Genomic DNA, 144,179 nt, shown 5'->3' with positions numbered 1-144,179 from the left:
TCCCACAATCCCATCTCTGCTGGACTTTTCCCCTTCAGGCTTACAAGTGGCAACAATATTTCCTATAATTTGATCATTCCTTTTAATTCTTTCCAAGCCTTTGAAATTGGCTTTCAATTAAACTATCTTCAGTTATGCCATGATCATGTCGTTGTTACGTGTTTTCAAGCACAGTGTAAAAAAAAATATATATATATATATATATATTTTTTTTTGATTACACTCACACTATTTGTTGTTGTTGTTGTTAATTGCCCTGAGTCAATTCCGATTCAAGGCAACCTCATGTGTTACAAGGTAGAACTGCTCCATAGTATTATTGTGGCTATAATCTTAATGGAAACAGATCACCAGGCCTTTTCTTCCATGATACCACTGGGTGGGTTTGAACTGCCAACCATTTAGGTTAGCAGTCAAGCACAAACTGTGCCGCCTAGGGACCTTACACATCATTCTCTACCATTGTTAAATATACTGCATTGGTTGCCTAGGATCCTATAAAATGCACTTTCCTTCTTCAGGGCACAGCTGCATTTGTCTATTGAGGCAGCTACTCTAGCGAATGAATGAATTTCCATTTTCTATAAGCTCTCTATTGAAAAAATCTTATTTTATATGCTATGGATTCTGAAATCATATAGTATATATAATGGTGCAGATGTGTTGGAACGATTTATTTTCCCTGGATCTAGAAAATTTACATTGCAAGACGAAGAATTTTTAAATGTAACACATGTGCTGAAAACAATAATGGCAATAGATGCTACCTAAAGCGTAATATTCTATTTGTGATTTCAAATATTGTCTGTAAAATTTAGCTTATTAAAATGTGTATTACAAAGTCACATTGAAATGGGAGAAGGCTGTGGGGAAATCCATATAATACATATTTGCATTGAAATGGAGGTATTAAACGTTATAAATTGTTTTCATTGTTATCAGAACTCTGAGAAGAAAATGGAGTACAAAATAAGTTAACTCGAGAAAATTAAAAAGCTTATGTCATCATTTTTCTACATATCCGAATTATCACTGATGAGAAACTCCTAATTAGTGTTTTGACCTTTAAGCAGATAATTCAGTGAAACTTTCATTAGTACTAGATCAAGAAGAAACTGCAAATTAAAATGCAATTTTCTGATTTGTTACAAAGCCTGCTTACGGACTGCAATGATATCAAAGTAGAATTATGGAATTTTTATTGCCAATGCTTATAGTGGACATACTTATAGTAGAATCAATCAAAAGTGCTTTCCAACTTGGTATATAAATTTAAAAATTTAAACATCTAGATCTTACCTGTTTCAAAATCCTCAAACCATTAATTCAGTTTAGCATTGTTTAAAATGAGCTAAAGTAAGAATTTATATAATTTGCTTCTATTTCTTTAAATTGTAAGGGCTCTTTTCCTTTCCTGTTCAGATATTATTATTGATTTTGGCAGTGAAATATTTTTAAGAAATAAATGAACACATTTTCCCATCTTAAAGACTTTTCATTCAGTTTCTGAAGAGTGGAAAGTAGTGTAAACAAGTTTATTGTCTTCAATGGCTTTTTAGAGAAAGAGGCATTAAAATAACCAGTTCCATATCTGACTAATTCTTCAGTCTTAGTTGTTTTTCTGTATTATATAAACTAATTTTTACAATGTCAAGTCCACAGTGTCATTATGCTTATCACTAGCAGCCATTTTGAAAGCAGCAATATGTATCCCCCTTTTGCAGATTGATTTCTTGTCCCCAAACAAATTAAAGTGTAACTAATGATGGCAAACTCTGAAGCATAATTCTGGCCCTCAGGACAGTGGCCGTGACTACTTGTGGATGACAGCCACTGCTTGCTACTCCTGCCCTTTTAAAGGCCTAAGGCTTGTTCCCTGCCTTAGTTAAGATCATTAAAATACATTCCATAATAATTATACCCTATTCCTGATTTCAGTGTGAGTTAGAGCAGCCTCTTGAGAAAATTAAGAGTGTGGCAGTCCTTATCCACTTTTAATTTACACAAATTTACTAGAACAAAATAAAAAAGTAAAATCCATTTAACACTATCAATACTAATACTCTGATATTGAATAATAGAAAGAAATCTTATTGTAATAAAACTTATTGTCATCGAATAAGTGAAGGGGTAAGGACACTAAAAATTTCAGGACAGCCGCTGACATTAAGTAGTACACTTTCAGAACTCGAGTAAGGTTCAACTGTTTTAAAGTGAAAGGTTTGAGCCTATTAAATTCATTATTTTTTTATATTACTAAGAATTAAAGAATAGGTTGTGTTTTTTTTTAAATGTAAAATCTTTAGTAAATGCTTCCTACATTCCTAAGAATGAAATAAGCAGTCTCTATCTGGTTTTCAATCCTTTCAATGAGATGAGTCTCTCATTAAATATAATTTGAAAGTTTTTTGACTGTTAGGTATCCCTATGGCAGTTCTCGATGGGTGTTTTTTTTTTTTTTTTTTATGGCAGTTCTACCCTGTCTTACAGGGTCACTATGAGTTGGGAATGACTCGATGGCACTGGGTTTTGGTTTTGTTTTTATTAGGTATCCCAGAAAATTGTATACTGTGTTATCTTCAAAGAAGACAAATCTTCTCCACTGGTCTCACCCTGTTGGGAGCAGGGACGAGTGAAGAAAACTAAAGACAGAAGGGAAACATTAGTCAAAACAACTAATGGACCACAACTACCACAACCTCCTCCAGACTGAGTCCAGTACAATGAGATGGTGCCCGGCTACCACCACCGACTGCTCTGACAGGGATCAAAATAGAGGGTCACAGACCGAGCTGGAGGAAAATGTAGAATAAAATTCTAACTCACAAAAAAGACCAGACTTACTGGCCTGAGAGACTGGAGAAACCCTGAGAGTATGGCCCCTAGACACACTTTTAGCTCAGTAATGAAGTCACTCCTGAGGTTTGCCCTTGATTAGACAGGTCATAAAACAAAATGAGACTAAATGGGTACACCAGCCCAGGTGCAAGGGCTAGAAGGTAGGAATGGACAGGAAAGCTGGTAATAGGGAACCCAAGGTCAAGAAGGGGGAGTGTTGACATGCCGTGGGGTTAGAAGACAATGTCAGAAAACAATATGTGTACTGTTTAATGAGAAGGTAGTTTGTTCTATAAACCTTCATCTAAAGTACAATTTAAAAAAAGAAAAAGAAAAAAGATGTGTCCTAATTCATACCACTTAACCTCATTGTTGTTAGCTGCCAGAGAGTCAGCTCTGACCCATGGAGACCCCAATCATTGTGACCCTGTGTACAACAAAGCAAAAAGTTGCCTTCTCCTGTACCATCTTCATGGTCATCAGTATGCTTAAGTCTGTTGTTGTGACCATTATGTATTCTGAGTGCCTTCTAATATTCTGTTGTGATCCATAGGCCTGGTGGTATACTTCTGAAAATTAGCCAATGAAAACGTATGGATCACAAATGAACATAGTCTGACTTGCTTACTTTAGACATGTTATCAGGATAGATCAATCTCTAGAGAACATCGTATTTGGTGAAGTAGAGGGCCAACAAGGGTGAGAGATCACCATGCCTTTCTTCCTAGTCTTTCTTGGTCTGAAAGCTCAGCTGAAACCTGTTTACCATGGATGACCTTGCTGGTATTTGAAATATCAGTGAATTAGCTTCCAGCATCATAACAATAAACAAGCCACGACAGTGCCACAAACTGATAGACATGTGGTAGCCACTCAACTTGAATAGTGTCTATTTCCAGTGGCATTACTAAAAGGGTGCAGGGGATCCAGACTGCACCAGGTGACAGTCAGAAGAGGTGACACCAACATGACTGTGTATAAAATTTTGTGGTGTGTTTCAGTAGAAATCCGTTATTCTTTTATAAAAACATTCCTGTGGTTAGTCATAACAACAAAAACATTTTTCATAAGCACATGTAAGTATCAATATACCTACAGGGCTAAAGCTCTATTCTAATTTACATTTTGAGCCTTCTAATGCAGTCTGGTGAGAGCTGTCATTATTACCCTATTACAATGGGGCTTCCAATCACGTGGTTTTGTCTGCAAGCTCTGCAAGCACACGCTGTTGTTCATTGCTGCAGGTGTTTTTGTAGTCTCTGATTCTGTCAAATTTTCCGGTGTTGAAGCTACGATATTGTGGTCATTAGCAGTTGTGACTCTATAGCAATAACTTTTTGAGAATGAAGTAGTAATGAAAGTAAAGAAGGAAAAAAACCAAAAAAGACTTCAGCTCAGTTGCTAATAATGCTGTAACTAATAATGTGATTTAATGTAGAAAGATTTTACAAAACAATTTTGTTGTTAGTGCTCATATAATCTAAGAAAATTACATTTAAGCAATTTATAACTTTATCATATGTTAGTCTATGATTAAAACCGATAATAAACATGACTAAGTATTCTGTGTGGCCTGGTACAGAGGGAAGTCCATGGAGGCTTGACACCATGAGTAACTGCACTGGGTGACACCAACTCTAGTAATGTCACTGTCTATTTCCTTTTTTTTCTTTTTTTGCTTAAACACCAATGCATTCAATATTCAAATTTGAAGTATGTCAGCAGAGCTTATAAAACATGAAACGTAGCATAAGATTTCAATGATTAAATGTGTTTATCAGAAATGACTAAATATATTCTTGTAAGAAAAACCAGACTCTAGATTGGTCATAATGAAACCATGTAGGATGTATAACTACTGTACTTGCTTTAGAATGATTTCATTGAGATTGTGCCAAGGCAATATGATGGGATTGCTGATTAGAGAAGAATACTACTGAGAACTGAAAATTTTTGAGAAACAGATATGCAATAAACCTGATAAAGTTAAGAGTGAAGAACTGTGAAACAGGTTATAAAGAGGGAAGGGTGAAATAGGAAAACTGGAAGGCAAGTCAGAGACTAGTTTTAAAAAAAGTGTCAATCTGTTAAACGGGTAGGTTTGCAAGTGTGTCAAGTATGCTCTTTGTGATTTCAGTGAACAGAAAAACACTCAGGATACTTTTCTTAAAGGATATTTATCATATGTATGTAATGAGGTAAGAATAGCTAGACCTTGCAGAAAATTGCAATTGAATAATCACGGGTAGGATGCAATGCATTTCTGATATTCAACAGCAGCATGGTGCCTAACAAGCTACACCACTGGTCACGCTACGTAAGGCCACATTAGGACAAGCTCTTCATGTTGTATAAGTCTGTGGATTTTGATAAATGGATAATGTCAAATATCCACCATTACATTGTCATACTGTAGGAATGGTTTTACTACTCCGAAATTCTATGCTAAACCTATTTACTCCTCCTCTTCATCCCTGGGAGGTTGTTGTTTAGAGCAGCTAGTTTTATTTTCTGTAATACAGTCAGTCTGTGTGTGCTCATTTAAAATGTATGTGTTCTATATGTAGACTTCTAAGGATATGTCAAAAAGAAAAAAAATACAAAAACAGGATTCCTAATATTATTGAGCCTACATTTTAATAAGAAGTCAGGCAAAAAAGAATTAATCAAATAAATGGGTGAGCCTTATTTCTAAGGAAAAAAAAAATAAGCACTAGCAGAGTGAAAATGAGAGTGACTGGGGATGGCATGGTTCTGTATTTTAGAAAGGTTAATCCAAAAATGCCTATGTGATGTGTGACAAGATATTATGAGAAGAAAAGAGAGAAAAAGCAAAACAGCATGAAGAGGAAAGTGGACAAACCCACCTACAGCTTCTATGGTCTTGAAAGAGAATTAAAAAGAAAGGATCATCACAAAGAAAGAAGGGAGTGTGGATGTGCTCTAAACTGAGATCTGAGCTGTACCAGAAATTAGTGTAGGTAGTACCTTCTAAAAATGTGGTTTGAGTCTTCATCTATGGATCATGAGAACCCATTTGAATAGCAAGATTGTACAGACCAATCAATGGAGGCAATCAGTTATGATAACTCAGATGTAGCTGTTAATCTCATAGTAAATATAAACACTTAATATGGTAAAATTCATAGTAAATTCATATTTTTATGGTTAGCGTATGTGTGTGTATGTGGGTGCGTAGGTAAGATATTACAGTTATTTCAAACCAGTCACGAGATGAAGTAAAGAGATAAATGTGTTGGGGAGTAAACTTAGTAGTGAAAAAAAAAAAAGAAAGAAAGCAAATAATGTAATGAATTTCTGTGTTACAAAGGAAGCAATCATCTTTTTTAGGTAAAAACTTTCTTCTTGGTTCTTAAGCTCTTAGGAGAAATGTCATAATAAGAAAGGGTAAAGCTTTTCTGTAAATAACACTGAGCTAAAGATGAAACACTGATTCTTAGTACATATTTGTTCACAAATAAATCACTAAAGTGCCTTTGAGCTTTCTTTTTTCTTAACCGAGAATTGGGGTTAATTATATTTGCCATGTCTATTCCATAATCATGTAACAAAAAAAATTCACCGAGGGCCTATTATAATTCAGCACAGATGGAGTGGATTTATGGAGCCACCTTTCTTGACTTGTGTCTGTCAAAAATTCTATTATTGAGCAGAAATTGTAGGAGATATGTTACCCATCTGTTCAAAAAAAATATTGGTTGAATAACCAGAAAATCAATTCTCCTTGAAGCCAATTCTGACTCATGGAGACTCAATATGTTTCAGAGTAGAAGTCCAATCAGTAAGGTTTTCAATGGCTGTGATTTTTAGATAGTAGATCACCAGACTTTTCTTCTAAGGCACCTTTCAGTGAGCAGCCATATAGGGATTCTTACTTATTGAATATGTATGTTATATTGAACGCTATGCTAATTGCTGGCACGTAATAGTGAACAAAATAACCATTGTATATTAACTTTGAGGAGGAATAACATGGCGTCTTACAGATTACAGTGTGTAAGTAGCAGCTAGTTTTTATAAATACCTGTATAGGTGTACTCCAGATTCCTCTAAAGACTTTTAGACAAATTCTTATATTTACACAGAAACATCCATTGACTTGAAAACTTTGCTATTATAAATATGGCTTTTTTACCATCTGGGGAAAAGAGTTTCAAGGCAACTCTATTCCATCATTGACATAATCTAATCCACCCATGTTGTAGACTAAATTATGTTCCCCCAATTTGGCTGGGTCATGATTCCCCCTGTTGTGTGGTTGTCCTCTATTTTGTGATTGTAATTTTATTTTAGAGAGGATTAAGGTGGGATTGTAATTTTATGTTAAAAAGGATTAGTGTGGGATTATAACACCCTTACCAGGTCACATCCCTGATCCAATATAAAGTGAGTTCCCCGGGGTGTGGCCTACATCACCTTTTATCTCAAGAGATAAAGGAAAGAGAAGCTAGCTATCTCTCTAAGCATTAAGTTAATCCTAAATTTAAAAATATTTTTTACTTACATAATGTGAAGTAAGACACATGATTATTTGAAAGGAAACCATATCTATTTCTAAGGAATTTATCAGGCTTTTCTTTAAGTAGAAAACACTTCTAGATTTCAGAGAAACAAGTCAAGTATTTTTCAATGATAAGATCTTACTATGAATGCTTTTATAGACCTGAAATGTTTATGAGCTTATACCTAATCAATCTGATTAAAGTTAAGATAGTTAAAATTATTCCTACCAATACTATTTTTAAATAAGTTGTATTATCAAACTCTGCACAAGTTACTTTCTTCCTGTTGTCTATCAACGTTTTCTGCTTTCTTTGTGGGAAAGTTACTAAATTCGCTTTATAAATATAGTGGTGACAACATTGACTTAAAAAGTTGAGCATAAAATATGTTGTCACTACTGATGTGTTTATATTACACCTGCATTGCAACTGTGACACTTTCTTCTTGAAAACAAAGCCAGGTGAGCTTGAAGTACTTTTGTCTTTTAACCATTGAGCCATTAAATTTTTAATGACTTTAAAGTTTTAAATTATAAACAGCTCTCTCAAGTTTTTCTGGGATCTATGAACAAAATGGATTGATGTGAAAAGGAAGATATACAAAGTAGAAAACAGGAAGATAAGCTATTTTATTTTTGGTTGTTTGTATTGACATTTTCCAAGTCGCATCAGGTGATATTAAAATAGTGAGTTAGGCTGTGTAGGCTCTAATGGAGAGACCTGCAAAAAAAAAAAGGAAATATATATATATTTTCTTCTAATTTCTAATGAGTAAGTACTCCAATTCAACTTCTTGGTTGTTCCAGTGATGGCAATTTCAAATAAGAAGTTGGTCATTACACTACTCAATGTACCGGTTTATGAAAGTGATGGCAAAGCTTATTAAGTCTATTTACTTTTAGAGATTACTTATTTTAACACTTGTTTGTGTCTGACCAGGTAAAGAAACTCATGCTAACTAATTCAAGGTGGGGATTTAATAAAAAATCAATCTAAAAATTAAAAGGGCAATCAGAGTAACAACCACAGGACACTGCTATCACTCTTAGGACAGAAGAAATATCAGGAGAATGTGGTGGTATCAGCATTAAGGAGCCAGAATTCCCAGAGAATGCTGAAACCATGATAGATCTACATGACAGGAGCTGGAACCATGGAAAAATAATCGGTGGGAGCTAAAGATGTGGAAGTGATGCGACTCCTGCCATAGATGCTTCCACAGGTGGGATGGGTGAGAAATACCTAGTCTTCCAATTTGCTTCTAATTCAAATATTTTCCCAGTGCCTCCCAGTGGCTGAACATAGCCAGAGCCTATATAGGCAAGGGAGCCTAGAATATGTGTTTAGCACTACTGTGCTTTGAGTCAGAATCGACTGGATGGCAATTTTTTTTCTTTTTTTTTTTGTGATGCTAACCAAAGAACAGGATGTGGTGATAGATCCAAAACAAATTAGCAAATGACTAACATTAGTAGATAATTGCTGTTGAGTTGTCTCCAAGTCAGTATAATCTTAAGTACAACAGGACAAAATGTTGCCTGATCCTGTGTCATCCAAGATCTCCAGCATCTTTGAGTCCATTATTGAGGCTATTGTGCCAATCCATCTCACTGAGGGTCTCTCTCACCTTTCTTGGCCCTCTACTTGACCAAATATGATGTCCTCTAGAGACTGATCTGTCTTGATGGCATGTCCAAAGTAAGCAAGACAGAAAATGTTCTGTTGGATCCATAAGGTTTTCATTCTCTAATTTTTGGAAGTAGATTGCCAGGCACTTTTTCCTACCCTGTCTCTACGAAAACCATGAATGATTCTGCTGGTATTCAAATAATGATGGCATAGCTTCCAGCATCATACATAGCAACATGCAAACTACCACAATAGCACAAATTGACAAATGAGTGGTGGAAATGACTAAGATAGTGGTTCTAAAAGCTTTGATCTACTTACACTCTTGCATTTTTAGAGTTTCTAATGTTGCCATTGCCTACAGGAAAAAGAGTTCATTAAAGCTCCTTAGTATGACCTGCATATACTTTTGCGGTCTAGCTCCAACATAATTTTTCAGGTAATCTACTGTCACTCCCTAATTTTCAGCCTAACTTAGAGGCACATGAACTAAATAGCAGTGCTTTAACAAATTGAGCTACCACATATATGTCAGTTTGTCATATTGCAATGGCTCGCATGTTGCTATGATGCCAGAAGCTATGCCGCTGACATCTCAAATACCAGCAGGATAGCCCATGGTGGATAGGTTTCAGTGGAGCTTCCAGACTAAGATAGACTAGGAAAAAAGCCTGGTGATCTTATTCTGGAAATGAAAACCTTACGGATAATCACAGAACATTGTCCAATATAGTGCTGGAAGATGAGACCCTCAGGTTGGGAGGTACTCAGAATGTGGCTGGGGAAGAGCTGCCTCTTAAGAGTAGAGTCGATCTTAATGATGTGGATGGAGTAAAGTCTTCTGGGCCTTCAGTTGTTGATGTGGCATGACTCCAAATGAGAAGAAACAGCTGCAAACATCCGTTAGTAATCAGAATGTGGGATGAACAAAGTGTGAATCAAGGAAAATTGGAAATCATCAAAAACGAAATGAAATGCTTGAAGATTGATATCCTAGGAATTAGTAACTGAAATGAATGGGTATTGGCTATTTTAAAGCCAACAATCACAGGGTCTATTCTTCCAGGAATGACAAACTAAAGAGGAATGGCATTGCATTCATCATCAAAAAGAACATTTCAAGATTTATCTTGAAGTACAGTGCTGTTAGTGATAGGTTAATATCTATACACCTACAAGGAAAACCAGTTAATAAGATTATTATTCAAATGTGCACACCAACCACAAAGGCTAAAGGTGAAGAAATAGAAGATTTTTACAAACTGCTGCAGTCTAAAATTGATCAAATGTGAAATCAAGATGTATTTATAATTACTGGTGATTGGAATGCAAAAGTTAGAAACACACACACACAAATAGGTTCAGTAGTTGGAAAATATAGCCTTGGTGATAGAAATGATGCTGGAGATCACATGACAGAATTCTGCAAGGCCAATGACTTATTCACCATTAATACATTTTTCAACAACACAAACGAGGACTATACATGTGGACCTCCATCGAGGGTTGACACAGAAATCAACTAACTACTTCTATGGAAAAAGACAATGGAGAAGCTCAATATTATCAGTCAAGACAAAGTCAATGCCTGACCATGGAACAGACAACGAATTCCTCATATGTAAGTTCAAGCTGATGCTGAAGAAAATCAAAACAAGTTCAAGAGAGCCAAAGTATGGCCTAGAATACATCTTGCCTTGATTTAGAGAAAACTCAAGAATGGATTGGACACACAGAACACTAACAACAACCGAATTCCAGAAGAGTTGTGGGATGACATCAAGGACATCGTCAAGGACATGAAGAAAATAAAAGGTCATTAAAAAGACAGGAAAGAAAGAAGACCAAAATGGATGTCAGAAGAGACTCTGAAATTTACTGTTAAGTGTAGAGTGGCTAAAGCAAATGGAAGTAATGGTGAGCTGAACAGGAGATTTCAAAGAGCAGCTCAAGAAAACAAGAGAAAGTACTATAATGAATTGTACAAAGGCTTGAAGTTAAAAACTGAAATGGAGGAACACGATAGCTGAAAGAATTGAAAATTCAAGCCCCCAGTTGAGATATTGAAGGATTCTATGGGAAAATAATTGAATGAGGCAGAAAGCATCAAAAGAAGATAGAAGGAGTACCCAGTCAGTGTACTGAAAAGAACTGGTTGGTGTTCAACCATTTCAGGATACTGCATATAATCGAGAGCCACCCGTACTAAGGGAAGAACAACAAGCTGTGCTGAAGGCACTGGCAAAGATAAAAAACAAAACTCCAGAAATTCTTGGGATAACAACTGGAATGCGTTGACAAACAGATGCAATGCTGACAACAATTACTTGTCTGAGTCAATAAATTTAGAAGACAGCTACTTGGCCAACCAACTGGAAGAGATCCACATCTGTGCTCATCCCAAAGAAAGGTGATCCGACAGAATGCAGAAATTATCTAATAATCGTTAAAATCTCATACTAGTAAAATTTTGCTGAAGATAATTTTTAATTTTCAATTTGATTTCTTGACTGCTACTTGATTATTGATCCGAGAAGAATGAAATCCTTGACAACTCCAATTTCTTTGATGTTTATTATGATGTTGTTTATTGGTCCAGTTGTAGGGCTTTTCCTTTTCTTTATGTTTAGATGTAATCCGTACTGAAGACTTTTAGCTTCAACAGTAAGTGCTTCAAGTCATCATCACTTTCAGCAAGCAAGATTGTGTCATCTGCATATCTCAGGTTGTTAATGAATCTTCCTCTAATCTCGATGCTGTGTACTCCTCATGTAGCCCAGCTGCTCAGATTATTCGTTCTCCATACAGATCAAATAAGTAAGGTGAAAGAATAAAACCCTGTCATACACCTTTTTCAAATTTAAATCACATATTACCCTTTTTCTGTTCAAACAACTGTCTCTGACACATGTACAGATTCTGCATGAGCGTAATTTTGTTATGGAATTTCGATTCTTTGCAACGTTATCCATTGTTATGATCTACTCAGTCGAATGGAGCTCTGGTGGTGCAGTGGTTAAGAGCTGCAGCTGCTAACCAAAAAGATGGCAGCTCTAATCCACTAGCCACCCCTTGGAAACCCTATGGGCCACTTGTATATACTCAGTCGAATGTCTTCCTTTGTGTAGTCGATAAAACACAGGTAAACACCTTTAGGGTTATTCTCTCCTTTCAGTCAAGGACCATCTGACATTAGTGATTACATCTCTCATTCTGCATCCTCTTCTGAATTTGTCTTGAATATCTGACAGTTACCTGTTGATATAAGGCTGCAGCCATTTTTGATCAGTCTTCCTAAACCAACAAAGTTGCTTATAACAAAGCTATAACAACAATAGCACACTGAGTAACTTCAGGTCACTAAAGCTTGTTTATATTTTTGCTTTTGCCTAGAATGACTTTGCTTGTCACCCTGCCCCTCCACTTCTCCATTTGAGGATTCTTAACAACTCAGGAACTCAATTCAGATGTGTCATATATTGAAACCCTTTTCATATCCAGATATAATTAATTACTTTACAGGTATTGGTATAATATATTTTATTGATATATTTTTTTGTGCTCCCCTCAGTAAACCAAAGTCCTCAGGGCAGAGACCAAGTCAATCAGCCCAGTGAATGGGTTATTGTCAGTTCTCAGTAAATGTTAAGTACACGAATGAATTGTTTTCCCAGACTCATATTTTGCCATGAAAACTTCCAACCTTCTAGACTTTGTGGTGGTTTTCTTTTTTGCATTTGAAAGATCAATGTTATTAGCACACAAGATTTTCTCTGAAATAAAAAAAAAATTATTTCATTTCTGCATTATCATTTACTCATTTCCCTCTCTCTCATTTAACATTTGTCACACTTTCTCTTTTAAAACAACATTTTTTTCCCATGTTATGTTATTTAAAATTTCACATATTTGGTAGATTATGTCACTATCATTTATAACATGGTAAACTATTAATGATGTCTACAGGGATTATTGACAAGTAATTCATGGACTTTGAACATTAATAGTGATAATCATCATTTCTTCCCCACTCACTACCATCTTTTCTCTGTCTAGAGCTTAAAATAAGAAGGTCTGTGTCCTATATTAGCCCAATTTTCTAGCCATAAATGGCAGAGTTATGAATGAACTCTTGACTCAAACTGGGAGGTTATATCATTTAGAAATGTCTGTAGTTCCTCTAAGTCTAGTGTCAAATTTGCATTTCAGGCAGAAAGTTAAAGAAATTGGAAGTAAGGATGTCTTTCTCCAAATGCAGAGACTTCCTCCAAAAAAAAAAAAAAAACAATCCTTATTAGACATCAACTTGTGTTTCATTTAATAGAAATATGTTATATGGAGGCTCACCTTAAAGAAAGTGAGAAATTATGTTTTTAGGATTTCAACTTCTATAGTACAGGAGGCATTTGACAAGGAAATAGAGTTTGTATTCTGAATGATTCAATTTACATTATCTGACAAAACATGGATGTATAGAGTTGAGATACCGACTATAGTAAGACAGTAGGATATTGCCTTGGGCAAATCTGCTACCAAAGACCTCTTTAAAGTGTTAGAAAGCAAAGACGTCACTTTGAGGACTAAGATGCACCTGACCCAAGCCATGGTATTTTCAGTCACCACATGCATATGAAAGCTGGACAATGAATGAGGAAGACTGAAGAAGGAGTGACTCCTTGAATTATGGTGTTAGTGGAGAATATCGAATATACCATAGACTGCCAAATTAACAAACAATCTGCCTTGGAAGGAGTACTCCCAGAATGCTTCTAAGAATTAAGGATATCTACAGTGCACCTCACATATTTTGGACATGTTATCAGGAGGGACCAGTCCCTGAGGGAGGATGTCATGGTTGGTAAAGTAGAGGGTCATGGAAAAAGAAGACCCATAATAAGAAGGATTGACACAGTAGCTGGAACAATGGGCTCAAGCATAGCAATGATTGTAAGGATGATGCAGCATCAGGCAGCATTTCATTCAGTTGTACGTGGGATCACTATGAGTCAGAACCAACTCAACAGCACCTAACAACAACAATAACAGTAAGATCTCTGCCCTAAGCCACATGCAAACCATGTTAATCAGGACAGAAAGTAATGATTTTGTAGACGAAAGTGGTGTGTAGGAATAAGACTGAAAAAGAGCAAAAAGGAAAAGACCATGTTGCCACTGAGGTAAGAGAAAAAGGAATGGCTGCCTGATGTAGTTTCATTTGCTAAGTAGCCCAGCTACGCTTCAAGCGATAAGATTCTCAAGATTCATGAATATCCTTAAAAAAATTGTTTTTTCTTAACCTGACTTGAGAGGATTTTTATTTCTTTACAACCCAAAGTTTCCTGATTTATATAGAAGCAGGAGATAGAATGTAATATACGTAGAAAATCTGCCAACATCTGCTGTGTCTCTTTAGTATAAGCTGCCACCCTCATACACTCCATGGGCATACAAGAAAATCCATTCAATGACTATATGTATTACATCCTCTATTATTTTGTCCGTTTAAAATTATCAGCAATCGTGAAAAATTCTTATAAAGGGTATCTTTCTTCAACTATCTAAACATTTAACTAATCATTAGGTATTTAATGGGAACCAGACAGAAGCAAAATTAAGAAGAATGAAATGCAATAAAACATCTGTACTTATTCTAGTTACCTCGTGATACAGCACTTTAATTCTTGGTAGTATCTACGCGTCCAGTTTCATTTGTAAATATTAGGATCTGTGAAAACACATCTAGTGATTGTCACTGATCATTCTCCTAATCCAATTCTTTTTTTCTCCTTCTGTTTGGTATGCTTCATTTCTGTTTGCTCTTGAATTCATGTATTTTAGATAATAGAGAATCCAACAGCAGTATCCATTAACCCAATTACTACCTGAGAAAACTGAGCAGACCTGTCTCTCCAGGCAATGTTCTTCCTTTTACGCTTTTTTGTTCATTCTTTCTAAACAAATTTGCTTATAATATTGATACATTATTAAAAAAAAAAAAAGATATACGTTTACCCAGGAATAAAGTACAAAGAGTAAACTTTAGAAAATATATTAATTGTTAGAATTCTCAAATGGCTTAAAATGGATGCACGAAGAGCCTATGTTTTCATTATCAATTAACATGATCCAATAAGCAACAACAGAGAAAATATTGAAGTTGTCAAGGATTTTATTTTACTTGGATCCAAAGTCAACACTCATGGAAGCAGCAGTCAAGAAATCAAATGACGCATTGCATTGGGCAAATCTGCTGCGAAAGACCTCTTTAAAGTGTTGAAAAGCAAAGAGGTCACCCTGAAGACTAAGGTGCACCTGACCCAAGTCATGGTATTTTCAGTCACCTCATATGCATGTAAAAGCTGGGCAATGAATAAGGAAGACCAAAGAAGAATTGATGCCTTTGAATTATTGCATTGGCAAAGAATTTGAATATACTATGGACTCCTAAAAGGAAGAACAAATCTGTCTTGGAAGAAGTAAAGCCAGAATTCTCCTTAGAATGATGGCGAGACTTCATCTCACTTACTTTGGAAGTGTTATCAGGAGTCTCTGGAGAAGGACATCATGCTTGGTAAAGTAGAAGGTCAGCAAAAAAGAGGAAGATCCTCAATGAAATGGATTGATGTGGTAGGTACAATGATGGGCTCAAACATGTCAGTGATTGTGAGGATGGTGCAGGACCTGGCAGTGTTTCATTCTGTCATATATAGGGTCATCATGAATCGGAACAGATTCGACAGCACCTAACAACAACAATGCATTTCCAGGGAGACTATTTCAGATGTCATTAACAGCCAGTTCTGCAGTTTCTGATAGGGAAAAGACAAATGATTTTTGCTAGTATTATGTTTTAAGGAAAGGAATTAGGAATTGGTGAAAGAAATACATTTTTTCATTTCTTTTTTCTTTTCTTGTGTAGGTTAATAGTGGAATTATCTCCAACTCAAGAAAAGATGGACACATTTGGATATTTGCTTTAAAATATCACTAGAAACTCCTTCATTTTATTTTTGTTTTATAGTTGCTGGGCACATAACCAACAAGGTTCATGGGTTTAAGAACAAACCACCAGATGAAAGGAACTCTTATTTCCCTGTGGAAAAATGACAGAAAATAACTTGAAATTTCAGTTTCTTTGTTCCTTTTTTTTTTTTTTAAATGGAAATACTAATTACCCTCAAAAGGAGCTCAGTTAATATATCATTTAATCTCTTTGTTGAAAATAACCCAAATGCTGTCAGAGTATTCAAAATAGTTTTGTCAGCTTTAAAAAAGCAGTCTTTCTGTTAAATGTGGGTGGAGAGGTTGATGAAATTATCTGACAAAATTCATTGATAAGAAATAATTCAAGTTTGCATTATTAAATCTTTTTTTTTATTTTATAATTTTGATTAAAAGTCTTAGTTTTTTCTTTTGCATCTTATGATGTTTTGGGGGTATATCAGTAAACCTACAAAAATATTCCTTTTTTCCTATTCAAAGTATGTTTTATATAAACACGTCTTAAGCTAAAAGGAAAATTCATTTTTATGGTTGATTTTTCACAGTGAATCAGAAAAACAGAAGTTTTACTGAAGTGCATAGCTTATTTACATAGAGTTACATTCTTTTCTAAGAATTGGTTTCCTATTTTCTACAGTACTTTCTTTGAATCCTGTAGCTGTCTGTATTTTAATGAGAATGTTTATGATCAAAAAAAAAAAAATTGGAGATTAAGTCAGGCACTGTCAGCAATTTGAAAGATCAAAGTAATGAACTTTTAGTAAAACTATGCATCTAGACTATGTTGATAACTGTAGGGTCCACCTTTGTAAATCTGCATTGTCCAAGATTTTGAAAAGCTTCTGGAAAGAACATTGTAATCATAACTATGCTGAGAATCTTCTTTTTTACTACTTAGCAAAACAATCTGATAGGCTAAATTTCCTATTAACAGAGTAGAAAACATGAGCACACACATATTTATATATACATGTAGATTGCTGTTGTTACTTGCTGTCAAGTCATTCCTGACTCATGGTGACCCCACATGTCAAACCCTAGAATGGGGGAGAGAATGGGGATTATAAAAGAAAGTGCTTGGATATTGTATTAGTTTCCTAGGGATACGATGACAAATTACCACAAATTTGGTGGTTTAAAACACCAGAAATTTATTCTCACAGCTCTATTGTCCAGAAATTCAGAAGTCAGCAGGGCTGTACCGCCCCTGAAGGCACTAGGAGAGAATCCTTACTTGTCAATTCCAGCTTCTGCTGGCTCCAGGTGTTAGTGGCTGCATAACTCCAATGTCTATATTGGCTGTCATGTGGTCTTCTCACTGTGTGTCCCTGAAAGGACACTCATCACTGAATTTAGGGCCCACCTACGCAACCCAGGATAGCCTCTTATCTCAAGGTCCTTAACTTAATTATACCTGCAAAGACCATTTTTCCAACTAAGGTTGCATTTACAAGTTTTGAGGTTTAGGACTTGGACATATTTTTTTTGGATCATCATTAAACCCACTACAGTGATTTAGATCAAATAGAGGCTAAATATGTTTTTAACTGAAAACACACACACACACACAAACAAAAACATGATCGTAATCACAATTTTATCTGCTTTATAAACTGTCTCATCATTGCAACATCCTTTTGGTATCTTAGTGAACTAGAGCTCCAGTAAATTACTTGTTTTAGCTCACCCAACCATATGGGTTATTCATGCCTGTGCTGATGTTATCTTTGACCTATTTATAACCTTCACACCTCTCAGTGTGCACATTTCAGTTGCCTGAAGGCCCTTGTTTCAGGAAGTCAAACTGCCAGTTTGAAGTACCAAGGAATGGCACCATCAGCAGCTCTCAAACAATGATTTTCACATCTGGTGTAAACGTACCCTACCTATCTTGTCCCTCAGGTGCAATAATTCTGATGTGTCTTCTTTTGCATTTCTTTTCAGAATTGTTCTATAGAATTAAACTTCTATTCTTAATCACTGTATACCAGCCTAAAGTGGCTGTACCTGGTAGCCACAAGTTGCACGTGCTTACAGTAAGTTATTTGTCTAAATACTATGTTCATTTTTTTAATTTAAAGTAACTCATCAAGTTCACAGACCTATTAGTTTTAAATGTATATGCTTTAATTCAACAAGGTTTACCAGCACTAACAGGAGCTCAGCCTCGTGCCAGTTATAGTGTGGGTCTCAAGACCTTCTTGGACACTGTGCATTGCAGTGTTCAAAAAATATTACATTTACAGATCATCTGCCTATGGTGAACTTTTGAATTACATGTTTGCTGCATCAATGAACTATTTAGAATTAACTCATTAGATAGCTAAGGGAAGTATGATATTAAATTCAAAATAATTAAGTGCTATAGTGAATAGTGTAAAGTGTAAACACTGTGTACTTCATGAAGCTTTCTGTAATCATCTTATGTAAAGTTGCATCACCCCCAAAACCAGGAACTCCCTGTCCACTCTACCGGATTGTATTTTTGTCTATAATGCCAACTGCCATTTCATCTATTCTATATTTTACTGTCTTCCCTCACTAGAATGGAATTTTTTATTAGTTTTTTAACTGCTATGTCTTCAGGGCCATGAACAATGCCTAATACTGGTAGGTTTATGGCAGGTGGTTGGATACCATGAAATGTTGGGGAAAGGTTAAAGGGGACAATAGTTACTAAGTAACTAAAAGTGTTCACAGGAGGAGGTTGGATTAGGACTGGGCTTTACAAGATTTCTAAGACTTGGAGAGAAGTAAAAGAGATGGGTAGAAAGACCACACCTAGTGATAAAAATGTGATTAAAGTCACATTGTGATAAACTTTGGACTGCATGAGAGTGAACAAAATTTTGACCAGACGGGCTAGAGAATGGGAGAAAGGTATTACATTACTGTTAAAACAATCCTTATCAATGTAAGGAGCCCTGCTGGTGCAGTGGTTAAGAGCTCAGCTGCTAAGCAAAAGATCAGCAGTTTGAATCCACCAGCAGCTCCTTGGAAAATCTGTGAGGCAGTTTTACTCTGTCCTATAGAGTCAGAATCGACTCGATGGCACTGGGTTTTTTATAGTGTTGCTATGAATTGGAATCGGGTTTTTAGTTTTTATCAGCAGTAAGGATACATTTCCCAGGTTTCATAATCACAATTATGTATATGCTCTGGGTTAAAGGTTGGATCCTATTCTCAAACATAGCAAAATCTTTCACAACTCTTCACTTACAAAATCAATGTTTTGGGGTAATAACTACCCAATTTTCATTGACAGGAATCATTTTCCCCATGCGTTCTGCACATCACAGACTAAAGCACTGTTTTCAGTGTTTTAAATGTAAGGAAATTAAAAAAAGAAGAAAAACACACACAACAATACAACTAGAAAATTACACATTCATTTCTTTCTTCTTCAGAGATGTTTGTGAATACATAAATATGAACTAGGAAATGTGGATAAAACATTGGGTATACATTTTGTAACCACAAATTAATTGTAATCATTTTTGTGTCCTCATTACACATATGTCAGATCTTAAAACTTAAGGCACAAGGCAACACATTAAAAATATGTCAAAAAAATTAGAAGAGTGGGAGAAAGTATGCATATTCCAAAAGGTCATAGGAGGAAAAGATATTAAATATTGTGTCTCAGGTGATCTGTTACATTTCATAGTCAGCAGATTTTAAGACAATTTTGAAAGAAGAAAGCAAATATGGTATGAAAAGGTAGGAAGACATTTCAGAAAGGGGTGATATTCGTCACCTAACTTGAAATTCATTTTGTACTCCCACAGTACTTCCCACTTATATCTGATCTGATACATTTTATAGCAGAACTGTTCAGCACATGTCTCTGATCTTCTTAAAAAGTAAGAATTGATTTGCTCAACTTGGAACCATCAGTTTTTAGTATTGTAGATTTTAAATTTCCTAATTTGAGTTTAATGAATGTATGCACCTAAGGAATGCAAGGACTTTTAAATAAGTTAAAATCTCACTAGAACAGTATTTTTTAGGGAGTAAAATATCATGTGGTGAATTCCAAAGACATTTATAGATAACTTTTGAAATAGTCACTGTTTTGAGTTACACTCTAACTTGCTCTAAAACCAACCCACAGTGATAGAAATTGTCTTTTACTTTATTTCAGAAAACCCAAGGAATGCACTAAAAAGGATCAGAGTAAAAACATTTTTTGAAGATCTATAAAATGTAGTAAAATTCGGGCAGCCAACTCCTGAGGTAATTTTTTCTTTCTTTTTATTAGATTTAAGAAAACAGTGGCCCAGGGTGTTTCAGTTACTTGCCCAAGGTCACATAGTAAGTAAATGACAAACAAGATCTCCTTTTCTCAAAAGACTCTTCTTTCAATATATCACAGTAACTGGTATAGAACAGCAGAGAGTGAGCGAGAGAGAGAGAGAGAGAGAGAGAGAGACTTTTTCTATGCCATGGGAGTATTTTGTGTCACTGTCTATGAAAAATTTTCGGTTACATATTTCCAAACCAGAGTCGTAGGAATAAAGATAAGCCTCTAAAATAGCACCAAATAGCAGAAGAACATGAATTTTTTTGTGCATTATTCCCAACTCTATCAATCATGTGTTGCACGGCCTTATATAAGTCAATTCAACTCTAAGCTACCAGGCTCATCATCTATAAAGTAGAGATTATAGTATCATATTCAGAGTGTTATGAAGATTAACTGAAGAACTATTTTAACATACTTGTTAGTGCCTGACACCTAGAAACAGCTCTTTGTATGTTAGATGCTCTCTTGAAATGTCTACCTATTTCTCTAACTCCCAAAATACATTCTGTCAATAAACAAACATTTATACAGTATTTGTTATATGCCAGACACCTTAGCCTTGATTCTGTAGAAAACAGAGGCTGAAGCAAACATTAAAATCATTGATGATTTATTAGGGGGTAGATAAAGAATAAAGGTGACAAAGAATAGGGCACAAGGATGATAAAGAATAAAAAGTCAGGTAAAAAAAAGATGCAGATAAATATGTACTTGATATATTACTGCGCTCCCTACTACTTGACAGAGAATCTGCAAGCGCTCACTTCTGCAGGTGGCTCAGCATGTATGTTGCTTGGCCTCTAGGAAGAACATCTCTGCAGGCTTTAGGTGAATTTATACCTCAGAACAGTCAATCAGGAAAAAATAAAAATAGGCGGGGGAGTTATCTGTCAATCTCTCTCTTATCTCCTGTTTCTCATTAGTCAAAATTTACCACACAGGAGGATAGGTCACCCCTTCTTCTGGAAAGGGATATCCAATGTCATGGGCATCCACACAGTGATGCTAAATCCTACTCCTTTTGGTGTGTCCTTTCATCCAATTGTGTCAGGTGGGAGAGAAGTAGGAAATATGATTTATTTGGTTGATTTGTTCTGCATAAGTGGCCGGAGGGGAGGGGTCAGGAATTCCAGGTCAAGTGACTTGACTCTCAGAGGTAGTTACATAATTCCACTAGGTTAAAGTAAGCTATCAGATGGTTGAATCATGTGATCCAAAGGGGAAAAATTAGGAAAGAAGAATATGGTAAAATGTCTCCACTGCTTCTAAGACAACTAGTAAATTGTAGCCAGAGAAGCTTATATTGAATTTAGTATACTGTAGATATTATTGGCTTTTGTTCTTGGTGGTATGGGATTCCCACATACCTCTGCTTGCCTCTCTCTTCCATATCTTAAAAGGATTGACCCAAGACACAACCTAATCTTGTAGATGAGTCCTGCCTCATCAATACAACTGCCATCAAGCCCCCCTCATCAACACCATAGAGATAGGATTTAAACCACATCAGATGACAAAGTGGTGGACAGTCACACAGTGCTGGGAATCATGGCCCAGCCAAGTTAACACATATTTTGGGGGAAAACAATTTAATGCATAGCACATGCATCTGTATGTATATACAGATGTGTGTGTATATAACAAGTCACAAGAGGAAAATAATTACCAGGAGGAAGAGTAAACAGTGGGCCAAAATATGAGAATCAGAACTAAACTGTCAAGTAAAAATGTATTAGATTAAAAATATAGTTTTGTTAGTAATGAATGTTAAAAGTTCAATATTAGAACTGAAATATTGATATGCGGTGTATATCTTTCCAAGTAGTGAAAATATATGATCAATACTGAAATCAATACAAAAGAAGAAAGAAATTAAAAGGAAATAAAGAAAAGAAAAAGAGGAAGCACAGAGTAAAAGAATAGAAACATATAAAAATATTTTCAAAATCACAATAAATATAAACAAATTAAACTTGACAGGTAAATACAGAGATTGTCAGGGTAGAAAAAATATCTACCGAGATTTACAACAGACTGACATAAAAACATTGAAGGGGTAATGATAGATAAAAAAATACAACTGTAAAGACTAATCAAATGAAAGCAAATATATCGATGTAAACACAGACAAAATTAATTTTATGTAAAATACATTGTTAGGGATAAAGAGACTGTCTATTAAAATAATTATTTAAACACTCAAAGTTTAAAAATAGACAAAAAAAAACTAACATGTTTAAGAAATAACAAGAGCTAAAAAGAAATTATTTGTCTATCATTCACTAAAGATGTCTGTAGGAAATGTTTATAATTAATGAGTATGACCCATGATACTGTATGTAAGGTTAAATAAAAATAATTTTCTTTTTTCCCAGTAACAAAAATAAAGAAATCATAGTTAGTAGATACATTTTACAATAAAAACAGAACTATATATTCTATGATAAATCTAAAAAGGACATACAATAACTCAGTAGAGAATAGTATAAATGAAAAGGATGGAACCCTAGTGGTGTATGGTTAAGATCTTGCCTGCTAACCAAAAGGACAGCAGTTTGAATCCATCAGCTGCTCCTTGGAAACCCTATGGGGCAGTTCTCCTCTGTCCTATAGGGTCTCTATGAGTCAGAATCAACTTGATGGCAATGGGTTTTAAGTAAAAAAGAAGCTAAAAGGACAATTCAGAGATCTTGTCCAACCATATATTCCAACCATATATTAAGGTTCATTGTAAAGCTGAAATAATTTACTTTCTCTGGCCAAATAGAGTAATATGTGCATAGGTCATAAATAAAAGAGAATAATTAATGATATGAGAAAATTATCAGGTTATACTGTTAATTAGAAAAAATAATTAGGTTACATGGCAGTATGCTCGCTCGCCATGATCCCAATTACACACACAAAAATACACGTAACAGAAGGAGAACAGTGACATATGAGGAGTAAATATATTTAAGTGGTAGATTTACATTTTTTTAAATTTCCTTTTTTCTGTATTTTTAGTAACTCTACATAAATATCATACTTTTATACAAAAATACCACTAAGTGGTGTGAAAATTGTGGAGAAAGCTTACCAAAAAAAGTTTCATTAGAGGTCAAAAATGGAGACTATATATGTGTAGACAATACTTTTTTTTTTTTTCTGGCTTTCAGTAATGAAGAAAAGCAGAAAAATTGAGCCATGAAAAAGCCTTCTATCAGTAGCCTTTGTAAGAGATGGGAATTTCTTCTCCCAACTCTGATATTTCTTTCACTAGTTAAGGCCTGTTAGCATTTATCTTAAAGTTGTAAAATGCAATGAAATGAATGGTCTTGTGTATATTGTAAGGAAAGGGACATGGTTGTGTTAATTTCAAACTAATCCTGGCAGTTCATGAATACTTTAAAAATCTTTCAAGAATGATTTTTGTATTTTGATAGTCGATTATTTTGCTTTGGTGAAAACTGCAAATAATTTTTCTAGTAAAATAATCTATTGTACTTCAATTTTTAAATAACTGATCCATTTTACTACTTATTTACTGCATGTTATCTAATATTTGAGTTCACAGTTTCTGAGTTCATTCTGCTTAAATGTAGCCATATCAAGCTAAATGCAGGATGAATAGCATAATTCAACCCTTCGATAGAACTGATACTTTGCCTAAGGAGTTTGATTCCCTTACACGTTCAAGTGCACAGAGAAATATTTTTTTCATTATTCTGTTTACAGTACACGTGGGAATATTTCATTCAACTAAAGCAGAAAAGGAGGAAAATAAAGAGATTCATAACTGATTGGAAACATTAATTACTTCAAGTTAAAAAATTGTTCTGTCTCCTGGCTTACTGATAATGAGCACAAATGTTTCCATCTGCAATAGCTATAAAAATAATATGGTAAATAATGTGTGCAATCTATTAGTGAAGTAGAGAGGAGGGGACCAAATCTAACTACAATACTGAAATAATATGTTACAAATTTTCTGTAAATATGATGCCTTATGAATTCAATATTTTCCTAAATTTTATGAATCTTAAAAATAGGGAAATTTCTTGATAAAAAAAATTTCCCAGTTTCTATTTATGGGCTTCTTTTTTTCCATTCTGCTTTTTTTTGTTGTTGTCGTTGTAGTTCATTTTTACCTTATACTTTACCTCTGTAAATCTCACTCAACCAATCTATTAATTTCACCAATTTATTGAACTATATTTAGTATATGCATTTTTATTCTCTTTTCATACTACATCTACTTTTTCTATATTTTGCAATATTTCATTTGGTGTTTAATATCTATGACAATGAATTTTAATTATACAAAGTATGACTTTTAAGTTGGAGTATATAGGTGTAGCTGATATTGTGAAATTTGACTTAAAAAAAAAGTGGGTCCTACAGTGTGAAGAAAGCTCTATTTTTCTCCTCTACACAGTTATATCTTGCAGCTCATTCTTTGCTTGCCGAAGGTCATTATACAATGTCAATGTTTAGGAAATTATTTTTAGTGCTTTATGAGCACTTTCTAGTTTAAATTTTTATGACTGGGTAACATTTTCATACATTAGCAATTGCTTCCAACATGTACCCCCTTCAACATTTGGAGAGTTCAGGCACTCCACATTTAATGACTCACTGGAAGGCTAACACAAAAGAATCACATTCCTAGCTTTTGAGTTAAAAGTATGAAATTTAGAGTGGAATCCCTACATTGGAAGATGTTAGCTATCAGAGAAAGTTTACCTAACTCTCCGCATATCTTCTAGTCTCCCCAGCACCAATTCTCATACTTTCATACACATACATGCTGGATTCATTTGATTTTGGGCAGAAGCATGATGTAGAGGGAACCAAAATGCTTATATATTGATAGATCCTTAAGAAGACACCCAGTGTTCTGTCCCAGTGAGCCATGCTGGGTGCCAAATGGTGGGGGATAGAATCCTGATATGTTTCAGTTTCAAAATGTTGAGGAACCCTTTGTCTCTGTTTCCAGCATGGCTCAGGAAAAAGCTAGAATACCAGAATTCTCCTCAGCTCAAGATCCTCAAAATGAACTGAGGTGTCTAAATCTCCAGGCCAGAGAAAGTTTAATGGTATGCACTGAACTGTTTCTCTTGTGGCCAAGGGTCACATGAAGCTGACACTATGAAACAGTAAACCAGAGAAAAATGACATAACAGGGACCTACCCCAAAGCAAAAGTCCCAGCTTGAAACTTGAAAGCCTCACTCAGCAGAGGGCAACAAACACCCTACCACCCAGCATAACAAATACACTCTTGTCATAAATATTTCTGATTTTCCCCACCACCCTCCTTATACAGAACGTAGACGCTGGCCCAGGAAAAGATAAATGGAACATGAGTTAAGTGAGATTTTACCTGTCAGACAGCAGAATGAGGAATCTAAACCGAAACAAAACCCATTGCCACTGAGTTGATTCAGGCTTATAGCTACTCTATAGGACAGAGTAGATCTGCTCCATAGGGTATCCAATGAGCAATTGGTGGATTCGAACTGCTGACATTTTGGTTGGCAGCTAAGCTCTTGACCACTGCACCACTAGGGCCCCAATTAAAGCTTAGCTCCACATAAATTAAAACAAATGCATTTCTTGCACATTTGGATTTGTGAGCTGAATTTTATACACACTATTCCTTCAGCCCTATGACTGATATAATCCATGGTTGGCGGATGAAGAAAATGAGGCCCAATATGACTATTAACTTCTCAAGGCTATAGCAACTAGTAGATGCTGCAGCCAGAATGTCAATGCTTGTAGGCTGATACAGGGTCCACAGTTTTAAAAGATATCTCTTCTCAAAAATTATTCTTTATAGTGAAAGTAGCTGATATTTTTAAGGTCTTTCCAATGAAACACTCACTATTTGTGTAGATTCTGTTAATAAATATATGCTTCAGAATTATGTTTATATCCTGTGAATTTTATTTAAATGCTTAATATATTTTCTGACTTCTATTTTTATTTAAAATAAACTAATAACTGAGTGGTTTAAAAAATACTTCTCAAGCTTATTAAAAATAAATTCATCATCAAATTAAAACAAATAAATTTACTATGCTATGCTAAGCAGCTGAGACACTCAGTCCCTTATCTCAAGGAATGATAGTGGGGACAAATGTTTTAATGTTGCCATCACATGGTAACTTAAGTATGCATTAAAAAGAAAGTACAAAAAAGATGTTGTACTCCACATCAGGACTGAATGTTCCTATTTCAGAGGATCGGTGAAGAAGATGGCATTTGAGGGAAATCATCAAGCTATGTAGTAGAATTTTCATAGGCAGAAACACAAAATAACAAAAATAATCTCATTTTGGGAGACTCTGTTAAAGCACAACAGCCAAATGGTACAAATTGTATTTATAATACCTATTTTTTTTCTGCTGCAAAAGACCTCTTTAAAGTTCTGAAAAGTAATCACTTTGAAGGCTAAGGTGTGCCTGACTAAAGCCATGATTTTTTCAATCGCCTCATATGCATGTGAAGGCTGGACTATAAATAAGGAAGACCAATGAAGAATAGATGCCTCTGAATTATGGTGCTGGTGAAGAATATTGAATATACCATGGACTGCCAGAAGAATGAACAAGTCTGCCTTGGAAAAAGTATCGCCAGATTATTCCTTGGAAGTGAGGATGGCCAGACTTCGTCTCACGTACTTTGGACATGTTATCAGGAGGGACTGGACCCTGGAGAAGGACATCATGCTTGGTAAGGTAGACAGTCAGCCAAAAAGAGGAAGACCCTCAGCAAGATGGATTGACAGAGTGGGTGCAGCAATGGGCTCAAACGCAGCAATGACTGTGAGAATGGTGCAGGACCAGACAGTGTTTTATCCTGTTGTACCTAGGGTCGCTATGAGTCAGAACCAACTTGATGGCACCTAACAGCACCAACAGCAACATAGCATAAGGTAGGTAGTGAAAAATGAGGCTGGAAATATCACTTGAATATTGATCAGAGTGAATTGACATAAAATATTAAAGAGTTTGAGCTAAAGGAAAGTGATGTATATCTACAAGGAATTAAATCTAAAATATATGCAGATAGGAGAAATCTCTGTCCATGTCCGCACATGCTGTTCACTGAACAATCCAAACGGGTGTGTGTGTCATTCATATAGGTTCCAACATGAAAGACACTTCTAGGGTTGTGCAAAACAGCGGCTCTGAAGATAACTCTGTGGGCAGATTAAGGATACATCAAAATAACAGTGGCGCTAGAAAATGAAACCTATTAATGAAGTTAAGCCTTATCGGAATTTGAGACAGTGGTTTAAAAATACTTGGGTTAGAGAACCAAAGAAGAATGATCAAGTTATTAATGTGGTGCTCTTGGGTCCAAATACACCTTCATTTACCCAGTCAAGAATGGAGCTTTAAAGCAAGCACGATACTAAGCTTTGTCAGTAGAGGGCGATGGAAAGACATTGCAGCACTAAGGTGCTCTCTTCTTAGGTCTGGTATGTTGCCATTTTTCTTTCTTTTTGCTGTTTTTGCACAACTGTGTAAGGAACTCTGCTAAGACCAGAGCATGAGGTTTCGCAGCAGCGTGCAGCTCCGACCCTGGCCTGGTGGCCTTGTGTGTGTGGTTTTCCCAAAACAGTCATTCCGCATTCCAGGCATCACATGGCCCTACCAGCTAGCAAATTCCCAAAACTCCAACGCCCTTTGCACTTTGCCTGTCAGCCTGAGTCAGCCTGCCCTCTTGAAGCTAGGGAGGCAATTTTCTGCAACCCACTCCAGGCTCCCGAAATCTCAAATCTTTCTGTACACCCTTCTGCCAGCCTCAACCAGCCAGCACGTGGCAGAGGTGTTCTCCACAGCCCTCTGAGGTGGACACCAGGCATTCCAGGTTCCTTGCACCCCAACTTCCTCTGCTCCATTGTGCTAGCCCATCTGCCTCCCAGGTAGGGTGTTTCCAGGTTGCTGAGCAATTTTGGACCAGCTCTGGCTAGGGAAGCCCAGTGAACTTCACTGCCATCTGATAGGCTACAATTACAACATCTCCAAAGGAGGTCTGTGGGCCAGCCTTGGGGTTAGGACCCCACCCTCCCAACTTTGTCCTTCCTTGAGTATATTCCCTTAGCCTTATAGTTACTTCCTTCTTGTAGTTAACAATTATTTATGTTAAATTTCCCTTGGTCAAATTATATTCTGGTTTCTGTCTCATGATTGAACACAGGCTGATACAAGGAGGACCAATAAAGGTAGAGGAAAGGGACAAAAAACAAACCCAAACAGCCAGTTGCTGTCCAGTCAATTCCGGCTGATAGCAACCCAATATGTGTCAGAACAGAACTGTCCCCAATGGCTGATTTTTCAGTAGATCACCAGGCCTTTCTTCTGAGGTAGCTCTGGGTGAACTCAAAATGCCAGACTCCCAGATAGCAGCGGAGTGATTAATTGTGGCAAAGGGACAATGACAAGGAGTAACAATAGACTTTCTCAGAAAGTCATTTGGGAAACCAGAGACATATTACCAGAATACTTCTAGTAAAGAAGCTGCTTGATAAATACTTGACTGCCTGGTTGACTAACTAACTAAGTTAATGAGGTAGATCACGATACAGTCATTGCATTCTGTATTTCAGCCCTCGGTTTCTAGTTTGGTATTGTTAATGTATGCAGAAATGACTAATACCTTTTGTTAATCACATTCACAATACATTAGTGTCTAAATAGGCTTTTAATTTGCAGTGAAACTATAACTTGGTTGTACAGCATAACGCTTTTGTCAGCTTCTTAAATGCATGTTAAATGTATGCTTAAATTGCCTTATCAGTATGTTTTCTTTCTTGGGAAAGAGAATTTCCTGATAAAATTCTGCTTTTGGGGTCCTTTCTTAGTTAAGCTTTATTGATGATCCCTTCTTTTATACTGCTCTTTCTTCAGAGGAAAATGTACCTGCTTAGGTATGAGCTTACTTATTATGCTCTTCTTCTTAATTACACAGATTCAAAATTAGGTGTGGCTATATATTGCCAACCATCTATTTACAAATTATTCCTCTGGTTGGATAGTTGTGCAGATGGATAATTATACTTATTACATATTCTCATTTTATTTACAGTGGGTGTGCTAATTTTCTAGGGCTTCTATAACAAATTACCACAAACCAGTGGCTTAACCCTTTCGTTATAAAATTTGTATTTAAAAAATTTTTTTTGATGCCCATGTTTTCACTAATTATGGCATGCTGATTCAAAGACAATTTGGAAATTTTGATACGTGCAATGAGTTTTGAGATATATGATCCGGTAATACGAGCCACCAATAAGGCAAGCGACACTGTAGCGCCGCCGATCTGTGGTGTGGAAATATTCCAGTAAGAACTAGAGAAACACGGTGAACAAAGTTCACGCAGGTTCCAAACTTCTCCCTCTTTTTGTACAGCTGTTGCTTTGTCAAAGCTAACTACGGACCTGGAAACAGTTAAGCTTCTCTCAAGGTTCCCATAGGAGTCAGACTTACACATTCAACCTCCAGATGTTAACCAAAAAAAAAGTAATAAGGCCCACTGACAGAATCCTCATCTGACACTGTTTCCCAGATATACCACTGTAGGCAACTCCAAACTTCCTCTCTACGACATCAACGTGACATACCCTGGTCTTTCTGCCACAGACTACAAGTTTACCGTTGAATATTTTTTTCCTTTCTAAGATCTAGATAGATGAGTATTGGTTGATACTTACTTGAAGAGACAAGTTTGAGAACATTATTCTAGATCAACCCCAATAATATGTACAATAATTAACTTTAATTTATGATAATTTAAGTCAAAGCATTTTTAATTTCTAAGAGTGTGTCTTTTGCTTTTCCCTTTGAAATTAAGAAAATCATAATAGTTTCTGGTATTCAGATACTCACTCATGGGCTTATATATTTGCTTAACCTTTGCTTATCCTCTAAAAAGCAGTAATCATTAAAGAGGCCTTTAAAGTATTTCCACGGAAGGAAGAACACCTTATTCTGCTCCCAGTAACCACCTTCACGTTGTGAGGATATTTTATTATTCTGTGAAACAATCATAATTATTATTAATGAACTTTCTGGGTCTATTCTTGTCTCTCAATGAAAAATTCAATGCAAGGTAATGACATACGTCTTCTAATTCTGCTGCTTTTCTTCCCCAGCTTTGGGTACACTATCCATGCCCATTTTGCCGTGTTTGATAGAGCATTCATTCACACAGCTGTTGGACTCACCCATAGTTTAGGTGTTTGTGGTCTTTGTAGGCTGTTCAGATGCTCCTTTACTGAACTACATGGGGAAATTCAGAGTCTCATTCAGACTATACTTCTCTAATTTTCAAATATGAAATAAGAGCTTTTCTCTACTGGAAGAAAATGGTAAAAATAACTGTTTCTGTCTTCTGTCATTCTATGCATGAAATAATTATTTCTCTATCTACTTGTTTATATTTCATCTTAATGATGAATCTTTATCTATTGTGTACTTTATTTGCTTGACTGTACCATCTCTAATAATGATAAATTCATACCACACATCCTCTAAGAAGCACATTTGTGCTTTTTTTTGCTTTATCTATACTTTAAGTTTCTGAGCTTCTTATTTCTGTCATATTAATTTCCATTTGTATACTCGAATCCAATAAAATATAATACATAGCTCCTTCTTTTTGAAGATATACCAATTTTTATCCAACAGTCCTTGTTTTTAAATTTTTATGTTGATCTTTAGCTGTGATGTATAGCTTATTTCAGCTACTTAGCACAGCCTCTTTGTATACCAATCCATTTTATTAATTAGCAAATGATTTCCTTAGCTGACTTTATCTTATTCTTCAACATTTCCTTAGTTCCCAAATAGAAAGTCTATTTTTTCTATTATTCTCCTCTCTTTCTTATAATGACTCTTCCACTTATTACTCATTCCTTTATTCTTTCAATAAAATTGTGCCATGCTACTTCATCGGGCATTGTTTAAAATATTGAGGATATATCCTTGTACTAGACAGACAAAAATAAAGTGTGCTGTCTTAGAACTCACATTACAGTGAAGGGAAGGCAATGAAAAGATAATTAAGTGATCCAGTTTGTTAGAAGATGATAAGCATTATGGGTAAAAATAAAAAAGAGAAAGGAAATGAGAAGTTCAGGATACAGATCCCTGAAAATGATAATAAGTAAGGAAAAAAAAAAAAAAAGTGGAGTTATCCAAAAGAGATCGGAATAAGTTTTCTGAAGAGAGAAAGAGCCAGTGCCAAAGTCCTGAGCTGGGCGTGTGCCCGGTGTGACTGTGGCAGATTCAACAAGGGAAGGCTGTAGGAGATGACGTCACAGATGAAACAAGTGTGGTGGGATGAAGCTCATGTAGTGTCTTCTAGGCCATAGATGGAACTGTAGCTTTTACATTGAATAAGATCTGGTCCCTGGAGGAGTTTGACCGAAATGTGAGATTTTCTCTCTTACCTTGAAAAAGGCTGCACTAGCCTCTGTGCTGCAAATAGGCTATGACAGTGGAGAAACAAAGTGGGAGCAGGTGAGAGGTGACTCTTCCAATAACCCAGATGAGAGGTGACTGTGCCTTTGATCAGGGTGTTAGGACTGGTGGTATCGGAAAGTTTGATAGCACTTTAAAATGTCTTTATATATTCAAATATGGAGGCCCAGCAATTTTTTAACTTGAACATAAGTAAATTCACTCTTACTAAATTCGCCAATGACTTTGATAAAGCCCATGGTCGAATCTCAGTTCCCATTTCATAGGATCTACTGTGTGATCAAAAGGCAAGTTTTCTAGTCATACATATGGTGAAGCCCGTGGGTAAAAAGTTTAGTAAAAGGCAACCAGCAATTTATTTTGGGCCACGGCTATCCTGAGATATCTACAGGCTGTCTGGTTGGATATACTGTATATTAAAAAAAAAAAAAAAAATACTGTGGAGTTGACTCCAACTTATGAAGACCCATGTATTTCAGAGTAGAAATGTGTTCCACAGGGTTTTCGAAGACTGATTTTTTAGAAGTACATTGACAGGCCTTTATTCTGAGGCACCTCTGGGTTGATTGTAACCAGTTATCTGCTAAATGGGTTAAGCGTTTGCACCACCCAGGGACTCTGGAAACACTATATGAATAATCATATTTATTATTCTAATGGTAAGGGGGAGGTTCAAGTTAATGGCATAAATTTGGGAGAGGCCAACCATTTCTTGGTATTTTGGACAATGACACAGGATAAGATCAATACAGGAATGAGTACAGCAGAAGAAGAGAAAGGCGCATTTTGATGTAAGAAATCAGAAAGAAGAAGCAGCAGTAAAATAACTAAATGGGGCCAGTGAGGGAGGAAGAAAATCAAAAGCAAGTGGTGTCCTGGATTCCGAATAAAGGCAGTGTTTCAAAGATGTGGAAGTAAATAATGAACTGTAGTAAATACTTCTGCTAGGTCAAGTGAGATGAAGGCTGAGAATTGACCTTGGCCTTAGAACTGTGGAAATTGCTGGTGATTTTGGCCAGAAGCAGTTTATTTACTAAATTTAGACAAGTCATTAAAGCTCTTTGTCTAGATACATAAATGGCAATATTCCTTGATCCATGTACCTCATCAGACTGTGGCTTAAATAGGATAATTTATGTCAGAAACACCTTAAAATTTGTAAAACTTACACAAGTGAAAAGTAGTGTGTGTTTTATTTTTGTTAATAACTGAAATTCCATAGATCTTTTCTCTTTGTCAATTAGCTCTATTAAATAATCATTTGCTATTTTGTTTGTTTGGATTTCCTTCTTTTTATCTAGATGTTTTTACTCTGTTTCTGCAAAAATAGAGATAATAATTCTGTGAACTAATAGACACTGGACATTCTTTACTAATTCTTTCTCTTGGAGCCATGTTGTTTATATGTTTCTGCCTAAAGGTCTACTGCACATAGGTTTAAATATCATTTTTATAGAATTCTCACTCATCAAAAAGATGTGTCCACTACAAAGTAGGGAACAGACAGTTTCTTAAAGGATGATATGGATTTGCATTATCTCTAAGTACATAGGCAAGGTGCATGTATTTAATGCAAGATTTATGTAATTTCAGAGTACAGTAGTGTATACAGTATATGAAGACTCATTAACAACCTCAGATATGTAAATGGCACAACCTTGCTTCCAAAAAGTGAAGATGTCTTGAAGCACTTACTGATGAAGGCAAAAGACTGCAGCTGAACATAAACAAAAGGAAAATCCTTACAACTGGACCAATAAGCAACATCATGATAATTGGTGAAGAAATTGAAATAGTCAAGGATTTCATTCTTCTTGGATCAATATTCAATGCCCATGGAAGCATCAGTCCTGAAAACAAATGATGTATTACGTTAGGAAAATCTGCTGCAAAAGACTTATCTGTCTGACCCAAGCCATGGTATTTTCATTCACCCAATATGCATGTCATAGCTGGACAATGAAATAGGAAGACTGAAGAATAGACACATTTCAGTTATGGTGTTGGTGAAGAATATTGAATATACCATGGATTGCCAGAACAATCAACAAATCTGTCCTGGAGGAAGTACAGCCAGAGTGCTCCTTAAAACCAAGAATGGCAAGATTTCATCTCACTTACTTTGGACATGTCATCAGGAAAGACCAATTACTGGAGAAGGACATCATGCTTGGTAAAATAGAGGGTCAATGGGAAAAGAGGGAGGGAAAGAGGGAGACTGTCAATGAGAAGAATTCACAAAGTGACTACAATGATTGGCTCAAACATAGCAATGATTGTGAGGATGGTGTAGGACTAGGCAACTTTTGTTTTGCATAAGTTTGATTTTAGTGGCAGCTGACTCGAGGGCACCTAGCAACACCATGTGAGGATCTGAATTTGCTGCTATAATTAAACCCGTGATTTAGAGGATATGACATCTAAATATTTCTACCTTAAATCTTCATCTGTGAGTTGAGTACCTTAATTGAGATATTTATGTAAGTTCCCATCTAGCTCTTAATTTTCGTTAATCCTTTCTTAGAATGATGCTTAAAGATATTTGCCCCCACTTTTCTAGTTATTTTCCCTTTGTTTCTTCCTTCCTCCCTCCCTCCCTCCCTCCCTCCCTCCCTCCCTCACTCTCTCTCTCTCCCTTCCTTCCTTCCTTCCTTCCTTCCTTCCTTCCTTCCTTCCTTCCTTCCTTCCTTCCTTCCTTCCTTCCTCCCTCCCTCCCTCCCTCCCTCCCTTCCTTCTTTTCTTTTCTCTCTCTCTTTCTTTCTTTCTCTTCCTTCCTTTCTTTCAATTTTCCTTGATATCTCCTTTTATTTCTCTATAAATAATTTCTCAGGTGCCCTATATTGCCTTTTTTCTATAAAATCCTTAAAGACGTTTTGCAATCTTATTGAAATTTAATGAAGAAAAACAGCCTAGAATGTACCCTGATATGTCATATTAAACTTTTTATTGCACTGATTGGGGAAAATAATTAATATTAAAGGAATGACACTAAGACTATTGTAATGAAGCCCAGCTGTTTCATTGACCTGCCCATATAAACTTACTTTGGAAAACAATATTATTGATGTTTTAGGCATAATCAGAACCTATTCAATGTGTTCAAGGGAGATGAGTTAATGACTACACTTCATGTAATAATTGACACAATATTTTAACTATTCTTAAATAAAGTCAAATCTTCAATAGTTAAACAATTAGTATTATGTAGACAGGAATTTCCTGAATACTACAGGAGATACAATACTGAATAAAGCACATACTTAATTTCCAAGTGAATAATAATGCAATAAAAGAGATATGACCAAAATGTTTATGCTAATTCTTATTTCTTTGTGATCCTTATATGGCATTTGACTTCATCTTATGTGGGTGTCTCTGTGCCTAATATGCTTTATATAGCTCAGAAATGCTTAGATTTAGAACCCACCTTAGCTGGGTATGATCTAGTTTACACAACAGAGAAAAGCCTATTTCCAAATAGGATTATATCCACTGGTATAGGGGTTAGGATTCCAACACATATGTTGAAGGTACATAATTCCATCCATAACAGTAGGGAACAAAGAAGTACAGAATTAAAATGACATCTAATAAGTGTTATAATGTGAATGTCAAGAGTGTACAAGCAAGTCATACAAAAGCCACTGATTCAATTTCACTGATACAAGAACGTTTTAGGTGGCAATGACATAAATTCTAAACCTGAAGTAATGGAGAAGAGGGAGAAAAGAGAGTTAAAACAAAAATATAATGTGCAGACTGAAATTAAGTAAGAGTAATGCACATTTGAAGAAGTAGTGTATTTCAGCAGATTTTAAAGGTGAATATGGAGCAGTTAATGATATACAAGGCATATCAAAAGGAGATTGTTATCTATTTTACAAAATTTGGACTTTATTGTAAAGTACACATGAAGTTTTGTACTGCTTCAATCGGAGGAATAATGATTTTAAAATATTACTCCACCTACAGTCCACAATAAATTGACAGGAGACACAACTGAAGGTGGGATAATAGGAGGATTGCATAAGGTATGACATGATGGTGGCCTTCACTAGAAGAGGGCAGTGAAGGCTATGAGACAAGTAAACTGCCACAGGAGATACTTGAGAAGTGGACTTGTTAGGATTTGACTGTATGAATGTTGAGGAAAGATTCAAGCTTGCCTCCCAGTATTAGGAGCTGGACAGATGGTTGAATGGAGATACCCTTCACTGAGTGGATGATTGTATGATTCTGGGTTATTCAACTCATATTTCCTTTCAAAATAGAGACAATTATTCCCTTCTATATCAGAAATATTGGTGGCTGATGACTCTCATCTGAGTTGCTTTTAAAAACTGCTCTTAGCTTAAGGGGCATCCTTACTCATATCTAATGACTGGTCAATGAAATGATATAAATGCCAGGCTGCTTTCCCTCAAACAGAGCAACTCTGAAGGGCTATCCAAGTTCCAGAGGCCCCTGCGGTATCTGCTGTGGCCTATATTCCAATTTCATTGCTTTTGAAGTTCAGCTTCTCCCATTGCCCAACTCTGCTTCTCTCATTGTCTTACTGTTTTTTTTTTTTTTTTTTTTCTTAGATGCTATCAGGTAAACATCTTGCTCATATATTTTTGTCACAGGGCCTATTTCTAATTGACTTGATACAGTCAAGACTGATTCTAGGAAGGTGACTTTAAAAATGGGATTTGAAAGCTGAAACACTTACTGGCTGAGTGAAAATGAGGGCCTGAGAATTGGTGGTAGGTGGAAGAATGATAGGACCTAGAATGCAATAATCATACCACTTGACTACTGAGGAACTAAGAAGGAATACTGGTGGAAAGGAATGCAAATAGCTCAGGCATTTACAAACTGTAGTGGGGATTGGCTGCCATTGGACTGTGGAATTAGATGGGTCTTTTTTACTAAATACTTCCAATATGTTGGAGAAAGACAAGGAAAGTCTGTGGCTGTTAAGCACCAATTTAAATAGATGTAAAAGCCAGAAAGCCACCTTGAAAAAGACATTCATCTCCTGTACTCAAAGGCCAGAAACTTAAAAATCAGGACTAGGTCTTAATTTGAAGTATAGAGTTATTCTAGGAAAGTTTGGATTCTCAACCTGACAATTTTGTTCCTCTGATGCCAGAGCCCTGAATGGGCAGGTGTAGGATCATAAGAGTTTGAATGAGGAATTCTGAGACAATGTGCGTGGGGACCACGAAAGCCCAGATCTTCTGAAACTTCCTTGGCCTGGAGAAGGATCTTTACTCCTCTATAAGGCTAATGTTCCACCTTTCTTAAAGAATGATGTAGAAGCCTCTTCCTTGACAGTATACCCTAGTCCTTCCTCAGAACCTGTCTTATCTTCTGGCCATTGGAGTATTAACTATGGTCAATTAAAAATAGTGCTGTGCCATCTAATGGAAGAAAGGGACCTAGTCAACATATTCCGGGAGAAGCCAGCACAATATGTAAGGACTGGATCCTGAGGGGCTGGGTCAAGGGGCAGGCATATTATAGAAGCCCAGAAAATTTACTTGCTGACTATCTTTTATAGGAGAATCTGGAATACATTCCATTACTAATGAAGAATACAACAACCTTGTGAATCTCAATGGTGGCTATTTTCTCTAGGACATGACTGACAGTAAAAGATGCTGTTATAGAACAGATCTCCCTAGTAGTAACTGGAATCAAGAGAGATAACAGGACCTCAAAATAATAGAGGTCAAGCATCTATGTTTAATCAAGAGAAAAAGTGGGAGCAAAATTAAGTAATAAACAACAAGGTCAGACTGACAGTGAGAAATCCTGATGTGCAGAGATAGCTATAGAAATGGTTAATAGAACACAGCGTTCTCAAGGAAAGAGAGATGGTCAGGCAACAATAGTATTTTACAATGTATCAGATGAAATATATATATCAAAGATGGACAATCAGGAGGATGATCGCAAAAGATTCAATAAAGTTCATGATTACTTACCCAGTTTCTAGAACTGAGACAATTCTCAGACTTGGAACCTACTGACTGAAGGAAAGGCCAGTTCTCTTAAAGAAGGACGCTATAACACCTTAGCAAGCATATTCAGTAATGATCCCCCAAATCCTTCTCTAAAAGCACCTGTTATAGATTACATTGTATTCCCCCAAAAGATGTGTTAACATCCTAACCTCTGTGCCTGTAAATATGACCTTGTTTGGAAATAGGGGTTTTCTCTTATTGTGTTAATTAGATCATACCAAGTATAGAGTGCATCCTAAGTCTAATTACTTCTAAGATATGAAATATACCTGAATAGACACAAAAACACACACGGGTCGGCGGGGGGGGGAGGGAGGAAGAGAGATGACAGAGAGATGCATCTGCAAGCCCAGGAATGCCAAGGGTTGCTGGCACCTGAGAGAAGACCTCCTCCAGGGCTATACCCTAAATTCAGAATCTAGCAACCTGAACCATGAGAAAATAAATTTTCGTTCTTTAAAACCATCCATCATCATTTTACTGATGAGGAGACTAAGGTACAAAGAAGTTATCAGTGACAAGAAAGCACATTCCATGGAAGAGACACTAAATCACCAAGGTGACAGAATGACATAGCCAACTGGCATTAGCCAGCCTCTGTCATTGAACACTGGCACGATTATTCATAACGGAGAGTGCAGTGTGCAAAGATTATAGGTATGCATGGGCCCAATAGTGTGGGCTCCTACTCTACAAGCCTAATGACCAGAAACCCAGTAGAATAGACCTGTGCTGAACTTCGGAAACTGGTTGGCACATTTATTATATTGTATGCCTTCTAACCTAAAAAAGTAGTGATTCTTCTTGATTGAGGTCAATGTATTTGAGCTAAAGGTTTATCTTTCTTGTCCAAAGGGCACTGGTCAGCATAAAATTTAGAAGCCTGCAGACATGGAATCTCATGTAAAATTACTTCAGACCATGAGATCAGGGAACTCTTGACCCTGGAATCACCATATGGCTTTACAAACCATACCATCCAGCAGCTGTTGGTCTGATAGAGCAATGGAACAGGCCATGAGGTGCAACCAATATGCCATTTTGGAAATGGTACTCTGAAAAGATGGTGTTTCATGGTTTCACCTTACAGAATACAACAAACATCCTAAAACACTGATCATTTTATGTTGCTGTGCGCCCAAAAGCTAGAATATGCAGATAGGGGAATCAAGTAATAAAAACAAAAGTGCCCCATTCTATTGTCACTCCTCATGTGGGGAACACATGCTTCCTGACTCCCAAACTCTTGGTTTATGGGTCTAGATGTCCTGTTTCCCACTGAAAGAACATCTGAAAACACAGTAAGAATCCCACTGAACTTCAACTATGGCTCCCAAAAGCTTGGCAGTTTGAACGCACCCAGTAGCTCTGTGGGAGAAAAGCTAACAATTTGCTTCCATAAAGATTACAACCAAGAAAACTCTAAGGGGCAGTTCTGCTGTGTTGCATGGGGTCTCTATGAGTGAAAGTTGACTTGATGGCACCGAACAACAACTGGTGATTGCATCTCTACAGGTCAAGGAACAGTGTCACTTTAATAGCAAGGGTGATTGACCCTGGTCACTGAGAGGCTGTATGGCGATATTACACAGTGAGACTAGGGAAGAATTAGATTGGTGCTTAGCTGAAATGCTATCACTTGTTATTTTCCTGTTCAATCATGAGAGCAAATGTACAAATGCAGCCACCACAAGCTTAGAAAGGAATGTTAAAAACTGATAAGCCCAGATCCCTCTATGATGAGTGTCTTACTCATGCCACTGTGTAAACCACTTAGGCTAGCAGAGGTTCTAGAAGGTGTGGGAAATCTAGGCTGAGTAGAAGGACAGAGAAATGATATATTGCTTTAGGAATTGCTGCAGCAGCAGGAGTTAGTCCCATTAGCTTTTCTTTTGTAAGTTTCTCCAAGAAAGAAGTCAGTAAGAACATAGAGAATCTGTACTTGCTGGAATGGATTCACATGGCACAAGTCTTTGTAAAGAATTCTTTGTTGAGCTGCTCAGATCATGCTTTAGGATTGATGCACTCGTTCCTTCATTCTTCTGCGAGGAATGTTGCCAGCCAATGGTTCACAACTGAGGCTTTCCCAAGGAATGGCTCTTGACCAAAGGTGCTGAATCTCCAAAAGTTACTAAGTTCTGAGGTAAACCCACATTCAGTGACTTGTGAATACCAGTATACTAAGGCTCAACCCCCTTGCCTCAATTTGAGACAACTCTAAACGGCCATTCCAGGTCCAGAGTTCACTGTCGTATTGGGTAAGGTGTTCATTCCAACTGCATCTTCATTCAACTTCCCTCTCTGCCTAAGCTTGCTTTCCTTACTCCCTTACAGAAGATGCTCCTCAGATACTTCCCCGAAATCTCCTACTTGCAGAGTCTGGATGAAGTTTCAGTGGAACCCTACCTAAGACAGGAATCATGAGTACAAGCATATTAAGAGAAACATCAAAATAGACTACTTGATTTTTAGGGTGCCTTTGAGTCCCTGGGTGATGCAAATAGTTAAACACTCAACTACTAACCAAAGGGTTAGTGGTTCGTGCCTACCCAGAGATGCCTGGTAGGACAGCCCTGGTGATATACTTCTGAAAAGTCACAGCCATGAAAACCCTATGGTGCAGTTCTAGTCTGTTCACATGCAGTCATCATGAGTGAGAATCAACTAAATGGAAACTAACAATAATAATTAGGATCTGAGGAGCCTGGTGGCTATACGGATTAGGAACTTATTAAGGATATGTGGTTTGGGGATATATTTGGGAGATAATTGACATAGAGATGACAAATGAAGTCATGTGAGTATAGGAGATGAGTGAGAAAGGAAGAAAGATGAGGACAGAATCCTGGAAACACAACAATTTCAATGTATGAGCAGAGGATTGAATTCTTACAAAGCAAAAGTGCACATTGAGGAAGAAAGAAAATCATTAAAGATCCTTAATTAACACAAGTAATGCTGAGAAGTCAAGACATCTAAGGTGTGACAATTGACCTTTCACAAAAAGGGTGTCATGGATGTCCTTGTTAACTGCTGAGTCTACCCAGGCTCATGACGTCCCCATGCACAACAGAAGGAAACACTGCCCAGACCTGAGCCATCAGGATGGGTTGGATCAGTTGTAGCTAGGGCTTATGTAATCTGTAGGATTTTCATTGGCTAACTTTTAAAGCAGATCACCAGGCCTTTCTTCCTAGTCCACCTTTGCCTGGAAGATCTGCTAAAACCTGTTTAACATCATAGCAACTGACAAGCCTCCAATGACAGACACGTAGTGCCTGTGTACAGGGAGCATTGAGCTGAGAATTGAAGTCAGGTCTCTTGCACAGGAGAAGAGAATTCTACCACAAAACCACCAATGCCTTTGCCACCAGGTGTCCTAGATAAGAGAAAATACAGTGGTGGAGGCAGAAGACAGATTGTAACAGCTTAAATAAGGGTATGTGGTAAAGAACTGGAGTCATGTTAGGTAACACTTTGAAGAAGTTTAATTGGTAAAAAGAGAAAGCTGACTGCAGCAATATACGGCGTTGAATGCATTTTTTTTTTTTTTTGTAATGGGGAAATTTTGAGAATACATAAGACATAATTTCTAAGTATATAAATAATTCTCTAATATTAAAAAAAAAGGTGAGGGGCGGGGCCAAGATGGCAGACTAGGTAGACGCTACCCCGATCCCTCTTGCAACAAAGACTCGAAAACAAGTGAATCGATCACATACATAACAATCTACGAACCCTGAACAACAAACACAGATTTAGAGACGGAAAACGAACAAATACGGGGAAGCAGCGACTGTTTTCGGAGCCTGGAGCCAGCGTCCCAGTCAGGTAACCTTGGCGCCGGGCATCTGGGCCCAGTGGAGCTGAACTCATAAATCTTGTGATGGCGAAAACAAGGGGTGCAGCCCTACCCCCGTGAACTAACCCCAGGAGGGGGCCCAGCCAGTGAGCACAGGCGGCGTGGCGACGCGGCTGGTGGGAGAACTCCCTGGGAGGCAGTGACTGGTTTTGGAGCCGGGAGTGCTGCATCCCAGCTGGGGAACCCTGGCGCCGGGTATTTGACGCAAGCACGGGGCGCAACCCTACTCCCCGGAACTAACCCCGGGAGGGGGCCCAGCCAGTTCGCGGGGGCGGCGTGGTGACGCGGCTGGCGGGAGGAGAAATCCCCGGGAGGCAGCGACTGATTTTGGAGCCGGGAGTAAAGCTTCCCAGTAGGGGAACCTTAACGCTAGGATTTGGACTGGCAGCGGAGGATCTGACCATGGCTTCAGTGGGCCAGAGCCCCGGAGGCAATCTCCACACAGCCAACACACATAGGTGACACGCCCCGCGGGAATCTCAGATATAATAGTCACTCCAAGCAAGACAAGCAACTCTGGCTATATTCTGAGGTGCTACTCTCCTATCTCTCTGACCCTGCCGCACCCTCCCCAGTCGGCTTCATTCACATTGGAATTTCCTGAGCCAGAGGGAGAACAGCTCCGGCTCCGCGGCAGCTTTGCTTCCCCCCCCCCCTTTTTATTTTTCTTTTGGTCTTTTCCTAACCCACTCTTCTGGACTGAGAAAAGGAACCACAAAAAACCCAGGGACCAAAAATCCATCCTTAATTGGACTAAAAACACAGAACCAGCTACAGCCAAGCATATATGATCCAAATCTCGGACTTTCATCCTTACAGGGAACAAGGTGGCAGCTATTATCCAAAGGCAGTTCTGATAGGGATCTGACTGCATTTTTTTTTAAGTGGAATTTCTGGAAAAACAAGTTTCCCAGTGATGGCTCGGAGACAGCAGTCGATATCAAACCACATAAAGAAGCAGACCATGACAGCTTCTACAACCCCCCCCCAAAAAAGAATCAAAATCTTTCCCAAATGAAGATACAATCCTGGAATTATCAGATACAGAATATAAAAAACTAATTTACAGAATGCTTCAAGACATCAGAAACGAAATAAGGCAAACTGCAGAAAAAGCCAAGGAACACACTGATAAAACGGTTGAAGAACTCAAAAAGATTATCCAAGAACATAGTGGAAAAATTAATAAGTTGCAAGAATCCATAGAGAGACAGCATGCAGAAATCCAGAAGATTAACAATAAAATTACAGAATTAGACAACGCAATAGGAAGTCAGAGGAGCAGACTCGAGCAATTAGAATGCAGACTGGGAAATCTGGAGGACCAGGGAATTAACACCAACATAGCTGAAAAAAAAATCAGATAAAAGAATTTAAAAAAATGAAGAAACCCTAAGAATCATGTGGGACTCTATCAAGAAAGATACCTTGCGGGTGATTGGAGTCCCAGAACAGGGAGGGAGGACAGAAAACACAGAGAAAATAGTTGAAGATCTGCTGACAGAAAACTTCCCTGACATCATGAAAGATGAAAGGATATCTATCCAAGATGCTCATCGAACCCCATTTAAGATTGATCCAAAAAGAAAAACACCAAGACATATTATCATCAAACTTGCCAAAAACAAAGATAAAGAGAAAATCTTAAAAGCAGCCAGGGAGAAAAGAAAGGTCTCCTTCAAGGGAGAATCAATAAGAATAAGTTCAGACTACTGAGCAGAAACCATGCAGGCAAGAAGGCAATGGGATGACATATACAGAGCACTGAAGGAGAAAAACTGCCAGCCAAGGATCATATATCCAGCAAAACTCTCTCTGAAATATGAAGGCGAAATTAAGATATTTACAGATGAACACAAGTTTAGAGAATTTGCAAAAACCAAACCAAAGCTACAAGAAATACTAAAGGATATTGTTTGGTCAGGAAACCAATAATATCAGATACCAGCACAACACAAGGTCACAAAACAGAACATCCTGATATCAACTCAAATAGGGAAATCACAAAAACAAATTAAGATTAATTAAAAAAAAAATACTCATAACAGGGAATCACGGAAGTCAATACGTAAAAGATCACAATAATCAAAAAGAGAGACTAAATACAGAAGGCATAGAACTGCCATATGGAGAGTGATACAAGGCGATATAGAACAATACAAGTTAGGTTTTTACTTAGAAAAATAGGGGTAAATATTAAGGTAACCACAAAGAGGTATAACAACTCCAGAACTCAAGATAAAAGCCAAGAAAAACGTAATGACTCAACAAACATAAAGTCAAACAATATGAAAATGAGGATCTCACAATTTACTAAGAAAAACGTCTCAGCACAAAAAAGTAAGTGGAAAAATGAAATTGTCAACAACACATAAAAAGACATCAAAATGACAACACTAAACACTTATTTATCTATGATTACGCTGAATGTAAATGGACTAAATGCACCAATAAAGAGACAGAGAGTCTCGGACTGGATAAAGAAACACAATCCGTCTATATGCTGCCTACAAAGGACACACCTTAGACTTAGAGACACAAACAAACTAAAACTCAGAGGATGGAAAAAAATATATCAAGCAAACAATAAGCAAAAAAGAAGAGGAGTAGCAATATTAATTTCTGACAAAATAGACTTTAGACTTAAATCCACCACAAAGGATAAAGAAGGACACTACATAATGAAAAAAGGGACAATTGATCAGGAAGACATAACCATATTAAATATTTATGCACCCAATGACAGGGCTGCAAGATACATAAATCAAATTTTAACAGAACTGAAAAGTGAGATACACACCTCCACAATTATAGTAGGAGACTTCAACACACCACTTTCGGAGAAGGACAGGACATCCAGTAAGAAGCTCAATAGAGACACGGAAGACCTAATTACAACAGTCAACCAACTTGACCTCATTGATTTATACAGAACTCTCCACCCAACTGCTGCAAAATATACTTTTTTCTAGCGCACATGGAACATTCTCTAGAATAGACCACATATTAGGTCATAAAACAAACATTTGCAGAATCCAAAACATCGAAATATTACAAAGCATCTTCTCAGACCACAAGGCAATAAAAGTAGAAATCAATAACAGAAAAACTAGGGAAAAGAAATCAAATACTTGGAAACTGAACAATACCCTCCTGAAAAAGACTGGGTTATAGAAGACATCAAGGAGGGAATAAGGAAATTCATAGAATGCAACAAGAATGAAAATACTTCCTATCAAAACCTCTGGGACACAGCAAAAGCAGTGCTCAGAGGCCAATTTATATCGATAAATGCACACATACAAAAAGAAGAAAGAGCCAAAAGCAGAGAACTGTCCCTACAACTTGAACAAACAGAAAGTGAGCAACAAAAGAACCCATCAGGCACCAGAAGAAAACAAATAATAAAAATTAGAGCTCAACTAAAGAACAGAAAAACAAAAGAAGTAACAAAGCCAAAAGCTGGTTCTTTGAAAAAATTAACAAAATTGATAAACCATTGGCTAGACTGACTAAAGAAATACAGGAAAGGAAACAAATAACCCGAATAAGAAACGAGAAGGGCCACATCACAAGAGACCCAACTGAAATTAAAAGAATCATATCAGATTATTACGAAAAATTGTACTCTGACAAATTTGCAAACCTAGAAGAAATGGATGAATTCCTGGAAAAACACTACCTACTTAAACTAACACATTCAGAAGTAGAACAACTAAATAGACCCATAACAAAACAAGAAATTGAAACGGTAATCAAAAAGCTCCCAACAAAAAAAAGCCCTGGCCCGGACGGCTTCACTGCAGAGTTCTACCAAACTTTCAGAGAAGAGTTAACACCACTACTACTAAAGGTATTTCAAAGCATAGAAAATGACGGAATACTACCCAACTCATTCTATGAAGCCACCATCTCCCTGATACCAAAACCAGGTAAAGACATTACAAAAAAAGAAAATTACAGACCTATATCCCTCATGAACATAAATGCAAAAATCCTCAACAAAATTCTAGCCAATAGAATTCAACAACATATCAAAAAAATAATTCACCCCAACCAAGTGGGATTTATACCAGGTATGCAAGGCTGGTTTAATATTAGGAAAACCATTACTGTAACCCACCACGTAAATAAAACAAAAGACAAAAACCACATGATCTTATCAATTGATGCAGAAAAGGCATTTGACAAAGTTCAACACACATTTATGATAAAAACTCTCACCAAAATAGGAATTGAAGGAAAATTCTTCAACATAATAAAGGGCATCTATGCAAAGCCAACAGCCAACATCACTCTAAATGGAGAGAGCCTGAAAGCATTTCCCTTGAGAACAGGAACCAGACAAGGATGCCCTTTATCACCGCTCTTATTCAACATTGTGCTAGAAGTCCTAGCCAGAGCAATTAGGCTAGACAAAGAAATAAAGGGCATCCGGATTGGCAAGGAGGAAGTAAAATTATCTCTATTTGCAGATGACATGATCTTATACACAGAAAACCCTAAGGAATCCTCTAGAAAACTACTGAAACTAATAGAAGAGTTTGGCAGAGTCTCAGGTTATAAGATAAAGATACAAAAATCACTTGGATTCCTCTACATCAACAAAAAGAACATCGAAGAGGAAATCACCAAATCAATACCATTCACAGTAACCCCCAAGAAGATACAATACTTAGGAATAAATCTTACCAAGGATGTAAAAGACCCATACAAAGAAAACTACAAAGCTCTACTACAAGAAACTAAAAAGGACATACTCAAGCGGAAAAACATACCTTGCTCATGGATAGGAAGACTTAACATAGTAAAAATGTCTATTCTACCAAAAGCCATCTATACATACAATGCACTTCTGATCCAAATTCCAATGTCATTTTTTAAGGTGATAGAGAAACAAATCACCAACTTCATATGGAAGGGAAAGAAGCCTCGGATAAGCAAACCAATACTGAAAAAGAAGAAAAAGTGGGAGGCCTCACTCTACCTGATTTCAGAACCTATTATACAGCCACAGTAGTCAAAATAGCCTGGTATTGGTACAATAACAGGCACATAGACCAGTGGAACATATTTGGGATCCCAGATATAAATCCATCCACATATGAGCAGCTGATATTTGACAAAGGCCCAGGGTCAGTTAATTGGGGAAAAGATAGTCTTTTTAACAAATGGTGCTGGCATAACTGGATATCCATTTCCAAAAAAATGAAACAGGACCCATACCCCACACCAAGCACAAAAACTAACTCCAAGTGGATCAAAGATCTAAACATAAAGACTAAAACGATAAAAATCATGGAAGAAAAAATAGGATCTACCCTAGGAGCCCTAATACAGGGCATAAACAGAATACAAAACATTACCAAAAATGATGAAGAGAAACCAGATAACTGGAGCTCCTAAAAATCAAACACCTATGCTCATCTAAAGACTTCGCCAAAAGAGTAAAAAGACCACCTACAGACTGGGAAAGAATATTCAGCTATGACATCTCCGACCAGCACCTGATCTCCAAAATCTATATGATTCTGTCAAAACTCTACCATCAAAAGACAAACAACCCAATCAAGAAGTGGGCAAAGGATATGAACACACATTTCACTAAAGAAGATATTCAGGCAGCTAACAGATACATGAGAAAATGCTCTTGATCATTAGCCATTAGAGAAATGCAAATTAAAACCCCGACGAGATTCCATCTCACTCCAACAAGGCTGGCATTAATCCAAAAAACACAAAATAATAAGTGTTGAAGAGGCTGCGGAGAGATTGGAACTCTTATACACTGCTGGTGGGAATGTAAAATGGTACGACCACTTTGGAAATCTATTTGGCGTTATCTTAAACAGTTAGAAATAGAACTACCATACAACCCAGAAATCCCACTCCTCGGAATATACCCTAGAGAAACAAGAGCCCTCACACAAACAGATATATGCACACCCATGTTTATTGCAGCTCTGTTTACAATAGCAAAAAGCTGGAAGCAACCAAGGTGTCCATCAACGGATGAATGGGTAAATAAATTGTGGTATATTCGCACAATGGAATACTACGCATAAAGAACAGTGACGAATCTGTGAAACGTTTCATAACATGGAGGAACCTGGAAGGCATTATGCTGAGTGAAATTAGTCAGAGGCAAAAGGACAAATATTGTATAAGACCACTATTATAAGACCTTGAGAAATAGTATAAACTGAGAAGAACACATACTTTTGTGGTTACGAGAGGGGAGGGAGGGAGGGAGAGGGTTTTTTACTGATTAATTAGTAGATAAGAACTGCTTTAGGTGAAGGGAAGGTCAACACTCAATACATGGAAGGTCAGCTCAATTGGACTGGACCAAAAGCAAAGAAGTTCCCGGGATAAAATGAATGCTTCAAAGGTCAGCGGAGCAAGGGCGGGGGTTTGGGAACCATGCTTTAAGGGGACTTCTAAGTCAATTGGCAAAATAATTCTGTTATGAAAACATTCTGCATCCCACTTTGAAATGTGGCGTCTGGGGTCTTAAATGCTAACAAGCGGCCACCTAAGATGCATCAATTGGTCTCAACCCACCTGGAGCAAAGGAGAATGAAGAACACCAAGGTCACACCACAACTAAGAGCGCAAGAACCAGAGACCTACATCATCCTGAGACCAGAAGAACTCGTTGGTGCCCGGCCACAATCGATGACTGCCCTGACAGGGAGCACAACAGAGAACCCCTGAGGGAGCAGGAGATCAGTGGGATGCAGACCCCAAATTCTCATAAAAAGACCATACTTAATGGTCTGACTGAGACGAGAGAAATCCCGGCGGTCATGGTCCCCAAACCTTCTGTTGGCACAGGACAGGAACCATCCCCGAAGACAACTCATCAGACATGAAAGGGACTGGGCAGTGGGTAGGAGAGAGATGCTTATGAAGAGCGAGCTAATTATATCAGGCGGACACTTGAGACTGTGTTGGCATATCCTGTCTGGAGGGGGGATGGGAGGATAGAGAGAGTTGGAAGCTGGCAAAATTGTAATGAAAGGAGAGACTGGAAGGTCTGACTCATTAGGGTGAGAGCAAGTGGGAGTATGGAGTAAGATGTATATAAACTTATATGTGTCAGTCTGACTTGATTTGTAAACGTTCACTTGAAGCTCAATAAAAGTTAATAAAAAAAAAGGTATAAATAAAGTGATATGGCAGTTTGGACATATCCTTAAAACCAGGGAAATTCTAACAGCTTTGAAAATAAATTTCCTAAGTGGCAAAATATGTGTGGGCAGTATGAAGAATCTCTAGTTCTTTTGCAATTTCTATTTCTAGCTTTTCTTTAATGTCCAGATTATTGCTTTATATTCTTGGGTATCCTTGAGAAGTGACAGTAACATTTTGCTCTTAGTTAAAAGCTATGGGAAAATACTGGTTAGGACAATGTATAAAAGTAAATACAAAAACTAAAATTTTAATATTTTTTAAGTGGTGTCACTAGAGGGGTTGGGGGGTGTGGATCACACTGGGTGACACTGTCAGAGGGGGTATCACCAATATGGCTCTCTATAAAAGTTTTCCATGCAGTGTTTCAGCAGAAATTGATTATTTTTTATAAAAATATCCCAGTAGGTATAACAGCAAACACATTTTTCATAAGCCTAGGTTAAGTGTATCAATATAACTACAAGGCTAAAACTCTGTGCTAATTTACTTCTTGAACTTTCTAATGCATTCCAGTGAAAGCCATCATTATTACCAGTTACAACAAGGCTTCGAATCACATGGTTTCATCTGCACATTGTATTGAGGTAATTAGCAGGGGGTGGGTGACACCATAAATTACTGCACTGAGTGACATCAACCCTAGTGACACCACTGATTTTGTGTGCGTTTAAGTTATTGCTGTTAATACTGCTTTCAATTAGCATAGACAAACCATCCACTACCAGCTGTTATGCTTAATAATAAAAGTATGTCTTTCATTTTGTCCACAAGGAACCATATACAGAGGGGAGAAAGAAGTTCCAGAAGAAGGTATGGGAATTCTGCCGCAGGGAAGAAAGAAATGCAAATAGTCTTGAAAGAGTCGACTTCTATAATTGTTTGATTATTCTAGGGTTTATTTAAGTTTTAAAGTCCTGGGGAATAGCTAGACGCTGCCTTTGTTCCACTGCCAGACAAAGTGTAGTTCTTACACAATTGTTAATTTTCTCTAAATAGCCAACTAATGGCTGGAATCTATGTTGGCTCCAGTGCTAGATAACCAGCTCACTGAAGAGAAATGGCTGTCCAGTAGTGGGGAGGGCTAGATAAAGTAGCCACACGTTCTGAGGGGGTCATAACAGTGGGATGCATTCTACAGAGGAGATGTCAAAAATTTAACAACCACCCAATCACCAACTGGAATATGAAGAGTCAAGGGAGTGTCCTGAAGATGAAGATAGTATGCCGGATGAAAGTAGCATGATGTTAATTTGTTTTGAAAGTCTGTTTTTGAACCAGCACATTTTAAGTGTATGAATACCTTGTGAAATTATCAAGAACCTTATCCAGGTGAAGACTGCATACCTAGGTTAATTTCAGTTCAACAATATCAAATATCAGAATGGGGGAACTAATGTTTGGTTTGCATAAAAAAATTCAATAGTCTGTATTAACTGGAAAAGTCTAAAAATTAGTTGTAAATGTGTAAAATTATATATGTACATATGTGTATATATGTGTGTGTATATAAATAAATATGTATATATATATAAATCTATAAGCAGTAATGAATTTTTGTGTGTGCTAGATTTTCTTATGAAATTCCTGAGTGGTACAAATCATTAACGTGCTCAATGGCTGACTGAAAGGTTAAAGGTTTGAGTACACCCAGAGGCACTTCAGAAGAAAAGCCTAGTGATCTACTGAAAATGAACCACTGAAAACCCTGTGGAGCATAGTCCTGCTCCAACACACATGGAATACTGTGAGCTGGAGCCAACTTGACCGCAGCTGATTCTGCAGAGCTTCTTAAAGTCACTTCAAAGGGAAGCTTTTTTCTTCTTTTCTCTGTACCCCTGTCTCTCCTGACTGTGGGTAATTAATAAAATGGTATAAATCTCACTCAGTGACAAGCATTTGATAGCCTGGTCAGATACATTTGGTTTGTGGCTTTTGTTGAATTGATAGACCGGATAAAACATACAGTACTCAAGGAGCTTTAGAAACTAAGAAATTAAGCTATCTGGTGATAGATGCTGAAGCCAGAAATGATCGTACTTTCTTTTTTGGGGGGAGTAACTTTTTTTTAAGGGTGTGGAGTTCAAAATAAAGTTCAAAATAAAGAAACATATGAAAGGAGAGATGGGGCCCAAAGAAAGAGAAAAAAAGAGAGAAACAGAGAGGAAGAGAGAAACACAAGGAGAGAAAGAAAGAGAGAAACAGAGAACAGTATTTGACCTGCAGACCTTTCATAACTTCTTCCCATATTGAGGTCTATGTGTTCATCTTCTCCAGGATTTTCAGGGATCTGTATATTTCCATAAACCTTATTATTATTTCAGAAAGCCTGAGTAAATCCTATCCTTCATAAAACAGCTTTCTACAAAAAAAAAAAAAGAGTAAGTTTTATGGAAAAAGATAAGAAATATAAATTTGAAGGAGCTACGAGAAAAACAGGGTAGGGCAAAAGGGAAATTGGAGGTAGTAAATGATGTAATTTTTGTAAATAAAGTTTAAAATGAACTATAAGATTTTCTTTCTTTTGTTTACTTTGATTTTAATTATTATTCTACTATTGGATTTACTCTTCTGGCCTGCTTGAAATGCACTTCCCTATTGAAGTAAAATGGTTATTTCCCAATCGTGATTCATAATTTGCTAAGACTTTTGTTCACAATTCTTTATACAGTGATGTAAGTCTATAAATTTTCAATTTCAAATAACAAAATATCGGTGTTTCTGGGCCTCTTTTAGACTTTTGCTACCATAAACTGCAAGGAATACAGTCCAACATTTGGAATTGAAACCCAATGGAAATATTCTTATCATCTTTGCACACTTATTTTTTGGGAACAGTTTCAACAAATTATGCTTTTCATCTTGGTCATTTTATTTCTTCTCTGTTTACAACATTGCAACTATAATGGAATATAGTAGCAGAGGATTGAAGTCTTAAGGCTGTGCAGGGAATACATTGAGACTGCCATCGTTTTTTATCATATCTACTAGTTGTATTCACGTTTGGCACATAATATGCTCATGAAAATCATGACTCCAAAAGAGAAAATGAGACATGAATCTATCCTCTTCACAATGAAAAGAAAAGAAAAAAAAAAAAAGGTAGAAATGACATATACACAGCTTATTTTTGTTACACTGGGTAATTGTGTGGACATCTTCAATTCCCTAGCAACTGCTTGATCTGATTTCCATTTCATTTCCTGAGAATATTCCTCTGTTCCATTTTAAATCATGATCTCCTGGGACGTGGCATGTTTGAAACATTGTGTTTTAAAATAATGAAATATAACATGTCAAGGGTTATTATACACAAAAAAGCAAGCAAAACAAAGGAGGTAGGAATAACGAGATGCCCCAAAGCTCCGGGGGACTTATTTCTTAGTGTTTGAAATATTAGTGACTGGTTCAGTACACTTCAACTTGGAAGTCGAGAGGACTAATAATACCATTATTCCAGGATGTTTCAACTTAAGAGTTACCTTGGACTGTATAACAATAACCGAAGTAAGAAAGAGAAAAATGTAATAGAAAATGTCAAGCAAGCTCACTAGCAACATATTTTGTCCTAAGCTTTATAAAATCACAACCCGAGAATTGAACTGATCTACTGTTCTATAAAGCTGTTCAAGTGAGATTTATAATGAATCTACCAACACATATTTGTGTTTCAAAATATTGAACATTCACTCTCAATAAAATTCTTGAGCACTTAATGTGTATTTGAATATCTGGAAGGAAAGATTAAGCCTACCTTCTCAGGTCAGTGATGACAGAAAGAGCTACACAAATAGAAACAAAACTAATCAGTGATGTCATCAACATATCCGAGGGTGTGTCTATGTGCAGACATATGTGGTTCCCCAGAATTTGACAGGAAGACTATAATCTTTGGTCTAGTCATCTTCCAAATAGTCAAATCTGGTTGTATACTGAGTCATCCTAGTCTCAATCCCATGTGTTTTTTTGAACTAAACAATCATTTGTCCCTCATTAAAACAATCGTCATTTTAGATATTGATTCTGTGAAGGGACAAATACAAATTCTAAATAAGTGGTTTTGATTCTCCTAGTTGAAAATAAGGGAAGAGGCTCCCTTCCTTCCCTGTTCTTTCAGAATTCACTTTAGATAACTTATAATTTCTTTCTGTCTCTTTGGAAAGTGTGAAAGTCAAGGATGCTTCCTGAGAGCTATATTTTTTCAGATGTAATCCTCAAGAAAGATCACAGCTCTATCTCCCAGTTTCCTAGAAGAAGATCGTTGTTGTTGTTGTTAGGTGCCGTCGAGTCCGCTCTGACTCATAGCGACCCTATGCACAACAGAACGAAACGCTGCCTTGGTCCTGCACTAACCTCACAATTGTTGCTATGCTTGAGCCCATTGTTTCAGCCACTATGTTAGTCCATCTCATTGAGGGTCTTCCTCTTTTTTGCTGGCCCTCTATTTTACCAAACATGATGTCGTTCTCCAGGGACTGATCCCTCCTGATAACATGTCCAAAATATGTGAGATGTAGTCTCGCCATCCTTGCTTCTAAAGAGCATTCTGGTAGTACTTCTTCCAAGACAGATTTGTTCTTTCTTTTGGCAGTCAGTGGTATATTCAATATTCTTCTCCAACACCACAATTCAAAGGTGTCAATTCTTCTTGGGCCTTCCTTATTCATCGTCCAGCTTTCACATGCATACAGTAGCTATGAGTTGAAATTGACTTGATGGCAATGGGTTTGGTTTGGAAGAAGATTAGCATAAAGATATTAGAAAATTAGGAATTTTATCTTAACATAAATGGAATGGGTTTTATCCACTTAGCTATATAATGGGTAAGATTTCTTTCTGTCTTTGCAATTTCTTCAGCAGATAACCTGTGATGCATCACATTCTGGTTTAATGCTTATTCAATAACAAAGTTTCTTTCTCTTCTACTTTTGTGGAGACGTTTTCTGGGTTGGAAGTAGACTTAGTTTTTAACTATATTTCCCCAACATCTACAACAGACATGAGTTTGCCAATATAAATAGCCTTTTTTGAAGCAAGATCCTGGCCTCTTTACTGAATAAAACTGCTCAATTACCCATTCTCGTATCATTGCTTAGAAGAGTTTTACTTTACCAAATGCTGAGTCAATCACTGCAAGTTTATTCCACTCTTAAGTTCTGGGAGGTCTCTTGCTTTACCACCTGCAGTAGTGAATGCTCTATTAGAGGTGGGAAAATTGACCTGTGCAGTGGATTATACTAAAATAAGACTCTCCTACATGGGAAGCTTACAAAAAAATTACAATATATGATCTCAGTTGTAGTATTCACTGAAGAGAAGAGAGCCAAGGGCATTCCAAGCAGAAAGAAAAGCATAAGTAAAACCATTGAGTCATGGAAGTTTGTGTTGACTGAAAACACTTGCAATACAAGTAACTTCATATGTTGGAATCAGAGTACACTACTTTCTCTCTGCCTGTCCCCTTCGTTTAGGATAAAGGCTATCAATTTATTCATATTCTCATTAAGCTGCAGTTGTGTGCCCAACACCATACTAAGAGCAAGGACTTAAACCTATGGATAAGGCACATTGCCTGCTTCAAAATATCCACATTCCCAAGGAGGAAAAAAGATAATTTAAAGATAAATATAATAAATGTGATAAGGATAATAATAAAGGTGCCTTCCACGAAAGAGAAAATAATCAATAGCTAAACCAGCCTGATAGAATGTGACAAGAGGAAAGAGGTAATAGGCAAGGAATACTTCATGATGGAGAAGACAAATTGCCTGATCTATTTTCAAAGATCAGTAGGAGATGGGAAAAAAAACAAAACAAAACAAAACAAAAAACAAAAAACCATGAAATGAGAACATCATTTTAATCAGAGGGAATGACAAAACTATAGAGATTTGTAGGTGATTCTAGAATATAGAGTGTAAGCCTGGAGTAATGAAAATTTACTGGTGGGATATTATCCAGAAATCACACCAAAAAGGCCTTGTGCTCCACGTTAAAGAGTTGGACTTTGATTCAGAGGTATGGAACCGAAGGGTTTAAAAAGCAAAGGGTCACAGCCCAGATACATATACGAAATAGATCACTCTGTCACTCTGTAGATGCTGGATTTGAGGATGTGCTTTTAAGAGGAGGGAGATCAAGTCACAGTAGTTAATGGAAAGATGAAGAGATATTTAATTAGGGAAGCATTTTCAGGAACAGAGATTTTAGAGTCCTGATCATACAAAACATGGTAAGACAAAATATGTATGCCTTTGTAATTGAGTAGATACGGGAGAAAAAGGGGAGGAAACAAACTTGAATTACTTTCAGCTTTGGTAATTACATTGATGGCGGTGCCAGCAAATAAGACCAAAAATAAAGAAAGAAGAGAATAACAGTTCAATTCTCAGTCTGAGCAAGTTTGTTTATCTACGTTGCATTTCAAAATACCACTAAAATGGCAAGGCATACAGGTCCCCAAGAACAAAACAGTGGGAGAGGAGAACACATTGAAGAAACAATGTCAACGTCTAGTTTGGAAGAAAGGGGAAGATATGGACCCTTAAACTGAGCAGAGAAAGATGAAACCTAAGTGAAAAGAGTAAAACCTATTCCTACTATCTTAAATCTTGGAGCTGTATTGGTTTGGAGGGACTGTGGGAGTCAGGCAGAAGACTCAGGGCTGAAATTAGAAGAGTTGGGTGAAAGGCTGTATCTTTCTTTCCCTCCTGTACCTAAAGGGCCAGATTTATTCTCTGGAAATATTGAACCACAAGGGTCCTGAATCCAAGGTATCTGGCAATGTGGAAGATAAACGTGAGGCAATAGACAGAAAAGAAGGGCATAAATAAAAATATTTATCATGAATTTTGTGACCTCAAGAACTTCCCTTTCATAAGTTCTCCAACACTCCTTGGCCCTGATTCCAGAATACTCTCTGGCAGGCATATAAACCCTATCCCTCTACTGGGGTTTTGAATTATTTTCTGGAAAAACTACTTAGCAACAAAGGGAACATCTGCCCATAAGGCAAGCTTATTCTTTTTTCTTTTTTTTAATAACCTTAGAGTAAATTCTACCAAAGTCCTTCCTCCCCCAACACTTCCAGGATTACAGTATAAATTGTAATAAATCTATAATTGATAGTCTCCCAAAATCTTCAGTGTGAGAAAGGGACATTTCTAGAATATATGGATGCAACGCATTAGAAAACAATAGAGTACAATGGCATGAACCTCAAGGAAGGGTTCTGTGTATTTGAAAGAAGGCTATTCGAGAAAACATAATAGGCAGCCCATTTTCTCTGGTATTTCCTCTCCTCTCCTAATTTTCTAATCTAAGTCTTGTGATGTTTTATGGGTATAAATATGCATATCCTCCACTGGTGAGGGTTATAGGTGGTATGGCAGTTTTAAAATGTGGTTACAAATTATTCAATACTGCTCCCTTCAAGAGTGGAATCTATGGCCCCTTCAGAACCTACCCTTGAGAATGAGCTGGATTTAGAGACTCACTATTAACAAATAGAATAAAGCAGAAGTGCTAGTATATGACTTTAGAGACTAAGTCATTAAAGGCACTGGAACTCCCTCCTTGATCTATTGTACTGCTCTCTAGGGAAAGCTATCTGCCATGTCAGGAGGATACTCAGGCAGCCTATGGACAGACCCTGAAGACTCCTGCCAGCAGCCTGATAAATGACCCTTCATAGAAACAAATCCTCCAGCCTCACTGAAATGACACAAAAGACATAGAGACACTCAGTAAGCCACTCCCCCATTCCTGAACCACAGAATCTGGAAGATAGTAAATATTTGTTCCCTTGAACTACTACATTTGGGGTCATTTGTCATGTAGCAATAAAAATCTAATACAGGCTGAGCTAGTATTAGAGGAATAATTTGAAGGAAATTTGTGAAAAAAATAGGAATATTGTAGAGTTTGGATAATTCAAAAATCACAATATACAATATGAAAATGTGAGTGAATATTTGCAGAGCCTACAAGTATGAGATTTCACAAAGAGACAATGATCTGAAGACAATGATGTGACTAATGAAAGAATAGACACAAAGTATGGCTATTTTCTTTAGAAAGATAGTAAATGGACATTATGAGAGATGTTTTTATAGATTAGGACATAACATTCTATGTTCCCAGATGGTGATATGGCTTGCAGATCCTGAAAGTTTCTGATAGTGCAGTGTCCTGTGTTTACAAGTTCCTAGTGAAGAACATTTAGAGCAGAGCACATACCAGACACCATTGTAATGGTATAGTCAACAGGCATTCATTATTCACAGAACAAACAGAACAGGGATGAGTAGAACAGCATGCATTATCATCATCAGCCAAGGTTCCCCAAGGTTAGGTTCCTGTCCCACGGTATGATTTACATCCATGCATGCCCCACTTTGTGCCATTGGAACAGAACACCAAAACCCCTTTCTTCTGGGATTAATATAACAGCAAGCAGTCATGGCTACGTGCCAAAAGGTATGTACAGAAAGTAAGTAGGGGAAAGGGATAGTAAAAGGTAAAAGGGGTAGTAAAAGTGGAATGTCCCCTGAGGGCAATGGACTTTACTCATTGCCCCTGTCCAGAGTGGGTGACCATCTCCTGATGGGCTATTCTGGAATTATGGGCATCAGAGAACAGTCCTTCCTCCTTTACACCACTAAGAGGTAAATCTTCAGGGGGAAATCATCTATCCTTAAGACACATATTTTATTTTACACCTATTGTTAGCTATTATATCATTAGTAGCTATGAAGGTGGTGGTAGGGCAATTATACTACAGCACAGAAGTATACGTAGAACATGAATTCTTAACAATTTAGGTATTATCACCTTCACAGAGTAAAAATTTTGCGAGGGATGAAATTGTCATCTACACAGATGGTTTGATACTCTGTTGTTCTACCCTCATCCCACATACTCAGGACACACACACACACACTCAAACACACACAAAAATAGGATACAGTGACTGATGCTGAGTGATTTCTGGCTCTCTGGGGGTCATTAAGTGCACAAGAAATCTTCCAAACCTTCCTAACTGTCTCCTGTGAATTGAGTGAGGCAAAACTTTAATTCTGAGGGAACATTCTTCAGTAGGCTCAGACATCCAGCATGACTGAGGACCTCTTCCGCTAAGAAAAGTAAAGCGCTAAAAGGGAAAGGAGAACTGGTGGCACGGTGGTTACCAGCTACAGGAAGCTACAGTTGCTAAGCAAAAGGTAGGCAGTTTGAATCCACCAGCTGCTACTTGGAAACCCTAAGGGGCAGTTAGTTCTACTCTGTGCTAAAGGTTTACTATGAGTCAGATTTCACTCCACGGCAACATTTTTTTTTTTTTTTGTAAGAGGGAAACAGGAACAAAGATGAGAGGAGAGAAAAAATGGGATGTGGAAGGGGGAGCTCTATGAAAGTGATGATCATGGCAGCAATGAAGAGTGTGGTTGGCTATGACTGGCCTAAACACCTTAACTTCTACACAGTTGCTTGGAAGAAGGGTAATTTATCAGCAAAAATTTATTTTCGAATCAATTTGGTACTAAAAATAATTTTTAATAAAAAATATTTGCATTTTGAATGAAAGATCTTACAGAATTTCGGAACATATCCTGCTTGCCCGCCAATCTATATCCACTCATTTAACACACAGCATGCTGGTATTATGGTGTTACACCAGTAGTCATCTTCTGGAGCCCTGGTAGCACAGTGGTTAAGTGTTTCGCTGCTAAACAAAAGATCGGCAGTTCGAATCCACCAACTGCTCCTTGGAATCCTATGGGAAAAGTTCTACCCTGTCCTGCAGGGTCCCTATGAGTCAGAATTGATTCAAAGGCAATGGGTTCAGTTATCATCTACTGACTCTTCAGACCTGTAGCAGAAAGCCATGTGGGTCAAAAGATTAAAGTAAAAAGAAAAATAATACAAATCTCATCATCTTTTCTGGGCCAACAGAGAAATTTCCTTTTCTGTATGAACTCATCTTGTACTGTTCTGGAGGGCTACAGTGCCCTCATACCGTCCTACGTTCTGCACTGGACCCCTCCCACCTGGTTCCCCCAACACACACTCCACGCAAGGCTTGACCAACACCTCCACTCCCTGCCAAAGTCATTTTTAGGATCATATATAACTCTTAATTTTTTTAATTATTGTTTTTTTTTAATTTTTTTTACTTTTATAAAAGGATATAGCTATATACACACACGAGAAATCCAAAAGAGATCATCTTTTAAAAGAAAGACTGAATAACATGTAGTATTTTTTTCTACCCAAAAAAACACAAACTAAATTGCTAATAAACTTGTAAAAAAAATTTAGAAGAGGTTGCGGAGAGCTAAAGAAACACATACAAACTCACCAGAAAACATCCATAATTTGGAAGTAAACATATCAAGCCAAATATTGTGAAAGAAATAAAACTGTAAATTAGAGACCGTATTTCTTTTAACTGGAAAGTATTTGTTGTAAGTCTGACAATATCTGCTAGCGAGCTTCAGTTCTTTTGCAACCAATTATGCCTATTGCTTGCAGTAAAGTCACAGTTGTTCACAGGTGTTAAATGTTGAAAAGCACAGGGTTCTTTTGACAATGCGAGAATAGTAAACCAATTATGAACAGACAAAAATATCCTGAGGTAAAAAAAAAAAATGGTCAAAAGAGCAGCATTTGTATTTTTTGCTGTTGTAAAATGTTCAGATGGCAGTTGAATTCAGGGGAAATATATCCAACGTGCTAGAAATCTTTACAAAAACTGTCACCTACAACTAAAGCAATATAGTGTGAACTAATGCTGATTATAAAAATAATCGTGAATGTGTATGTGTGTATGTGTTTATTAGTTCACACACACTAATTAAATCATGTAATTATTCTTCCTGACATTAAATGGAAAAAAAATAATGGGAACTAACCAAAAACTATTAACACGCATTTGAAAAAAAAAGGGAGAGGGAGTTTAACTATGAAAGACAATAGAGATGTAGCTGCATTAATTCCTTTACAAGAACAGAAGATAGCTGTTGAGGCCATTACTTAAAAACTACTCCATTTGACCATAGTATGTATCTTCCTCCACACCTGTATGGAAAGGTTCCAAAATGTAAATGATTCTGAGGAAATGGAAGAAAGCAGCTTCCTGGGGAATGTGAATGACTTGCCACAGCGTCAGTCAAATAGAGTCTAAAGGAGGTAATTGACTGTAGTGATAATTAAAGGTCTTTAATACCTGCCATTTTGAGCCTTGGAATCCAGTTAAAATTATCCCTGATATGCACAAGGGAAAGGGAAAGGTTAACTTCGCCAAGACTGACTCTCTACAGATGGGACTCCCAGAGAGGGTTTTATTTACCTCCAAGTCTGGTGCTAATGCAAACAACTGTGGTCAAACTCAAGACTTGGAGCCCAGTCCCAATTCACTCATGAAGAGCAACGTCACAATGAGCTTACCATGTGACCCAACTACAACTCCTAGTCTTGTACTCCATCCCTGAAACATGTCAGAGGAGGGATTTATCTCTCCAAATCTCAGCCAGCCGCTACACTGAGCTGGCAATAGAGAGCTGCCTGGATTCAAGGTTCCGAACCATCTTATTTCTCTTGTGTGCTGACCCCTGCTGACATCAGGGGAAAAGCTTTCTGGTTCTTTCCTAAAATTCCTCAGCCTAAGGAGCAGTGTTTCCCTAATAGCTCACTTCCATGAGCTCAATTCAGATTTCTACGAGCTTCCCCAGAGTGTGACAGGCAATGGGACTGCATGCTCTCACTAATTTTTAACAATAAATGCTGTCCCAGCAAGCCTGATGTCTCTGCTTGAGTCTTTGCCCTTTTTTGCATGAGAACAAGAACACATTAATATTTGGATACACATAGAAATAAGTGCCTCCCTCAACTCTGATTCCTTAAGGGCAATTTGGAAGCTTTTAACACATTCTAGCTGAACAATAAATATCCTGAGTCTAGCCTCCTTTTGGCTCCTAGTACATTCACTTGAACAATCATATAAATGAAAGGCCAAAACATTTAATGTAATTGCATATTCTATTTGCTCAAAATGATCCACTTCCAACTATCATTTTGTTTTGATTGTAAGTAGAACAGGGGCAAGAAAAATATGAGGTAAATGTTTCAAATACTAACTTTCCTACTTTTTTTTTTTTCTCCTTGAGGCAAGTCCCACTTATAAATATGTGATAAATGACAAAAAAAGGAAAAAGACTTATTGGTCTGGGACTAAGAGTACAGCTATGTAAGTGAACTCATCATTTTTCATCTTTTCAAGCAGTGCATACTTTGCTGGGTTGTTCGAAACTGAAAGTTAAGTGGATCTAAAGAACAACATATAACATTTGTTTTGCAATCAATATATGTTACTTCTGACAAATCGAAAGAAATGGTTAGTTTACAAATTATTAATATAGTACAGGGCTCCAACTGAAGATGGAAGCAAATCTTTAAAACTCCTGGTTAAAACAATTGAATCTCTGTATCTAACCAATGTCTCAATTGAAATATTAAATAGCATAATTTATCATTTCGAAATTACTGCATTGCACTGAAGTGGATTTAAATGACACCATTAAAATAATGTCACCATAGAGAAGCACTGTAAATGATCTGACTTATTCCTCCAAATACTTGAAATTAAAATAGAATAAATCTTCACTTTGCTATATTTCTCAGTTAGTATTGATATTTTATGAATCATTACCCTTTGGATGCATTACACTATGGGGCACTGAACACCCTAGGACATAGAGCAATTCTAGTTCCACTAGTCTAAATCTGCTTTCCCGGGGTGACAAGATTTAGGTTTGCTGAGAAAGGACCAATTCCCAGGTACTCACTAAAGAAGTAGTTACTGAGTGAATAAAGTAATACCAGACAACATACCTACACAATGACTCATGCTGTCATTAAGAAAACTTAGTATGATTCCTTTAATGGAAACTACAAATGATTACATGGTACCAAACTCCATGTCATTGAAATGGCTCAGCAGGATCTGCACTTAGTCATCCTCTCCAGCCACCTCTGACTCCATCGTCTTCTCATTATGAGTTTCATCCACACTCTCCTGCCTTTATTTCCATGGATATAACCTCTTGCTTCTCTCTGGCATATGGAGTTCTTTTACCTGCATCCTTTTGTCCTTCAGGCCTCTTAATTTGCTTACATTCTTCATACTCATATCTTAGATCTTATCTCAGAGAACATTCCTTTCTTCCTCAAACTAGATCTAACAGTTTGCTTCTATCTTTTCATAGCATTGGATTTTTTTTCCTGTTTTTAGTTGTATATTTATTACTGACCTCACTGAACTTATTTTTGTCTCTTCTCTAAATTGTCAACTCTATGACGATTAGTAATATATATATATATTTTTGTCCAACCTGTACCACTGAGTGCAATGATAAAGGAACAACGATTAATACATATTTATTGAATGAATGGATGAATGGTTATATAGGTGAATGGGAATGCATACTGATTTCCTGTATAGTTTATTAATAATTGCTGTCATTGAGGTTAGTTGTCACTGAGTCAGTTCCAACTCATGGAGAATCCATGTGTGTATAGTAGAACTGCTCCATAGAATTTTCAAGGCTGTGACCTTTCAGGAGCAGATTGCTGGGCCTGTCTTCAGAGGTGCCTGTGGGTGGGTTTGAACCGCCAACTTTTCTGATAGTAGTTGAGCGCTTAACCATTTGCACAACCCCAGGACTTCTTTATTAATAATATTATAGGTAAAATAATAGACTTTGGAATTTAGTACATTCATCTTCCCTGATATTATTACATGTGTATACATAAATGACATGGAAGAGAGAAATAGAAGGCAGCACATATTCCTCCAACTCCTGTCACATTGAGGTCCCTCTTGCCTCTTCCCCAAACACCCACACACAAACCACACTTCCCTTAATGTCCTAACATGATATCTGAATATTAGGGACAGGGCACACAGAATGCGCTTGTCCAAAAATGGGATTGAAAGTTAAACATTAGCGTGTGTAATATATTACATGAATTCTGAAGCAGAAGACATACTTGTCTTTGTATTTATTACCTGTTAAAATAATTATATTCCTATCCAGATGAGAACTTAGATTTTCAGAAACAATTGGAAGTATATTTTACTATCATATTAGTATCCACCCACTTTCACAATCCACGTCAATGTTAGTCTCACTGCAACCCTGGTGAAGTACAAGAAACAAAAACCAGACTAAGCAACAACGAAGAAAAGAAATAAAAGAGAGAGGAGAGCAGGAAATAATCTTACTGGAATACTCTTTTTCTTCCCCCTCATTTACTGAAAAAGTAACATTAAAACAATTTTAGTTCTGCCATTATTTAAAATAATCTTAATATGTTGTTGTGCTATGCATGAGCTCTTTTCGGGGTGTCTTTGGGAACTGGAATCCCTCTTGACTCCCAATAATGAGATGTAGTATGTTTGTGTTTCCTTTGAGTAAAATGACCCAGTTTTTGGAACTTTGTTTTCTCTTCATTTCCAGTTCTATAACTTTCCTTGGTCAAAAAGAAAGTAATGAAATAAGAATAAATATTAGAAACATTTAAATCAAGTTCTACATACATCTCCATATCCTTTATTTTGAATATGTAACATTTGGAATGACAAAATAAACCTGAATGAATAAATGACCTTTTCATTGAGAGTAAATGCTTCTAAAAATATATTTAATAAAAAAATTCAAAACATATAAAATATCTTAGGAAATGATATTCTGAGTTACCTGAAGATCATAACAATATTTAATTAAAGTTATCCATAATAAAATCACCTAGATTTTGTACTAAATTTTATAAATAGTAATATTAAATATTAAAACAGTCACTTACAATTGAAAAATATTAACTGCAGATTTTTCCCCAAAATATTTCCAAAAAACCTAAAAAAAAAAATTAGTCATTTGTCCTCTCTCTCTCTCTTTCTCTCTCTCTGTGTGTATGTGTATATATATATATATATATATACACACACATATATATGCATGTGTGTCTGTGTGTGTATACTGTTGTTGTTTGCTGCCATCAAGTCGATTCTGACCCACAGCAACCCTACATACAAACTGAATGAAACGCTGTCCAATCACGTGCCATTCTCATAATCATTGCTATGTTTGAGCCCGTTGTTGCAACCACTGTGTCAGTCCATCTCATCAAGCATCTTTCTCTTTTTCACTGACCCTCTAATTTACCAAGCATGATGTCCTCTACCAGAGACTGGTCCCTCCTGCTAACATGTCCAAAGTACATGAGATGAAGTCTTGCCATTCTTGCTTCCAAGGAGCACTCTAGCTGTACTTCTTCCAAGACAGATTTGTTCATTCTTCTGGCAGTCCATGGTCTATTCAAAATTCTTTGCCAACACCGTAATTCAAAGCTATCAATTCTACTTCAGTCTTCCTTATTCACACTTCAGCTTTTGCATGCATATGAGGCAATTGAAAATGTCATGGCTTGGTTCAGGTGCACCTTAGTTCATGAAGCAATATCTTTGCTTTTCAACACTTTAAACAGGTCTTTTGCAGAAGATTTGCCCATGCAATATGTCATTTGATTTCTTGATTGCTTCTTCCATGGACATTGACTATGGATCCAAGTAAAATGAAATCCTTGACAACTTCGATTTTTCTCTATATAAAATGACGTTGCTTCTTGGCTCAGTTGCATAAAACATATAAAACCACTGCACCACCGGGGTCATATATATATACATATGTCGTTCTTAGGTGCCATTGGGTCAGTTCCAACTCATAGCGACCCTCTGTACATCAGAAAGAAACACTGCCTTGTCCTGAGCCATCCTTACAATCGCTGTTATGCTTGAGCTCATTGTTGCAGCCACTGTGTCAATCCACCTCACTGAGGGTCTTCTTCTTTTCTGCTGACACTGTACTCTGCTAAGCATGATGTCCTTCTCCAGGGACTGATCCCTCCTGGCAACATGTCCAAAGTATGTAAGACACAGTCTTGCCATCCTTGCCTCTAAGGAGCATTCTGCTTGTACTTCTTCTAAGACAGATTTGTTTGTTCTTTTGGCAGTCCATGGTATATTCAATATTCTTTGCAAACACCACAATTCGAAGGTGTCAGTTCTTCTTGGGCCTTCCTTATTCATTGTCCAGCTTTCACATGCATATGATGTAATTGAAAATACCATGGCTTGGGTCATGCGCACCTTAGTCTTCAAGGTGACATCTTGCTCTTCAGCACTTTGAAGAGGTCTTCTGCAGCAGATTTGCTCAATGCAACGCGTCTGTTTTCTTGACTGCTGCTTCCATGGCTGTTGATTGTGGATCCAAGTAAAATGAAATCCTTGACAACGTCAATCTTTTCTCCATTTATCATGATGTGGCTCATTGGTCCAGTTGTGAGGATTTTTGTTTTCTTTATGTTGTGGTGCAATCCATACTGAAGGCTGTGGTCTTTGATCTTCATTAGTAAGTGCTTCAAGTCCTCTTCACTTTTAGCAAGCAAGGTTGTGTCATGTGCATAACACAGGTTGTTAATGAGTCTTCCTCCAATCCTGATGCCCTGTTCTTATTCATATAGTCCAGCTTCTTGTATTATTTCCTCAGCATACAGATTGAATAGGTATGGTGAAAGAATACAACCCTGATGAACACCTTTCCTGACTTTAAACCAATCAGTATTGCCTTGTTCTGTCTCAACAACTGCCTCTTGATCTATGTAAAAGTTCCTCATGAGCACGATTAAGTATTCTGGATATCCCATTCTTCCCAATGTTATCCGTAATTTGTTATGACCCACACAGTCGAATGCCTTTGCATAGTCAGTCAAAAAAACACAGGTAAACATCCTTCTGGTATTCTCTGCTTTTAGCCAGGACCCATCTGACATCAGCAATGATATCTCTGGTTCCACATCCTCTCCTGAAACAAGCCTGAATTTCTGGCAGTTCCCTGTCGATATACCGCTGCAGCCGTTTTTGAATGATCTTCAGCAAAATTTTCCTTGCGTGTGATATTAATGATATTTTTCTATAATTTTCACATTCGGTTGGATCACCTTTCTTGGGAATAGGCATAAATATGGATCACTTCCAGTTAGTTGGCCAGGAAGCTGTCTTCCATATTTCTTGGCGTAGATGAGTGAGGACCTCCAGGGCTGCATCTGTTTGTTGAAACATCTCAATTGATATTCCATCAATTCCTGGAGCCTTGTTTTTCGCCAATGCCTTCAGAGCAGCTTGGACTTCTTCCTTCAGTACCATCGGTTCCTGATCATATGCCACCTCTTGAAATGGTTGAACATCGACTAATTCTTTTTAGTATAACGACTCTGTGTATTCCTTCCATCTTCTTTTGATGCTTCCTGCTTCGTTTAATATTTTCTCTAGAGAATCCTTCACTATTGCAGCTCGAGGCTTGAATTTTTTCTTCAGTTCTTTCAGCTTGAGAAACACCGAGGGTGTTCATCCCTTTTGGTTTTCCACCTCCAGCTCTTTGCACATGTCATTATAATACTTTACTTTGTCTTCTTGAGAGGCCCTTTGAAATCTTCTGTTCATTTCTTTTACTTCATCAATTCTTCCTTTTGCTTTAGCTGCTCAACGTTTGACAGCAAGTTTCAAGGTCTCCTCTGACATTCATCTTGGTCTTTTCTTTCTTTCCTGTCTTTTCAATGACCTCTTGCTTTCTTCATGGATGATGTCCTTGATGTCATTCCACAACTCATCTGGTCTTCAGTCACTAATGTTCAATGCATCAAATCTATTCTTCAGATGACCTCTAAATTCAGGTGGGATATACTCAAGGTCATATATTGGCTGTCATGGACTTGCTCTGATTTTCTTCAGTTTCAGCTTGAACTTGCATATGAGCAATTGATGGTCTGTTCCACAGTCGGCCCCATGGCCTTGTTCTGACTGATGATATTGAGCTTTTCCATCGTCTCTTTTCACAGATGCAGTCATTTTGATTCCTGTGTGTTCCATCTGGTGAGGTCCATGTGTATAGTCTCCGCTTATGTTGGTGAAAGGAGGTATTTGCAATGAAGAAGTCGTTGGTCTTGCAAAATTCTATCATTTGCTCTCCAGCATTGTTTCTATCACCAAGGCCATATTTTCCAACTACTGATCCTTCTTCTTTGTTTCCAACTCTCGCATTTCAATCACCAGTAATTATCAATGCATCTTGATTGCATGTTCATTCAATTTCAGATTGCAGCAGCTGATAAAAATCTTCTATTTCTTCATCTTTGGCCCTAGTGATTGGTGCACAAATTTGAATAATAGTCGTATTAACTGGTGTTCCTTGTAGGCGTATGGATACTACCCTACCACTGACGGTGTTTTACTTCAGGATAGATCTCGAAATATTCTTTTTGATGATGAATGCAACACCATTCCTCTTCAAGTTGCCATTCCCAGCATAGCAGACTATAAGATTGTCTGATTCAGAATGGGCAATACCAGTCTATTTCAGCTCACTAATGCCTAGGATATCGATGTTTATGCATTCCATTTCATATTTGATGGTTTCCAACTTTCTTAGATTCATACTTTGTACATTCCAGGTTCCGATTTTTAGTGGATGTTTACAGCTGTTTCTTTTCATTTTGACTCCTGCCACACCAGCAAATGAAGGTCCCAAAAGCTTTACTCCATCCATGTCATTAAGGTAGACTCTACTTTGAGGAGGCAGCTCTTCCCCAGTCATCATTTGAGTGCCTCCCAACCTGGGGGGCTCATCTTCCAGCACTATATATCAGACAATGTTCTGCTGCTATTCATAAGGTTTAATACATATATACATATACACACACACATATATACATATATATAGCATACATACAGATATATTCACAATAATGATCACCTAGTTTAGAGGATTTTATAAGGTTACATTGTAATGATAATCAGATAATGACCGAGGCATATAGGAGCAATTTAAAAGCACTTAAATATAAACAGTGCTTATTTAATCAAATAAACTACACCCAGTAATCATTATTAAAAAGCCTCTAAATGTTATTTATTTAACCTGAGGTAAAAAAAAAAAAAAAGAAGAAGAAGAACTATGAGTAATCTCTAAGTAGAATACGTGATCAATGATAACAGTCTCCTTGGAACTATTATAATCCATCAGTTTTATTTCAGCAGTTCTCATATATTCAAAACCAGATTATAGATATTTTAGACATATTCTGTTAATTTATTTACTCTTCTCTTGGCAAGAATAATTTTTTGTACTTGTAAATCAATAAAACTTGTAGAATATGTCACAGATGCATATATGCATGAAAATACTGCAAGTTTTTCAAAAATTACTTTTAAAACATTTCAGAATATTTTAAAATCCAATATTTAAAACAGTTGACTTTCTACTTGACTGTAGAAATGTCAGATAAAGAGGTAGCCTCTAAGTGAGGAGAAGATGTAGGTCATCTAGCTGAGACAATCTACACCTTCTCCTCACTTAAAGACTACCTCTTTATCTGATGTTTCACATTTACAACAACAGTAAAAAATCTACTATCCAGTTATTTTGCACATAAAAAATATACGTCTGGCAGTAACAAATGGTGAGGTGCAAACTGAAAGAAATGCTGCCTTTTATGGTTAAAGTTATATGTCAACTTGGTTGAGCTATGGCTTTCAGTATTTGGCAGTTATGTAATGATTTAACTGAGCAGTTATGTGGTGATGTAGTCATCTTCCATTTTGTTATCTGATGTGGTCATCCTCCATTTTCACATAACAATGATTTTGCACAGTGACCTGGTCTTTTGAACCTAACCATCTCAATAAATGAGGAGACAGTTTACTTCTTTTGCATAGCTTAAAAATATAATGATCTAAAATTTTACTATTAAAGATCAAGTGGATTCATGAAAATATAGTTACAGCATAATAAAGGGTGCTTATTTACTTTCCTACTTTAAAGTTCAAAATTAATTAGTCTAACAGCATACAAATGTTCGAGCATGCATGAATTTTATTAATTTTATCAGAGGAAATGAAAATTTCATAAAAACAAAAAAGGACAGGAAATTAAGTGGCAAGGAAACTAAAAGCTCCGTATTTACCTTAATCTCCACTCAGATTCCAATTGCCAGTTGCAGAGTAAGCTCAACTATGAAATCGTTTACTTTATACAGAAACAGGCTTTTTAAATTTTAGGTTAATATAATGTGTATGAATGGAGTATTGGTTTAAAATCTGAGGAAAAAAAAAATCCATGGAGAAAGATAAAAAAGTAGTCTGCCCAATATAAGCAGAGTATTCCATGAACTGTAAAATCAAGTAGTTTCTAGCCAAAAACAAACAAACAAAAAAGATATGGATATGTAACATTTATATTTTGTTCACTTTAAAAATACTTTGTTTGAGTTTAGTTGGATAAAGAAATTTAATCCATTTTAGCTATGATATTTCCAATCAGCACCTGATCTCTAAAATCTACATGATACTGCAAAAACTCAACTACAATAAGACACATAACCCAAAAAATGGGCAGAAGATATGAACAGACACCAGACATTCAGGTAGCTAACAGATACATGAGGAAATACAATCATCAGCCATTAAGGAAATGTAAATCAAAACTACTATGAGATTTCTTCTCACTCCAACAAGTCTGGCATTAACCCAAAAGACACAAAACAATAAATGTTTGAAAGGCTATGGAGAGATTGGAACACTTATACACTGCTGGTGGGAATGTAAATTGGTACAACCACTTTGGAAATCAATTTGGCACTTCCTTAAAAAGCTAGAAATAGAACTACCATACAACCCAGCAATCCCACTCCTTGGAATATATCCTAGAGAAATAAGAGCCTTTGCACACCCATGTTCGTTGCAGCACTGTTTACAATAACAAAAAGACGGAAACAACCAAGGTGCCCATCAATGGACGAATGGGTAAATAAATTATGATATATTCACACAATGGAATACTACACATTGATAAAGAACAGTGATGAATCTGTGGAACATTTCATAACATGGAGGAATCTGGAAGGCATTATGCTGAGTGAAATTAGTCAGTTGCAAAAGGGACTACCTTTGATGGATACGAGAGGGGGGAGGGTGGGAGGCAGGGAGAGAAAAAAAAAGGAGGAAGAGAGAGGGGTATTCACTAATTAGATAGTAGACAAGAACTACTTTAAGTGACGGGAAAGACAACACACAAGACAGGCGAGGTCAGCACAACCGGACTAAACCAAAAGCAAAGAAGTTTCCTGAATAAACTGAATGCTTTGAAGGCTGGTGTAGCAGGGGTAGGGGTTTAGGGACCATGATTTCAGGGGACACCTAAGTCAATTGACATAAAAAATCTATTGAGAAAACATTCTGCATCCCACTTTGGAGAGTGGCATCTGGGGTCTTAAATGCTAGCAAGTGGCCATCTAAGATGCATCAATTGGTCTCAACCCACCTGGAACAAAGGAGAATGAAGAACACAAGGACACAAGGTAATTTTGAGCCCAAGAGACAGAAAGGGCCACATAAACCAGACTACATCAACCTGAGACCAAAAGAGCTAGATGGTACCCCGCTACAACCAACAACTGCTGTGACAGGGAACACAACAGAGAACCCACGAGGAAGTAGGAGAGCAGTGGGATGCAGACCTCAAATTCTCATAAGAAGACCAGACTTAATGGTCTGACTGAGACTAGAAGGACCCTGGTGGTCATGGCCCCCAGACCTTCTGTTGGCCCAGGAACCATTCCCAAAGCTGACTCTTCAGACAGGGATTGGACTGGACAATGGGGTGGAGAGGGATGCTGGTGAGGAGTGAGCTTCTTGGATCAGGTGGACATTTGAGGCTATGTTGGAGATGAGAGGGTAGGGGGGTTAGAAGCTGGCAAAATGGACATGAAATGAGAGAGTGGAGGGAGAGAGTGAGCTGTCTCATGAGGGGGAGAGCAATTGGGAGTATGTAGCAAGGTGTATATAGGTTTTTGTGTGAGAGACTGACTTGATTTGTAAACTTTCACTTAAAGCACAATAAAAATTTTAAAAAAGAAATTTAATCCAATGATCGTTCACTTAATCAAAAACCGTATGTAATGATGGATAATGAAAGCCTGGTCTTATGAAATAATTGCTCCTGAGAAATTACAATTTGGCAACCCAGTTTGGTGAACCATGGCTTCAAATCAGTTCATTTGGTTTCACATCCTGTGGAAAATTTTCATTTCCACCCCAGGTACACTGAATCAGAATCTACATTTTAACAAGATTCCCAGATGCTTCTTTAGAATGTATGTTCTTATTCAGTATATCTGGGGGTAGAAATGCAAATTCTCAGCAAGAGTTTGAACCAAATGAACTGGCTCAAAGCTCTAGTTTGAATTGAATTAAAACACTGGCAAAGTATAAATTGAGCGTATCTTTCTCCACAGATCAACAGAATATTGTGATAAATATTTGAATTTTGCATGTGAAGTTTGTCTATCACAGCAGTTTATTCCATTGAGAAAAAAATACTGTTTGTCTTGTTTCCTCAGGTTTATTATAGGAATAACTCTGTTTCTTACAATAAAAATCAAACTGCTGATCTGACCTATTCATCAGGGCAATTCTGGTATACGATTTATTTCTTCTTTAACCGTGGCTTAATGGCATATGTGATCATACTCTACAATACTGTTCCAAATTAGATTTGTCATATCCTTTGAGTATTAAGAATCATCATATTGTAATACCCATCTCCACTGAAACCCACAGCCATCAAGTCGATTCCAACTCATAGCGACCCTAGAGGACAGAGTAGAGCTGCACCGTAGAGATTCCAAGGAGCGCTTGGTGGATTCCAGCTGCCGACCTCTTGGTTAGCAGCCATAGCACTTAACCACTGCACCACCAGGGTTTCCATAATACCCATAGTCAATGGCTTTTCTTTATTTAATATTCAAGCTTTTACATTTTGATGTATTTTGGAGCTGTCTGTGAATTGCCTTAATTTTTGATTTACTGATTGTGTTATTTGAAAATAGCACCCTTATTTATACTATTCACATTCCAGCTTGGCCAATATGATATTATTCTGACATGACCTCAATCAAGTACATTATATTTTTATGTTTTTATTCATAATGTATTTTCTTCTATAAATGCATACAATAATTTATATGGATATATACTTGAAACCATATAGAATTCATTTTAAGTATATATACAAATTGGAATCATCCTCTATATAATGCTATATTCACATTTATGTGAATTTACAGAGTGAGAAATAGAAGGGTTCATATAACTTTTAGCCTTTAAGAAGTCTAGTTAGAAAAATCTATACCTTTATGTATTTGTTCTGCTATTGCTAGACATTCCTTTTTATCATTAATAGCCACCTCCCCAAGCTACGTGTTATAGGAACCAGTCTTAGGGAATCATTTAAACACCCTGATCTTTGATTCCTGCAGTAAATTGATTCTACACACAGCAGCCTAATGAAACAATATAAAAATAGCTTTGTGATTTTAAACCATAGAAACATGTGGGTGTCCCTCCACTAAAAGATGAACTTAAACCCTGGTATGATTCCTTATCTATTCACGTTATTTTTAGTGACTAAAACAGCATAACCGTGAAGCTCAGAGAGAGCTCTTGGGTTAAGTGTTTGTGTAACTCTTTTTCTCAGAATGCAATTTCTGACTCTCCTTCTATATTTCTTTCACTGACTGTCAGTATGTCCTCATTATATCTTACTTTAACAATGCTTCAAAATACTGTCGTTAGCGCAAAGGCTCTCGGCTCAGAGAACAAGCGATGAAGGTGTAAATTATAAGAGTAGAGGAAGAAAAGACGTGCCGTAAGAATTTAAACCCATTTTGCCTTCATGATTTGGACAAATTCATTCAGTGAGCTAATGAGCTATGAGAAATGAATTACATGTTAAATATATTGCTTAGTGTAGAGAATGCGTTACTAGGCTAGGTCCTATCATTAGATGGTGAGACTCTCTTACACTGTGTTAGGGAATTCAAAGAATGTTTAATTAATGCATTTTTAAAAAGAAAAATTAATTATTAATTAATTAACATATTTTTTCAAAAGAATGAGAATTATTAAAAAGCTATGCTTTTCTCTTTTTGGGGGGAATATGTTGCACTTGACATGCCTTTTTATGGGCGAAAGTATTTTTTTTTTAAATCTATTTTTACACATGTTGCTTTCTTCACCCTACAACAATTTATTCTGGTTGACAGAGTTCATAAGAAGGGTTTGCTTGCAAACAGGAACTGGTGATAAAAGGTGATACAGAGGTATAAAATAATTACTTAGGACTGAATGTGAGACTAGAGTTCAGTGCAATGGCAAGGTACAGGTTCAATTAAGTGCTAAGTACCACAGTTTGATAAAAAAAAAAAAATATGCAAAAAGCAGGGAAAAAGAGAGGATTGCAAAAGGATTTACTGACAAACTCATGTATTCTAAGAAAGGAGTCCTTTAAGTACTTCAAAGATTATTTTACAGAAACATGGCGAAGCAGCTGCTCCATATTTCACTGAAGTCTGAAAGACAGAGACAGTCCTCCATTTGCAACAAGAAGATTTTTAGCTGAAGTAAAAAGATGACTTGGCTTAACAATGGCATGACATGGTTCCATTGTTACTGAATCATGGTGACCATACTATTCAGATACAATACATAGCTAAGATGAATGTCAATCACAACAAAATACTATTGAAATTTTTCTAATTTAGTTCCAAGTGGTTTAGGGAAAAATACAAGAGGTATTTTTAACTCCTATTTGTAAAGTAATATGGAAGTGATCAATTAATGCAAAGGAAATATGCCTCGCTCTTAAGTGATCGATGAATGCAAAGGAAATATGCCTTGCCCTTACTACCAAGGGGAGAAAAATGAGACCAAACTGTAGTTGTGCCTTCATTAAATTAAAGATGTGGTGAGAAAATGCCAAGAACATATTATACTTAAAAAAATCACAAATGCACCTTCCATTTTTCTGTTTCAAGAAGAAACAGCACTTCCTTTTTTTTGATAATTGCATTAAGCTAATGCAATATTTCCTTTTTTCGTAAACCTTTTCTGTTTTCTTTAAAAATAGTAATAATAGCTGACATTTATTGAATGTATACTTAATTGTGGCAGAATTTTTTTCTCTCCCCTAAGTCCATTTTCCTGTTCAAGCCTAGTAATAACAGAATTGTTCCTGGACATGAGGCTTCCTAGCTCAAGAATTAAAATATTCATTTGTCTTCCCATCTTACAGGTGGACCTGGTTATGTTTAATCAAATACCCAGTGAAAAACAAACAGAAATGTGTCACTTTGGGACCTGGGTCCTTAGCACTGTGGCCTCTTCCATATATTCTCTTTCCCCTTTCCTGATTGATGGAACAAGACTCTGTAATATCCACTCTACAGCATGCAGATTACGACAAGGCTGCTCCTGCCTTCCAGGAAACTGTTAAGGAAAGAAATATGCTTTATTTAAATGTTATAATATTGCTTTTTAAAAACTGTAACAGCAATTTAACCCTTTATTCCAGCTAATAGATCTAATGCATGTCATACAGTCTTCTAAGTGCTTTACATGAGCTGTATAATTTAATCATCAAAAGAGTTTAACTAGGTGGATAGTTTCATTGTCACACTGTTTAGAAGTAAAGAAGATCAGCTTTATTTAGATAATTTGCCTATGTTCACTCTGCTATGCTATATTTCATTGACTCCGAGATGCCCTTATTTCATATTGTAACATCTCTAGAATCAAGATGGATTTTCAAATAATTGGCATGCTAGTCAATCGCAGAGGCTGCGTCTGAGGGGTGGTGTTCTGGAATTCCCATTCCTCACGATGTTATCCATATTGTGTTATGTTCCACACAGTAGAGTGTCATTGCATAGACAATAAAACACATGTAAACATCTTTCTGGTATTCTCTGCTTTCATTCAGGACTATCTGACATCAGTGATGAAATCGCTGGTTCCGTGTCCTCTTCTGAATCCAGCTTGAATTTCTGTCAGTTCCCCACCAATGTACTGTTGCAATCTTTTTGAATTTTCTTCAGCAAAGTTTTACTTACGTGTTATATTAATGATATTGTTCCATAATTTCTGCATTTTGTTGGATCACTTTTCTTTGGAATGGGCACAGATATGGACCTCTTCTAAACGACTGGCCCGCTGGCTGACTTCCAAATTTCTGGGCATAGACAAGAGAGCACCTCCAGTGCTACATCCATTTGTTGAAATATCTCAATAGGTTTTCTGTCGATTCTTGGCGCCTTGTTTCTCACCAATGCCTTCAATGCAGCTTGAACTCCTTCCTTCAATACCATCTGTTCTTGATCATATACTACGTCCTGAAATGGCTGAATGTTGACCAGTTCTTTTTGGTACAGTGACCATGTGTATTCCTTCCATCTTTTTTTTTTTTTTTTTTTGATGCTTCCTGTGTCATTTAGTATTTTCCCCATAGAATTCTTCAGAATTGCAACTCAAGGCTTGAATTTTTTTTTTTTTTTCAGTTCTTTTAGCTTGAGAAATGCTGAGCATGTTCTTCCCTTTTGGTTTTCTAACTCCAAGTTTTTGCACATTTCCTTATAATACTTCATTTTGTCTTCTTGGGCTGCCCTTTGAAATCTTCTGTTTAGCTCTTTTGCTTCATCATTTCTTCTGTTTGCCTTAGCTACTCTATGTTCAAGAGTCTCTTCTGACATCCATTTTGGACTTTTCTTTCTTTCCTGTCCTGTTAATGACCTTTTGATTTCTTCATGTATAATATCCTTGATGTCACCCTACTTAATTGTGCTTATGTTGAACCTGTACACAGACCAAGAGGTAGTCGTTCAAACAAAACTAGGGGATACTGTATGGCTTAAAATCAGGAAAGGTGTGTGTCAGAGTTGTATCCTTTCACCATATTTATTCACTGTCTATGCTGAGCAAATAATTCAAGAAGCTGGGCTACATGAAGAAGAAAGTGGCATCAGGATTGGTGGAAGATTCATTAACAAACTGAGATATGCAGTTAATACAACCTTGCTTGTTGAAAGTGAAGAGGAATTGAAGTACTTATTGATGAAGATCAAAGACTACAGCCTTCAAACATATTGGATTCTGAGAGAATAAGCTTCTCTTTGTTAGAGCCGTCCACTTGTGGTATTTCTGTTATAGCAGCACTAGATAACTAAGTCTAGATAACTAACCAGCACAAGAACTAGGCACCTGACCCAAGCCGTGGTGTTTTCAATCACCTTATATGCATGTGAAAATTGGATAATGAATAAGGAAGACCGAAGAAGAATTAATGCCTTTGAATTACGGTGTTGACAAAAAACACAGAATATACTGGACTGCCAGAGGAATGAACAAATCTGTCTTGGAAGAAGTACAGCCAGAATGCTCCTTAGAAGCAATGATGGCGAGACTGCATCTTACATACTTTGGACACATTGTCAGGAGGGATCAGTCCCTAGAGATGGACATCATGCTTTGTAAAGTAGAGGGTTGTGAAAAAGAGGAAAATCCTTGACAAGATGCATTGACACAGTGGCTGCAACAATGGTCTCAAGCATAACAATGATTGTGAGGATGGCACAAGAGGATGGGCAATGTTACATTCTGTTTTTTGTACGTAAGTTCACTATGAGTTGGAACCTACTTGACGGCACCTAACAACAGCAACACATATGTGAAAGGAAGTAAAACTTAGCTTAGACTGAGAAAGACAGAAGATCCATGTCAGTAATCAGGCTAAGAGGACAGATACAGAAAAAGGCCGCTACAAAATTAACAGAAAATTCATTTTTCAAATCATACGGCAACTATAAAATGCCTTCTTTCAAGGTCTACTGTTTTCTTACCAATCACAGCCCTGGGCCCTCCTTACTATTTACATTTATAACTATAGATTGTTGTTGTTGTTAGGTGCCATTGAGTTGGTTCTGACTCAAGGTGACCCGAGGTACGACAGAAGGAAACACAGCCCTGTCCTGCCTTATCCTCCTGATCGTTGTTATGCTATAGATACCCAATTGCTAAAACATCCTCACCATATGACAGCACCCAATTCTGAGTTAATACCCACTTCTCCTAATTCTGCTTCATAAACAGTGACTAATCCAAAACTGATCTTTGCTTTCCTCAGACCCTTCTCAAAATCATTCCATGGTGAACTAAATCTTAGAAAAGATACTTCCCTCCTCCTCCTTGTACAGTGTCATTTCACAGTTCCCCTAGAGTTTATCTAGTAAATCTTTCTTGGATTACAGGTTTATCCCTGTAATCTTTGGTTGAATAGGGTTTACCAAATGATTAAAAAAAAAATTAAAAAGCAGAATATGATATATAAGCGCTATGAAATAATTTTAAATATCTAGTAGTTAGAACACTGAAGAAGTGACTACTTTTAGATAAAATAATGTATAAAAGTTTAAATACAGTGCTTCTTGAGGCAGGCTCTAAATCAGAGACCAATTTGGTTGTGGAAGGATTTGTGAGGACCATGAAAAATTTGAACATGAGAAAGACATTATCATATAGCATCAAAAGATTCTGTTCAATTTGAATTAGCTTGAAGGATGTTGTTATTGTTAACTGATGTTCAGTCAGTTCTGACTCATACTGACCCTGTGTACAACAGAACGAAATGCTGCCTGGGACTGTGTCATCTTCACAATTGCTGGTATGTTTGAGCTCATGGTTGTAGCCACTGTGTGGTACCATCTCATTGAGGGTCTTCCTGTTTTTCACTGACCTTTTATTTAACCAAACATGATGTTAATTCTGGAAAGTTGGAGTTACAATTTCAAGAGTCTCAAATACTACAAAATAAAAGTTGGAGATGTCTTCTGTAGGCTAGGAGGTTGGACAAAAGACATTTGAATGGATGTGTGTGACAGCCAGGTGTTTGGATTAGGACAACAAATCCAGTGTCAGTTGAAGAATGGATTGGACATGAAATATGAGGCAGGGAGAATTATTCCAAGATTTAAGACAATTTTGCAAACATTTGAATGAAAATGCCAGGAATAAGCCAGTACCAGAGGGATTAAAGTAAGGAAACATGTATGTGAGATACTGTTTGATGAGAGATAAAAGAAAGGGAAGGGAAGTCTTCAAAAAATGTAGAAGTTTGGAGGGCAAGGAGTTTAAGTCACTGGGGGTAAAATGACTAAAACAGAAACAATGAGAATGTTGGCAAAATGTGATGGATGTAGCTGTCTTAGGCTGGGTTCTCTACAGAAGCAAAACCAGAAAAGCATATAAATATATATAGAGAGAGATTTATATCAAGAAGTGGCTCAAGCAATTGTAGAGGCTGGAATGTCCCAAGTCCTTGGGTCAGGATAGAGGCTTCTCCTGATTCACCTAGCCGCAGGGGCTGGCAAACCTAGATCGGCAGGTCAGAGAGCAGAGCTCTGGCTCACAGGCGGTGAAGATCGAGGAATCCCAAGATCAGCAAATAAGCTGATAGCTCAAGTCTCAAGAATTGGATGAACAGGAGGCAGATGAAGGATCTGGAATAAGCAAAAAGCCAGAACATTTGCTTACATTCAGATTCAGGCCACACATCCAAGGAAACTCAGTTTCAACTGATTGGCTACTCCCAGCAGATCCCATCATGGGAGTGATCCCATATAAACGCTGAGACTCATGGCTCAGCCAAGGTGACACACAATCTTAATCATCACAGTAACCAATGTCACAGATCATTATGTGCATAAAATGTTGAATGAGAGCAAGTTTTGCTGTGAATATTTTCACCGAAAAAAATTAAAAATAGTGCTTGTATTTTTAGCACAAGATGGTGGGAGGCTCAGAAGGTGATTCTTTTACCAAAGAAGGGGAAATGAGCAATTTGTTGGTCCACAGGCTGGTCAAAGGCAGGCATTGTACTGAGATAGAGCTATAAACTGGCATTTGAATATGAGCATCTTGAGTAAAAGGAAAGTGTCTGGGCTGGAAAAGACAATTTGAGGTTGTCTATAAAGAAGTGATTTTTGAAATAATGTGAAACGAGAGGAATAAATCCGCTTAGGAACTCATGTTTTAGGAGATGACAAATCACTGAACAACAGGATAAAGAATGATGATAAAGATAGATGGAGAACAAAAAATATGTACTAATATATAAAAATACTTTCAAGAAGAAGTTGACAATATGGTTACACAGTATGTGAAGTACAAGTTGGAATGGAATAAAATTTGTGTTTATTAATAACTGGTGTGCCTTTTAGAAGTACTGAGACTTTCTAAAATTTTTCAATTATGTCTTTTTTTATAGGGGAGTCAACTGAAGTATTATCATGCTTAAACTTATATGATATTCACCAAATCCATAACTGTCCTTATTTCTGACTTATTTTATGGTCTTTAAAGTCCTGTGTTTCTTTAAAGCTAGAGGTTCTTATAAAAGATGGTTCTTGTATAAGGTGGCAAAGCAGTAAAATACCAAACACAGACATGTTGTGGAGAATAAAGCACAATGGATTGGCAAGATCACCCGAAGCAGCTACTTGTATTCAAAGAATTGTACTATGTCTTTCCTCTGGAGTTGGCTCTGAATCATGACCACACCATCTGTTACAGAGTGGAGTTGCTCCATAGGGTCTTCTTGGTTGTAATCTTTAGGGAAACCGATCACTAGGCCTTTCTTCCATGGCAGTGCTGGAGGGGTTCGAACCACCAATCTTTAGGTTAGTAGTATAACGCAAACGGCTTGCATCACCCAGGAACCTCCATTTCTTAAGGATAATTCATTTTCTATTTAAATATAAACTTTCCAGGTCATTTAAACCTAAAAAGTATGTATCATATATCTGAATATCATGGGTTACTTCTATTAATGTTTCACATATAACATCTCCTCTACATGCGTATTCACTTATTGTAGCTTTGTTGCTGCTAACTCACCGTATAGGAGAAATGCCAAATAGGTTAATTTGCTTGTGAACGGGAGCGTTTTTATCACTTATCATTTTTACCGTTTTTTTTTTCCTCTCTCTCTTATACAGGTATACCATTCTCAAACAAGAGTTAAATAACGTTTTATGGTTTACCTTTTATTTGTTGAGTCATTCCTGGGACCCTCAAAAGCACCTTTCAGGACAATCTGAGTCAATTACTGCAATCACTTCCTGCTTCTTTCTCTCACAGATATTTGCCATTTAACTCACAGCTTAGTTCTGAATGATCTCTTGATTTTAAACCTCTGTTGAAAGAGTCACACTGAATTCTTACATAGAGTCAATTTCTTAATATTTCTACAGGTTTAGTCATATCTGAAAAAGCCACCTATTCACTTTAAACATCATTTTCATCAGGTAATCACTTGTCTATTAATCTAAATATAAAAATCCTTCTCGATGTTCTTTATAAAAAATTATGTTTCTCTATTGCCTTGCCCTAAACATGTTATGGAGCCCTGGTGGTACAGGCTCGGCTGCCAACCAAAAGATCAGCAGTTCAAATCCACCATCTGCTCCTTGGAAACCCTATGGGTCAGCTCTACTCTGTCTATAGGGTCGCTAGGGGTCCAAATTGAATGGACAACAATTTTTTTTTTAAACATGTTACAATTTTTATTACATTTTACAACATGCGTATTGATGCATTCTTCATTTTGTGTGTCAAGTAATGAACACCTCCATTTATTTTCCTGCTGGAGTATACATTTCTGTTTCAAATTATCTCTTAAAATTCACTTATTCAATACATTCCGAAGTCTCCTAAGGTCACATACAGTGACTGAAGAGAATATTGTTGTTAAAAAAAAAAAAAAAAAACTTTGCTGTTGAACCAATTCCGACTCATAGCAACCCTATAGGATAGAGTAGAGCTGCCCCATAGCGTTTCCAAGGAGCGCCTGGTGGATTCAAACTGCTGACCTTTTGGTTAGCAGCCATAGCAATTAGCCACTATGCTACTAGAGTTTCCAGATGAAATATAGGGCACAGGAAAGAGAATAATAACTTAGAGTTCTTTTTCCATATAAATATTTTTTTTATTAACTTTTATTGACCTTCAAGTGAACGTTTACAAATCAAGTCAATCTGTCACATATAAGTTTATATACATCTTACTCCGTACTCCCACTTGCTCTCACCCTAATGAGTCAGCCCTTCCAGTCTCTCCTTTTGTGACAATTTTGCCCGCTTCCAACTCTCTCTATCCTCTCATCCCCCCTCCAGACAGGAGATGCCAACACAGTCTCAAGTGTCCACCTGATATAATTAGCTCACTCTTCATCAGCATCATTCTCCTACCCACTGTCCAGTCTCTTTCATGTCTGATGACTTGTCTTTGGGGATGGTTCCTGTCCTGTGCCAATAGAAGGTTTGGGGACCATGACCGCCGGGATTCCTCTAGTCTCAGTCAGACCATTAAGTACGGTTTTTTATGAGAATTTGGGGTCTGCATCCCACTGATCTCCTGCTCCCTCAGGGGTTCTCTGTTGTGCTCCCTGTCAGGGCAGTCATCGATTGTGGCCGGGCACCAACTAGTTCTTCTGGTCTCAGGATGATGTAGGTCTCTGGTTCATGTGGCCCTTTCTGTCTCTTGGGCTCTTAATTGTGGTATGACCTTGGTGTTCTTCATTCTCCTTTGCTCCAGGTGAGTTGAGACCAATCAATGCATCTTAGATGGCCGCTTGTTAGCATTTAAGACCCCAGACGCCACATTTCAAAGTGGGATGCAGAATGTTTTCATAACAGAATTATTTTGCCAATTGACTTAGAAGTCCCCTTAAAGCATGGTTTCCAAACCCCCGCCCTTGCTTCGCTGACCTTTGAAGCATTCATTTTATCCCGGAAACTTCTTTGCTTTTGGTCCAGTCCAATTGAGCTGACCTTCCATGTATTGAGTGTTGTCCTTCCCTTCACCTAAAGCAGTTCTTATCTACTAATTAATCAGTAAAAAACCCTCTCCCTCCCTCCCTCCCTCCCCCCTCGTAACCAGAAAAGTATGTGTTCTTCTCAGTTTATACTATTTCTCAAGATCTTATAATAGTGGTCTTATACAATATTTGTCTTTTTGCCTCTGACTGATTTCACTCAGCATAATGCCTTCCAGGTTCCTCCATGTTATGAAATGTTTCACAGATTCGTCACTGTTCTTTATCGATGCGTAGTATTCCATTGTGTGAATATACCACAATTTATTTACCCATTCATCCGTTGATGGACACCTTGGTTGCTTCCAGCTTTTTGCTATTGTAAACAGAGCTACAATAAACATGGGTGTGCATATATCTGTTTGTGTGAAGGCTCTTGTATCTCTAGGGTATATTCTGAGGAGTGGGATTTCTGGGTTGTATGGTAGTTCTATTTCTAACTGTTTAAGATAACGCCAGATAGATTTCCAAAGTGGTTGTACCGTTTTACATTCCCACCGGCAGTGTATAAGAGTTCCAATCTCTCTGCAGCCTCTCCAACATTTATTCTTTTGTGTTTTTTGGATTAATGCCAGCCTTGTTGGACTGGGATGGAATCTCATCGTGGTTTTAATTTGCATTTCTCTACTGGCTAATGATCAAGAGCATTTTCTCATGTATCTGTTAGCTGCCTGAATATCTTCTTTAGTGAAGTGTGTGTTCATATCCTTTGCCCACTTCTTGATTGGGTTGTTTGTCTTTTTGTGGTTGAGTTTTGACAGAATCATATAGATTTTAGAGATCAGGCGCTGGTCGGAGATGTCATAGCTGAAAATTCTTTCCCAGTCTGTAGGTGGTCTTTTTACTCTTTTGGTGAAGTCTTCAGATGAGCATAGGTGTTTGATTTTTAGGAGTTCCCTGTTATCTGGTTTCTCTTCATCATTTTTGGTAATGTTTTGTATTCTGTTTATGCCTTGTATTAGGGCTCCTAAGGTTGTCCCTATTTTTTCTTCCATGATCTTTATCGTTTTAGTCTTTATGTTTAGGTCTTTGATCCACTTGGAGTTAGTTTTTGTGCTTGGTGTGAGATATGGGTCCTGTTTCATTTTTTTGTAAATGGATATCCAGTTATGCCAGCAACATTTGTTAAAAAGACTATCTTTTCCCCAATTCAATGACACTGGGCCTTTGTCAAATATTAGCTGCTCATAAGTGGATGGATTTATATCTGGGTTCTCAATTCTGTTCCACTGGTCTATGTGCCTGTTGTTGTACCAATACCAGGCTGTTTTGACTACTGTGGCTGTATAATAGCTTCTGAAACCAGGTAGAGTGAGGCCTCCCACTTTCTTCTTCTTTTTCAGTAATGCTTTGCTTATCCGAGGCTTCTTTCCCTTCCATATGAAGTTGGTAATTTGTTTCTCTATCACCTTAAAAAATGACATTGGAATTTGGGTCGGAAGTGCATCGTATGTATAAATGGCTTTTGGTAGAATAGACATTTTTACTATGTTAAGTCTTCCTATCCATGAGCAAGGTATGTTTTTCCACTTGAATATGTCCTTTTTAATTTCTTGTAGTAGAGCTTTGTAGTTTTCTTTGTATAGGTCTTTTACATCCTTGGTAAGATTTATTCCTAAGTATTTTATCTTCTTGGGGGCTACTGTGAATGGTATTGATTTGGTGATTTCCTCTTCGATGTTCTTTTTGTTGATGTATTGGAATCCAAGTGATTTTTGTATCTTTATCTTATAACCTGAGACTCTGCCAAACTCTTCTATTAGTTCCAGTAGTTTTCTGGAGGATTCCTTAGGGTTTTCTGTGTATAAGATCATGTCATCTGCAAATAGAGATAATTTTACTTCCTCCTTGCCAATCCGGATGCCCTTTATTTCTTTGTCTAGCCTAATTGCTCTGGCTAGGACTTCTAGCACAATGTTGAATAAGAGCGGTGATAAAGGGCATCCTTGTCTGGTTCCTGTTCTCAAGGGAAATGCTTTCAGGCTCTCTCCATTTAGAGTGATGTTGGCTGTTGGCTTTGCATAGATGCCCTTTATTATGTTGAGGAATTTTCCTTCAATTCCTATTTTGGTGAGAGTTTTTATCATAAACGGGTGTTGGACTTTGTCAAATGCCTTTTCTGCATCAATTGATAAGATCATGTGGTTTTTGTCTTTTGTTTTATTTATATGGGGGATTACATTAATGGTTTTTCTAATATTAAACCAGCCTTGCATACCTGGTATAAATCCCACTTGGTCGGGGTGAATTATTTTTTTGATATGTTGTTGAATTCTATTGGCTAGAATTTTGTTGAGGATTTTTGCATCTATGTTCATGAGGGATATAGGTCTGTAATTTTCTTTTTTTTGTAATGTCTTTACCTGGTTTTGGTACCAGGGAGATGGTGGCTTCATAGAATGAGTTGGGTAGTATTCCATCATTTTCTATGCTTTGAAATACCTTTAATAGTAGTGGTGTTAATTCTTCTCTGAAAGTTTGGTAGAACTCTGCAGTGAAGCCGTCCTGGCCAGGGCTTTTTTTTTGTTGGGAGTTTTTTGATTACCATTTCAATCTCTTTTTTTTGTTATGAGTCTATTTAGTTGTTCTACTTCTGAATGTGTTAGTTTAGGTAGGTAGTGTTTTTCCAGGAATTCATCCATTTCTTCTAGGTTTGCAAATTTGTTAGAGTAGAATTTTTCGCAATAATCTGATATGATTCTTTTAATTTCAGTTGGGTCTTTTGTGATGTGGCCATTCTAGTTTCTTATTCGGGTTATTTGTTTCCTTTCCTGTTTTTCTTTAGTCAGTCTGGCCAATGGTTTGTCAATTTTGTTAATTTTTTCAAAGAACCAGCTTTTGGCTTTGTTAATTCTTTCAATTGTTTTTCTGTTCTCTAACTTATTTACTTCAGGTCTAATTATTATTATTTGTTTTCTTCTGGTGCCTGATGGATTCTTTTGTTGCTCACTTTCTATTTGTTCAAGTTGTAGGGACAGTTCTCTGCTTTTGGCTCTTTCTTCTTTTTGTATGTGTGCATTTATCGATATAAATTGGCCTCTGAGCACTGCTTTTGCTGTGTCCCAGAGGTTTTGATAGGAAGTATTTTCATTCCCATTGCATTCTATTAATTCCCTTATTCCCTCCTTGATGTCTTCTATAACCCAGTCTTTTTTCAGGAGGGTATTGTTCAGTTTCCAAGTGTTTGATTTCTTTTCCCTAGTTTTTCTGTTATTGATTTCTACTTTTATTGCCTTGTGGTCTGAGAAGATGCTTTGTAATATTTCGATGTTTTGGATTCTGCAAAGGTTTGTTTTATGACCTAATATGTGGTCTATTCTAGAGAATGTTCCATGTGCGCTAGAAAAAAAGTATACTTTGCAGCAGTTGGGTGGTGAGTTCTGTATAAGTCAATGAGGTCGAGTTGGTTGATTGTTGTAATTAGGTCTTCCGTGTCTGTATTGAGCTTCTTACTGGATGTCCTGTCCTTCTCCGAAAGTGGTGTGTTGAAGTCTCCTACTATAATTGTGGAGGTGTGTATCTCACTTTTCAGTTCTGTTAAAATTTGATTTATGTATCTTGCAGCCCTGTCATTGGGTGCATAAATATTTAATATGGTTATGTCTTCCTGATCAATTGTCCCTTTTATCATTATGTAGTGTCCTTCTTTATCCTTTGTGGTGGATTTAAGTCTAAAGTCTATTTTGTCAGAAATTAATATTGCTATTCCTCTTCTTTTTTGCTTATTGTTTGCTTGATATATTTTTTTTCCATCCTCTGAGTTTTAGTTTGTTTGTGTCTCTAAGTCTAAGGTGTGTCTCTTGTAGGCAGCATATAGACAGATCATGTTTCTTTATCCAGTCTGAGACTCTCTGTCTCTTTATTGGTGCATTTAGTCCATTTACATTCAGCGTAATTATAGATAAATAAGTGTTTAGTGTTGTCATTTTGATGCCTTTTTATGTGTTGTTGACAATTTCATTTTTCCACTTACTTTTTTGTGCTGAGACGTTTTTCTTAGTAAATTTTGAGGTCCTCATTTTCGTATTGTTTGACTTTATGTTTGTTGAGTCATTACACTTTCCTTGGCTTTTATCTTGCGTTCTGGAGTTGTTATACCTCTTTGTGGTTACCTTAATATTTACCCCTATTTTTCTAAGTAAAAACCTAACTTGTATTGTTCTATATCGCCTTGTATCACTCTCCATATGGCAGTTCTATGCTACCTGTATTTAGTCCCTCTTTTTGTTTATTGTGATCTTTTACATATTGATTTCAATGATTCCCTGTTACGATCATTTTTTTTTAATTTATCTTAATTTGTTTTTGTGATTTCCCTATTTGAGTTGATATCAGGATGTTCTGTTTTGTGACCTTGTGTTGTGCTGGTATCTGATATTATCGGTTTTCCGACCAAACAATATCCTTTAGTATTTCTTGTAGCTTTGGTTTGGTTTTTGCAAATTCTGTAAGCTTGCGTTTTTCTGTAAATATCTTAATTTCGCCTTCATATTTCAGAGAGAGTTTTGCTGGATATATGATCCTTGGCTGGCAGTTTTTCTCGTTCAGTGCTCTGTATATGTCATCCCATTGCCTTCTTGCCTGCATGGTTTCTGCTCAGTAGTCTGAACTTATTCTTATTGATTCTCCCTTGAAGGAGACTTTTCTTTTCTCCCTGGCTGCTTTTAAGATTTTCTCTTTATCTTTGGTTTTGGCAAGTTTGATGATAATATGTCTTGGTGTTTTTCTTTTTGGATCAATCTTAAATGGGGTTCGATGAGCATCTTCGATAGATATCCTTTCGTCTTTCATGATGTCAGGGAAGTTTTCTGTGAGCAGATCTTCAACCATTTTCTCTGTGTTTTCTGTCCTCCCTCCCTGTTCTGGGACTCCAATCACACGGAAGTTATCCTTCTTGATAGAGTCCCACATGATTCTTAGGGTTTCTTCATTTTTTTAAATTCTTTTATCTGATTTTTTTTCAGCTATGTTGGTGTTAATTCCCTGGTCCTCCAGATTTCCCAGTCTGCATTCTAATTGCTCGAGTCTGCTCCTCTGACTTCCTATTGTGTTGTCTAATTCTGTAATTTTATTGTTAATCTTTTGGATTTCTACATGCTGTCTCTCTATGGATTCTTGTAACTTATTAATTTTTCCACTATGTTCTTGGATAATCTTTTTGAGTTCTTCAACCATTTTATCAGTGTGTTCCTTGGCTTTTTCTGCAGTTTGCCTTATTTCGTTTGTGATGTCTTGAAGCATCCTGTAAGTTAGTTTTTTATATTCTGTATCTGATAATTCCAGGATTGTATCTTCATTTGGGAAAGATTTTGATTCTTTTTTGGGGGGGTTTGTAGAAGCTGTCATGGTCTGCTTCCTTATGTGGTTTGCTATTGACTGCTGTCTCCGAGCCATCACTAACATACAAAAAGAAAACATATAAAAAGTAGTGGTTTATTCTATAATTGCTCACTGAGTCTTATCTTGTTTTGTTTTCTTTCAATATACGTGGATGGACTACTAGATTGTGCTGTCTTGTTTGTTGTAGCCCTTGACTTACTTATGACCTATTACCAGCTGGTTTGGGTTGTTGCCAGATATATATGCCTGAGTCTATTCACTATTCTTGAGTAGAATCTGATTTTGGGTCATGAAATGTGTGCTGCACCCTAACACCTATCCACCTCGAGAAGTAGTGGTGATAGTTGTGTGCACCAGATTCTATTAGCAGCTGGGGTTCACCCTCCAGGGGGGGCAGGATGCTGACAGGCTTCCGCCAAGTGTCAGTGAGGTGGGTGTGTCTCTATTCCTATAGCACCTTGTTGGGAGGGCACTGCAGCTGTACCTTAGGCCCCCAATGCAAGTACCTCTACTGATTGGTAGGTGTCACCCTCCTTAGACCCCTGAGGCAAGAGGCTAGGTGGTCTGGGGGGAACTTCAGCTCTCAGTTCCCTGTTGTGGGTCAGTTAGGGCTCTGTTGAATAAACAGAGATATCAGACCTGGGAAACTTGTTTTTCCAGAAAATCCATTAGAATCAATGCAGTCAGATCCCTATCAGAACTGCCTTTGGATTATAACCGCCACCTTGTTCCCTGTAAGGATGAAAGTCCGAGATTTCGATCATATATGCTTGGCTGTTGCTGGTTCTGTTTTTAGTCCAATTAGGGATGGATTTTTGGTCCCTGGGTTTTTTGTGGTTCCTTCTCTCAGGCCGGAAGAATGGGTTAAGAAAAGACCCCCCCCCCAAAAAAAAGGGGAAAAGCAAAGCCGCCGCGGAGCCAGAGCCATTCTCCCTCTGGCTCAGGAAATTCCAATGTTAATGAAGCCACCTGGGAAGGGTGGGGGAGAGTTCAGAGAGATAGGAGAGTAGCACCTCGGAATATAGCCAAAGTTGCTTGTCTTGCTTGGAATGACTATTTTATCTGAGATTTCCGAGGGGCGTGTCGCCTATGTGTGCTGGCTGTGTGAAGATTGCCCCCGAGGTTCTGGCCCGCTGAAGACGCGGTCAGATCCTCCGCTGCCAATCCAAAGCCCAGCATCAAGGTTCCCCTACTGGGACGCTTTACTCCCGGCTCCAAAATCGGTCGCTGCCTCCCGGAGACTTCTCATCCTGCCAGCCACGTTGCCACGCCGCCTGCGCGGACCGGCTGTGCCCCCTCCCGGGGTTAGTTCAGGGGAGTAGCGCTGCTCCCCATGCTTGCGCCATGATAGTGCCCAGTCAAAAGCCCAGCGCCAAGGTTCCCCGGCTGGGACACTGAACTCCAGGCTCCAAAACCAGTCACTGCCTCCCAGTGACTTCTCCCACCAGCCGCATCGCCACGACGCCCTCGCAGACTGGCTGGGCCCCCTTCCGGGTTCAGTTCAGGGGGGTAGGGCTGCGCTCCTTGTTTGCGCCATCACAAGATTTTTGAGTTCAGCTCCCCTGGGCCCAGAAGCCCAGTGCCAAGGTTACCTGACTGGGTCGTTGGTTCCAGGCTCCAAAAACTGTCGCTGCTTCCCCGTATTTGTTCGTTTTCCGTCTCTAAATCTGTGTTTGTTGTTCAGGGTTCGTAGATTGTTATGTATGTGATCGATTCCCTTGTGTTTCCGAGTCTTTGTTGCAAGAGGGACCCAAGGTAGTGTCTACCTAGTCCGCCATCTTGGCCCCGCCTCCCCATTTAAATATTTTAAACAGTTTTGCATGTATAGAAAGTATCACAACTCATCAAAACATTTAAAAAATATATATTTATTTTTATTCCAACTCAATGGCAATGTTTTTTTTTAATATATATTTTGTTTTATTTTCATCACATTATGTCTATTTCTCTGAATAAACTACTGGAAACTTCCTTACATTTCCTTAGTCTAGAAATTTCTTCTCAAAACTCTACACTCATACCTTTTTAACCTACATATTAGCAAATTAAAAAAAAAGAAAAAAACGAGGCCAAACGAACAAACAAACCCATTGCCCTCAAGTTGATTGCGACTCATAGTAACCCTATAGGACAGAGTAGACCTGCCCCATAGAATTTCCAAGGAGCAGCTGGTGAATTTGAACTCCTGACATTTTGGTTAGCAGCTGAGCTGTTAACAACTGCACCACCAGTGCTCCTATTTGTAAATATATACACAAAATACTAACTTCTCCAAGAAGACTTTACAAAGCTCAACCTTTGCCTTCAATCCTATCCTGAGTCCCTAGTGCCTTTTTTTCTTTCTTTCCTTTTTTTTAAACTTCCATAGTATTCCTCTTGCTAAAAATTACATCTCTTTGAAAATACACATGGTCACAAGTAAAACTGGGATTTTGCTAGTCAAAATGAGGTCTTTCTGATCAGCTCATTTTTTGCTTAACTTTTTCTGGATTCCTCTCTTCACAGTCAATTTACTACCTATGCTTTTAGCTGGACCCATGTCGGTATTACATCTTGTTATTAGGTGTCATCTTTTTTTAGTCAGTTGTGATTCATATCATCCCTGCATACAACAGAACGAAACACTGCCCTCGTAACTGTTGTTATGGTTTAGCCCATTGTTGTAGCCACTGTGCCAATCCATTCCTTTGAGGGTCTTCCTTTTCTTCACTGACCCTCTACTTTACCAAGCATAATGTCCTTCTCCAGGGACTGGTCACACCTGATATTATATCTAAAGTATATGAGACTAATTGTCCCATCCTTGCTTCTAAGGAGCATTCTGGCTGTATTTCCAAGAGAAGTTTATTCATTCTTCTGGTAGTCCGTAGTATATTCAATATTCTTTGCCAACACCATACTTCAAAGGCATCAGTTTTCCTTTTGTCTTCCGTATTCATTGTCCAGCTTTAACATGCATATGAGGTGATTGAAAACACCATGTCTTGGGTCAGGTGCACATTAGTCCTTGAAATGACATCTTTGCTTTTTAACACCTTAATGAGTTCTTTACAGCAGATTTGCCCATTGCAATAGGTCATTTGATTTCTTGACTACTACATCCATGGGTGTTGATTGTGGATCCAGGTAAAATGAAATCCTCGACAACTTCAATATTTTTCCCCATTTATCGTGATGTTGCTTACTGGTCCAGTTGTGAGGATTTTTGTTTTCTTATGTTGAGTTGTAATCCATACTGAAGGCTGTAGTCTTTGACCTTCATCAGTAAGTTCTTCAAGTCCTCTTCAGGTCAGCAAGCAAGATTGTTTTATCTGCATAATGCAGGTTGTTAATTAGTCTTCCTCCAATTCTGATGCCCCATTCTTCTTCAAATAGTCCATTTTCTCAAATTATTGGCTCCGCATACAAATTGAGTAAATATGGTGGAAGGATACATTGATGCACAACTTCCCTGACTTTAAACCATGCAGTATCACTTTGTTCTGTTCAAATGACTGCCTCTTGTTCTATGTACAGGTTCCTCATGGGCACAGTTAAGTATTCTGGGATTCCTATTCTTGGAAATGTTATCCATAATTGGTTATGATCCATACAGTCAAATACCTTCACATAATCAATAAAACTCAGGTAAACATCTTTCTGGTATTCTCTGCTTTCAGCCATGATCCATCTGACATGAGCAATGATATCCCTGGTTCCACGTCCTCCTCTGAACCTGTCTTGAATTTATGGCAGTTCCCTGTTGATGTAATGCTGCAAACGCTTTTGAATGATCTTTAGCAAAATATTACTTGTGTGTGATATTGATATTGTTCGATAATTTCCTTATTCTGTTGGATTATCTTTCTTTGGAATGTGTACAAATATGGATCTCTTCCAGTTGATTGTCCAGGCCAAATTTCTTGGCATAGACAAGTGATCCCTTCCAGCCCTGCATCGGTTTTGAAATTTTTCAATTGGTATTCCATCAATTCCTGGAGACTTGTTTTTTGCCAATTCCTTCAGTACAACTTGGACCTCTTCCTTCAGTACCATCGGTTCTTCATCATATTCTACCCTCTGAAATGTTTGAAAATCAACCAATTCTTTTTCTTACAGTGAGTGTGTGTCTTCCTTCCATCTTCATTTGATGCTTCCTGTGTGGTTAAGTATTTTCCCAGTAGAATCCTTCAATATTGCAACTTGAGGCTTGATTTTTTTCTTCAGTTCTTTCAGCTTGAGGAATGCTGCTCATGTTCTTCCCTTTTGATTCTCTACCTCCAGGTCTTTTTACATTTCATTATAATGCTTTACCTTGTCTTCTCGAGCTGCCCTTTGAAATCTTCCATTCAGCTTTTTAATGCATCATTTCTTCCTTTTGCTTTAGCTATTCCACTTTCAAGAGCAAGTTTCAGAGTCTCTTCTGAGGTCCATTTTGGCCTTTTCTTTCTTTCATGCCTTTTTAATGACCTCTCCTGTTCTTCATTTATTACGTCCTTGATGTCATTCCACAACTCGTTTAGTCTTTTTTTTTTTTTCCCTACATAAAGTGTAACTATACACATGGAGTTGGCCAGATGGAATACACAGAAATCAAATTGACTCATCTGTGGAAACATACAACGGAAAAGCTCAATATCATCAGTCAGAACCAGGCCAGGACCTGACTGAGGAACAGACCATCAATTGCTCATATGCAAGTTCAAGTTGAAGCTGAAGAAAATTAGAAAAATTCGACAAGAGCCCAAGTACGAACTTTAGTATATCCCACCTGAATTTAGAGATCATCTCAAGGATAGATTGGATGCAATCAACACTAATGACTGAAGACCAGAGGTGTACTACGTCTTAATTTACTCTATATACAACATCTACTGCACAGTCAATAATTATTTTCAACATTTCTTAGGGAAAAAACGATCATTTTTGCTCAATACCCACGTTATGCAGGGAACATAATTTCTATTATATGTGTTATTTTGAAAGTTTCATTATGTCAGGATAATTGGTGCTCCTGTATTACTTCTGTCCAGAACCTCAACAATAATTAGCACTAACAAATTTCCACAGTATATTTGAACACTTGTGTACTGTATAGAATTGAGCCATGTTCCTTATTACCTTCACTTATGCATTTCTTTTCTCAAATGGTTTTTCAAGCAATTAGTCATTTCTGGGGTTGCACTGTATCCTAAGGGTAAAAATATTAAATACAGTTTTGCCTTTTACAGGTGTGTCTTCTCTTTGGAATCTAAATTTTATGAGGGGTCATTCAGTCTGACTGGTCTCCATAATCACTATGACAACTAGCAAAAAGTGTTCTTATAGTTTTTACTTTCTCTCTCTCTCTCTACACACATACTTATCTATATACATATATATGTACATATATATGTGTGTGTGTGTGTATATATATATATATATATATATACCCAAAAAACCAAACCCACTGCCATCGAGTTGATTCTGTCTATAAACCCACATCTATGACATTAATGAGGCAGGATTAGAGGCAGTTATGTTAATGAGACAGGGCCCAATCTATAGGATTAGATCGTATTTTGAGTTAATCTCTTTTGAGATAAAAAAGGAGAATTGAGCAGAGAAGAGAGGGACCTCCTACTATCAAGAATGAAGAACCAGGAGGGGAATGTGTCTTTTGAACCCAGGATCCCTGCACTGAGAATTTCCTAGACTAGGGGAAGATTGATGAAAAAGACCTTCCGCCAGAGCTTACAGAGAGAGAAAGCCTTCACTTGGACCTAAAAAGAGTCACTTGGACCTAGCACCCTGAATTCAGACTTCTAGCCTCCTAGACCGTGAGAGAATAAATTTCTCTTTATTAAAGACATCCACTTGTGGTATTTGTCATAGTAGCACTAGTCAACTAAGACAAGGCTGTAGTCTTTGATCTTCATCAGTGAGTGCTACAGAGTAAGTCCTCTTCACGCTCAGCAAGCAAGGTTGTGTCATCTGTGTATCGCAGGTTGCTAATGAGTCTTCCACCAATCCTGAGGCACTGTTCTGGTTCATATAGTCCAGCTTGTCAGATTGTTTGCTGAGCATACATATGGAATAAGTATGGTGCAAGGATACAACCCTGACACACAATTTTTCTGATTTTAAACCACAGAGTGTACCCTTGTTCTGTTCAGACAACTGCCTCCTGGTCTATCTGCTTCCAGCCAAGATCTGTCTAATATCAGCAGTGATATCCCTCCTTCCATGTCCTCTTATGAACCAGCTTGAATTTCTGGCAATTCCCTGTTGATGTACTGCTGCAATCATTTTTTAAATTTTCTTCAGCAAAATTTTACTTGTGTGTGATATTTTAATGATATTAATATAGTGGAATTTAGAGGCTTTCCAAATTTTCACAAAGTTTTTGTCCCCCTTAATTTATATTTTAAACTGTATTGCTTTCACTAAGAATCTCTTCTATAACCTATTTAAATACAAAGTTAAATTCTAATAAAAGTGGGTTTTTGTTCTGTATATGTGTGGGCATGTAGGGGAAAACAAAGCAAAACCCTCTTGTCTTAGTGTCCTAGTGCTGCTGTAACAGAAATACTCAAGTGAGTGGTTTAAAAAATATTCTTTTTTTCTCAGAATTTAGAAGGCTAGAAAACTAAATTCAGGGAACTCCTTCTAGAGGAAGGTTCTTGCTCTCTACCCACTTTGGGGGAAAATTTTGTTACCTTCAACTTCTGTTCCAGGGTCCCTTAAACATCTCTACTTGGCATGTATTTTTCCCCTTTTGTGCTGACTTGTCTCTGTGTGTAGACTGCTCCTTCTGTCAGAAGGGATTAGATTTAGGACACACCCTAAAATCACATGGCTTCATTAACAAAACAAACAAAACCCTATACCCAAACGGAATTATACCCATAGGTATAGGGGTTAGGATTCCAACACCCATTTGGGGGGAGACACAATTCAATCCATAACACCTCTGAACTCTTAATTATCCCAGTGGTTAGGCAAAGTTCAAGGTACTGGAGCCATATATCAGGGATAATACATAGACACATGAGAGCTACTAAAAACCATAAAATTAGCTGAGTTTAAAGTAGCGTGTTTATCCAAGTTAATTCTATTTATGAATTTTAAATACAACAATATCATCTAAGTTCCTAAAGTAACCTCCTCTTTTTGGACAGCGTACAGAAAGACATGATCTCTGCTTCTGTGGCAGGCTGTATTGAAAATTATTAAGCTATAATCGATAGCACTGGGTGGTTTTTTTTAGCATCCTCAGGGCACTGGCTTCTTCAGGTCCTGCCCTTCTCTTTGCTTTCAGCAACTTGAGGTATTTCAGATTATTTAAAGCCCTTTCTGAGTGACAGGGAACAAGGATGAATTGACATGTAGGAAATTAATTCATGTCAGACTAGGCCAGTGGAGTGCTCACCCTTTAGCAGGGTCTCAGCTGTTTTGCTCAGCTTGGGGTGAGGAAAAGAGATGGTCTTCAATTCCCATTTATCCTTCTCCTAATTGTCCTTTCACTAAGAACATGATTCTGTCTGAAATGTATCTGAATATATGTGGTTTTATTAGTGACAACATAATATTCAGAAACAAAGCCACATTTTTATGCATACATAAATAAAACAAATAAATATCAGGTATGCATAATTTGACAAATGATATCACAAAGGCCCAAAGACTTGAAATGGAGACATATTTTGCAGAGCTAGGAATAAACCCCAGATTTGTCAGCCTCTGAAGCCAAGACTGTGTCCACTAGACCATCAGCATAGTATTCACTAAGATCATTCATTGCCTGATTTTTTTTTTTTTTCATTTTGCTTTATCACTCTGCCTCTTTATGTAACTCTGTCTTTTTCTGCATACACACCTCTGCTTTTCTGGTCAATCTATTCTGCCCCTCTCTCTCCCTATGGCACGTCCACTTTTTTCATCCTCCTCATTGTTTTTACTAATTATATATAGAATTTTTTTTTTTTTTTAGAAAACAGTTATATTCATTGTATAATACACTTTAATACTTACTCCTCAAGCTTTTACAATTCAAGATAAATACCTAGATCATTTTCTTTTAAACTTACGATATTTCTCTTCATGGAAATTATTCTGAACAGACTGCGAAATAGATAAAAGTAATGGAGTAATAGAAATGAATAGGGCATTAGAAATTGTTTGCTCTCGTCAATTTCTCCCCATATTATTTTATAACATTCTTGACAAATGATTAATGCGGACTTACCTTTCTTTCTATTTCCAGGATTACCTACTCTAAAGACCAGCTATTCCATTCTGAACTTCCTACCTTTGTTTTAATTAAAATTTGCCTCTTTTTAACATTAACCAATTAAATCACTTAATACTATAGTCCTGAGAACTGAATACAATTATCATATTGACAAATACAGTGGAAAATCTTACCTTTCTGATGTTTAAACTATTATTCCATTAATGCGTCCTTAGTTGCATCTTTTTGTGTATGTCTTGCTAAGCCTGGAATAATATCAGCTCTTGGTGCTTTTCTAGCTATACTTTTGTCTTGTCAGATCCCCTTGTTTCTACATTTGTATACTGGATTATTTCAAACATATATTCTAATGTTATAATAGTAGGACTACTACTGGTGATGCTGGAGGAAAGAAGCTGTCCTGTTAAGACTATCATAGATAAAAAATATAAAACAAAAAAGTAAAAGTAAACAACTGTTAATATAAAGCGTTGGTGAGGACGTGGGGCAACTGAAACTCTTATACTTTTCGATGAGAATTGAAAATGGTAAAACTGTCTTAAAAACTATTTGGCAGTTTCACCAAAAATTAAAATAGACACTTATCCAGTGATCCAGCCATTTCGCCCCTAGAAATTTATTAAAGAGAAAATACAATTTATATCCATGTGAAGTCTTATATACAAATGTTTATGACAGGTTTGTTTATATTAGTTACAATTGGCAACAATCCACATATTTATCAAAAAATGAATGGATGAACCAATTGTGGCATACCCATTTGATGGAATACTACTCAGCAATAAAAAATTAACAAACTAATGATAAAAGCAATAAAATGGATGAATTTCAAAATCATTATACTAGTGATAGAAACCAGAGACAAAAGGGTATAGACTACATGATTCCATTTATTTAAAATTTTAGAAAATACAAACTAATCCTTTTTCTTTTTTTTAGTCTATAGTAATAAAGCAGGTAAGTGATTGCATTGGGCCAGAAGATTGGAGAGGAATAGATTCCAAATGGAAATGAGGAAACACAGAAATGACTGGAATGTTCTGCATCTTGATATCTTGAAAACAGTTGTGGTTACACAAATGTAAGTAATTGTTCAGAACTCATTGACTTGTGCATTTTTAATGAATGCAATGTACTTTAGATAAATTATGCCTCAACAAACTTAAATAATGTATCAAATTTAATATTGTTGATCTGGAAACTCCGGCATAGTGCTCAATAATCGTGAGTACTGATTATGTGTGCAAGTCATTAGTTATCTCTCCCAATGTTTTTTAACTTTGTAAACATGATTCTCATGCTTTCAGTATTTTATTCTAAGTCTATAATTCCAAATGCGAGTATACTCATGTTCTAAATTGGTGGTTGTTGTGGGATATATTAAAAGCATGTAGAGAGCCCATTCAGTGTCATTGAATAATATTGATATCAGAGTGGCAATATTTAATAATTTAACTGATAATTTAAATTTTTTATAAAGTTAATGTGAAATTCCCATTTTAAGTCTGAAGAGGGTATTTCCTTAGATACAGTAGAAATCTCAGTTTAGTACATTATATGTGTATTGATTACTGATCCTTGCTAACACTTTTTACAGGAGGTATGGGTTCTTTTATAACTTGTTTCTTCATTATACCCACACAGGTTTCTAGAGATAATTTTCAAAAGTATATCAAAAAGCAGTTTCAAATTATTTTTCATGAGAACGTATGATTTTTTTTTGAGAGAAAATATATTTTGTTTTGAAATAGAGTATAGGAGCGAGTGAATTCTAGGGAAGAGAAATTGTCCTTTTTATCAAAATACAGGCAGTCCCTCGGTTACAAACAAGATCCAGTCCTAACTGCATCTTTAAGTCTTTAAGTCAAATTTGTAGGTAAGTCAGAACAGGTGCACACAGTTTTTATTTAGCCTTATTTTAGTGCACAAAAAGGTTTGAAGCCTTTTCAATGATTTAAAATTTGCACAGGCAGCAAGTGACGGTGACTGTGATGAAGAATTTGTTGTGAGTAGGGGTTTGTTCGACATTTTCCAAGTAAGGGCAAATTTACACAGCATTAAAGGGCAAGTATGAGTTGTCTGTCGCTATGAGTTGGAAATGACTCGATAGCACTATATTTTTTTATATGAGTTGTCTGTAAGCCAGGTGTTTGTAACCCAGGACTGCCTTTAAAGAAAAAAATAAAAAATACATGGAGAATAAGGACCAAGAGAGGACTTGTGCTTTAATGCTGTTATAAATAACCTCTTTTAATATTTGATAACTTAAGTATCCTAATACTGTTTTTATATTGTTAAGAATGATGATTTCAGGTTTAAACACTGGAGGTGCAACTTAATAATCTTCTTAACTAGGGTAAATTATATAAATATTTTTACCTTATTTTTTCCAAATTGGGACCATTAATAGTGTCTAACACATTTTTTTTTAACACAGTCTTTTCTTTTTTGTTCAAGTTTCAACACATTAATACCTGTAAAGTGCTTTGAAAAATATCTAAAACAAAGAACACAATACACTTTAATTTTATTTATTATGTTTAGTTTTAGAATATTATCCCTAATATCTGTAAACACTCTTTCAACCACATTATTTTTACGTAAGTTTCTCTTTCTTACAATTGTTCATGTAATACTGAATAACAATTTATCTATTAAGATTACCCAATTAATTTAAATTCATATTCAGAAAAGCTGTTTATATCTTTCAAAACCAACGTTATTTCTGCCTTATTTTTGTTGTTAAATCTACTCTGACATTCAAGGTTTCTAATGAGATATTGCCATTAATCTTATTTAGGGTAACTTGTATGTCCAAACTTGCTTCTCTCTTGCTGTTTTCAGGATTATGTCTTTATCTTTCATTTTCAAGAGTTTAATTATAATTTCTGTCAGTGTGAATCTCTGTAGGTTTATCTTGTTTCAAGTTCTTTGAGCCTCTTGATTTGTAAATTCATGTCCTTTGTCAAATCTGGAAAGTTTCCTTGTCTTTTATTAAAAAATATTTTTCGTATCCTTTTCTCACTCCTTGGGAAATTTCCAGAATATGTATGTTGGTTCACTTGATGGTGTCCCACAATTCCTTTAGACTTAGTTCATTTTTCTTTATCCTTTTCTACTGTGCTGTTGAGATTCCATAATTTTGATTGCCTTATCGTATAGTTTACTGATACTTTCTTATGGCAGCTCAAATCTAAAGATGAGTTTCTTCGATAATTTCAGTTATTCGAACTGCCGACCTTTTGGTTAGTAGTTGAGTGCTTAACTGCTTGTGCCACCCAGGGACTCCTGTTACATTCTTCAGCTCTGAAATTTTGTTCAGTTATTTTTTGAGTTTCTATTTCTTTATTGAAATTCTTGTTTTGTTTTTGTATCCTTTTCCTTATCTCCTTTTGTTCATTGTCCATGTTTTCCTTTAACCCTTTGAACATATTTAATATTGTTAAAATCCTCTCATTTAAAGTCCTTTACTTTGCTCATTATCTGGGCTTCCATAGGGTTGATTTCTGCCTCTCCATATATACATATATATACTTTTTTTGATTGAGCTGTTCTTTTCTGTTTCTTTGTATACCTTTTAATATTTTGTTGAAACTAGGACATTTGGATACCATGACATGGAAACTCTGGAACTCAAATTCTTTCCCTTCAGTGGAGGTTGAAACATTTTAAATCATTGAAGGCTGTAATAGTACTGCCCTGAAAACTCCCATATCTCTTTTTGCAAAACATGTGTGGACATCAAGGACTCTGTTCTGGAGCCTGTGCCTAACTAGCTTTTTGAAGGATATTTCCTTGTACTTCAGGGATAAAATAAACAGCTGAAAACAGAAAATATCTGATTCTCCCACTCCTCTGGGATTGCAGGCTGCAGTAAATGGTTTGTGTAGTGTCTTTTCCAAGCTAATTTGTGCAAAGTGCTTATTCCAATTCTCTTATCTCTGAGGTCAGTCTGTGGTCTTTGCTCTTTGAATTCGCTGGCAAGGGAAAGCTGAGGCTCAGAGGGCTGAAACTGGTGCAGCAGTCTGCATTCATCTCTCAGAACACCACTAGACCAATCCAACTATACAAACAGTGCAATCTGAAATCATCAAAGAACAAGATTTCTACTGTCTGCCCTAGTGTGAGCCAGTTTCTCTAGGACTATGGGCTTCTGTCCCCATTACTCCAGTGAGGCTGAGGAATAAAGTATGATAGCTAGTGAGCACGCATTGTTCATCTAGGAAAGATCTGCTGTTTCTCCATTTGTCAAGCATTTCCTTGGTTGATTTAAGTGTCAGATCCAGTTTCAGAGTTTCAAAATAGTTGGTTCCTTTCGGGGGACAGCCCTGGCAAGGAAAGACCCTCACTGTGTGTCCTGGCACATAATCTGAAGAACTGACATGTAGCCCTTTCCAGATTCATACGTTTATTCAGGGAAACTTACACGGGCAAGCAGCTGCTCTCCAGTGGTGGCCAGCTGGAATATTTTCCGCTCTGAGCCAAAGAGGCAGAAAAATTTAAAGAGGAACAAAAACAAAGAATGCATGCATCTGTTTTCCTAAGACACAGGGGTTAAGCATAATCAAACTGGAGCGAGGGCGGCTTCTTCTCATGAGCTCAAGGCTAATGGGAGTCGTTATTCTGGTATCCAAGGCTGAGAGTTGTTGTTCTAACACCTGGGCCAATTCTCATTGGCTCGGAGACAGTGGGACCTTTTCTGGGACCATGGCCAAGGGCCTGCCTTGACCATAGTGCAGCCATGATGAAATCTTATCTCCCTACAGCTCCAATTTTTCTTTTCAGTGTCATTGTTGTTTTGCTAGAGGAATAGGTCTCTGGTATTTTCTAATCTACCATTTTGTGTATCTACATGGTGCTTTTGAAAGTTCTAAATTCTGCAAGAAACTCTCACACCAGCCCTTCTCCTTTGCCCCTTAGATGTCTAGTGTATGATTCAATCATAATTAATCCCAGCTGATTTAGGGTGCCACAGTCTGCAGATGTTGCCTGCTACTTCCGCCCAGTCCCATAAGAGCTTGAAGCCTGGCTAAACTGGTAGGATCGTGCCTCCTTAGTCTTTTAGGCAGTGCCCAGACAGATGTGCATTGTCACACACAACAATCTACCAGCAAAATCTAAGTCTGTTCCACTCACTCTCAGGCCAAATAGCAGGCTTCTTTCTAGGAAGTAGCCATAGTAGCACAGCGGCTAAGAGTTCAGCTGCTAACCAAAAGCCTGGCAGTTCAAATCCACCAACCTTTCTTTGGAAAACCTATGGGGAAATTCTACTCTTTCTGGGAATGCAGTCCAAAATTCCCTGTCAGCATGATAGACACTGCCACTGTCCCTGCTGTCATGGAGGCAGGAAGGAGAAAGGGCCCAGAGACAAAAGTTTTCTTGCCATTTGAAAGTCAACTTTTTCTTGATTCAGCATTTGCCTGGATACTGCCTCTTTGTTTTCCAGTGTTCTGAGGCTATTGGTTCCACCACTTTCTGTTTTTTTTTTTTTTTCTAATTTTGTTGTTGGGGGATGAGAGCGTGCAGCTGCTTACGCCTACATCTTGCCTCTTTCTCTTAATCCTTATGGAACACTGCCTCTGTGCTTTGCTAAAGAAAACCACGGTATGTCTTCTAGTAAAAGGTATGACTTTAATAAGAAGGCAAAACAGAACAGTTATTCTTCTATGACATTGGTTAATATTCTAGTCAAAAGATCTCAAGTGTATCTGATGATCTGTAGAAAAATTGGAAGAGGAAGGGAGCTTTTATGCATGGTCCACAGAGTCAAACTAAGCACTAGCTCGTATTGCTTCACACTAATTTTCTCGGAATGGGGTAATTTGATATTTAATGACAACAATCGTGTGACATTGATGGATTCATCGTCATTGCAGGATATATTTCAGACACTGTTTCTTTTGATGATGTAATATTACCTGGTATGTACGCATTCATAAAGACATTACATATTACACATTTATAAATTTTAGGGTATATTTTATATATAAAAAACTGTTAAGACCTTTAAAGATCAACATTGTGTTGCTCTCAAAGAAGAGAAAAAGCATAAGAACCAAGACCATACCTTACAAAGTAAAAAGATTATTTTATTGGATATTTTGTATTTTAAAGGATTATAAGCAGAGGAAAAATTTTAAGGAAGAAAGGCATTTCTCAAAATTATTTTGTTCTTTATAAGTTGCAAATTCCTAAGGACAGATGGACACCTGCTAAGGTTCAGCTCTTCACAGAGTGGCACCTGTCCTTTAGTTGCAAGTTTCTGCAGTTCATTTTGTCTTTCAAATTTTTAAAACTTCGCTTTTTTTACTCTTAAATAAAAATTCATTCTACTCTTTTTGATATGCTGATATTTAGAATATCACACCTTTTATTCAAATGACAGCCTCCTTTTGCCTATCTTTTTTTATTCCCCCACTTGCATTTCCTTGAAACGTAGTACTTTACTTTATGCTTCTTCATAAACCCATGGAATTTAAAATCCTTTGTACCTATGACCTTATTTCTTTGATTCTTTCCTACTTTCAAGCAATTTCTGCATGGTTGTGAAACATACATTTAGAATAATTTCCCCTTGTTGAATTCTCTGGTTTAGACAAATATAATTGACCTCTCTGCCACGAAGAATTATTTTGGTCTATTTTTAGCAATATTTGTCAACCATCAGCTGCCTAGGTAGTTAAAATTCCTGTGAAGAACTGTGTTAAACAGTGTTAGGGAACATACTATATCAAGCACAAAATATCTCAGCATTAAGATATGAGCTATGTACTTAGTGACTCTAGACTCTAACAAGGATCAACTTTGGTCTTGTTTTGTTTAACTTACATAGAAAACATTTCAGCAAACTGTGATCAAATCTGTCTTGGAAGAAGTACAGCCAGAATGCTTCTTAGAAGCAAGGATGGTGAGACTTCATTTCATGTGCTTTGGACATATTATCTGGAGGGACCATTCCCTGGAGAAGGATACCATGCTTGTTAAATTAGAGGGTCAGCAAAGAAGAGGAAGAGCCTCAAAGAGATACATTGACAAAGTGGCTGCAACAATGTGCTCAAACATGGCAATGATTGTAAGGGTGGAGAAGGACCAGGCAGTGTTTTGTTCTGTTGTATATATTGTTGCCATGAATCAGAAACAACTGGATGGCACCAAAAACAAGCAACAAGAGTGTGATCAAATTTATCTTGTTTTATCAAATAAATACAGGAAAGATGTTATGAATGTTAGAGGATGAACAGTAAAGTGATTTTAATGATACAATATTTTTTTGCATGAATTTCAGGAAAAACTTTCTCAAATATAGAAAATGTATTTGGAAAATTCTTGAAAGCAGAGAAAAATAATACCAGCATATAATACAGCCACTTTTTATTTAAGATTAAATATCAAAGAACAAAAGAATGAAGTGATTATAGTTTTGAAATATGGAAGTAGTAAAGAAAAACAATTTTAATTTTTTAAAAATCATTACATTTATTTTTCACGTAAGACTAAGTACTGGTATAAATAAATTTTAGAAAATGAGAGTTTTGAAAACATTATATCATAGTTGGTTTATAGTTGCTAAATCTAACATAATAAAAGAATTACAAAGGTGAAAACCTCATACAGTTTTCAACTGCTCTTCATCAGCTAAAATTAATTGACCATAAATTTGTTAGCAGTTGGGCTTTGAAGTGGGATGGAATTAAAGCACAGGTACATATTATTTTAATGAACAATGATGTGTGCAACGAATCATAGCCTTGTCAACAAGATAATGGTGAATTATAGCCTACTCATGGATTTTTTTTTTTTTTTTTTCATGGATGAAAGGCTGAGTGACAAGCACACGGAATAGTTTGTAAGAGTTGCCAGTTGAGGTTCATACTTCAAATAGGAAAAACTAAAGGAAGCTTACTGTTTTAGGACACGCACATGCAATAAAACAAAACAAAACCCATTGCTATCAAGTTGATTCCCACTCATAGCAACCTACAGGACAGAGTAGAATTGCCCCTTAAAGTTTCCAAGGAGTGCCTGGTAGATTTGAACTGCTGACCTCTTGGTTAGCAGCCATAGCTCTTAACCGCTAAGCTGCCAGGGTTTCCTGCACATGCACTAACCACGCTGAATTCCTGTTTTGAAGATTTTGGATAAAATAAAACATTTGATCAACTTTCCATTACTGTTGTAACCAATTTTCCGTGAACTCAGTGGCTTAAAACAATACAAAGACATGAAGTTTGCATTTCTGTAGGCCAGAAGTTGAACACAGCTCTTACTAGGCCTAAAGATACAATATTGAAATGTCTCTGGCCCTGACTTTAGATCACACATGTTAAATTAAGGCATCAGACAAGGGAATGGGAAGTCTCAACAGAATGTGGTTATATGCTGTACTTTGGGATTGTCCAGGCTTCAGATGAAGGCAGCACACACACACACACACAGAGGAAAGCATCTCATTTGAGTGGTAGAGTTAGGACAGATTTCTGGGGGAGATAACTATAAATTTGCCAGGTGAAGGGGAGAAGGTTAGTGAGAGAGAGCGAAGAGGGCAATGTGAATTCAGCAAGTGGTAAGATTCACATGAAAGAGAGACACAGCTTTGCCAATTTAGGAAACTGAATAGAAATGATTCAGTCTGAGCAGAATCTAGAATGTAGAAGATGAATTTGAAACACAGAGAGGAGGGTCAATGGTTGGAAGGTGTGTATGTTACTGAATAGGCATGAAACCCAGCAAGTTCCACATGATGAAAAGCTTAGCGTGCTCTGCTGAAGCACTAGGATTTCCTTTTGAAAGAAAAAGAGAGTTCTGGTAAGCTTTAGGTAGGTAAGTAAAATGATCAGATTTGCACTTCATCAAAAAGAATCCAGTTGATGGGTAAAGAATGAATGGGGGTAGAATCTGAGAATACTAAAAAAAAAAAAAAAAATTATCAATAATACAGAATAATAAACACTTATTGAGCTCTTATCTTTGTCAAGTGTGCTGACTGCTTACATTAAAAAAAAAATTACATGGATAGTCTCTTTTAGGCTGCGCTTTTTGAGTAGATATTCCTTTTAACCAAATTTAATTAATGAGAAAATGGAAATACAAAAAAGATTAAGTGACTCTCCTAAAATCAAATACCATACCTGTGCAGTGGCAGAGGCAGGGTTGGGGATCTGGCAATATGACTTGGGAGCTTATACTCTTAAATACGACACAATTCATATGTTTAATGCAGGTGAGATAATGAAATTAAGAAAAGTCCAAAGAACTCAAGACAGAGATGGCATGGACAATGCTGAATAAGAGATCGAATTTGGAAAATGGGGGAGAGGGACAAGAATCGTACACATACTTCTCACTCAGGAAACCCATCTTTGCCATTTCCCTTGATTACTACATGCAGAGATCTCTGTGTTTCAGTGGAAGTCAGTTTATTCCTCAATTACAAATGTTTTCATATTTATTTTTAATTTGGGGGCTTATTTTCTCCTTTCCATACCTAACTTCAAATTCTTCATGGGTAAGAGCTAAATTATAGTCCTCCAACTATACTACTTAGCATGACACTTCCGACATAGAAGAGGCACAATAATTTTCCTAATGGAAAATTAGTCTGAAGTCTTTGCACCCACGTGGCAAAACCCCAATTTTTTTTTTTATACTTAAGAAAGAAAATTTATTAATTCTTATTATTAAATTTTGGGGAAAAAACTGAAATTTATCACAATTTCTGGCCACAAAAAGGGATAAAACAAGACCAGGGAGGGCTTCCTCTTTCTTAGCTCTTCATTTCCTAAATACTAGCTGCACTTATATACACAGTGGACTGATTTTTGTCCACAATGTGGAGAATGATATTGTGGGGAAATAAAACAATCCTACTAACAAAAAATTCCTCTGTACTAATATAGAAGAGTGAGAAAAACAAGCCATTTTCAGATTTACATGCATTATAAAGTAGAAGAAAGTGACTACAAAGTCTGGGCAGAATTTTGGACAAATTTATACAATTACTTAGAAGAAATTACAATTTACTTCTCTTATCTTCTTGAGAAGAAAATGGATACATCTTGTGGTAGTCACGTGCACACCTCATAAGAGACTCCTGAGGTAATTGTAGGGGTTCACATTTGTAGTCCCAAGGGTCAGAGGACTTGTGACCTCACATCTGAAATCAGAAGATGGGGCCTCTTATTGGGTCTATTACACTGTATTTTCAAGGAGACACCGTAAGGAGGGGGAGGTACAGTGATAGCAGCCTCCCTCATCAAATAAAATTTTAACATTTTATCTTTACAGTCTCAAGAGTTCCATACCTTTACTGACAGGTTTTCTTCCCTTAATTCTTAAGAAAATATCGTAGGAAACAATTCTGTCCACTTTAGCAGGATTATATACTATTCTAGTGTGCTAAGGATGCAGGGCACTAGGATTGAGAGTTCCAGGTAGGTTTAGAATGAAAAGAAATTTCCCAAAGAAGTTTGTTTGTTTGTTTCCCCTTGAAGAATGAAAGGAAGGTATATCTATGTCTGTATAAAAAAAAAAAAAAAATTTTTTTTTTTTTGATATTTAAAAAGAATTGTTAGATATAAACCTACTACAACAGTAAATGAGAAGATACATATACTATTCTCTGATAAGGATATTTTTATCATTGAAGAAAGGAGTTTTTAAGAAACATCTTCTGCCACTTTTTTATGTAAAAATATTACTCAAGCAACAAACATTACAAAATGAAAAAGTAATTATTTGCCAAAATGTAGATAGATGCTCCTAAGTGGCTTCACTTAACTGGCAAACTCATTCAGGCACTTAAGAGAATATTCTTCAGATAATTGTTCTGTATAATCCATAAAGACCTACTTCTACTTGAAAGCAAATTTTCCAATATCATCATGCTTTTGTATGGACAAATAGCCAATCGATAACACCTGTTTTTAAATACTTTTAGCTACAGATGGTCTGTTCTAGGGTTTATGGTGCTGAAATTTGGATTTCAAACTGCACAAGTCTAAGTACTTAACTAAAATCAAAACTCTTTTTTGAGGTGAAAAAAAAAAAAACATACTTTCTAACTACATGCACTCCTGTGTCCCACATCCCTGTAAAAATGAAATAGCTATCTGACTGAAGGAGAATTCAAGTCAAAGTCGTAATTTTAAAAACAGCATACCAGTTATACTAACTTCATAAAAACTAAGCCAAACCAAATCCATTGCAGTTGAGTCGATTCTGAATCTTATTAACCCTATAGGACAGAGTAGAGCTCCCCCATAGGATTTCCAAAAAGTGCCTGGTGGATGTGAACTGTCAACCTTTTGGTTAGCAACCGTAGCACTTAACCACTGTGTGCCTAACTTCATAAAAAAAACTTCATACATATATATAAAACACCTGAGTCACACTTTACTCACCAAGACAGAATATTAACATCTCAGGCTCTTGAAAAGAACTAAGCAATGAATTAGTCATGACCCAGTGTTTTCTAATGCTTATTTGACACATTTGATATGTTAAAGATAGTCTGTTTTTTACACCTTCTAAGTTCTAGCTATTTATTAGGCTAGATTATTAGAAATCAATGTACACAGGTTATATATGTTGGTCTCCACAGAAACACGCTCGTTAGATGGTTAATGACACATTTTGAGATTTTGTAGACACAAAAAACTAAAATATTTGCCAAATTTTGTCATATGTTACCAACTATAGCTTTTATGAATGTCCATTTGATAGAATTTCTTCCAGAAATTATTTCTTGTTGAGAAGGCTGGTTTTCCTGGTGTTATTTATTACTCTAATAGGATAGTTCAAACTGAAACGTAACATGTACCTCTCCTTATTCTTTTTATCAGGATTTTCAAAGATAACTTTAATAAACTTGTGTTATATAATTAAAAAATTTTTTCTAATTAGCTTTTTCAAAGATATATTTGTAACCAGCATTTTTTTTTCAAAACATATGTATTTGAATTTTACTCAATTATTATACTCGTTTGTTGTTCTTGAGAACAGCGGCTGTTGCAGTCAGGCTATGCATTCTTTACTTCATTTAATCTTGAAAACAAAACTGTGAAATTGGTATTACCTACTTTATAGATCTCTTCCAGTTGGCCAGGTAGCTATCTCCCAAATTTCTTTGCATAGATAAGTGAGCACTTCCAGCACTGAGTCCATTTGTTGACACATCTCAATCGATACTCCAATTCCTGGGGCCTTGTTTTTCCCCAAAGCCTTCAGTGCAGCTTGGACTTCTTCCTTCAGTACCATCAGTTTCTGATCATATGCCACCTCCTGAACTGGTTAAAAGTCTACCAATTCTTTTTGGTATAATGCCTCTGTGTGTCCCTCCATCTTCTTTTGATGTTTCCTACCTGGTTTAATTTTTTCCCTATAGAATCCTTCACTATTGCAATTTGAGGCTTGAATTTTTTCTTCAGGAAAAAAGAAAATGCTGAGCATGTCCTTCCCCTTTGGTTTTCTATGTCCAGCTCTTTGCACATGTCACTGTAATACTTCACTTTGTCTTCTCAAGCCATCCTTTGAAATCTTCTGTTCAGTTCTTTTACTTCATCAATTATTTCTTTTGCTTTAGCTGCTCAAGGTTCAAGAGCAAGTTTCAGAGTCTCTTCTGACATCCATTTTGGTCTTTTCTTTCTTTCCTTTCTTTTTAATGAGCCCTTGATTTCTTCATGTATGATGCCCTTGATATCATTCCACAACTTGTCTGGTCTTCGGTCATTAGTGTTCAACATGTCAAATCTATTCTTGAGATGGTCTCCAAATTCAGGTAGGATATACTCAAGGTCATACTTTGGCTCTCATGCACTTGTTCTAATTTTCTTCAGTTTCAGATTGAACTTGCATAGGAGCAATTGATGGTGTGTTCCACAGTTGGCCCCTGGCCTTGTTCTGACTGATGATATTGAATTTTTCCATCATCTCTTTCCATAGATGTAGTTGATTTGATTCCTGTGTATTCTAGCTGGTGAGGTTCATGTGTATAGTAGCCATTTATGTTGGTGAAAAAAGGTACTTGCAGTGAAGAATCATTGGTCTTGCAAAATTCTATCATGTAATCTCTGGCATCGTTTCTATCACCAAGGCCATATTTTCCAACCACCAATGTTTCAACAAACAGATGCAACAACTGAAGTGCTCATTCATGTATGCCAAGAAATTTGGAAGACAGCTACCTGGCCAACTGAATGAAAAAGTTCCATATTTGTGCCTATTCCCAAGAAAGGTGATCCAACCAAATGTGGAAATCATCGAACAACATCGTTAATATCACACACAAGCAAAATTTTGCTGAAGATCATTCTATAGTGGCTGCAGCTGTATATCAACAGGGAACTGCCAGAAATTCAGGCCAGATTCAGAAAAGGATGTGGAACCAGGGATGTGATAGCTGATATCAGATGGATCCTGACTGAAGGCAGAGAATACCAGAAGGATGTTTTCCTGTGTTTTATTGACTATGCAAAGGCATTTAACTGTGTGGATCATAGCAAATTATGGATAACATTGCAAATAATAGGAATTCCAGAACACATAATTGTACTCATGAGGAACCTGTACATAGATCAAGAGGCAGTTGTTTGGACAGAACAGGGAGATACTACATAGTTTAAAGTCAGGAAAGGTGTGTCAGGGTTGTACCCTTTCACCGTACCTATTTAATCTGTATGCTGAGCAAATAATCTGAGAAGCTGGACTATATGAAGAAGAATGGGGCATCAGGATTTAATTGTAGATGAGGAAGACTCATTAACAACCTGCGTTATGCACATGACACAACCTTGCTTGCTGAAAGTGAAGAGGATTGAACCACTTACTAATGAAGATCAAAGACAACACCCTTTGGTATGGATTATACCTCAACATAAAGAAAACCAAAATCCTTACAACTGAAAAAATAGGCAACATCATGATAAATGGGGAAAAGATTGAAGTTGTAAAGGATTGCATTTTACTTGGATCCACAATCAACAACCATGGAAGCAGCAGTCAAGGAATCAAAAGATGCATTACACTGGGTAAATCTGCTGCAAAGGACATCTTTAAAGTGTTGAAAAGCAGAGATGTCACCTTGCAGGCTAAGGTGCTCCTGACCCAAGCCATGGTATTTTCAATTGCATCATGTGCATGTGAAAGCTGGACAATGAATAAGGAAGATCAAAGAAGAATTGACACCCTTGAATTGTGGTATTGGTGAAGAATTTGAATACACTGTGGACTACCAAAATGATGAACAAATCTGTCTTGGAAATACAACAAGAATGCTCCTTAGAAGCAAGGAAGGCAAGACTGTCTCTTACATACTTTCAACATGTTGTCAGAAGGGAGCAGTCCCTGGAGAAAGACATCATGCTTGGTAATGTACAGGTTCAGCGGAAAAGAGGAAGACCCTCAATGAGATGGATTGAGGCAGCGCTTGCAACAATATACTGAAGCATAACAACAATTGTGAGCATGGTGCAGGACCAGGCAATGTTCCATTCTGTGGTACCGACTTGATGGCACCTAGTAACAACAACTTTATAGATGTGATAAGGGATATAAACCAAAGAAACCAAATCCATTGCTGTCGAATCAATTCCTACTCATAGCGACCCTGTAGGACAGTGTAGAACCACCCCCACAGTTTGAGAACAGATATGAAGAGAGGTTAATTGACTTGGTAGATATGACTAGTTAGTTCCAAAGTCAGGCTTGAGTTGGAATTATGCAGGCTTCAGAAGTTGTACAGCCTCACTGTACCTCTAAGATGTTGGAATGAAAGTGTGATGCTAGGTGCTATTGCTAATTACTCAAACACGCAAATCCCACTGTGCTAATTTCTCCAATAACATAATAAGTTTCAAAATATCATTTTGCCAATGTTCAGTACTTGGTGAAATGAGATTTAGGCTTAAAGCTTAAGTGAGGTCTCCCAACATGAATTTAAATTATAGATTCTGATTTCATAGACTATCAAGAGAAAGAGCAATCATTCACAAAATTATATGTAATAAGGAGAAAAACAGAGAAATGTGTGGGTGTGACCCTACAAAGCTAATGCTCCCAGGTCTGGTCACTCATACTAGTAACTTCTCTTTTTTTGGGAGACAAAAGAAAAAGAAACATTGGATAGAAGGATCTGTTATGGAGAGATTCAGAGAAGTTTCTCTTTCATCATATTAAACAAATATGAGTGTTGATTCTTAATTAATTACCTTCTGGTTCTGTAATCCTTTGACAAGTTACTTAAGTTTATAAATTATTTCATTAATTATGCATGAATTTATGAGGAAAATTGGAAGATTTTATTTTAGGATTAAAGATTTCATATAACTACAGCATACAGCACATACTAAGTGTTAATTTTGTTTTCGTCATTGTTTTGGTCATCGAAAAATCTGCAGTCACAGGGCAAGTTGTAATCTGGTAGTGTCTGATAATGTCTTTAATTTCTCATTTCAAATGAGGAGACACAGTTGAATTCAGAATTAAAGAAAGTTAATGACTAAGGCAAAATAATAAAACTTTAAATTATTCTGCAACTATGTTCTTATATAAATAGCCTTTTTGTGAAAACATTTTCTCATGTTGGCATGGGTTGCCATTTTTGCAAACCCCATTGCACCACTCAGGACTGGCCTTATGAGCTTGTGCATAAAAAGACACCTTGTTTGGTTTAATGTTTTGCTGTTGATGTCTTCAAATTTTTAATAGTTTTCGAACAAGTATCAACACCATTATATTTTCGATCAAACCCCGCAAATCATATAGCCACTTCTGCTCCTATGGATCTAAATACAGATAGTAGGCCCTCTCCCCCTTATTACTTCCTAAGCACTTTAACTATACATTTTTAGCACCAATGAAATTTAAATAAATCAAAATCACATTAACTCAATCTATTATGCACAATAGAGAATTCCAAAAAAATTCAACCTTATAAATGTCCATTAATGTTACAAACAATTGTTGGACTTTTGTTGTTGTTGTTTTTACTCTTCTGGGTATCTTAGCCAAGGTTTCTATTTTTAAGATCTAGTCTTCTGGACCTGTCTAGTTTATGACAGAGTACTTCTCTTCTCCACCATTCTTCTGACAGTTTGTCATACTCTGGTGACTTGCATGTTGCTGTGATTCCTGAAGCAATGTCACTGGTATTCCAAATAGGAGCTGGGTCACCCATTGTGGACAGGTTTCAGCAGAGCCTCTAGACTAAGATACACTAGGAAGAAAGTCCTGGCAATCTGCTTCCAAAAATTAGGGAATGAAAACCCTAATAGATAACAGCAGAATATTGTCCAACACAGTGCTGGAAGATGAGTACCCTAGGTTAGAAAACAATCAAATTACACAGTGATGACAAAAATGGGTTGGAACGATAGTGAAGATGGTGTAGGACCAGGCAAGATTTTGTTCTGTTGTACAAAGGGTTACCATGGCCAGGGCCAACCCCACAGCAACTAACAACAACATTTTTATTCCTAACAGTGCCAGGACTTTAAGTATCTCCTCTTCATGTTATGGTTTCTCAAATGCCTGCTGAATAGTCCACACTTAGAGGAGGAGAATATGGGAAATACTCTCAACTGTTTTCTTGCATTGTCCTATCTGAAACCTTCTCAGTTTTTTACTGGGTTTTCTTAAACTGTTATTCACACTCCCTCCGTTGGCTGTCTAGTGAAAAATCCACAGCTTGTTGGGTTAGGAAGGTTTATTCTTTCACTCATTCATTTAATAACTTTAAATGAATCTTTATATTTTATCTAACATACTTCTTGTTGAGGATGTGGTAGTGAGGAAGATATGCAAAATCATTTTCTTATTGGAATCAAAATTCTAGTGGTTGTTACTACTATCTAGGTAACTCTGACACATACAATTCAGAACAACAACAAAAATAAACCCACTAATGGCATAGTTACTTGCCATCCCAAATGCAATAAAATGTGTGACTTTTCATGGGCAAATGTTTCGTAATGTTCTTTTTAAGTTGGAAGGAAATGTTGATGTCATCAAGCTTAGAATGATGAGTTTTTGGGATAAAGTGTTCCTTTTGAATTGGAAGAAAATTTTAATGTGAATTGACTATAGTACTTACTGTGTAACTACCAGAGTTCAGGAATGGTACTAAGCATTGAAATGGTAATTGAATACAAACCTATTGAAGACTATCACTGTGGTTAAATCAGACATCAGCTGAAATGTCTCTGTTTTGTGAAATTCGATGATATCTACTTGAGTTCCTTAACATGTGTCATATGGAGAACTCAATATCTTTCCTCAAGTGCTGTGTGAGTTGCCTTCTTCTTAAATCTTGTTTCCATTACATGTCCAAGTTCCTTCTATTGCTGAAAGTCATGTATTACACTTTCACACCTGTTTCCTCTTAGGCTCCTACCAACCCAGTTCTGAAATACAGTTTCTATCAGTGGATGCAGCATATATCAAAAATTTAGAAATGAGAAAAGGCATTTTTAATGCACAACTTTCAAATGGATATTAAATATCTTATTATTATTTTGGGCCCTGGCAGCACAGTGGTAAAGAGCTCAGCTTCTAACCAAAAAGTCAACAGTTCAAATCCACCAGCCACTCCTCGGAAACCCTATAGGGCAGTTCTACTCTGTCCTGTAGGATCTCTATGAGTCAGAATCCACTTGACAGCAACGGGTTTGGGGTAATTATTATTATTGAGCAAGAAATTTGTTCTTTATCAAGGATTGTTCTGTATCAATTATTTTGGTCACCTTGCAAATAAAATATTTTTCCCGATCAACTTTCTCCATAAAATGTAGCTTCAGTCAGTCTAGGTCTTGGGACCTGTGATGGTTTATGTTATGTGTCAACTTGTCTAGGCCATGATTCCTAGTATTGTGTAATTGTCCTCCATTTTGTGATCTGATGTAATTGTCCTTTCTTTTGTAGCATTGTGTAATAATCTTCTATTTTATGTGCTGTAAATCCTAAACCCCTATATGTTGATGAGGCAGAATTAGTGTGGGTGCCACTCGAGTCACACCCTTATTCAAGTCACACTCTTACTCAAGTGTATACCTTACTCAAGTCACAGCCTTGCTCAGGTCTCTGCCTTACTCAAATATCTGATGTAAGGGAATTTCCTTAAGGCTGTGACCTATAGCCAATAAATATGGACACTCTGGCAGATCTTGCTCTTGCTCTGGGTCCTGCAACCAGCTTATCAACATCTGACCTCTGGTTCTTGAGATTTAAGCCAGCAGCCTGCATCTAATTTGCCAATTCTGGGATTTGCCAGCCTTCGCAATACTGTGGGCCAGTGGCCTGTCATCTGACCTGACAATCTGGGATTTGTCAGCACCTGCAACCATGTAAGTCAGGAGTCTTCTCCAGCCCAACAGCTGACCCATGGATTTGTGACTTGCCAGCCTCTAAAACCACGTGAGCCATTTTCTTGGGATAAAGCTTTACATATATACGCTTCATTGGTTTTGCTTCTCTAGAAAACATAGCCTATGACAGGGCCTTATTGTCATTTTGACTTTTTTCATTCTCTTCTAGTGTTTAGTCCAGTCACCAGATTCTTATTCACTTCTTATCAATTTAGTTTAACTTACTCCTTTTTTTTCTTTTTGGTCTTCTAATTACTGAAGTCAAATCATTGTTTAATAAATAGGATAGTTTTCTCTCTAGGAGGTAAACTGTTACTGGGAGCTAAAATAATATTTTTAAAAAGCTCTGTAAGCAATTGGGCGATTTAACATTGTGCAAAGGTAGAGAAATGTAGAGTGCTGTAAGAATCCTCAGGGAAAGGATTTGGGGGAATTATGGTAAGCTTTCCATTTGATGTGACACTTAAAATCTTAAAATGAGAAGAAATGAAACAAAGAACTTGTGATGTGTTATATCTGGATTCAAGAAAGATAACCATTAAATAGAAGTAAAGGATGCTATACCAAAGCTGAGAAGCATGATCTTGAGGAAATCAGGAGAACTTAGTTTGCTTTAAGTGTGCAGTTGGGGTACAAGAAGATGGATGTAAACAGATGAGTCAAAAGTCGACCAAGGATATGATGACTAAGGGCATTCAATGTAGGCTGTTAAAGTATTTGAGCTTTTTCCCGAAAATGAAAACTTTTTGAAGGGTGTTAAAAAAATAGAAAATATCATCAGTGTTTTATTTCAGAATTTTTATTGTGGCTAAAATATAGAAAATGGATTAGCAGGAATAAAAGTGAAAATTCAGAAACAATATATGAAGGGATTTGGAAATTTAGGTGACAGATGATTGTTATTGAACCAAGGGAATAGCACTGGGGATAGAGAAACAGGAAAAGAGTTCTTTGGGAGCCAATGTTCATTGACAATTTGAAATATCTATTAATTTATATTTTCAAAATTAAAGGAAAAGTTTATTGTCTGTTATTTAAGTGTTTTGTTGTTGTTGTTGTCTGGTCCCGACATTTAACTTATAAATGACAGAAAATGAGCAATGGTACCATTATTATTCAATTTCCTTACACTAAATTTCAATTAAGAAAAAAATAAATGAGTTTAATAATCTATTCCTTCTGGTAAGAGAGTTGATGGAATAAGGAACAGGCAGAGTGAGTGAAAACTTAAGAGTTGGTTGCTTTATCTTCTCAGAGAATTCAGTACAGTCTCAGGATTGGGCCTTAAGTGCATCCAGCCAGATTCCATGTTTGACAGGAGAATTCCTTTTTAAAGAACCTCTTATGGTATTTTTTTTATGGTACTCACATATCCTGGTGATTCTCAAATTCTAACGTGCATACAAATGACTTGGAGATCTTATTAAAATGCAGGTTCTGATTCAGAAGGTATGAGGAGGGACCAGATATGCTGAATTTCTTTTAGGTTTCCAGCTGTTGCTGAGATGTCTGTTTGTAGACGCTCTTTGAGCACCACGGATCTAACCTGTACTTGAAAACAACTGCTAGTTACTGACTGATCATTTATAAACTTTATATAACTCCTTTTCTTTTCACTTATCATGCTGCTTATTTAACTATGCAATGAAATCAAAGATGAGAGAATTGATATAATTTTTCAAAAATTATTTGTCTATTAGTCACGGCAATTCTAGTTTTTCTGCTCTTATTATAATATTATTTTCATATAAACTTCTGATTACTTTAATAAATCAAAAAGTGACAGTGAGTTTTTCATCAAGTGGAACATTTTTGCTTGGACAAAAATGACTCTAATAAAGGCAAGACAATTCAACATATAAATGAAGACTTTTTTTTCATTCCTTTTGTATTTTCAAGACCCGTCTAAAATATCCTGCTGTCATTAAATAAACATTTGTTATCAAAAAATGTATTTGCTTAGTTGACATTTAATTTTCAAGTAATCATTTTATTACTATTAATTTAGTAAGCAGGGGACTATTTCCCCATATGAAGTAGCTGAATCCATTTACACTGCTAAAATCCACCTAAAAGTCTAATGTTAGGAAACATTCTATTTCATTGTAATGATGAATCATACAAACATCTAGTGGTAAAAAAAAAAAAACTCACTTTTTTACAAAATAAATAATTTTCTTTCCTAGTGGCTGTGTGAGGTAATGTCCAGAATGACTACCTAAAAAAGGGAATCACTGACACTATCTATTGTCTATTGGTCTCTCACATAGTCCCTAAACTGTGGGAATACTTCATCCTGAATGTCCTTCTATAAAAAAATGGTGGGGCTGGATGACAACTAGTTAGATTTACATAAATTAGATTTAAAAAAGAGTGTAGTTCTACTGAACTGAGAGTTCACAAAATGAAGTAATATAACTTTAAGAAAATTTTCTTTGAAAGGAATCATGTTTATTTTAATATGTTCTTCTTTTTTTTTTTTTTAACTTAAGCATCTTACAAAGAACACATTCATAAATTCACAAAATTATCCAGGTTACCTATTTTGCATTGTTCAAGTCCATGATTAATTGTTTAATTCTTAATTTCATTTTGTCTGTAGATTTGATGCCAATGGTAATATCTCAAGTAATTATCGCATTATTAACACTTAGCTTTAAGGAGTGAAAATAGGATACTTTGTGTGTGTTTGTGTGCATGTGCTAAGTGCATTAATTGATGGCTCAGTATTTCACTTTGTGATAGATAAAACAATGGGCTGGTATGTAACATAAGATCAAGAATTCAATCTCTTTTAAAACAGTTTAGCTTTTTTCCATTTACAGGCAGCATCATTAATCCTGGCCCATTAAATGAGTCCTATTGGTCATAATAAAAAAAACCAAACCCAGTGCCGTCGAGTTGATTCTGACTCATAGCAACCCTAAAGAACAGAGTAGAACTGCCCCACAGAGTTTCCAAGGAGTGCCTGGTGGATTCGAACTGCCCACCCTTTGGTTAGCAGCTGTAGCAGTTAACCACTATGCCACCAGGGTTTCCCCTATTGCTCATAAGAAGGATCAAAAAGAATGTGCTTAATATTGTTAAAAGCCTGTTCTCACTGCTGAGAAAAATAACCTTAAGCACATGTTCTACTGATGACGGGCCAGTAGTTTTAAATTTGCAAGTGAAAGACAGCATATTATTTTCATCTTTCAAATACTTGTGGCCATCATATATTTAGACAACTAATGCTAAACTGAACAATACATTTTCATTTTCTGCAACCTTTCTTCGTAACTCAGTGAGTTGATTTTGTTAATCATTTCTGCTCTTAAAACTCTTTACAAATATCTGTGTACTTCCAATATTAAGGTAAATAAAGCAGAAAAAATTTTGTTGTCACCAGAGTCACAAGCTGTAGGGTATGGATTCATCGTTTTCCTTGACCCGTGAAGCCATAGGGAGCCCTGGTGGCCCAGTGGTTAAGCAGGCTGAGAACCAAAAGGTTGGCAGTTCGAATCCACCAGCCACTCCTTGGAGACCTTATGGAGCAGTTCTACTCTGTGCTATAGGGTTGCTATGAGTCAGAATCGGCTTGACAACAATGGGTATGAAGCCCTAGCCAGTCATTCAGTGATGGTCAGGAGCTACCTGCTTTTCAACTGCTGTGCATCTCAGCCCTTGGCTGGTGGTGAATGAGAAACAGGCCTTCTCCTATGGATTCACCTCCAGCTTCAGGCCGATCGACGTCCTCTTGGCCTTGCATGACACATGAAATCTCCCTTGTCTGTGTTGATAATCCTGAATAAAGGCTTTCCCTCAGTACCCCAGAACCCATTACCCTAATTTCCTATTTATTTTGCAACCAAACTCCACAGCCCAGTCTCTAATGACTGAATTTTCTCCGCTTATCTAATTTCAGGAACTAGGCTCTAATGCTCCTTCAACAACTCCAGTAATTTTATGACTGGATCTCAAATCCTTTTATTTAGGCTTCTGTTCTTAAACATCAAGGCCTTTGCACACACGCACACACACACACACAAATATTCATTTTTTGTTGTTTGCTGGCTTTTTGCATATCTTTAGGGATATCACAGAGTTCCTCAAAATAAATTTTTGTATACAGTTTGATCCATGGAACCCACATTTAGATTGCATACTCTTCATACTGAATGGTAGAAAAATTTACAATCCAGAGACAAGGAAGTTGTACAATTCCAATGCTTCAGTCTGGCCAAGCCAAAGAGGTTTTTTTTGGATATGAAATTTGGAATAGCCAAAATAATCTTAAAAAAAAATGTGTTGAGAGAAACAAAGTAGGAAGACTCACACTTTGTGATTTCTTACTACACAGTTACAGTAACCAAGAAGGTACAAACTAGCATGAGAATAAACATATCAATTAATGGGATACAATAGAGAATCGAGAAATAAAATCAAGCCTTTATGGTCAATTGGTTCTTGGCAGGGGTACCAATAAAATTCAATGGAGGAAGTAACAGCCTTCTCACAAATGGTGCTAGGTTAACTAGATATCCAAATGTCAAAGAATGTGTTTGTAGCCCTGCCTGAATCTATAAATGAAAATTAATACAAAATTAATCATACATCTAAATATAAGAGGTAGAACTATAAATGAACTTAACTTCATAAGTCAAGTTTTATAAAACTGTAAATGAAGTTAGAAGAAAATATAGGAGTAAAAGCTTCATAATCTAGGGTTGGACCATGCTTTCTTAGCTGCAACACCAACAGAACAAGCTACAAAAGTAGATAAATTAGACTTCATCAAAATTAAAACTACTGCAAATAATTGCAACAAGAAATTGAAAAAAAAAAAAAAAGCCTACAGAGTGGAAGAGTATATTTTCACGCACATATGTGATAAGGGACTTGTATCTTGAATATATAAAGAACTACAAGTCAACAACGTAAAGGTTAGCAATCCAATTAAAATTGGGCAAAGGGCTTGAATAGACTTTCTCCAAAAAGACCTACAAAAGACAAATAAATACATGAAAAGACAATCAACAACATAAATTATCAACAATATAAATTATCAGGAAAATGTAAATCAAAAACACAATGAGATACGACTTTACACCCACTAGGATGGCAATAGTAAAAAAAAAAAAAACAGCAAACATTGGTAAGGATCTAAAAACTTGGAATCCTTGTACATTGATAAAAAGCAATGTACAGGTCCATAGATGGCACAAAGAGCTTGCTCTCAGCTACCTACCTAAAGGGTGGCATTTCGAACACACCTTAGTGGCACTGCAGATAAAAAGGCCTAGCAATCTGCTTCTGTAAAAGTTACAGTCAAGAAGATCTTCTGGAGCAGTTCTGTTTTGTAACACATGGGGTAGGCATGAGAATTGCCTTGACAGCAAAAGTTTTGTTTTATTCCCATTGACGATGAGTTTATAAAATAGTATGGCCTCTATGGAAACCAGTTTGTCTGTTCTTCAAATGTTAGACATGGAATTACAATACGACTAAGAAATTCCACTTTAGAATTTCCATTTCAGGATATAACTAATAGAAATAAAAACACGTCATCACAAAAACTTGTATGTGAATGTTCATAGCAGCATAACTAATGATAAGCAAAAAATTAAAATAAACCTGTATCAGCTGATGAATAGATAAGCAAACTGTGCAATACTTACACACACACACACACACACACACACACACGCACACACACGTCCCTCTTGGTCCAGTGTTTAAGCACGCAGCTGCTAGTCTAAAGGTTGGTGGTTTAAAACCATCTGGTGACTCTGCAGAATAAAGACCTGGCAATCTGCTTCTGTAAAGATTATAGCCTAGAAAACCCTATACTGCAGTTCTACTCAGTCATGTGTGCTAGCTATGAGTCGGAATCAATTTGAAGGCACACAGAAACCCTATAAAGTCTTCTGAACAGGTGATCATGTATATATACATGTATATATAAAACCCAAAAAACCAAATCCATTGCCGTAGAGTTGGTTCTGACTCAGCAGCCCTATAGGGGAGTAGAACTGCCCAATGGGGTTTCCAAGGAGGGGCATGGCTCCATAGAGAGAGAGAAATGCAAAAACCAAACCAACCCCAGTGCCGTCGAGTCGATTCCGACTCATAGCGAACCTATAGGACAAAGTAGAACTGCCTCATAGAGTCTCCAAGGAGTGCCTGGTGGATTCGAACTTCCAACCTTTTGGTTAGCAGCCATAGAGCTTAACCACTACGCCACCAGGGTTTCCAGAGAGGGAGAGAAGGAACTGAAAACAATTTGGCCTTTGTTCCTTTGTTCTTGGCTCCTGAGAGCTGGACCACACACCTGAGGCTAGTAAGCAGGGACTGACCAGATCAAGCAGCACCATCTGGTGGTCTAATGTTGACTACCCTCAGGACATGATGTAATCTATCATGGCCACATCATGAGGCTGATAAAAGCCCTGAACATGGAGGCTCAGGTGAGCTACCTTATTGGAAAGAGATTCCTGGCTGATGAAAACATCTGATCTCAGTATGGTCGTGCATCTCTGAAGACATGGAAGTTCCATGTCTGGGACCTCCCAGATCTCACCCAGAGCTTCTCTTCATTTTTATACTTTTTGGTATAACAAATCTAGTTGTGAGTATGGTATATTCCCCATAAATTTTGTGAGTTCTTTCAGCAAATTATTGAACCCAAAGGGGTCTTAGGAGCCAGAAAGTCAGAAAGTAACAGTGTCGAGTGGACTTCCAAACTTGCAGCTGGTGTCTGCCTATTTAGCAGTCAGAAGGTTGGTGTCCTTTTAACTTGTAAGCTCCTACCTAGTTCTGGTGTCTCAGGTCAGAGAGAAAGAGGCTGTGGGAGCGGCAGCACATGAGAATGGAAAAGTGGAAATGTGAGAACTGGATCAATCTCTATGTTCTAGAGATTGGATTTATGCTGATCCTTGTCACTCAGAAAGAGACAGAGAAAAGAAAGACGGAGAGAGATTGAGATTTGCTTCAAGGACTTGGCTAAAGGGACTGTGGCAAGTCCAAATCCATAGGTCAGACAGCAGCCTGGAGACTCCTGTTTGCTCATGGAATTGGGCAGGGGGCTGTCAAGACCAAAATCCATAACTCACTCAGCAGGCTGAAGATTCTTGCAGGCTTGCATCCCAGAATCTGTAGGCCAAACAACAAAAAGAATGAGGAGTAAACGTGTTCTGAAAAAATGTGTATTTATTACCTGGAGGCAGTACACACACTAGAGAAAGTTTCTTTCTGCTCATAATGCCTTCAACTGATTGGTTGAGGCCCACCCACATTATGAAGTGTAATTTGTTTTACTTGAGGCCAACTGGTTTAATCACATGTAATTACTTTATAACAGCAGCTAGACTAGTGTTTTACCAAACAATTGGACACCATAGCCTACAAAGTTGACACATAAAATTAATCATCACAGTTCACCCCTTGTCAACTGAGATTCCATGCGCATCTTCTTGTTGTTGTTAGGTGCCATCGAGTCAGTTCCGACTCATAGAGACTTTATGCACAACACAGTGAAACACTGCCCAGTCCTGCACCATCATTACAATCATTGTTATGCTTGAGTCCATTGTTGCAGCCACTGTGTCAGTCCACCTTGTTGAGGGTCTTCCTCTTTTCTCTTGACTCTGTACTTTACCGAGCATGATGTCCTTTTCCAGAGACTGATCCCTTCTAACAACATGTCCAAAGTATGTGAGACGAAGTCTCGCCATCCTTGCTTTTAAGGAACATTCTGGTTGTACTTCTTATAAGACAGATTTGTTTGTTCTTTTGGCAGTTCGTGGCATATTCAATATTCTTCACCAATACCACAATTCAAAGGTGTCAATTCTTCTTTGGTCTTCCTTATTCATTGTCCAGCTTTCACATGAACATGATGCGATTGAAAATACCACGGCTTGGGTCAGGCACACCTTAGTCTTTAAGGTGACATCTTTGCTTTTCAACACTTTAAAGAGGCCCTTTGCAGCAGATTTGCCCAAACATCCCCTTACACCACATATAATATTTAAATTAAAAAAAAAGTCATTTTTCTGCCTAACATGATATAATAATCCTTTGTGCAACCAAAAATGCACTAACCTCTTTTCCAGAGAGGATGCAAAGTTAATACATGCAAAGTGTGTTTTATGATAAGTAATGGGATAAGAGAAGGGAGAAAAATATTTGAGATACACGCACACACCCAAACAAACATATTTATAACAAAACCAGGAAAAAATACTCATAACAGTTACACTCCTTATTTCTGGAATTGATCATGTGATTATAGCTGGTATTTATAAACACTTTCTTTCACTACCCAATCAATATCCCCATTGGCCTCAGCAAGCACATCAGTTGGGCCTGGTTCTTTACCTGGTGGGGTGGTCTTATGGACATTAGTAGTCCTGATTAAATTTGATTTTTTTTTTTTAGCGTTCCATTGACTTTAATCACAGGACATGTTAGTACTAAGAAATCTCCTAAGGCACTTGACATACGCACTCTTCTTTACCTCCATTATGTAATTTTCATTTCTGCTACATTCCATATGTTATAGGAACAAAAATAAAATTAGATGAATAATGTTTTAAGCAATAGCTTTTTTAATCTGTTGAGAATATACAAGAAAAGAAATATTCACCTATCATGTATTCTAGAATTACCCACATAATGTTCTTTAGCGGAACTCTTTTTTCCAGATGAATTTGAATTTCTCTGGTACCCCTTGCTCTCAGTCTGAAGGAGAACTTCCCTTAGTGCTTTTTGTAAGAATGGTTTGCTAACAACAGATTCTTTTAGCTCTTTTTATGTGGGTTTTATGTTTATTTCACCTTCATTTTTGGAAGATAGTTTTGCTGAATACAAGATTTTTGGTTGAGAGTATTTTTTTTTTTCCCCTTCCTTTCAGCACTGTGAATATGTCACTCCACTGCCTTTTGTTTTCCGTTGTTTCTAATGAGAAGTTAGCTGTTAATATTACTGTGGTTCCCTCGTATGTGATAAGTTATTTTTCCTTTGCTGCTTTCGAGAATTTCTTTGTCTTTTAATAATTTGTGGTGTGTGTGGGTGTGGATCTCTTTGCTTTTATCTTATTTGGAGTTGGTTGAGCTTCTTGAATATGTAGATTGATAGTTTTTCATCAAATTTAAGAATGCATGTAACTTTAAAAAATTTTTTTTTAAGCCTGGCTTCCTTAGAGTTACTCATGGGCCAGGTTGCTTACTGTTTCCAACTTTACCTCATGTCCAATTCTGATTGCTCCTCAGTGGGTGCACTTAGCACACACACACAACCTCTTGACATCAGGAATTGGCTATGATCCCATGGAAGGCTCTTCCTGGCTGTCCTTTTCCCTGTTAAGTTTCTGGCTTATCTTCCATTTACATTGTTGCTACTAGTATCATGGTGTTCTGAGCACCCTCTTTATTATTTCACTCCAAGACAGAACATCTCTAAATGAAATATCAGGAGTAGACTTTCTGTAGGATGTAGCTGTGAGGTGAGAGATAGAGTGGATCATGGCTCAAATGCCATAGACTCTCACTATTCTTATTGAGATCTAACAGATTTTTTGAATGAATGTTTTCCCATTTGCTGTATGCCTTTAAGACAATTTCTGGAGACTTTAAATAACTTTTTTTTATTAGTAATTTTCACCAGTTAAAAAGTTGTTTCATTGATGATAGTCTCTGCTGCGTTCCTCACTCTGCCATTCTTATCTTACCACCACCTCAATCATAATTTGTTAACCCATTTCAGATTTCTAAAAATTTTTAAATGTAATAAATTCATTTTCATATAATTTTATGTTGAATTGACTTAAACTTTAAATTGTTAAAAGTGATGGTGGCACATTAAATATATTTAAAATTTGCACATCAGTAATAAGTAAATGTTTCTAGAGCACATTGATAAGCAGCCCTTTGAATACACATTTCACAGAGCTTAATATTTTCATCAGGGCTCTTTTGCAATAAGTTAACTGTGCTATCACATCTTTTTTGCTTTACCAAGGTATGTAATTAGCCAAATGTGTATTAAAAAGAATTCTCAAATGCTGTCTGCTGAAATCACTGTGAAAAGAAAAAAATGTGTAATGCTACAACAGTAGGTCATACCAGGGAGGTTTAAAAATAGTTTTATATCAGTAGTAATAATTGAAATCAAACCAAAGGGGCGGGGGGGGGGGGAGAAACATTGCCATTGAGTCAATTCCAACTCACAGGAATCCTATAGCACAGAGAACAGCCCCATAGAGTTTCCATGGAGTGGCTGGTGGATTCAAACTGCCAACATTTTGGTTAGCAGCTGAGTGCTTAATTACTGTGTCAACAGGGCACCAATAATTGAAATAGATGAGACAATATAGCAAAAATATAAATAAAAAAATAAATTCAGTATGGAATGAATGATTTTATCTTAATATTATGAGAAATATTTGCCTAAAGTACCTCAGTACACAATATGTACCTATTAAGTATTTGTACCGGAAACCAGGCTAATCATGGGGTTTTTGGTCTCTTCTTCATTCTCTTTCTATTGCTCTCTAATTTTCTTATTGAATAATAATCATAGAAATTAAAAAAAAAAACAAAGGTAGTAATAATATCATTTGATACAACTACTTCATTTTATGAAGATGATTAACCGTGTTCTGGAGAGGTAAACCAAGGCCATGTGGCTTTAAAAGTACATCAAGAAGCGTGAGTTTCTAAACCCCCTCCCCAAGGCAGATCCAATTCTGTATGCAGGTCCTCTCCCAAAAGAGCTGAGGATGATGGGGACTGAATTCATCTTCTCAGAACCATTCAGAATGGGTCATTTCCACATTGGAAATTTTTTGCACTCATGTTCTGAAATCTCCCTACATTTCTGGATTATTCTTTGCTAACTTTCTTTAATGATAATGAGAGAGAGAAAGAGATTTTCCTAGGATGTTTGAGATTCTGAATCAGGTATGTAGGTATTGGAAGGAGAAATCACTGTTCCCAAAGGACACAAAGTTAAAGTCAAGTGAAAACAGAGAGCTGGGTAAAGTTTACAGAGAACAAAACACTTTTAATTTTGGGCATGCCAGAACTTTTCCCTTAAGACAATAGTAAAAACGTATCTTTCTCATCAGTTAAAATTTCTTTTTTATTGAAAAACAAAATTGCCTATGTTGTGTGTGTGTGTGTGTGTGTGCCTCTGTTTTAATCAATGTGTCTAATTCTTGTAGTGTAATTCAATTATTTGGATTAATGTACGTGTTCTAACTCTTCATTTAAAAATATTCATGTCAGCAAACAACTTTAAAATAGATTATCTCTGACAGAGGTGCAGGTTTTTCACAGAAAATCTAATTTCCTATGCTACTTTTAAAGAGAAATAATGAACAAATAACCTTTAAACAATTTCCAGTGTGCTTTTGGGGCCCATCTTAATGTAATATCGTGTTGTGCTTATTTCCTTTCCTCAAGTTTCAGTGGGAATCCTTTTGGTCAATTGTAGCAATGATTAGATCTTAGTTTTGTGGCAGATTGCAACACTTGAAATCACCGCAGAGGAGGAGAAGAAAGCTCTCGTAGTTAAACAGATAACTTGTATCCAGCAAGGCATTCTTTTGTTTATGGACTTTAGAGAGAATTCTTTGTATGTTACACAAGTCCACATTGTGACGAATAATGACTGAATTTCAAAGGCTTGCCTCTTTTGTGATGGAAGAAAAAAACATTTTTCCTGTCCAGTTGAATATTTCTAAGAAAGATTAATAGCTAAAGAAAAGATCATCTTCAGAAAAGATCAGAGCTTGAGCTGGGCCATTGGTGCTTCACAGATTTATATATCCCCTTACCGGGCATGCATTGAAAAGATTTTTTTTTTTTTTTTTTTAACTTTTCATTGCCTGAAATTAATTATAAAACATAGCCAGGTTCCACAGAATGAAATTTGCAATTTAGGGGACAAACACATCGTCTGTGTTCTATTTCCTGGGTGCAAATGTTTTCTAACTGCTTTCATTTTGCTGCTAAGAACATCTCTTCCCCTTCTATGATCTTTCTTTCTCTTTTACCCTTTATCAACCCATTTTTGTACTCCTGTACACACATCTTCAAGTGTATTTGAAGAAAGACATTGCCTCCAATATGCCCTTGGCTCAATAGGACTTCTAATGGTGTCTACAATTGGACACAGACTTCCTTCTAACCACCCACTTAGTTTCCTTAGCCTGTGAAGATTTCCAATGTCCTATTCTAAATCATTTTGGACTTCAACATAACTTATTACAAAATCTAGCTTCTCCTGACAAATTTCTGTAACAATAACGTTCTATTTCCTGCTCTTTTAAAATAATTAGCAGCATGAATTATCTCATACTTGACATTTGTACCTGTATAATGCATGCCTGTCAAGATTAGACTTTTAAAAATATATTTTCTCAGTAGAGTTTAACCTACTGTAAAGGAGGTTGCTTGGCATTACTATTGCATTTTACCGTATAAATAACGTTCATAAATAATCAAGAAGAGTGCTTCTGTAGATCAAGGACAATTTATGGGGCTTGGTAAGAACTTAGGAGAGCAAACAGAGTGGTGAATATATTATAAAATCAGATAATGCTCTCTTTTTTTTTTAAAACGGAATGCTAAGATATAGATTAAATGTCATATATGATCCTAAAAATCTTTTGATTGTGACAACTAAAAAAGTTCCTTGAATTTTGTTTGTTTAAAATATTTAGACCTAAAAATAATTTTTATTATTAGAAAGTAAATAGCAGGCTCACCACTGAAAGAAAATTTATCAAAAAATTATTTAAGCTAGAAACCCCCAAAAAATCACCTGCAGAAAAGTAACATGGGCACATGAATTATCAGTGGGGCACAAAAGCTTAGAGGAAGGTGCTGGGAGTGGGGCAACAGAGGGCAGGCTCCTTTTTCTCTTTTTCCTTAAATGAATAAAATAATTTTCCCAGCTTTCTCAGTTTTCTTGGTGATGGGCAATCATCTCAACAAAATAGGGCATCTAAACCATCAATCAATCAATAAAACAAAGCAGGGTATTAAGGAATATATAAAAAATGCTGGGTTGAGGGACCCAGGAAAATTTTTATAAAATAATAAACAGGCTAAGAAAAACAATAAGGACTTATTTTCAAGGTCAAAAGGCTTGTAGGTATTGCTGGTTCACACATATATTCAGATGACACTCAAATATGCAGAGACAGTGTATTTTATTTAGTTCAGAAAAAAAAAAAATGTTCTCAGCCTCTTCTCATCATAAACCTTTTGGGCATAAAGAAAAAATATGCAAAAAATAACAATTTCACTAAAAATCAGTTTAAAACAGTTTGATTCAATCATTTAAACAGAATCTTGAGGTTGAAGCCAGTGTCTTTGGGATAATAATTTAGTGTTAAGGTTTCCCCATCCTCCCCTTGATACTTTCACGTTTGACATTGGACATATGAGGAAAAGGCTTAGATGATTTTGAGGCATTAGGGGAAGGGGCAGACCTCTCATCTATTCTCCAGGCTAATTCTTGAGGGTGTATGGTCAAATAAAAACAAATCCAGACTTTGGTAAAGAGAGAGACTTTGTTCAAAAAGATTATTGCCATAAAGGGAAGAAGGACTATTACAGTATGCACCGGAGGGCTATTGCAATATAGAGATCCTCCAACCATGAGGTCTATAAGTGTGGGCTGGCAGGCAGAAAGGGCTTTTCTTTGATAAAACCCATTGCCACCGAGTCAATTCTGACTCATAGTGACCCTAAGGACAGAGTAGAGCTGCCCCATAGGGTTTCCCAGGATGTAAATCTTTATGGAAGCAGGCTGCCACATCTTTCTCCCATGGAGTGGCTGGTGGGTTCGAACTGTCGACCTTTCAATTGGCAGCTGAGCACTTTAATCACTAAGAAGACCAGAAATAACCTGGTCTGGGAAGGTGGAATGAGTGGGCAGGTGACGTAACAGGACAGTTGACGAGAAAATGTTTTTCCCAAGATCAATCCTTGGAAGGTGCTGTTAAGAAGAAATTGTTCTTTATTCCAGTGCTCGAGGGTAGGCTGAGATTTGGGGGCCTGGAGAAGAAGAGAGCCCTGACTAATGTTTGGTCAAGTTAAGTTAGTGTATATCTTGTCCAGATTAATCAGTTGGGACAAACAGTTCGGTTAATCACTTATGAGACAGAGATGGAGAGTCTGTGTCTTGCCTTGTCATAGGTCAACCATGGAGGTCATTTACAAGTCTTTTAGAAATCGTATGAGAGAAGAGTGGTTTTTTACAGAAAGCCATTTTGGGGAACACATAATTGTTGGGGGATATTTTGACCATTGCGTTCCAGGAGCACGTGACTCTAGTAATGTTTAACATCGCCAGTACCAACTGGTATTTGCTGGCAAGCACTGCATATGCCTCTACTTGGTGAACTTGCTGTCTCCCGTTTCTCCACTCAGTGTGTGAAGAGAGGCTGATATTAGATGGCTCACATTCCCATACCTCTTATCAGTGCTGAAGGCCACAGTGAATCTATGTCTCGTTCTCAACTTGGCTCTTGGTCTAGATTGTCTTCACCCCGACAGCAGTGCCTCAGCTACAGAGAATTACAAGGCAGATCTGCCAATTCTCAGCTCAGTATACATGCCATGAAGGAACTGAAGGGTGCAAACCAGAAGAGTTAGCTGCTTGACCATGCTTAATTTTTCTCTTAATTCACCGTGGAACAAAATGTTGGTGTTGGATCACTCGAAACAGTAACTTCTTTCCAAAGTCTGAATTGTGAAGTGGTGAGTAGCCCCTTTGCTCTTACCAGAACCTTCTTGATACACAATGTACCTCAAATTCAATGACTATCTTCGGCTAACCAGGGATACAATGATTACATGGGAAAGGAAGGATGGCAAGCAAGTTGTAGAGAAGGCATGGAAAACATTTTTTTTTTTTTCCAAAATATTACCTAATTACTTTTATAAGATGGTGCAGTAGTTAAGGGCTTGGCTGCTAACCAAAAGGTTGGCAGTTTGACTCTACCAGCCGCTCCTTGGAAATCCTCTGAGGCAGTTCTACTCTGTCCTATAGGATCGCTATGAGTCGGAATCAACTCCATGGCAATGGGTTTGGTTTTTTTTGTATACATTCAGAAACATATAGATTAAAAACAGATTTGTTATATATCTGCTCTCACATCAAAAGAGTATGGAAATTCAAGCAATCAGAAATTGATGGGGAAACTTAATCAGAGTAAAGGGAACTGTTAACTTTTACTGTGCAGCAATAGTCAATGGAAGTATGCACACTCTGTTCTGGAAACAGCTTTTCAATAGCCAAGGTACAGAACTTAGTGGTGCCCAGGGAATTGAACCAACCTGACATCTGCTAATTAGGAAGGATTCTCTGTTGTAAAAGGCAGAGCAATTGATATGGGTGACTGAGCTTCTTTATTTGATTCTTGTGCACCCAGGAGAATTACATGATGTAATCTGCAGGAAAACTTAACAGGAACTAATAGAGCTGAGAATTCAAAAGCAGAGTGAGGCTGGGGGTTAAGCATCATAGCAAATATGTGCCCAGAAATTAGATTTAAACAGACTTAAGGAACATATTTTAATAGTCTCAAAGGACAGAGAAATTCAAGGAAGAGTGAAGATTAAGAAACATGCCTGCGAGGGAGGGGAAAAAATCATTGGTGAAACAAGTGAAAAAAAAAAAAAGATAAAGAGAAAACTTAATTATCTGACAATGACCTGATGCAACTGAAAATAAGCAATAATATCTTGAAAAAAATATTGCAGCTATGGATGACTGTCCAATAGAAATACGTTGTAGAGGTAAGGAAATTTAGAGTAGTAAGTTTTACAAATGCTTGGAGCCCTCGTGCCATAGTGGTTAAATACTATGGCTGCTAACCAAAAGGCAGGCAGCTCAAACCCACCAGCCGCTGCTTGGAAATCCTTTGATGCAGTTCCACCATGTCCTATAGTGTTGCTACGAGTCAGAATCTACTCATCGGGAACAAATTTGGTTTTTGGTTTGAATTGATCGTTTATTTATGTGACAGGCACCAGCATTATTTCATATTTCCTTCACGGTGAACCAGCTGGGAAACTGAAAGTAGAGGAGTACCATGGTGTCTGATATGCTTATTCAGTTAAGGTGAGCATTTATTGAGTGCCTACTGTCTTTTATTCAGATGTATTTCCCTTAAGGCCCCAATGCCTACCACATTTCTTTAAAACTGACCTTCTTTCAAAATTGGTTATTTTCTCTTTGCCAAAATCTTTCAAATCCATCCATAATATTTCAACTGAAGTCCAGTCTCTTGACTCTGGATTACTGGATGATTCATGAGTTATTTCTCACTAAACCCTTCATCTTCACATTTTTACCCTCCTACTATTTGCCATATACCTCAGCTAGAAGTTACTAGCCTTAAATATCTTTATACATGACGTGCACTATCATGGTCAATCTCTTTGCACATGCTGTCCCCTATGGTTGCTATACCATCCCCTCCATCTTTCATCTGGTAAAACACCGTACTCATTTATTAAATCATATCTCACGGAGTTTTCCTTAGTCTAACTTGGCCAAAGTAAATACATTTTCTCTGGGCTCCCACTGGAGAATTTCAGCTAATGCTCTTCTAATAGTATACTTAATCACACTTGGTTATAAAAATTCAGATTTTTAATTTAGTTTCCCCGTAGTACATGAACTCTACTAGATCAGAATATTGGCCCTTTGTATCTCTTTACCCGAGTATTTATCCTACTCTCTGGCATAAAGAAAATTTTCATTTTGTATTTTTAAAAAGGATGGTGAATGGATTGATGAGCACTGACTAAGTGGCACTTAGTCCTTCCTGTTAGCAATTCATCTACAACCTCCCACCCTTGATCCAGCCATTGGCTAAGCAGTGCACCACCTAAAAATAAAGATGATGATTTCATGGCATATACACTGGCTCCATTCTTTAAAACTGGTCTCAGAAGAGAAGAGGTTTTATATACTATCCTTCTTGAATTGTCCACTTAGTAGTTGTGCTTCAGTCTCAACTGATCTCCTGTTCTTTCACAGCCCTTTCATGTGTTACCTCTATCCTCCCTCATTGTCGTTCGAGTCAACTCTAGACATGCTACATAGTAGATGCTACTCCTTTCCAAGGGTGGCTGATAAACATAAGACAAGTCATACTCTTCACTATTTTTTTTCTTATACTATTATTACAAAGATGCATTAAGCTTTATTGGATTTCTGATTCAATTCAATTATTCTGAAATATGAAAAATTGTTAAATAATTTTAAATAAGAATGTTTTATTTATGTATCTTTTCATATGGTACAAAGAAAAATACAAAGAAAAGTAAACCTTGGGAAGGTGAGGAAAGGATTCTTCTCAAGGCCATTCTCAGTTCCCAGACTGACTTCCATCTTTTCAGAGCCATGCTTCTCGGTGACAGACTTCCCTACATTTAAAATCAGCTATGTGTCTATTCAGCTTTGGAAAATCCACTTTCTGTGCAGAAAGGATGATCTTAGTCCAGGTTACAAACTCATCCGTCTAACAGATGATCTACCACCTCCCACCCTCAGTCCACTGATTGGCTGAGTCATGTACCACCTGCTCCCTTTACTACTTAAAGTCAAGGCTAAAGTTTTTAATATACTGACTATAATGACCAAAATATAAATCAGGTCAAAACACCTCCATGCTAATGTTCTTTAATTACTTCCATTTCCACATAGATAAGTAGCCACATATCTTAACATGCCTACTACTCTAACCTCACTTTTACTCATCACTTCCAATGACCCTGTTGTTTATGCCTCATTGTACCTGTAAAATCCCTTTCTGCCTTAGGACCTTTGCATTTGCTGTTTTCTCTGCCTGGAGCACCACTCCTTCAGGCCTTCACGTGTAGCTTCTCTTTTCTAACCAGATATCATCTCACATGCTCACTTACGAGACCTTTCCTGACCACTCAATCTGAAGAATTCTCTGTTAATTTTGTGTTATTTTCTCATGGCACTTGTCATTAATTCAAATGACCTTGTCTAAATATTCCTTTACTTGTGCTGTATTCTCCACCCAGCTGGAATGTAAGGCTCCAAAGAGCAAGAACCTTATCTCTATTCTCTATTATATCTCCACAATGTAGAAGATTGTGGATCACATCAGGGTTATAAACAGGTGAATGTGCAGTAGATAGAGAAAATGCACAGCTTACAGCCATTCTCATACACATTCTCTGTCTAGGAAAACAGGTACAAAAAGATAATTTCAGTTTTCCCAGTAACAACTACGAAAAAAACAAACAATAAAACTAAAACTAAACCCATTGCTGTTGAGTTGACTCTGACTCGTAGCAACCCTGTAATAACCTCTAAGTAACGGATTAGTTATAGTTGTCATATTTACTGTAACAATAAGGTAAAAATTATTTCTGTGCTGATTGATCAACAAACAGATCTGTTGACAGAAGGTTTAAGAACTGTGCAAAGAATGTTTATTCAGAAAGTTGTGTGAGAAAACTCCTGAACAAAAGAGTTTAACTGAATTTTATTTAAAAACAAACAAGCCAACTTTCCTAGACAGAAAGATTGATTAGAGTTTTTCAGATTCCAAATCTATTAAGAACAGGAACACATTGATTGAGGAGACAACTTAAAATAAGATAAAATGAACTGTAAATGTTCTAGAACATCCTTCTCTCACAATTTGATACGGGACGTTAATATAAGCAGCAGTCAATCAGAATGTAAGGAGCCAAGGGGCATCTGAGCAGTCTTCATACCTTCTGCAATATAACACCATTTAAATTGCAAAAGTTCTATAACATTGAACAAATAAAAAACTCATAGAGTAAAACTTAAAACATCCCTCCAGGGCACACAGAATGAAATTTTTAGCTCACTGTTTTGTTGTTGTTAGGTGCCCTCCAGTTGGCTCCGACTCCTAACAACCTTATGTATAACAGAATAAAACATTGCCCTGCCCTGTGCCATCCTCACAATCCTTCCTATGTCTGAGCTCATTGTTGCTGCCACTGTCAATTCACCTCACTGAGGGTTTTCCATTTTTTGACTCGCTCTCTATCAAGCATGATGTCATTCTCCATTGATTTGTTCCCACCCAATCACATGTCCAAAGTGAGTGAAATGAAGTCTTATCATCCTCACTTCTAAGGAGCATTCTGGCTGTACTTCTTCTAAGACATATTTGTTTATTCTTCCTTCAGTCCATGATATCATTCAATTTCAAATGTGTCAATTCTTCTTTGTTCTTCCTTTTTCATTGTCCAGTTTTGGCATGCATATTAGATGATTGAAAAGGTGATGGGTTGGGTCAGGGGCACCTTAATCATCAAAGTGGCATCTTTGTTTTTTAACACTTTAAAGAGGCCTTTTGCTGCAGATTTTCCCAATGCAATACATCGTTTGAGTTTTGACTACTGCTTCTGTGGTAATTGATTGTTGATCCAAGAAGAATGAAATCCTTATGGTGATGTTGCTTATTGGCCCAGTCGTAAGGGTTTTTGTTGTTTTCTTTATGTTCAGGTGTAATCCATGCTGAAGGCTGTAGTCTTTTAATTTCATTAGTAAGTGCCTCAAGTCATCTTTGCTTTCTGCAAGCAAGGTTGTGTTATCTGCGTGTCTCAGGTTGTTAATGAGTCATCCTCCAATTCTGATTCCTCAATCTTCATATAGCCCAGCTTTTTGAATTATTCGTTCAACATATAAACTGAATAAGTAAGATGAAAGAATACAACTTTGCTGTACACCTTTTCCAATTTTAAAACACACAGCACCCCCTTGTCATGTCCTATGGACTTTTCTTGATCCAAGTACAGGTTCCACATGAGCACAATTAAGAGTTCTAGAATTCCCATTCTTTTTAATGTTATCCATAAACGGATGACACTACTGGTAGTTGAGATACTGGTGGCCTGGCTTCCAGCATCATAGCAACACACAAACCACCACAGACAGGCAAACTGACAGGTGGGTGGTGGTTTAGCACATTACTTAATCTCAAAAAAAGGATCACTACTTAAATCCCATCTTTATTCCCAGACACATAGATACACAATGTTATACCTTTAGGTCCTGCATGCCACAGGTTCCTATGCTCATTAAAGGAATAAACTAAAGCAAGCAGAGAATTAGAGGCATATCTCTTGCAATTTTTAAATAATTCTCCTTAGCAAAACTGTTTTATGAGTCTTTTTAATAGAAAAACTGTGAGTATTACACAACTTTTGCTCCTAAGCAAAGATCCTCTCTCTGTTATTTATCCTCTGACCAGAGAGAGAATCTAGTGGCATAGCCAATATTCATTTTTGCTTTTTTAATGACAATACCTCTATTTTATATAAGATATGTATTAACAAAAGTATTTTATTTTTCCAAATTCCTGTTCTTCTTCCGGTGACTCCTGAAAAATAGAAGAAGAAAAATATTTTGAGTTAATTTCTAGGAAATGTTTGGAAAGGGGGCTGACTCAGCTCATAGGTAATGGCCCTTTGCTCCCAGATCCTCTCCTCCCTGCTCCATTCGCAAATACTTGACCTACAGAATAGAAGTCAGCAGCTCTATTATCCACTGTTTAACCTTCTGGAAAGAAGGCACACACTACCGATGATGAAATAGACAGAATCAAGGAGGCTGTGTCCTTGATGGTATGATAGAGTAGCATTACTAGACCTGGACAGTCTATCTTTATACTTAATTTAAGTGAGAAAGATCAAACTTCTACTTCTATTTAACCCACTATAGTTGGGTCTTTAATTTTAACTGCCTAAGGGAAATTCTTACTGATATGTGGGCTTATTTCCATGGGTAAAATGAGGCTGCCCTATGATGAGATATAGGATTAATAGAACTATTAAATCATAAAATAAGAATAAATGATAAATAAATAACAAAAATGAGACGACAGTGATGATCACAGATATTTAGCCAAGAAACCCTCAATTTTTTTAAGCAACTAAAATTGAAATATATTTTCCTTTTAAGCTACTTGAAAAATTGAAAAAAGGTGGGGAATTTGATTAAGAAAAAAAAAAAATTCAGAATCAAAAAGAAAATTCATCATCATCAAAAAAAAAAAAAAAGTCTCGGTAGTACCACTAACATAAGAAACTCTATTAACTGCTAAAATACATCAGTACTGTGCTGACCATTTTATACTTAATTTGTTATTATGATTATTTACATAACCAGAGCTTCTTTGGTCTGAGTTTACATTCTTTTTATTTAATGCCAAACCAACAAGGGCTCAAATTTTGAGCACGGAATCAGAATATCATAATTATAATTTTTTTTTATTGTAACTCTGAATTTATAAGCTTATTATTTTACCTGTTATTAACATAGAATATGTTGTCATTCTTAATTGTTTTTCCAATGATATAGGTGTAAATTTATATTATATAAAGAATGTGGAAAGAGTACTAGCAATATTTCACAAAGATGTAATAAGTGAAATTATTAATGAAATAATTTTAAACATAATAGTCACCAATATGTAGATAAGTTTATTGTTTCCCTCTTGCTGCTGGGAAAATGAACATGTAAACCATAGAAATCAGGAAAGGACATGCATCTGCAATGTTGACAGGGCATTTTTGACAAGACAATAATATTAAATATATTTCCCATCTTTTCATATCTGTGATTTCTCTAAGAGATATTCTAGCTTATTTTATATAGCTGTGATGCTGGTCCTTTCCAGTGTTATGACCTCTCCCTTTATTAATGCATCATTTATCAAAACACTTTTCAAAAAGATATGCTTTTGAACATAAAAGTGTATTCTCAAAGTTCATGGATTATTTGTAAGCACCGTAGTTCATAAAATTGATGAACGATTCTTAGAAATGATTCTTGATTGCATCTCAATGTTTATGGACCAAAACCACCTGCAAAATTGAATAGATGGTATCATTTACCCAGCTGATGAATTGAAGCTGATTTGTGTGTGTGTGTGTGTGCACGTGTGTGTGTGTGTGTGTGTGTGTGTGTGCTTTGATGATCATTCTGCCCAGATCTTTGCACTCAGCATTAAGGGTGTATTAGGTTAAACTACTTAGCCACTGGAAAGTTTAGTAATAACTCCCCAGTGTCAGGTAAGGTCGTTCTATTATATTCTACAAATTTACTCAGTTATGGTTAAACAAGATATATATTTTAAATAGAACTGTTCAAAAATATACTTGTGTTAAAAAAAACCAAGACCCAGAAAGTGATGTTGGCAAAGGATAATGAGAAAATTCTCGCTGTTTTCTAAGATTTTGAAAGTTTTTTTTAATCTAAAGCAATATTTAATATCAGTAACAAGACTGAAACTCAAAATAGTCTCAAGATGAAAAAACTCATGTCCCCATTTCCTTGTCTTTTTATAAAAGGAAGGGTTTAAAAAATATATTTCAAAAGACATGGTACTGCTTTTGAGAAGGTTTCTTGAGAACATAAAACCAAAGAAATGGACTTATTTACTATCCAAAGATAGTTTATTATCAGCTCTATATATTTGTTGGTCAGGCAATATTTCTAGGTAGTTTTAACAGACTTTGGGAAAGGGGCAGTGGGGAAGAGAGGAAATAGGTGAATGGTTTTGAGAGAAAAGATAAGTTTACAGCAGTTCCCATGACTTTTGAAATGCATTACTAAGTGTTAACAATGCACTAAACCTGTTGTTGTCTAGTCGATTCCAACTCATACACATCCTATAAGACAAAGTAGAACTCCCTGTAGGGATTCCAGGGAGCTCCTTGTGTCTCAGTGTTTAAGAGCTGGGCTGCTAACCAAAAGGTCAGCAGTTCAAATCCACCAGTTCTGTCGATTCTGACTCGACAGGAATGGGTTTTTTTTTTGGTTTAATGTCACGATAGGAAATATGTGAGACCCTTAGAGGTTGAGGCTTAGAATCAGCATGCTGTTATTTTGTGGTAATCTATTGGCCACAGGAAAACCCAATGTAATTCATGCACAACGGATGGAACAAAGGACTTCAATTCTTGATGGGAGATGCTTCAAAGTCCCATTTCCAAGGGCATTAATATAGATGGGTGAAAATGGAACACTTTGTTTCTGGTAGTAAACTTACGAAAATGAGGTGGCCTATTTTATTCGTAAAGCATTAAAACTTGGCCCTTTAACATTTTAAAATGACATAGCATTTTCTACTAACTAAACATGATAAAAACTATAAACCCATAAAAGACCTCTTAGAGGCCTTTAGGGTCACTACGCATCAGAAACAATTCAAGGGCAATGGGTTTGGTTTTAGTTCAAACATGATTGAATAAAAAGAAATCCTTTATTAATGTATTCGTAGTAGAAAAAATTCTCAAGTGTTCCCTGTGTCTCAGGCAATGTGTGAGGAGTAGCAGACAAACTTGGTAGATTCAAATACACACACACACACACACATCTACAATGATATGATAAAAATAGCCCTCACTTGGCTTGGAGATCATAAATCAAATCACCGTGAAAAATATATATATATAATGTCAAACACAATAAGGTCAACAAAGAAGAAGTCTACAGTTGTAGAAGAATAGGATTAAAGGATTTTAAGCTAGTCAGCATGGTGTCAAGGGAGACTCCCTAAGGGTGTGGCAGTTAGGTGGCATCAAAAGTCAGAGACGATGCCTGTGAAGGCTGGACTAAAATCTTTGTGAAACGTCCACATAAAATTAAAAGCGAAAGCCATATATATGTAAAGAGCTTGCTCTAGAACGAGAGGAAATTAGAACCTAGGGCAAAGCTATTAAAAAAAAAAATTGTTTCATGGAATGGAGTAGAATTTTCAAGTTTAAACAAAGCTTTCCTTATAAGTTGGTAAAAAATAAACAAAGAAACAAAATACGTATGTAAGCATATTCAATTATCTACTGAGAAGTTCTGAAGCAGTAGATATTCTTTGGCAGTTCAGTGCAAAAGTTTTTTAGTGATTTTGAATTTCAGAGGATAGGAAAGTATGAAAAGGAGCAGTTTTTTGGGTTCCAGAATATGTGTTTGCGTGTATATCATTGCCAACAGGGGAGCTGATTGTTTAGACTTTTGGTCTTTTGGCTTCCATTTCTGGCGATACCAAGAATGAGGTCTACCAGTTGCTGTTGAGTCGGTTCTGGCTCCTGGTTACCTTGTGTGCGTCAGAGTAGAACTGTGCCCCACAGGGTTTTTAATAACAGACCGTTCTCTGTTGTTATCAAATAATGCAATTTCTCACAAAGTGTGTTCGGATAGAATGCATGCTCACATTAATAGAGATATCCATGTACAATCTTGGAAACTCTATGGGGCAGGTCTACTCTGTCCTGTAGGGTCGCTATGAGTCGGAATCGACTTGATGGCACTGGGTTTGGTTTTTTTTTTTTTTGGTTGTTGTTGTTAGGTGCCGTCGAGTTGGTTCAGACTTACAACAGAACTAAACACTACCTGGCCCTGCCCCATCCTCACAATTGTTGCTATGTTTGAGTCCATTGTTGCAGTCACTGTGTCAGTCCATCTGGTTGAGGGTCTTTCTCTTTTTTGCTGACCCTCTTTTACCAAGCATGATGTCTTGTCCTGGTACTAGTCCTTCCTGATAACTTGTCCAAAGTAAGCAAGACGAAGTCTCACTACTGTAGTTTTAAGGAGCATTCTGGCTGTACTTTTTCCAAGATAGCTTTGTTCCTTCTGGTAATCCATGCTATATTTGATATTATTCTCCAGCACCATAATTCAAAGGCATCAATTCTTTGGTCTTCTTTATTCATAGCCCAGCTTTCACATGCATATGAGCTGATTGAAAACACCATGGCTTGGTTCAGGTGCACCTTAGTCCTCAAAGTGACATTTTTACTTTCTAACACTTCAAAGAGGTCATTTTGGGTTTACAGTTTTCATTATATTTGAAAAACTTATAGCAATTATGCCTTCAAATATTAACCCCTATTCTTTTATCTTTCTCCTGAAGCTCTGCTTTTTTCCCCCGATTTGCCTCATTTTATATAGTTTAGCTACATGTTACAGTTCATGGATCTTGTTTTTCTTGAAGTATAATCTGTTGTTGGAGCCTTGGTGACACAGTTGTTAAGAGATGAGCTGCAAACCAAAAGGTTGGTGCATTTAAACCCTACATGGCAGTTCTACTCTTTCCTATAGGGTCTCTATGAGTCGAAATAGACTCAATGGTAACGGGTTTCCTTTTTGGTTTTAATCTGCTGTTATTCCCAGCCAGTATATTTTCTTTAAAGGTATATTTTCCTTCTCTAGGAATATTATTTGGGTTTTGTTTCTGGGTTTCTGTTGTTGTTGTTATATCTCCCATTTTTTTCCCAGTATTTTCATGCCTTTTTCTAACGTCAGGAACACATGGATTGTTTTTACAGCAGATGCTCTAACATTCTCGCCTCTTAATAGTATTGTAATTGTATTATTGAGAGGAATCTATTGGAGATCTCTGGGTGTTCTTCCATTAATGTCCTTCCTTCTTTTTTGTTTTGCTTCAGAATTTTTAGGCACCTTGGTCTCCATGTTCTGTAAGCTTGTTTTTTTTTTTTTTTAACTCAGAAAGAAAGGTGGTATCTATATTCCTGAAAATCAAGAACTAGGCTGATGCCTGGAAGTGCTTTCTAGGGAGGAGGCTGGGATAATTGTAGCGTTCACCTTTTCTCCCTTCTGTCAGGGTTACTGTCCTGTACTGCTTGTGGTCTAACAATCTTTGTTTCATATGCTGGTCAGTTTTCTAATTCTTTAAGTTAGGATGGTAAATCAGTTCCTGATCTTTATCATTACTGAAAGCAGAAGCCTATATGTTAAATTTTAAACTGAGTTCTTCTTAAGTATTTTAATCCATGAGGCTAATTTTTATTGTAAATTGTCTGCAATTTAAAATTTAATATATATATTTTTATTTCTATACTAGGTCTCATTTCTTAAATCTTACCCTATTTTAATGTTTCAGCACATAGTTGTTCTTCAATTCCAGGGGAAAATAAAAATATTCCCAATGAACAATTTCTGCAACTTCTGATCATCTTTGGTATTTGCTACAAAAAAAAAAAAAAAAAACCTTACATTTTCTGTCATCATGTATATCTAATTGTATAAATTAACATAATAGTGAAATTAAATTAAATGCACCTCAGCCAAGTTTCTAATCACAATATTAAATTTACAATGTAGAGATGAAACTCAAGAGTTGCATTGCTGTGAATATAGCCATAAATCTAATGCCACTCTACTTAATTTGAGTTTCTTTTCAAAAGCATTTTGTTTATTCAATCCAAAATCTCTTTTAAAAAGTAAAATGGTGAGAATACAGTGTTCTTTTTAAAACCCAATATGATTATTTATTTTATATAGAATTCATAGAACAGTTCCATTGCTACTTCATTAAATTTCAGCTGTTGTGGATATAATAGTATTTCTTATGATGGATTTCCCTTTTTTGTCATCCTCTTTCCTTCTGTAATTCTTTGGCTAAGATGAGATAGAGTCATCATTTTTAAGCTATATAAAATAAATTATCTGATATCCTGATGTCCTTTCACAATGAGCAAGTAAAAAGATTATACCTCATGTGAAAATATTTAATATTCTTTTTTCTTCACCAGTTAATGTAAAAGGATATGGAAAACAGTTTTATGACATGCAGTTTAATGAGTAGAAAATATTCTCTTATTATTTATGTCCTTTCAAATATTTCATAATCGCCCTATGATACAGAAAGCAGTATTTATATTGATGTCTTATTTTCCAAGGCATAATTCTTTTTAAAAGGCTTAAGATTTTGTGGTGATATTACTAAATGAGTGGCATTACTCAAATTCTAATTACTTACAGTATCTTAAAATATATTTTTTTTAGTCACTGAAAGTATATTAGAATTGCTATAAGAAGTAATTATTAAATAAATAGTGAGCCATGGTTCATTGAAAGGATGTTGTCATGAGAGAACATCAATGAGGCCAGAGTACTATTCAGCTAAATGTTGTTGTTATTGTTGTTAGGTGCCCTTGAAATCAGTTCCAAATCATAGCAACCATATGTACAATGGCACAAAACACTGCCTGGTCTTGTGCCATCCTCCCAATTGTTGTTATGCTTGAGTCTATTGTTGCAGCCATTGTATCAGTCCATCTCATTGAGGGTCTTCTTTTTTGATGATGCTCTTCTTTAGCTAGCATGTTGTCCTTCTCCAGGGAGTGGTCTCTCCTGATAATGTGTCCAAAGTAAGTGAGATGAAGTCATACCATCCTCACTTCCAAGGAGTATTCCAGCAGTACTTCTTCCAAGACAGATTTGTTCATTCTTCTGGCAGTACATGGTATATTCAATATTCTTCACCAACACCATAATTCACATTCATCAATTTTTCTTAGGTCTTCCTTATACATTGTTCAACTTTAGCGTGCATGTGAGATGACTGAAAATTCCATGGCTTGGGTCCAGTACACCTTAGTACTCAATGTGACATATTTGCTTTTTAACACTTTAAAGAGGTCTTTTCAGGAGGTTTGCTCAATGCAATACTTTGATTCCTTGACTGCTACTTCCATGGGCATTGTCAATGCAAGGAAAATGAAATCCTTAACAACTTGTATATTTTCTCCATTTTCACGATGTTGCTTATAGGTCCTGTTGTGAAGATTTTTGTATTCTTTATGTTGAGATGTAATCCATACTGAAGGCTGTAGTCTGATCTTCATCAGTAAGTAGTTCAAGTCCTCTTCACTTTCAGCAAGAAAGATTGTGTCATCTGCATATCACAGGTTGTTTATGAGTCTTCCTCCATTCCTGATGCCTCATTCTCCTTCACACAGCCCAGCTTCTCATATTATTTGTTCAGCAAACCAATTGAATAAGTATAATGAAAGGATACAACCCTGATACACACCTTTCCTGACTTTAAACCATACAGTATTCCATTGGTTCATTCAGCTAAATATACCCAGAATTTTTTTTACCCCCTACACATCAACACAGTGAACTTGAGTATCTCCAGACTTCAAATTTACTCCTCAATGAATCATAATATTTGTGTTAAAAATTGAAATTATTGAGGAATTAATTTGGTATTTCCTTTTATATCTTCAGTTGTCTTATACAGCTGTATATTATCTGTGGTTATATTAACCAGTATTCAATCATAAAAATATTGGTGCTTGTTTTTCTTACATATGTATGTGGACAGACAATATGACTTTTCCATCTCTGTATTTTTGGTGTTTAATATATTATACACTATACAATAGGCCCTAATATATGATCTTAAGTGAATGTATCCTGTCCTTAGTACCAAAAAAAAAAAAAAAAATTGCCGTTGAGTCGATTCCGATTCATAGTGACCCTATAGGACTATTACTTCATAGAGTTTCCAAAGAGTGGCTGGTGGGTTCAAACTGCCGACCTTTTAGTTAGCAACCAAGCTCTTAACTACTACTCCACCAGGGCTCCTTCCTTAGTACAGCCTTATTAAATTATGTTTAACACTTTAAATAATAATATATTTATTTATTTAAATAATAAAATATTATTAAGCCTTTTTTTTTCTAATATTGAGGGGTAATGCGTACATCCATTTCACAGGGATGAAATTATTAGGATGAAAATGTAGACAAAGAGAGGAAGGATAAATAATAAAGGAAATAAGTTCTGTGGCAAACTTCCTAGCATGATGTCAGAATACTATGGCACTCACAGTTTCTTCACAAAATTCTTTAACAGTTAGTTATTCCCGCAACTTTAGAAGCTCATTTTAATGCCATATGAACTAAATATAAAATGACATGAATCACTGAGAAGAAATTGAATCCCACCACGCATTTTGTAAAGGAGCCCAGGTGGTACAATGATTGAGCACTGGCTGCTAACCAAAAGGTTGATTCTAACCCACCCAGTGGTTCCACAGGAAGGCCTGATGATCTACTTCTGTAAAGATTACAGTCTAGAAAACCCTAAGAGGCAGCTCTACTCCATCTCAGGAAGTCGCTATACATTGGAATTGACTCAAGGGTACCCAGCAACAACAACAACATGCATTTTGTTTTTTTCCTTGGGCTTTGCTAAAGAAGTTTGAAGGTAAAGCGTTTGTTCATAGCCATAGTGCACCTGTACACGTAAGCCATTTATGTTCTCTAAGGTTGTTTGGCCATTTACGTTCTGTGAGGTTGTTTGTGGCCAAAATGCACCTGAGAGCCTACTGTGGCTCTCTGTCTCTTAGATTTGAGTACATCACCCAAGGTAGTAAATGGCTGTGTTTTGTAGAGATGTTTGAAATGTTATAGTTTTTAATTTTTCTAATCATAAGTTGGAAATAGAACTGATAGAAGTGAGAAAGTGATAATGAAATGAATCTGTTTAATTGGTCTTTTTGGCTCTGCAAGTCTGTATATTGCTATCTGACTTCAACAAGGCAGTTTATTTTTTACTTTCAGAAGGAAATTCAATGAAAATTAATTTTAAAAGAAACTTTTATTTTCATATGCATTCATTTTTTAAGAAAAAATGTGTGCTGAAATTTCATGATATGATCTTTAAAAAGTAACTTCTGCTGAGAGTCATACATTTAAAACATCATCTAATGAATTTTACCTGCTTTAAAACAATAATGCTTCTCCCTGGATATTAAGTACATGCATTCTTGAATATTTTGAAATCTTTTATAATTTAAGACTTTTTTGTTATGCATGAAGAAATGTTATTACTTATTTAAAGACTGGTAAATCATATTGTGCTATGTTCTACATTTTGTTTGTTTATGAACAGGTGTATATATAAAATAATGCACAGATTTTAATATACATAAACCAACTTATATATTAATATCAGAAAATAAAGCTTAGCTATTGTCAGCAGTGTATGTTCACACAGATCAAGAACATACTTTTTCTAAATATTTTTTAAGGCTTTCAGCCAGGTCTATGCTATACGCTTTATTCTGGAGCCTGCCAAGTGATCTTTCAACTTTTAGTTTCAGCATAGTTTGACTTCACAATTGCTCATACTCACTCGAATGTTCATTGACACTACACACACACATTCACATTTTCAAGGATTGGTGTAGTTTAAAGCTTTTAAGACACGGATTTTAGACACTTATATTGCTGAGCTTTAGAAACACGATGATCTCAGAACTACTTTTCCAGGTACACGAATTGACTTGTGTAGAATTTTGAAGCCATTTTCTGATTTTGCCTTAACACAGACAGAGCCAATTTTGGGGTCATGCCATTTGAGGAGACTGGTTGTGGGGAGATGAGAGATTATATCTCTGAAGTAAACAGTCTCAGAGAAGTTAAAACTTTTTGGCATTAGGCTTATAAAATTAGGACTAGACACAAAACAAATATGTGTTCTATTATAGTCATGATCCATTATAAAAAATTTATTTACCCTTTACTGATCTTTTTCTTGGATCTCTCTTGGGGGGGGACATAAAAGAAAATATGATTTTATGTTTCCCAAAAAGGAGTGTGCATATTTTCCTTTCCTGTCCATTTTCCATGTTTCTAAAAGCTCTATTTCCTTATTAAATTAAGAGTCCAGCTCCTAATGCCTGGCATGATAATACTTCCTCATTTCCAGACCAGTCTTTA

Source organism: Loxodonta africana, chromosome 20, assembly GCF_030014295.1.
Source record: "Loxodonta africana isolate mLoxAfr1 chromosome 20, mLoxAfr1.hap2, whole genome shotgun sequence".
NCBI lineage: Eukaryota > Metazoa > Chordata > Mammalia > Proboscidea > Elephantidae > Loxodonta > Loxodonta africana.
The sequence above is the reverse complement of the archived record's forward strand: the minus strand, read 5'-3'. Positions refer to the sequence as shown.